Source organism: Pseudorca crassidens, chromosome 12, assembly GCF_039906515.1.
Source record: "Pseudorca crassidens isolate mPseCra1 chromosome 12, mPseCra1.hap1, whole genome shotgun sequence".
Classification (NCBI taxonomy): Eukaryota; Metazoa; Chordata; class Mammalia; order Artiodactyla; family Delphinidae; genus Pseudorca; species Pseudorca crassidens.
This window is the reverse complement of record NC_090307.1, coordinates 83,739,401-83,858,997: the sequence shown is the minus strand read 5'-3', so window position 1 is coordinate 83,858,997 and position 119,597 is coordinate 83,739,401. Positions and strand designations below refer to the sequence as shown.

The window sequence follows — 119,597 nt, the reverse complement described above, 5'->3', positions numbered from 1 at the left end:
TCAGACTCCTCCTTGGTGTCAAGACTAGGATGGAGGGACTTCCCTCGTGGCGCAGTGGTTAAGAATCCGCCTGCCAATGCAGGGGACACGGGTTTGAGCCCTGGGCCAGGAAGATCCCACATGCCATGGAGCAACTAAGCCCATGCGCCACAACTACTGAGTCGCTCTAGAGCCCGTGAGCCACGACTACTGAAGCCCACGCACCTAGAGCCCGTGCTCTGCAACAAGAGAAGCATGAGAAGCCCGCAATGAGAAGCCTGAGCACCGCAATGAAGAGTAGCCCACTTGCTGCAACTAGAGAAAAGCCCACGTGCAGCAACGAAGACCCAACGCAGCCAAAAATAAATTAAAAAAAAAAAAAAAGACTAGGATGGATTTGCAGTGATGAAAAGATGATGATGAGAGCCTCTTACTCTCCTTCAGGAATATGTTTCAGCCAGGATTCACTGTGGTTTCTTTCTTGGTAACTGGAGCTACTAAAAAAAGCATGTCAAAATGATGTTAATTTCACCTATATTTCTCCATGGCAATTTCTTGTGAACCTGCCGCTCTAACCCTCTCTTCCTTCCTTCTCATCACCTAATTCATAATTCTTATAATAAGTTGGTCAAGAGTCTGTTGCTTAGGGATGTCACAGAGTTAGGAGAAATACCCAGTGCCCTGGTGTTCAAAAGTGTTTTTCCTTGAGTTACACTAAATTGGTGCTGTCTAAGGGAGTGGCCACTAGCCATACGTGGCTATTTAAATTTAAATTAATTAAAATCAAATGAAATTTAAAATTCAGTCCCTCAGTCCCACTTGCCATTATTCCAGTGCTCAACAGCTACATGTGGCCAATGGCTACCCCAGTGAAGATGTAGAACATTTCTACCACAGGAGAAAGATCTATCGGGCAGCACTACTGACTAAATCTGTGGGATAGAGGAAAAGGTGATATACAGTTGCAAGTAAATGAGGAAGGTGAGGGCGGTCCCAGTCAGATGGCATCTATTTTTTTGTGTGAAATAGGAGGCAAAGTTGCCTGATGAGAGAGAAAGGGAAGGCAGAGGAGTAGGAGGGTCCATGAGAGTGAAGAAGATTCAAAACAGTTGCTATGGTAACCAGGAGAAGAGAGCCAACAAAGAAAACAGGAATTCCAGGGTGGTGCTGAGAATTAAAGACTATGAATTTGTTATTGCAACAGTCTGCATGACTGAGATTATGATAAGGGCCTTCCCACCTACAGGATCCACCTCCCACCTCCCCACCCAGAGACCAACCAGCTCTTGCCAAGTGGTTCAGATAGTTTTAGAGTTTGTAATCACTGATATCTACTACCTTTATTCTGGTCTTCTACATTTGTTCCAGAAACATTGTGAGCAAAGCTACGTCTCTGCCTCGCCTTCCACCTAAGTCACCCTTTTCCTGGGGCTTGTATCCCTTGCCAGCCCCACAATGCAAGGCAAGAAGCTCCTCTTTTCCCCCTAACTCAACCCAAGCACTAGGAATGTCTTGTTTCACTCAATTTATTCTGGGTGTAATTCTTGTATCCTTCTCATGGGTGCTGGATTCTTTCAATCCCAAGATCATCTCTCCACTCCACTCCATCCAAGCCAAATACATATGCTCTTCTTGGAAACTTTTAAAATCCATTTCCTAGTCAAGAGCTGGCCACTTCAGGTGATAACTGAGGTGTTCTGCAATCTTAAACACAGAGGATGGGGAAGGATGGGGTAAACTGTCATTCTTCTTCTAATGGTGGATGGGAGAGAGGTGTTTGGGGTTTCTAGAGGACCAGGGACCTATTGTTTTCTCCATCAGTCTTAGCAGGACAGGTATGAAGACAGTATAGAAAGATATGTGGGCTTTCCTGGTGGCGCAGTGGTTAAGAATCTGCCTGCCAATGCAGGGGACATGGGTTCGAGCCCTGGTCCGGGAAGATCCCACATGCCGTGGAGCAACTAAGCCCGTGCGCCACAACTACTGAGCCTGCATGCCACAACTACTGAAGCCCATGTGCCTAGAGCCCGTGCTCCACGACAAGAGAAGCCACTGCAATGAGAAGCCCGCACACCACAGCGAAGAGTAGCCTTCGCTCGCTGCAACTAAAGAAAGCCCGCGTGCAGCAATGAAGATCCAATGCAGCCATAAATAAATTTTTAAAAGAAAAAGAAAAAAAAAAGAAGGATATGTATATTGATCCAGGGCTGAGCTTTTGCTGGGAGTTAAAAACTATGTCATTTAGGGTGTTTCATGTGAAAGTAATAGAATGCTTGATTCAAACTGGCTTAATATGAAATAAATTATTATCTTATATAATAAGATATCGAGAGGGAGGACAAACTTCAGATTGGGTTGATCTTGTGGCTTGACAACATCATCAAGGACCCAGGTTCTTTCTATCTCTCTGCACCACCCCCTTTGTTGTTGCGTTCATCCTCAGAAAGAAAGATCATCAATTCTTTTGTCTCTTTCATGGGAAAATCTTTCTCAGAGCCCCTCTCTCCCCACCTTACTCTACCCTCTAGTACTAGAATTGAGTCACATGCCTGTTCCTTTACTGACAAGGGAGAGGAAATGACCATGACCAACTCGGACCAATCACCTGAGTTCAAGTAGATACTGGGGACTCATCTATAATGTCCACTACTTGGGGACTGGCAATAAAGTAGCTAAAGTGAGGACCACAGGATCTATGCTGGATAGGGAATGAAGTGGAGGAAGGAGGGTCCTGAGAGGGAGAGAGTCGAAGGGTCTGGGATTCTGGAGTTCAAAGAACTGCTAAGCCTGCAATAACTGAAAGAACAGAGGATACAAGAGTGTGGTCAGAGAAATGTAAGCCTTTGGAGGAAGATTAGTTCCAGGAAAAACTGAGGTCTAGGACATGGTCAAGGGAGGGGGTGGCTCAAGAGGAGTGGAGGTGAAGATCACTGGAATGAGGAGAGACAGGAGCCAAGGGGCCAGGAGGTTGGCCAAGTCTTGGGTCATCCTTGTCATCAAAATCATTAGTATGGTGGTAGGAACTGGGATGGGGAGGAGGGATGAGCCAGATGCTATAGTCCTCTTAAGAACAAGGACTGACTGATTAGTAGACATCAGCAATGAGAAGGTATTGAAGGTGGTACACGTAGATGACTTGAGCCTCAGAGTTTAATCAAGATGAAGGACCACTGATAGAGTTGAGGACCATGGGGGACACCATGAGAGTCGGAGAAGGATTTGCATCCTCTGGGGAGGGCTTCAGGACTGTCAGGGGAGAACCAAGTTTACGGGAGGCAGGAAGTAGAAGGAACTCTGTATATTGAGGTCATGACCTGAAAAAGAAAAGAGCATGCCTTCCACTGTTCTCTATTCCATTCCCACAATTTGGAATGAAACCCAGAGGTGAGCCATATTTGATCCAGCGTATGAGAACTCATACTCCTCACCCACTGGTTAATAATAGAAACAAGTCCAAAACAACCCTTCCTAAATGTCCATTAATCTCCCAAGCTTATCAGTATCTAGGGGTGTAGCAGACACTCAGCTACTCATTTGAAATCTGCTCTCTTTTTCTTTGTTAAGAGAATCCCCAATTTTGTCCAGGTTTCAAACCTTCAGGAAAGATAACTCTGTACCCACCTCAAGGGCATCACGTTAATCCCATTCTACCTGTGGGTGACTGGTTTAGGTAGGAATGAATATGAAAGCTAATTATGGCCACCAAAACATGAAAGTTTATTAGAGGTCTTCTAAAGAAAGATGTCATTCCTAAGAGAGAGGCATGAGAAGAAATGGTCTTTCTAATGTGACATGCTCAGGGTGGCAGCGCAGAACAATGGAAAGAACTTGTTGGCACCACTGAGTTAAGTAACTCTGGAGCCATCCTACCTTAGGACTTCTTTTCTTAAATATAGTGTCTAGGGTTTCCCTGGTGGCGCAGTGGTTGAGAATCCGCCTGCCAGTGCAGGGGACACGGGTTCGATCCCTGGTCCAGGAAGATCCCACATGCCGTGGAGCAACTAAGCCCATGTGTCACAACTACTGAGCCTGCGCTCTAGAGCCTGCGAGCCACAAATACTGAGGCCGCGTACCGCAACTACTGACGCCCGCGCGCCTAGAGCCCGTGCTCCGCGATGAGAATCCCGCGCAATGAGAAGCCCGTGCACTGCAACAAAGAGTAGGCCCCGCTCTCTGCACCTAGAGAAAGCCCGCGCGCAGCAGCGAAGACCCAACACAGCCAAAAATAAATAAATTAAATTAAATTAATTTATTTAAAAAAGAAAATATATATATATATTGTTTAAACCATTTTAACTGGGCTTTCTTTTACTCATCATAGCTAAAGCATTCTGATTTAAGAAGCATTGCTAGGCAACTGCTATAAAGTTCATCAGGAGGCTGGCAGACAATACCTCTGAAGCACAGAACAGGCAGATATACAATTTATGGGGTAATTAAGGACAGTGGGCTGCCTCCTTGAGGTACAGAGACAGCAGGGACTCAACTGCCAAGAGGCAGCCTGCCCAATATCCGGGATGCATCTTAAGTCCAGCACCCTGACAAACCCCCCGCCCCTGTCATCTTTTCCTTGATGTCCTTACCCTGGAATCTCCTGGTCATATTTGAACTCTGGAATATGTTATCAGAATATGGCTCAGGTATCTGCTACCTTGTATACTCAAAGCCTCAGTTCTCTTCCCTTTTTTAATTCTCTGTGAGAGTTCTGCCAGCTTCTCCTTTAGACCAATTAACACAAGAGATGCTCTCACTCAAATGACAGATGGGTTGACTACCTCTAACTTTCCAAAAACCAAAAACTTTTCTAAAAATTGTTGTAAAATATACATAACAAATTTTACCATTTTAACCAGTTTTTTAAAAGCATTTTATTGAAGTATAGTTGATTTACAATGTTGTGTTACTTTCTGCTGTACAGCAAAGTGATTCAGTTATACATATATATATTCTTTTTCATATTCTTTCCCATTATGGCTTATCACAGGATATTGAATATAGTTCCCTGGGCTATAGAGTAGGACCTTGTTGTTTATCCATCCTATATATACCAGTTCGCATCTGCTAATCCCAAATGCCCAATCCTTCCCTCCCCAACATTTTAACCAATTTTAAGTATACAGTTCAGTGACATTAAGTACATTCATCTTGTTGTACAACATTAAGTTGTGACATTAAGTACATTCATCTTGTTGTACAACCATCACAACCATTTATCTCCAGAACTTTTTTATTATCTCAAACTGAAACTCTGTACCCATTAAACAATAACCCTTCATTCCTTCCCTGCCACCCAGCCCCTGGCAACCACCATTCTACTTTCTGTCTCTATGAGTTTGACTACTCTGGGTACCTCATAAAAGTGGAATCATACCATACTAGTCCTTTTGTGTCTGGCTTATTTCACTTAGCATAACGTCTTCTAGGTTCGTCCATGTTGTAACATGTCAGAATTTCATCTCTTCTTGGATTGGAAGAATTAATGTGGTTAAAATGGCCATTACTGCCCGAAGCAATCTACAGATTTAATGTGATCCCCATCAAATTACCCATGACATTATTCACAGAACTAGAACAAATAATCCTAAAATTTATATGGAACCATAAAAGACCCAGAATTGCCAAAGCGCTCCTAAGGAAGAAGAACAAAGGTGGAGACATAACCCTCCCAGACTTCAGGCAATACTACAAAGCCATTCAAAGTAATATTCAACAAAATATTCAAAGGAATGAAAACTGTGTGATACTGGCACAAAAACAGACATATGGATCAATGGAACAGAATAGAGAGCCCAGAAATAAACCCACAGTCCATTAATCTTTGACAAAGAAGGCAAGAATATACAATGGAGAAAAGTCAGTCTCTTCAGCAAACAGTATTGGGACAGCCACATGTAAATCAATGAATTTAGAACACTCCCTCACACCATACATAAAAATAAACTCAAAATGGCTTAAAGACTTAAATATAAGATATGACACCCTAAAATTCCTAGAAGAGAACATAGGCAAAAATTCTCAGACATATAATGTAGCAATGTTTCTTAGGTCAATCTCCCAAGGCCATAGAAATAAAAGCAAAAATAAACAAATGGGACCTAATCAGACTTACACGTTTTTGCACAGTGAAGGAAATCATAAACAAAATGAAAAAACAACCTACAGAATGGGAGAAAATATTTGCAAATGATGGAGTTTCCTTAAGAAAACTGAAAATAGCGTTACCATATGATCCAGCAATCCCACTCCTGGCATATATCCAGAGAAAATTCTAATTCAAAAAGATACATGCACCCCAATGTTCATAGCAGCACTATTTACAATAGCCAAGACATGGAAGCAACCTAAATGTCCATTGACAGATGAATGGATAAAGAAGATGTCGTGTATATATACAATGGAATACTACTTGGCCATTAAAAAGAATGAAATAATGCCATTTGCAGCAACATGGATGGACCTAGAGATTATCATATTAAGTGAAGCAAGTCAGACAGAGAAAGACAAATATCATACAATATCACTTATATGTGGAATCTAAAATATGATACAAATGAACTTATTTACAAAATAGAAACATACTTGCAGACATAGAAAACAAATTTATGCTTACCAAAGTGGGAAGGGGGTGGGTATAAATTAGGAGTTTGGGATTAGCAGATATAACTTACTATATATAAAATAGATAAACAACAAGGTCCTACTGTATAGCACAGGGAGCTATATTCAATATCTTTAACAAACTATAATGGTAAAGAGTATACACATACACACACACACACACACACACACACACATATATATATAATCTGAATCACTTTGCTGTACACCAGAAACTAACACATATTGTAAAATCAACCATACTTCAATTTAAAAAAAGAATTTCGGGGCTTCCCTGGTGGCACAGTGGTTGAGAGTCCGCCTGCCGATGCAGGGGACACAGGTTCGTGCCCCGGTCTGGGAAGATCCCACATGCTGTGGAGTGGCTAGGCCTGTGAGCCATGGCCGCTGAGCCTGTGCGTCCAGAGCCTGTGCTCCGCAACGGGAGAGGCCACAACAGTGAGAGGCCCGTGTACCACAAAAAATAAATGAAAGAAAGAAAGAAAGAAAAGAAAGAAAGAAAGAAAGAAAGAAAGAAAGAAAGAAAGAAAGAAAGAAAGAAAGAAAGAAAGAAAGGAAGGAAGGAAGGAAGGAAGGAAGGAAGGAAGGAAGGAAGGAAGGAAGGAAGGAAGGAAGGAAGAAAGAAAGAAAGAAAGAAAGAAAGAAAGAATTTCGTTCCTTTTAAAATCTGAATAATTCTCTCTCTCTCTCTCTCCATTTAGTTTGTTTCCACCTTTTTGGCTATTGTGAATAGTCCTTCTCTGAACATCGTTGTACAGATTTCTGTTCATGTCCCTGTTTTCAATTCTTTGGGGTATATAGCCAGAAGTGGAATTGCTAGATCATGGCAATTGTATGTTTAATTTTTTTTAGAAACCAAGTTTTCTGTTCTTTGGTTTTTTTTAACTTACCAGGATATCCACATGTGCTTGAAAGCTTCCCCTTTTTAACCCCAAAGCTGAATACATCACCCTCAGGAGGCGAAATACTTTCCTTGTATCAGTGAGTCACCATCTCTCTCATTAAAGCAGAGATAAAAACCATTAGTTTAATTCCAACAGGGCATTCTGTTACAGAGCATAGAGGGGAAAGCAGAATAAAGTTATGCTGAATAGATGGAAATTTAGGACATGAAATGAAAAGCAGAAGCAGGGAGACAGAGAGAAAGCACAGAGGAGCTGAGGGTGGGGCTGCGGCATGAAGACCCACCAGCTCCGAAGGTCCCTAGAGTGACCCCGAACAGAGAATTCCTCATTAATTCTGGAGTCCAAGAACCCTGACCCATTTACAACTTATTTTGGTTTTTTTTTTCATGAAATCCCATGTTATATATTTCTCTCTGATCATATGTATAATAATTGTGACTAAAAGGAAAAGCCACTGTCAGTCTCTACACTCACAACACTCCTGACACCAAATATGTGGGTTTTCCACACCAACCAATTTCCCAGCTCTCTGGACACCAAAAGGGGGTCCTACAATTCAATCATGACACTAACTACTTAGAGTTAGCACAGACCCCGCAGGTTAAGAGCTCAGTCCCACAAGACTGCCCCCACTTCAGATGCGAGTCACAAGTAGTGCGTCCCAGGTGTTTGATTGGCTACAAATTGGGGGTTCTCGTGACCCCTTCCTCGGGTTTAGTAATTTACTGTAATGGCTCAGAGAACTCAGGGAAACATGTTTATTGGTTTACTGTAAAGGACATAAAAAAGGAGACAAAAGAACAGCCAGGTGAAGAGGTACATAGATAGGGTGGCGAGGTCTGGAAGGGGCCCAAGTACAGGAACTTCTGTCCCCATGGAGTTGGGCTTTGCCACCCTCCCAGCACATGGACATGTTCACCAACCCAGAAGCTCTCCAAGCTCCATAGTACAGGGATTTTTATGGAGGCTCCATCACTTAGCCATGATTGGTTATTAACTCAATATCCAGCCCCTCTTCCCTCCCTGGGGGATGGAGATGGGACTGAAAGTTCCAAGCCTCTAATCATGGCTTGGTCTTCTTGGTGACCAGCCCTATCCTGAGCCTGTCCAGGAGCCCACCAAGAGTGGCCTCTTTAGGACAAAAGATGCTCCTATAACCCAGGAAATTCCAAGAAATTCAGGAGCTCTGTGTCAGGAACCAGGGGCTGAGACCTAATATATATTCTTATTATATCACAGTGACATAGTGTGACTGAGTATTTATGCCTCACCATCAAACAAGTTTAACTAAAATAGTCTCATTCTCTTGGCCCCTGTCAAAATGACAGCATCTTCATGTCAAAGATGTTGACTTACTTCCACCCTTTTTGTGGAGCCAGTCATGTGGCATTCATCAGCATAGTCTCAGTCTAGCTCAAGAGTTCCAAGCCAAATGGAGAAGCCAATGGAATGGATAGGAACAGGGATCAGGCCACCAGGCTGGATCTGGACACATGGAGATGGTCACATGGAATAGAGCAGTTACAGCAAACAGGAAGTGAGGCCCCTAGCTGAGGGGCAGGCCAGCAGGCTGAGCTCAGGGTCTCTGGAGGCCCCAGGAAGAAGAGGTGGGGAGAGCACCCTAGTTCTCTTCTGGTGGAAGAGGGAGGGCGTGGTGAGAGAGTCCATGATTTGAAGACCTCTGTACTTCTCCCTGCCCATTTCATTGCTCTTATCAAAACTCTCACTGTCCATTTTATCCAGTCAAACTTAATTTCCCTTGTCTGTCTCTTTTTCATTCCCACCCCCATTTCCCTTATGCCTGAACAGCCTCCTACTTACCATCTGCCTGCCCAGGAGCTTGCCTTCCTTTACAACTGCACCTACCACTTAGTTTCTCCAATTAAGTGAAAATGGAATAATTATACTTCTTTTCCCAAAGCACACCTCTTAAATCCCAAATGTCCCTGTGTTGCCATACATGATGAAAGGTCTCTGATTGACTGATTTTCTTTAAAGGAATTACATGAGATTACTCATTAAAAGCACCATGGCTGGTACATAATAGTGTTCAGCGAATTGCAGCTTTTCATTAATAGTGATACGTTATTAATTATAGTAACAATAATAATAAGAGGATATAAGCTCCTAGAAGACAAGGAGAGTGGTTGCTCTATGCCCAGGTTCAATAACCCAATATTCAAAGATTGAATTTTAGCAGAGATTATCAATTTTTCTGCCATGCCTAACTTCTAGCTCAACCTGAAATCAGCAGGCCTTCATGTCCCTAACCAGGGCTGATTGGACCAGGATGGGCAACTGCCAAGCAGAGTCAGCACAGTGGCTGGCCAGTGACCAATTGGGATCTCTCTATCAAGAATACAAATTAAGGGGCTTCCCTGGTGGTGCAGTGGTTAAGAATCCACCTGCCAATGCAGGGGGACATGGGCTGGAGCCCTGGTCCGGGAAGATCCCACATGCCATGGAGCAACTAAGCCCGTGAGCCACAACTACTGAGCCCGCGTGCCACAACTACTGGAGCCCACACACCTAGAGCCTGTGCTCCGCAACAAGAGAAGCCACTGCAATGAGAAGCCCGCGCACCACAACAAAGAGTAGCCCCCACTCGCCACAACTAGAGAAAGCCTGATTGCAGCAACAAAGACCCAACGCAGCCACAATAAATAACTAAATTAATTTTTTAAAAAAGAATATAAATTAAGGGACTTCCCTGGTGGTCCAGTGGCTAAGACTCCACGCTCCCAATGCAGGGGACCCCGGTTCAATCCCTGGTCAGGGAACTAGATCCCACAGGCCACAACTAAGTGTTCACACACTGCAACTAAAGATCCCGTGTGCCACAATTAAAGATCCTGCATGCCACAACTAAAAGATCCCCCATGCTGCAGCTAAGACCTGGCACAGCCAAATAAATAAATAAATATTTTTTTAAAAAAGAATTTAAATTAAGAGACAAAGGCATTAAGGGAATCAAGTAAAAGGAGGAGCTCTAGGGTGAAAGTCCTCCAGCTCTAACTGATGTGGTCCCTGGAATCACCCTGATTCTTGCCCTTCCTAAGGCTATAGATTTTGTAGGAGATTCCATGAGAACTATGTCTTTAATATGAAAATCATTTTCTGGAGCTAATTTGAATAGGTGGTTCTGAGCATATACCACAACTCTGCCACTTCTATGTGATCTGAAGAAAGTTATTTAACCTCCCTGAGCCTCATTTTCCCCATCTGTAAAAGGGGATGGTAATACCTACCTTATGGTGTCCTGGTGATTAAATGAGGTAGTGCAGTCTCATACTAGCATTTATCAAGGATGTACATCCTTATTTTTTTCCCTTCTCTGCCCAAAGGTCATTGGAAATGTCCAGATACAGGCACTATATCAGTTAGGATACAGAGCTCAACTGCATGCAATAGAGACCCCAAATAACAGTAGCCTAAATAAGGTAGAAATTGATTTCTTTCTCACATGCAGTCTGGATGAAAATGGTCCAGGGCTGGTATGGCGGTTCTGAGCAATGAATTCATCAGGGACCCATCTCTAGGGTGTTGCCCTCATCAGCATGGTCAAAAATGGCTCCCCATCAGGATCAAATTCCAAATAGAAGGATGGAAGAAGGAGGAAAGGAGAAAGAAAGGGCATGTTCCTCCCTTCAAGGGCGTGGCCTGTCACTGCCACTTGCAGCTCATTGGTCAGAACTTAGTCACGTGACCACACCTACCTGCAACAAGAGGTGGGAAATGTAGTCCTTATTCTGTCTGACCATGTTGCTTGCTTAAAATTGGATCAGGAGTTTTCTTACTTTTCTTGAGAAAGGAGAATGGATATTGAAAGACAAGCAAGAGTTCCTGCCACTGGTACCAATGGAATGGTCCTTTGACCTGGAGCTGAATGAGTAGCCTCTCCCACATGCGGAAGGAAATCTTTGTGTTCATAGGGGACCTGGACAGCTATAAGGCATGTAATATGGACCAGCCTGGGAAGAGCTCTATAGAGAATTTATTTGCCCAGGTAAATAATGACCTATTTGTGTTTTTCCCAAGGGAATGGGCCCTATCTTGGCACTGACGGGGGTGTCTGAAAGTCAAAGTCTTGGGTGTGGAGTATTGGAGTCTCCAATCAGTTCCTAGGCTGTGTCCTGTTCTGGGTTCCTTAGGTGATATCAAAGCTCACAGACTCCACAAGATCCAAAAAGTCTTCCCTGATCTGCCAGCTAAAAGAGGCTGCTCTCTCCTTTGAACCCCCATCATACCTGGAGTAGACATCTGTTGGTTTTGTTGTCTGGCCTTATTTTCTCTTCTGGTTTTCCTTCGACAGAACCGTGCCTTCTACATTCTCAGTTGATTTTGTCCCCACCCACAGGCCCCAGGAGTGGATCCAGGACCAGTCTGAGACACTTCGTCATTGCTACTGTGCTCTGTTCAAGACTGGACATGTGAGCCAGGTCAGTCTGATATGTCTTGTTAAAATTACTGAAACAGTGGTGCTCTCTTTATGCTGGAGTTGCTAAGCTGGTAGGATATGGGCCTAAAATTATTGGTGGCCATTTGGCAGCAGGGAATGAAGTCAACTCAGAGAAATCCAGAGGGAAATGATGGAGGGATTCCTGATGACATTATTTGAACATCTGGATCAAGCCATGCCAGAAGGCCTGACTAGTTTCAGGAGCGAGTAACTTCCCTTTTCTGCTTACGCCAGTTGAAGCAGACCCTCCTATCACTTGGAACCAAAAGAGTCTTGACTAGTAGAACCTTTATGTGTACCTTCATAATATGGCTTATCACTTTGAACCTGAGGTTGCAATTATTTCTGAACACATGTCATGTCTCCTCAAGTATCTTGAAACCAGAATCCCACCTAGGTAGCAGGCACAACCCACGTTTTCAGGGAATGCTTGGTGAATGAATGAATGGATTGATGGATAGACCAATGGACTGGTGGATGGATGAATAATAGAAAGAAGTAAAATAGTACATGTCCCTCCTGAGCATCAGGCCCCAAAGTAGGAGCCTATGCTTCTCCAGACCTTTCTTACAATCCTTTCCCCGTCCCTTTGTTTATTAATTCAGACAACAAATGTTTACTGAACACCTACTATGTGCAAGGCTCTGTGCCAGGAGCTGGGAATATGTAATGTGGTGGTGAAAAGCTCGTGTTTTGGAATCATACAGAACTGGATTTGAACACTAGCTGTGCCCATTACTCTCAGTGTGGCCTTAGACAAGTTGATTAACACCTCTGAACCTCAATTTCTTCATCTGTAAAATGGGCATTGATGGCATCTTCTTCGTAGGGTGGTTGTGAGAGTAATCGAGATAAGGGACTTAAAGTGTTGAATGGTGCAGGTTCATAATAATTATTATTATAATAAAGTTAACACTATATGCCCTTTACAGATGTTAGCTGTTATGCTCTCCCTTTCCAATTTAACTAGCAAAAGAAAGAATATATACATATATGTATATACATAGAGAGAAACAGAGAGACAGAGACAAAGAGACAGAGACAGAGAATGACAGAGACAGAGAGATAGAGAAAGAGACAGAGACACAGAAAGAAATAGACAGAGAGAGACAGAAAGAGACAGAGAGGAAAGATTGAACAGCAAAAATAATTTTAAATGTGTTTTTCTTCTCTCTGATAATTGTGGTTTATCTGGGTTTGGGGAAAAAATACTCATCTAAACCATTGGTTCATTACAGGGGTGATTGTTCACCCCCAGGGGACATTTGGCAATGTCTGGAGACATTTTTCGTTGTCATGATTGAGGGAGTGCTACTGGCATCTAATGGCCAGAGATGCTGCTAAACATCCAACAATACACAGATCAACGCCCACAGCAAAGAACTGTCTGGTCTAAAATGTCAATAGTGCCAAGGCTGAGAAACTCTGGTCTATACTGTGTTGGTGCCTTGGCTGTAAATTCAATTGTAAACTGAAATCAAGGGCCATAATGTAAGACCCATGGTAGGTGCTCAATGAATGTTTGATAACCACATAAGTGAATGAATGATCAAATGAATGATTATATCTTACATTTGTAACTCGGCCAAGTGCCTGGTATACAGCTGTGTCAGAATGGCTGTTCATAAATGGTTATTGACTCGTTCCTGTAAATATCCCTCCTGAAGAGCCACCTGTGCAGCAGCTGGGAATGATGTCCTCCTGGCTGAGGGACAAGATGGCCTCACAGCATCAGTTTGGGGTTACAATCAACTGCTGCGGGCAGCCACAGAGTGGCAGAGTGGACAGTGTTTCTCCACATAGTGATGGATTCGTTGTCTCCTCTCCTGCCCCTCTTCTCTCAGACTCTCTGCAGAGAAGGGTTTAAAGAGCTGAGCTGAGAGCCTATGGATTTAGCTCTTTAGGAAAAGGAGGAAAAAATGAGCCCATACTGAAGATTACTGTTAATTTGCTTGAGGATCAAGAGCCCGTTAGAATTAGAGAGCGGGGTGGGTTGGTGGGGCGGGACTCTGGTTCATCACCACACTTTTTCTAATTCATTTATGCAACGAATACCTACAGAGTGCCAGGGACTCTTTGGGGTGAGATAACTAAAGAGATCAAAATCCCTACCCTCTTGGTGTTTATATTCTAAAGAAACAGGATGAACAATAGATACTAATATATAGTATGTGAGAGGGCCATGTGCTCTATCGAGAAAAATCAAACAGGGAAGGAAGATAAGATGTGCTTAGGGTTGAACTTTTTGGTAAAATTGAGGTGAGCTTCACACAGCATAAAATTAACCATTTTAAAGTATAGAATTCAGTGGCATTTAGTACATTCTCAGTGTTGTGCAACCACCATCTCTATCTAGTTCCAAAACATTTTCATCACCCCAAAAGGAAAACCCTTACCCACTAAGCAGTCACTCTCCATTCCCTCCTCCCCCGCTGCCCCGGCAACTGTCAATCTACCTTCTGTCTCTATGGATTTACCAGCCCCTTGTAACCACCAGTTTTCTTTCTGTCTTCATGGATTTACCTATTACGGACATTTCGCATAAATGGAATCATACACTACGTGGTCTTTAGTGACTGGCTTCTTTCATTTAATGTAATGTTTTCAAGGTTCATCCATGTTTTACAGTGTATCAGTAGCTCATTCCGTTTTGTGGCCGAGTAATATTCCAATGAGTGGCTATATCACATTCTTTTTAAATTAATTAATTTATTTGTTTTTATTTTTGGCTGTGTTGGGTCTTCGTTGCTGCGTGTGGGCTTTCTCTAGTTGCGGTGAGCAGGGGCTACTCTTCGTTGTGGTGCGCGGGCTTCTCACTGTGGTGGCTTCTCTTGTTGTGGAGCACGGGTACTAGGGCACGTGGGCTTCAGTAGTTGTGGCTCGTGGGCTCTAGAGCGCAGGCTCTGTAGTTGTGGTGCACGGGTTTAGTTGCTCCGCGGCATGTGGGATCTTCCCGGACCAGGGCTCGAACCTGTGTCCCCTGCATTGGCAGGCAGATTCTTAACCACTGCGCCACCAGGGAAGTCCCAGAAGATGATTGTTAAGTGAAGACCTTAGGAGGATGAGGGAGCAAGCCACCAGGATGTCTGGGAAGAGCACTGCACGCAGAGGGAACAGTAAGTGCAAAGGCCCTGAGGCAAGTCATTTTCACTTGTCTTTAACTCTATTTTCCTGTATGCTAATGGGGAAGAATAAGACCATGAAGAAAATATCACATAGAATATTGGCAAATTATCAACACCTGGGCTCGCCCACATACTTGAGCAAGATACAGTTGACCCTTCAACAACACAGGGGTTAGGGGCATCGACTGTCCTCGTAGTTGAAAATCCGAGTATATACAGAGTCAACCCTCCGTATCTGTGGTTTGTCCACATCTGCAGATTCAATCAACTATGCATCATGAAGTACTGTAGTATTTACTATTGAAAAAAATCTTTGTGGAAGTGCATCAAGGCAGTTCAAACCCATGTTTTTCAACAGTCAACTGTACTTCTCAGAGCTTCAATCTGCTCACCTGTAAAATAGGGATAGTAATTGCTATCTACCTCGCAGTGTTCTCTCAAGAATTAAATTAAATATATACCCAGCCAGGGCCTGGCACATAGTAGGGCTCAGAAATGGGTTTGACCATAATCCAAAAAGACACATGCACCCCAATGTTCATTGCAGCACTATTTACAATAGCCAGGTCATGGAAGCAGCCTAAATGCCCATCGACAGATGAATGGATAAAGGAGTTGTGGTACCTATATACAATGGACTATTACTCAGCCATAAAAAGGAACAAAATTGGGTCATTTGTAGAGACGTGGATGGATCTAGAGACTGTCATACAGAGTAAAGTAAGTCAGAAAGAGAGAAACAAATATCGTATGTTAATGCATATATGTGGAACCTAGAAAAATGGTACAGATGAACCGGTTTGCAGGGCAGAAATAGAGACACAGATGTAGAGAACAAATGTATGGACACCAAGTGGGGAAAGTGGCGGGGGGTGGTGGGGGGGGATGAATTGGGAGATTGGGATTGACATGTATACACTGATGTGTATAAAATGGATGACAAGTAAGAACCTGCTGTATAAAAAAATAAATAAAATAAAATTCAAAAAAAAAAAAAAAGGAAAGGGGTTTGAACTCAGATCAGGAGGACTTCAAATCCTGAGGCCTCCAGGAAGAAAATGGTTTATAGGAGAGCCTGAGGGGTTTTGTGGCGGGGAGGCCTGCAGTCTAGCCTGACACAGGCTACCATATACTCTCCTCTATTTATGCTTCTAAGAGCATAATTTGTTTATATACTAACACCAAGCAGGAGGATTAAAGTCTGAATGCCAGCTTTCACCAAGTGACTTTAGGCAAATTTCTTAATCTCTTTTAACTCAATTTCCTCATTTGTGACTCAATATTGTTGACAGAATTCAAGATCATATATGTGTCATCGGAGAATTGACAGATAATATATATGAGTGTCACTGGTATGTGGTAGTGCTCAAAAATTTTCCCTCTTTTGTTGCTTCATCATATGTCTGCCCAGCAAATGCCATTTGGGGCATTAAAAAACCCACAAGATTACCTTTAATCATGTATTCAACACAAGTTGCCATGATGTTTTGCTTTGTTTTGTGTTTTGGTGGCAGGTAGAATGTGGGCTTTGGGGTCTCAGGTGAGAGTTGAGATCCTGGTTCCTGTGCTTACTTGCTGTTGGACCTTGGGCAAGAGTCTTAATCTCTCTGAGCTTTAGTTTCCCAGCCTACCTTATAAAGCAGTTGTAAGGATCTGAGATCATTTTTGTGAAGCACCCAGCACCCAACAGGACTCTTAGCCTCAGGGCCGATGGTGGCCACCTTGGTATGAAGAAAAGGATGGGAAGTCCAAGCAGTTTGGGTGGTGAGGGAAGAACAGGAGAGAAAAGTCCCAATCAGACTATCTAGAAAAGCTCGTGAGAACTTAGCAAGAGTGAAGCCATAATGAGTTTCCAGCTCTCATTTTTCTCCCTTTGGAAAAAACTAAGAATCAGGAGTCCCAAATGTTCTGTCCAAGACTATCTCCATGCCCTCGAGCAAGTCCTTTTCCCTCTCTGAGCCTCAGTTTCCTGGGGTCCCTCTCCAAGGACCCTCTCTTCTCTGTATCTACCTGTGCACCGCTAATGACCAGTAGAGGGTAGCGGTGAGCCGACATTCACTGTAGAGTCCGTGCCTGCAAGTCTTGTTTGCCCTGTTGCTATCATCTGACGCGGGGCAAGAAAACTGTGGTGAAATAATGATAGTAGTATGTTTCTCTTTTTCAAAGAGCCTTATTTTATCCTCAGCGCACAGTCAGAATGAGGTCTTGCCCCAGTACACAAATGAGAAAGCAGAACCTCAGAAGCATAAGAAATTTAACAAGACTACATACAAACAATCAACAGATAATTTTGTTCATACCACATCCTAAATTTAGAACATTCCAATTTTAGGAACAGCATTGCTGTATGTCTTGTCTGCTTAGTATTGATAACACATTACCTTCTTTATGGTTCATGAAGTATTTTCTGATCCTCAATACCAGGGGATTCTCCTCTTGTTCTTCCCAGCTTACAGATGAGAAAACTGAGGCTTCTAGAGGTTATGCCATTTGGCTTAGCATTTTCTTAATCAGCTCCATCTTAGAGGCTGTTTGGTAGACTCCCAGAAATATTAGCTTAACAACTACAGAACTTGGTGTTTTGCAGCAGTTTTCATATGATGGGACATAGTGGGTTCGAGTCCAGATATTGCTCCTTGTTTTGCAAAAGAAATTAAACTCCTCTCTCTCTGTCTCAGCATCTGCACAGGTTATCAGAAATTTCACGTAGAACTGGAATAGCTTTAGATCAGCAATGGTACTCAAAAGGGACTATTAGGGGCTTCCCTGGTGGCGCGGTGGTTGGGGGTCCGCCTGCCGATGCAGGGGGCTCGGGTTCGTGCCCCGGTCCAGGACGATCCCGCGTGCCGCGGAGCGACTGGGCCCGTGGGCCGTGGCCGCTGGGCCTGCGCATCCGGAGCCTGTGCTCCGCAACGGGAGAGGCCACAGCAGTGGGAGGCCCGCGTACCGCAAAAAAAAAAAAAAAAAAAAAGGGACTATTAATTGACACACCTATCCCCAACTCCAGATGCTGATATCTGCCCTCAACCACCCAGATCATCACTGTTTTTGATGGTCGTTTTATTTGTATGTGAGTGCAATGTCTTTAAGACATCCCTGGGTTGGTTAAGATGCTGCAACAGAAAGGCACAACTCAAATTAGCTTAAACACTTCAACATTAAGGAAAATTTTACTTCATATAACAAGTAAACTCCAAGGTGGCACGTACAACAACTCAACAAGATTAGCAGAATTATCCTGCCCAAAATGTCAATAGTACTGAGGTTGAGAAACCCTGGGCTAGACTGATCAGTGCAGGGGTTGGGACTGGCCTCTTCTTCCATGAAGCACACGGCAGTGAAGAAGAGGCAGAGGACACCACACAAAATTGGGGTTTGGAGAGTCTGAAAGAGGAAAGGGGGACATCTTCACTAAGAAGCTTTCGAGAAGCGAATCGACAGTCTCTGTTATAAGCCCTGGTGCTGTTAATTTAGCTCCCAGGGAGCTCTCCCTAGCTCACTGTGTGTGCCCTGCTGCTGGGAGTTAGGAGGATATATCAGAATTAACACTTGGTCCTTGCCCTCACCTTGCTTATAGTCTAAATGTTTAAACCAGACTCACATTACTTCCTTTTCACTATTATCTTTTTTTCTCAATTGTAGGAAAAACTAAAAGGAATAAAGAAAAGCCAGAATCACCCATAACCTATCCAAATAGCTCCCACTAACATTTTTGTTTATCTTGTCCTAATCTTGACCCTGCTTTCTAATTATTGCAACTCATGTAGATTATCCCCTCATTCATTCATTCAACAGCTATGGAGCTGAGTGCTGGTGTGTGTGGTTCAGATTCTCACTGTACTAGGAGTTCCCAGAACAATTTCATTGTAGCCCGGCATGGTTGAATCGGGGCAGGGGTTGACCTGGGTCTTGAAGTCAATTTGAATGAGGAAAGAGGGTATGAGGGTGGCCTTCCCATGAGAGGAAGGCAATGTCCCAGGAACAAGGCAGGGGAGGTGGGTGTGGAGAAGAAGACTGGTGCATAGTGGGAAGGCTAGAGGAAGGAGTCAGTGGTGGGGGAAGATTCTAGGTGTAATGTAGAGATTTCTTATGAAATTGCAGGGATAATTTTAGGAAGAAGATTCCAGAAGGGCTTAAAAGGATGGCAAGCTTAAAGGTAAACTTGGATGCTACAGGCACCAGGAGATGGTCTAAGTGAGTGAAGTAGGAGCAGATACAAGAAAGAACATAGGCTTCCTGGTCTACACGTTCCCCTTCAATAGGTACACGAGACAAAGGAATGTTATTCTAGGAAGAACGGCAGCACAAACGTGACGATAATCAGCAACTGACAGTGGCTTCCGGATCACACATGGTAGGGAGCAGGGGGAACTGTGGCAAACAGGTCAGTGCATGTCCCATCTGAAGCAGGAAGCCTCTTCTCAGCTTAAGCCAAGCTTCCACATAGTATATCCAGATTTCCAGAAATCCAGACAGTCCCAACAAATGCAATTGAGTCTCACTGGTTTTGATTGGCCTCATCCTGAAATATCTCGATTTTCAGATGTTGGTTCATTCTGCTTGTTTGTTTGTTTAGTGCTCTGTGAGCCAAACACAACTTGCCTATCTGTCATACTTAGCCCTGGGGATGCTAGTTTGTTGTCCCTTGGGTATATGCCAAGATGAATCTTAGTTGGAAGGATGAGAGGGTGGCTAGCAGGGAGATGTCCTTACAAAACCAAAGGATGGGCAGAAAGTTTGTGCAGGAGGACCTCCATCTTCTTCTGAAAAGCAATTCCATGAACATTCATTCAATCCTCACATCAACCCTATGAGATAAAGCAGGTTAACTCCATTACATGCATGGGGAAACTGAGGCTCAGAGAGTGCCCACTTTCACAAACTACAAACTAGACCCTCAAGACTGCACTCTTTACCTCCTTGCTGATGGTACCCAAGTTAGAGCTGACTTCAAAGTTCACTAAGAAGTTTAAGACATTGCAAGGAAAATGAACCCTTTTGCTTAAAGGATGCCAACCTGGCTTTTTTGCCCACTGCATCTCCAGTGCCTTTATCTCCTTGTCTTAAGGTGACTGTAACTACTGGGCAGCACTTCTCTGATGATGTGGCAGCCATGGTTGGAGTGCACCACTCAGAACTCCTTCCTGAGTGTCTGCTTCGAAGAGCATGGTTGACTGACAGCACTAGTTCCCACCCCTCTGGATCCACCAAGCTCATGCCAAGGCCATACCTCCCCGGGCTGCTCCCAGCCAATAACAGAGCACACTGCGAGTGCTAGTGAAGCCCCATTGCTGCCCGACTTGGAATCCCTCTCACAGCTGACTGTGGCTGGGGAACTCCCTTTCAGCATGGCCAAAACTTTCTTAGAACTGTGCTGCTGTCCAAGGCTCTTCCTACCCAATCCTTCTGTCCCCCTCTCCTTCCAAGGTATCAGACCAGCATCACAGTCTGAACAGTCTCTTGCCTATTCTCACTCCCTTGCCCTTTATCCCTCATAGGCATAAATAAATAAATCCTCAGTAAATCTGCAAATTTGTGCTCAACGTGGTATCTGCTTCTCAGAGGATCTGAACTAACACAGATGACTTCCATTTTGTGAAATGAGCTAGTGAGGTCTACAATCATCCAAACCCAGAGTCATCTGTTGTCAAGGATACAGGTTTTCACACTGTAATGGTTAGGCCCGTGGGCTTTGGAATCAAAATGACGGAGGTGTGAGCCCTACATGCCAGTGGTATGACCTTAAGGAAGTTTTATAACCCCTCCTACTTCCTCATCTGTTGAAAAAAGTGATTCTCAACCAGAAGCAATTTTGTCCCCCAGGGACATTTGGCAATGTCTAGAGGCATTTTTTGGTTGTTACAACTGGAGGAACTGAGGGTGTTGGTTATTGCTACTGATGCCTAGTGGGTGGAGGCCAGGGATATTGCAAAATATCCTACAGTGCACAGAGCTGCTCCCAAACACACACACACACACACACACACACACACACACACACACACACACACAGAGAGCACAGAATGATCCAACCCAAAATGTCCGTAACGCTGAAGCTGAAAAACCCCGTATAAAATGGAGATGGTAATGGTAACTAACTCAAAAAACTGTTGTGAGGATCCAGGGGGATCACTTGTTCAATATCTGTCACTTCTACTCCCCCACTCCCTTGTAAACTCCACAAGGGCAGGGACCAGATGATTCTAGGTCAACATTCAGTATCACCAATGACTAGAACATGGAAGGTACTAAGTAAATTATTATGAACTGAAACATTACCAGATGAGTGCAAATCAACACATGGTAACTATTATTATTATTATTACGACTATTATCATCATCATCATCATCATCAACAACAACACTGTCTTTCCAGACCCTGGCTCAGTGCATGGGGTATAATTGGTCCTCAATATTTGTTGAATGAATGAATGAATGCGAAATGAAGGGGTATTTACTCACTAACAGCAAATTTATGTGCTTTGGAGAGGTATTGGAAACTCTTGGGAAACAGGCCCCGTCTTTTTTTTTTTTTTTTGCAAAGAGGAATTTTGTTCGTCAGAGAAATGACTTGAGAGGATTGAGACCTCGGCCAGCCAGAGTCAGGGGCCTGATTCAAAGTCATGTAGCGTTTAGGACGCAAATCTTGCTTGGCCTAGGCTAAAAAGGAAAACGGGCCAGGTTTTGTGCGAACTCGCTGTGAAACAAGAGCTGTTTTCAGGGCCCAGGAACACTCTCTGTCCCATGTTTAATTTCTTCCATCTGTCTGGTATCTGACCTCTGCTGCCCTCTAAGCCATTGCCACATATTGTCTGCGCACGTTCCCATATAAGGTGATCTCTCTCTCTCTTTCTCTTCCTCTCTTCCCCTCTCCCTCTCTTTCTCAGGGTTGGACTGCAGCAGTACTTCCTCCACCCTGTTCTCCCTCTCTCGGCCTTCGTTGGCAGGCTCTGCTGTGAGGATGGATGGCTGGAGAGCGGGAAGGGGCAGGGGGCTGCCAAAGAATGTGGCAGGTTTATTTTTGTTCGGGCTGCATTCTTTGCCAGGCCTGCAGGCCCCAGCCACTTGGGGATGTCACATGCCGATAAGACAGTCGGGGGTGACTGAGACCTGTGGCTCAAATCTGCAACACCCCAGGTGTGAGACGTCATCACGGAGTGGGGGGGGGCAGGGAGTGGGGAAGGCAGGGACCCTGAGGTCATGGGGCTCTCCTCTTCCCACTACCTTGTGCCTGATTCCCAGAAAGATGTCTGATCCTTCAGAGAAGCAGTTGCAGGAATTGAGATCAGTAACCACTTAGGCCCATCTCTGGGCAAAGCCCAGCCTCTGCGGCAGGGTAGAGAAGAGCCAGGTATCAGGGTGAAATTATTAGCTATGTGACCTTGGGTAAATTGACTGAGTCCTCTGACTCTCAGTTTCCTTATCTGTCAAAATAACATCAACAAATCTACTCAATACTATTCTAGTATCTTAGTCTAATGTAAACTCTGTGGCAGCAATTATTGTCTGTTTTGTTCACTGTTGTCTCACCAGCACACAGTAGGAGCTCAAATGTGTTAAACGAATTAAATGAGATAATTCTTTTAACTGCTCAGCACCTAATAATAACTCTTACTACCTATTCAACAACAACAGATGTTTATTAAGCACCAATTAGGTGCCAGGCCCTGACAGGTGCTGGGGATATAGCAGTGAACAAGACAGACAAGTCCTCAGAGAGCTTATATTCTCATGGGGGTGACATAATAAAGTAAATTAAGTTCTGAGAGTACTAAGTGCTATGGAAGATATTAAAAAAGGGATGTGGAAGAAGTGTGTTTTTTAAACCTTTTGACTGTGATTCACAGCAAGAAATATGCTTATTGTGTGACCCAGTGAACACCCATGCATGTTCATTAAGCAGAAATGAAACTTTCACAGAACAGCTGTGGTAGATTGTCTGTGAAGATATCTGCCAGCAGTTTGGCAAGCATCATTCCTGGTATGCACATGCCACTCCGCAGTCAATAGGTAGAGTCTAGGGAATTCCCTGGCAGTCCAGTGGTTAGGACTCTGCACCCGAGAGGGTCTTATGACTTGCTTTGACCAATGGAAATGATCACTGTACTTGTTCTGGGCCTCAGCTTTAAGAGGCCTGGTGGCTTTCACTTTTATGCCATTAGTACCCAGCTGCCATGTAAAGAAGCTCAGGTTAGACCACTGAGTGATGAAACACCACAAGGAGAAAGAGAGAGTCCACACGAGGGAGAAATGGCAGCCAGCACTGAGACCCCAGAAAGGAGGGAAGCCATCTTGGATGTTCCAGCCCCAGACAAGCTCCCAGCCTAACTTAGTCACATGATGACCCAGGAGATACCACATGGAGCAGAAGAGCTGCCCAGCTGAGCTCATCCACAGACTTGTGGGGGGAAAGGGTTTTTTTAAAAAATATTTATTTATTTAGGCTGCATTGGGTTTTCGTTGCTGCGCGTGGGCTTTCTCTAGTTGTGGCCAGCGGGGTCTACTCTTCGTTGTGGTGTGCGGGCTTCTCATTGAGGTGGGAGGTGGCTTCACTTGTTGCAGAGAATGGGCTTCAGTAGCTGTGGCACGCAGGCTTGGTAGTTGTGGCTTGCGGGTTCTAGAGCACAGGCTCAGTAGTTGTGGTGCACGGGCTTAGCTGCTCCGCAGCATGTGGGATCTTCCCGTTCCAGAACTCGAACCTGTGTCCCCTGCTTTGGCAGCAGATTCTTAACCACTGTACCACAAGGGAAGTCCCAAAAGGTATTGTTTTTAAGCCAATAAATTTGGAGTGGGTTGAATGCAGCAAAAATATTTCTGTCAAAGAAATATTTACCCTTATTCTGTGTGATATTTTCTATTCCACTTAATTTCAGTTTTTAAAAATGTTAATCATGATTTACATTAAACTGATTTAATGATTAAACTGATTTCAGTACCCACTAATGGGCCATAACAGACAGTCTGCAGAGCACAATGATGGAGAATGACTGGTGGGTGTATTACTTTAAGTAACAGCGTCAGGAAAGACTTCCTGACCTCCTCAGATGTTAGATGAGAAACTAACATTTGAGCTGTGACCTGGCTGAGGAGACAGATCCAGGCTGGTGAAGATCTGGGGAAAGAACGGCCAGGCAGAAGGAACAGCAGTGCAAAGATCTTGAGGCTGGGATGGGTTTGTTTTGTCTGAGCAACTGAATGGAAACGAGTGGTCGGAGGAGTAGAGAGAGAAGGGAAACCTAGAATGAAATCAGACCGTATACCATGCAGCTCCTGGAACTTCAACCATAGGGAGCAAACACAGCTTGGAAGACTTGGGGTGACCTCCTAAGGGCCTGACTGCCCATCATTTTTTAAAAAAATTGAGGTGAGATTCACATAACATAAAATTAACCTTTTTAAAGGGAAAATTCAGTGGCATTTGGTACATTCACAGTATTGTGCAACCACTACCTCTGTCTATTTCCAGGTTTCCATCGTCCTCAAAGAAAATCCCATACCCTTGAAGCCTTTGCTCCACATTCTCCCACCCCCACCACCGCCCCAGCCCCTGGCAATCACCAGCTTGCATTCTGTCCTATGGATTTGGCTTTTCTAGATATTTCATATAAATGGAATCATACAATATGTGGCCTTTTGTGTCTGGCTTCTTTCACTTAAGGTGTTTTCAAGGTTCATCCCTGTTGCAACATGTATTCATACTTCATTTCTTTTTATGGCTGAATAATATTCTGCCGTATGTTTATACCACAAATTGTTCAGCCTTCCATCCGTTTGCCCGTCATTTTGATTCTATATTCCATCTATAGCACTCTTATAGACCTTGATTTGACGTCATCATCCCAGAAGGGAGAAAAGGTCTTGACAACATGAAGAAGAAGATTTGTGCCCTGCTGCTCCTGGCCTTTTCTTGTCCCACCCCATCAACATTTTCCTGCATGATTCTGAGCTTCCTGATGTCCCAAAATGCAGCTCCACTGTTGGTTACCCTTAAATACTCCCCCTGAATTCTATAAATACACCAACACTCAGCTGGAAAAAAAAGAACTTGAAAGGCATCTGAAATGAAAATACACTTTTTTCCCATCATCAGCCAAGTGTTTTCTCTCCATCTTCTCCCTCTTTGATTCCAGGGTAAGCGCTTGGATTTCAAACCACTAGCCCTACCTGGGAAAGAAAAGAGTTTCCTTGGCAAAGCCCTTGTAGGCAGAGAAAGCCAGATAGCATGTTAACCCTGGCCCTCACACATAGAAAATCCCTCTGCCTCACACAGAAAATCACTTTGCCTCAGCGGCCTGATTTATGATCCTTCTTCCAGACTCCGCTGAGCCAGTTTTGAGACAGTTTAGTGGGTTGGTGTAAATAGCTTTGGGATCAGGGAGACCTGTGTGTGAATCTTGGCTCAGCCAGCTGCTGGCTATGTGACCTTGGGCCCTCTATTAACTCTCCAGGACTCAGTTTCCTTAATTACAAAATGGAAAAAGCAATACTGTCCTTGCAGACCTATTGTGAAGATTAAATGGGATGACGTGGGTGTGGGCAGTGTGCAGAAATAGAATTAGACCTAACTCCACCGATGCCTAGATCTTCAGCTGGAGAACCAGGGAAGCTTAGAGATGCGGCGGTGGCTTGGGTGGCCTCACAGGGCCTTCCTGCCCATCATTTTGACTGTATAATTCAATTTATAATTCAGTCCATCTGCCCCTCCAGATCCCCACTCTGCCATTTTCTCCCTTGGGAGGCCAGTCTGCATGGATGGTCTTCAAGGGGTTGCCTGCTCCTTTGGTTCCCTGTTGGGTTTAGCGAAGGGAAGGCCAGGCAGGAGATCAGAGAGTGGAAGGAGAGTGAGTTCAAGACTGGCTGTATCTAAAGGCTCCTGTTGGGTAACCTTTTCCATACAGCTGCTGTGTTGGGCTTCTGGTGCCTGTTCCATTCTCTGGCTGCTTCAGGTTTAGGGATGCAATAGCTGCCTTTGTTGCTGGACCCTTGCTGGTTTCCCTAAACCCCGCCCACACCTTTATACATAGTCCTTTATTAAGCTCTCATCAGTTGTCCAGAATGTGCCATCTTTATCCTGCCAGGAAGCTGACTGATGCAGAGGTCACTCATTTTAGTTCACAACTCAGATTTGCTAGAGGAAGTATATTATTTTATAATCAACTGAAATCCAACTCTGAGCCCCCATCCTGTCATTACTGAGCATCTCTCCCTCACACACTTCCTGGGGGCTGCAAGTCTCTGGGTTCTTTTGCAGTGACAAGGCCTCAGAGAATCACTTGCAGTCTTCTGCTGATGGCCCATCGTGGTGCTTGCTTGGTCACCCACCCATCATCCCAGGCTGCCTGGTCCTTTTAGGTCCAATGGCATTGATGCTTCCATGTCAGACCTGGGACAAGGAAAGCTTGGGCCACACTGGAAGCCACCGGACTGATGGTGTGGCCTCCTCAAGAGCTGCCCCAAACTTACCACCTGTGATCCTTTCCCAATCTTCTTAGCATCTCTCTACTCTCTTCTTACTCTAATAGGAACTTTCCTCTCCACTCCCCCCTTGAGGACAACCAGTATAAGCTCCTCTAAAGACTTCAGACCTTTACAAAAGGCATAAGTACTGTTTCTAATTTCAGCCTGTAAAACTCAAGGCAATGCAAATTGCTTCAAGAGGAGGGGAAACAGAAGGAGTACACACATAAATTAACATTTTAATAAATTCTGACACATACGTGAAGTATTTAACAAAGTCCCTGACATACAGTAAGCGCTCAATAAGTGATGCTATAATTATTATTTGAGCACAGTAAGAATGTTAGGTGCATTCTATTTTTCAGCCCATAATTATAACCAAAGAACTAATATGAATTGCATATTATTTTGGCTCCTCTACATTACCCATTAATCTCACAAAATCCATTTTAAAAAACCATTTGACAAAAATGTAGTACCAGGCACACATTTAATAAGACCTCTGGAATCCCATCCATGCAGTTTAACTTTTCACATATTATTTACCTTTTAACATTTTAGGAAAGCAGATTCTGCTGCTAAACATACCCACAAGATTAAATTGCCAGAGCAGAGACAATTTAGGGTCTCTGCAAAGCTCAATTCAGGTTTCGGTTTAAATTTAATTTCTTTCATCTCCAAATAACCTAGATGGCAAAGGCATTAAATGACAATTAATGGATAACGGAATAACCTACTTCTGAATTTGTTCCTATGTCTGGGTCATTTTTCCCAGTTTTAAAAGAATGAGATAAAGTGGGCAGTGTGCAGAGTAGCCCCAGATGGGATAGCATCTTGAACACTGGCATTCGCTGAATACTCATGCAGAATCCAGAAATATCTCATGGTCAGGATGAAAGGTCTAAATTTAATACCAAAAACAGAAAATTGGCTTGGCTTCCCTGTACTCTGCACAGGAAAGTTCTTGTTTGAAAGTTCTGAAATAAGAAGGGGCTGGAGACATTAAGTTCATGGCATCCTCAGATTTTTACAGGGATTTGGAAGGTCTGCTGTTATCCCAAGACCTCATTTGGCCCATGATGGGAGTCTGCATTGAAGAAAGATAATTTGTTGGAAGGAAATCAGGGAGAAGGTTCGCACTAACACACAAACTCTCCACAATAAGCAGACTCATTTCTGGTTTTGCTTACCCAACTTTTGAGATTTAACCACCTTCCCTGACCACCTGAACGGGACATCTGTTGTTCTTGTTTGCACAGTGTCTCTACCTCTGGTAAGAAAATCCAGCCCTTTCTTTTGGGAAACCACCCTTACCCAATCAATTACTGTGTCCAGCAGAGTCATAACAATTGATTCAAGAATGATCTGACACATTTCAGACCAATGAGAATTTGCACTGGGAAATTGCTGGAACTATTGAAGCAAAGATTCTACTTTTATTGAGGATGCTATGCTTGAAGAATGTAAGCCTCTTGCTCCTAACAGCCCATTCAGAGAAAAGTGGGGACGAGAGACAGGAAGATGGAGGGAGAAAGAAAGTTAAGATGACATCACTGAGCTCCTGGATCAAACCATACCTGAAGGTAGTGATTTCCTTGGACTTTACAATTACATGAAATAATGACCATTCTCCTTATTTTTTTTATCTAGTACTAAACTCAGTCTTGAAAAAACACTTGACCAGGAGTGATTTTTTTTTCCCCTCTGAATAACCAGAGCAGAGGTTCACAACTGTGGATGGTCTTTGCAGTATCTATAAGGTTAAATAAGGGAGCTAGAAGGGGCAGCTTCCAGTTTCTCTCTCATCTCCTCCGCACTCCTCCCCACCTTCTCCTCCACTGGTGGCTGGTGAACATTTAAAGGATAATACCAAATAACAGCATTTTCTTTTAGTGCTTTGGTAGCAAGGGTAGAGTATGTTTCAACAACAGTCTGATTTTACAACCAAAAACTGCTAAATAATCCATATCTTAGGTCCCATAGTCTGCAACCATGAGCACACAAGAAGCCAAAATTAACAAGAATTGAAAGGAAAAGACAAATCCAAGAAAGGCCACCCCTCCATTTACCCATGTCCCTGATGTGCATACCTTGCTTACCTGACTTAGCTAATGGAAGTGCTTTATCCATGAGACAGTGGAGTTATGTACATGAATGTTCATAGCAGCACTGTTTTTTATAGCCCAAAGGTGGAAACAATCCAAATGTCTATTAATAGATAAATGGATGAACAAAAATCCACACAATGAAATATTATTTACCATAAAGTGGAATGAAGTACTGATATGTGCTACAACTTGGATGAACCTTGAAAATATTACAACTAAGTGAAAGAAGCCAGACACAAAGAGCCACATATTTTATGATTCCATTTATATGAAATGTCCAGAAAAGGCAAGTCCATAAAGAAGGAAAGCAGATTAATGGTTGCCAGGGGCTGAGAAGTGGTGGTGGGTTTGCTTAATCACATTAAGCAAACTGGGAGATGATGGCTAAAGGGAATGGGGTTTCTTTTTGGGGTAATGAAATGTTCTTGGATTAGATAGTGGTAATGGTTGCACAACTCTGTAAAGATGCTAAAAGCAACTGAATTGTATATTTTAAATGGGTGGATTGTATGTATGTGGATTATATCTTAATAAGCTATTAAAAAAAAGAGTCAGGGTAGGAGTGGGAATCTTTCAGAGAGGCTGTCTCACATGACTGAGGCTTCCCTTCACCTGTTAAAAGTGTCAACTATAGTTCAGCCAAGAGGCAGCTTTGGGGGTTTACAAGGAAGACTCAGTAAAGCATCTAAGGAAAAAAAAGCCTTCGTGTGTGTGGCTAAGCTTGGGATGTACTCAGCAATGCCTCCACTGTTGTGAAATTGTTGCTTGGTAAGCTCTTCTTGGATACCTCAATGAATCTTTTTATCTTAAATGAATCAAGGGGTGGTTACAAGTGGTTACAAGTCTTCCTTTGGTCTGTGTGTGGGTCTGATAGATAGGCAGGGACCCAACATGTGCAAGGCTGCTCAGTGTCTCTCTTCTTTGCTCCAGATTGGAATATAAGCTTCTCAGTATATGGATCCCAGGAAGCATGCAGACTGGCTTCCAATTCTTTCCTGTGTTCCAGAGCAATCACATTAAGCACAAAATCAAGTTTGAGTGCAAAGAGTAGATTCCATTGCTTACTTGAATTGACACGTTCTTATAACTGTAATAGCAGCAACAGGCAGAGGAGGAACTAAAAACTACTAGAAAAGCCACTCTTACCTTTGTATAGCTGACATCTTTAGACTATAGAAGGAGCAAATCTAACCATCTCATTTTTTTAAAAAAAAGGGGACAAAAAAGGTAAAATGTCCTTAGCTCTTCCAGTATCGGGCACTGTTCTAATCGCTTAACCCATATCGACTCATGTAATCCTCGTATTATTATAGCCACATTTTAGAGATGAGGAAAAGAAATCTCACGTGAGGCCATACAATGGCAATCCAATACCCAAATCCAGGGAGCCAGGAGAATCTCCTAACACACCCAATAGGATCAAGTAATTATATAATCCCTTGTTTGCACCTTTTATTGTTTCTCTCAGAGTTATTTAATTTTTCAAGGTTTTAAGTGTTGCCTCCTCCAGCTAGTCTTGAGCATCTGTGAGCTGGGACCTGTCTTAGTTTCTCTCCAAGCGCCCTGCAGCCAGCAATGTACCCTTCTTGGAATGTTTTGTTCCCTCTGCCCAAAAAACTCTCCCCTTTCTTGTTTGGCTAATTTTTACTGACCCTTAAACGTCACATTGTCCGATGGAACCTCTCCTAACAGTACAATCCCTTCAGCTCCAAATAAACTTGTGACCCTTCATCTGGACTCTCTCATCATTGGGTCCTTCTTTATAGCATTTGTCATAGTTATATTGGTGTTGCCTGTTCAATTGTCTCTCTTCTTGCATAGACTGTCAGCTCCGTGAGGACAGGGGCCAGGTAATTCCCTGCCTTCCACTGCATCCCCAGCAGCCAGCAAAGAGCAGGGCCTACAGGAGATGCCTAATATGGAATTTTTTTTGTTTTGTCTTGCTTTATTTTGTAAGTCTGATGCTAAATCTGTAGTTGGTTTCTTCCAAGATGTTTGAGCAGGCAACTAAGTTTTCAGGGTGTGAGGAATTTCATTTTTTTTTCTTCTCATTTCTCCATTGCCAGCTGACATCACTGGGTACAGTGGTTTCCACCCTAATAGGGGCAGTTCAAAATACCATTCATCAATTAAACTCTCCCCTGAAGCCAGTTAGTGCAGTCCCGGGATTCTCTCGGCTCCAGTCTTCCTGGCCTCCTCTGTGATCTAGACATGAAGATCTCCGCCCCCCACGCCTACCTCGTAGAATGTGAACCGCATGAAAATGTACGAACTATATTCATTTCTGCAGGCGCCTAAAAATAGACTCTCAGAAGCCAAAGAGAGCCTTAGGCCATTTCCTTTTTTTTTTTAGGCTCTCAGAATATTAAAGAAACTCTGGATGAAAAAAATTAATTCCCAGTACGGGCTATGTGGCCCAATAATGTGACAAAGAAGCTGACATCTCTATGATGAATGTGCCTTCTGTTAATCTACAATTCACAGAAGAGACTACAATTGTTCCTACGTGTAACCTAATTTGGAGATACTTCTGTCAAAAATCTAAATTTGAAGCCCAGGCTAAATGCTTTCTCAACCCAAATCCCACTGGCCCTGCCTCAAAGATGTCATCACCGATGTTTGGTGAAGGAAGGAGGGAAGGAAAGCAGGAAGGAGGGAAGGAGGAAAGAGCACACGAATTTAACATGGGTGAAAAACGAAGAGAGTGTTTCGTAAACTGCAAACTGCAGGACGCTTGGGAAAGTTTATTGCCACGGTAACAACCCCCAACTCTCTAAGCTGTCCGCAGTGGCTCAGAACCTGTGAACCTAGTTTGCAGGTGGGCCCCCCTCCCTCCGCCTTTCGCCTCCAGGGCCTTGGCCACAGAGCGCGCGCCCGGGGCCTCGCGGAAACGCGCCGACCCTCCCGCCCCCGGAAGTGATGTGTCCACGGCCTAGCAACCGTTGCCAAGGAGCTCGTCTCTAGGAACTCACTAGAGCCCGGATGCCTCCGGGGGGGGAAGTGGTTTCGTGAGGAGAATTTGAGGTAACTTCGCCAAGCCGCGGTCGGAAGCTCCCCCAAACCCCTAAGTAGGAGAGAACTCCTTCCTTTCCCAGTGCAGCACCTCGAGAACGGAGGGGTAGCAGCAGTTCAACCCCAACATCGGGGGTCGGCCCCTGTGGTGCCTCGCAGTGATCCGGGCGGCTCCCCCGCGGGATGAACCGCAGGGGAGCCCAGAGCTGCCCTCGCGAGGTGCCTGGATCTGACGTGGGGTCCTCTGTCCGCTCTCGCGAGCCCTGGGGCGTGAGGGGGTGGGGGAGATACTATTTTGGGGAATCTTGGGAGGCTGCTGGTCCAGCGTGCGTGCCAGCCTGGGACCAGGGCAGCGTCGTTTCTGTGCCGAGTTGTGCCAGATAAACGCATGTCCTGGTTTCAGTTCTTCTCCCCCACCCTCTCGGGTTCTTATGTGGGTGAGTGCTTGTGAATTAGTGTGGCGACTTTCCTTTGGAAGAGGGAGAGTGATTGCTTTTGCTAATTTTAGAGCGCAGAGCCCACTGGGCACAGACAACCTACCTGTTCAGTACATCTTTGTCTCCTGGGAACGTTTTACTTGTTTGTCCAAGTATTCTGGTTTTGGGAAGGGAAAAAAGAATATATATCTGTGTGTATATGTTACGTTTTGTGTATGTGTAATTTCTACATGTATATAATTTCTAAAGAGTTAAAAATTAATATATCTGTGTGTGAAGGTTGTGACGTGGACTTATACTTAAAATACTTTCAACAGTGGAAAATTTGCATCTCCAGTGTGGATTTTTATTTCATTTATGTAAAGTTTTCCTTTTATAGCTTAAAGGAAACAGTATGGAGGAAACTTCAAAATTTTAAACCACATTGGTTATCTTTTGTACCATCTTTTGGCTTATTTTTCAAAAATAATCATTTACTCATAATTTTATCATACTTATGAGGAAATGATAATATTTTTACATTTCAATGTTAGGTATCTAGCTCCACCCACCCACTTTAAAAACTATTTCAGAGCAAGGTGCATGCAGCTCCAATGAATGTCTTAAATAAAATAGCATCTCTTCATTTCATGGTTAGGAGCTATTAGGGAGCACTGAAGTATGTATGTATGTATGTATGTGTGTATTTATTTATTTATTTATTTTTGCGGTACGTGGGCCTCCCACTGCCGTGGCCTCCCCCATTGCGGAGCACAGGCTCCGGACGCGCAGCCCCAGCGGCCACGGTTCACGGGCCCAGCCGCTCCGCGGCATGTGGGATCCTCCTGGACCGTGTTCGTGGACACGAACCCGTGTCCCCTGCATCGGCAGGCGGACTCTCAACCACTGCGCCACCAGGGAAGCCCTCTTTATTTCTTTTTTTAGTAGTTCATTTTTTAATTCAGTTTTAAAAATAGCTACTCTAAAAAATTGCCTGTCTGCAAATTTCTACCACTTTTTCTCATACTAAACAAGTGATATCTGTGTGCAAGAAACACTAATAGCCTTGGTTAAACTGTTTCAGCAGTTAAATAATCAGGTAATCAATTTTTTTAAAAGTTATGATCTTCCTCACTGCCACTCTATTTAGGCTTATGCTTATTTTCTGGCCTTGGGCCTGTGAACAAATTCAGTCTAGTGGAAGAAGTCACTGTTTTAGATGCAGTGGATATTCAGAGATAGAATTAGGCACAGATATGTCCTCATGGAATTTACAGTTTAGTAGAGAAGAGAAACTGTCGGTAAGTAACTAGTACAAAACAGAAAAGTAACTCCAGGAGAGCAGTGCAGATAAAGTGGTCAGCTTGGAGGGCAAATGCTGCTATTCTGATGCAGAACTGGGGGATAGCTTGAGAAAGATCTCCTAGAGGAACTTGGATTTGGAGGGCAGGGCTTGAAACATGGTTAGGATTTGCACCTCTGGAGACCGGGGGGGAAGGGAGAACAGTCCTAGGCAGAAAACACAGCATTAACGGAAGGCAGAGATGGAAAAGCTATTTAGGGAGCAGTGCTTATTTCAGTCAGCTGAAGTTTGGAAGGGTGTAAGGTAACAATTGGAAATAATATTGAGAAACTGTAAATTGAGCTAGATCTTAAAGGGTCTCAAAATCCAAGAAGTTTGGACTTTATTTTGTAGGCAATGAGACGCCTACAAAATGATTTGGAATGGGAGAGGCAGAGACTGGAACTATTGAAGGCAAAGGAAATGAAGGCCTTAATTACTCAAGGGTGGCAGAGTTGATGCATCAATGTGTGAAGAGTACCTGGTGGAGGAAACCCAAAACAAAACCAAAGAGTGCACCCCCAAGGCTGAAGCTTGCAGCCTCTACCCAGCTTCAGGTGGTTGTGGCCATGTACCTAGTGGGTCCAGAGTTGCCAGATCTGATTTTCCAGAGAAATTGGTAATTTGGATTAATGTGGGCTGCTAATTAAAAAAAAATATATATTAGAAGTATGTTTACAGGCTAACAAGTTTTTACCTCTAGGTAGAAATTGTGAAGCTGAGTGGGAGAAATGTTAATGTCGGTGGATTTTGTATTCATTTGTCCACATTAATTCAATGTTAATTCAGATGATTGCTATCAGATGCATATACAAAAACAGGTCATTAAATATTAACAGTATGTACTGTAGCATTCCTAAGAAAGTCTGCATACTCTTTTTCTTTCAACAAAATAACCCCTTCACAGCATTTTATATGCCATGTAGAATACTTCCCATGCCTACTTCCTATGAACTTAATACTGACTTTCTGTTGACTGTATTTTGTTAATACAGAACTTTTGTTACCAATATTGAGGAATTTTTTTCTGTATTTTTACTCTTTAGTATAAATTATAAGACCTAATTATGAGTGATCAAATCAAATTCATCGTGGACAATCTCAATAAGGAGCCTTTTAGGAAGAACTATAACTTAATCACATTTGATTCCCTGGAGCCAATGCAACTATTACAAGTTCTCAGTGATGTTCTGGCTGAGATTGACCCAAAGGTAAGAGTTTTCTTTTTCTCTGTGATGAAAAGGGTGGCAAGAAGGCCAGTTTCTGCCATTAAATATCTGTGCATCTAGGGCAAATTATTTAACCTCTCTGGGCCTAATTTTCCATGCCTGTAAAGCTGTAGATAGTAGATGATCTTTAAGGTTTCTTAATAGCTCAAAAACTAAATTATCTACTTGTACCTTATTTAGAAATTATTTGTCTACTTCCAAACATAAATAGATTTGGTCCTGGAATGAAGATGCTTTTACGAAAGGTTTTATTGTGTTGCAAGTTGGCTCATGTCTCTCATACACTGGTCTTTTCCACTGAGACTTTTTTAAGCTTGACCTTCTTAATATGAATCCTGATTGTACTTGTATGTACCCTCACTTGGAATCTGGGGGCCTCCATACTTAATCTGTTTTTGAAGAGACCATTGTGACTGTTATGCTCTAGCAGAACAATTTTGTCAGTGAGTTTAAATATTGTACTTTGTTAGATATACAATAATAACATTTTTTCAATTTCTTTGTTAGCAAGTTGTTGATATCAGAGAGGAGATGCCAGAGCAGACAGCCAAAAGGATGTTGAGCCTTCTTGGTATCCTTAAATACAAACCTCCAGGAAATGCCACGGACATGTAAGAATCTGATCAAGTGTTGCTTTCTTAGAGCTGTGCTTTAATATCCAAACCTTCACAGTCAGTCTTTCTGGCAATACCTGTTTTCTCTAAGTCAGTGGCCTCAGAAAATCACTGAATTTCAAAATAATCTTGAATTCTTAATGTTATTTTGTCATGCAGGAGTCTTAAGTGAGTCAGTTCTTTCTCTTAATCAGAAAAGTCAGGCAAATCCATGATTCCATTTTATCATTTATCTGCCATCCTAGACAAAAACAATGACTTAAACCTGTCCAGTCAATGAAGTGAAGTATTTAGGCTGACTGTACCGGTTAATGGTTCCAAAACAACCTCCCTGTATATTCCAGTGATATATTAAAGGCCTAATTTTATGATTATTGTTAATGTGCAGACTGACTTTAGATTAGCCTTGGTTTTATCTTTTTAAAATAATCATGGAAAGCAATCAGGAAATTGTAAATTGGATTTTGAGCAAATGTTACCTCTTTTCAAGGTTTACTTATAAGCCTCTGTGTGTGTGTGTGTGTGTGTGTGTGTTTATTTTCTTTTTATAGGAGTAACTTTCGTCAGGGTCTGGTGATTGGAAGTAAACCTGTGATTTACCCAGTGCTCCACTGGCTTCTTCAGAGGACTAATGAACTGAAGAAAAGAGCATATTTAGCTCGTTTTTTAATAAAACTTGAGGTACCAAGTGAGTTTCTTCAGGATGAAACCGTGGCTGATACCAATAAACAGGTATACAATATATAAATGGTATTTTTAAGCTATCCGTAGTGGATTTCAAGGTGCACACATTCAAATATATATTGATCTCACTTTAGTTTATTTGCTGTCTCCGTATTTCCAGTGGCATCAAAAGGTAAAACAGTTATCAGCTAATGTTCAGCTGTAATCACTTATGAAAATATTGACTTTTGCACACAAATACCTTTTTGGTGATAGAGTATGTGGATAGAAAAAAAAACCCTGAAATTTGGATCTTAGAATAATTGATTACTTAAGAATTGTGGTGCTCGCTCCGGCAGCACATATACTAAAAATTGGAACGACTCAGAGAAGGTTAGCATGGCCCCTGTGCAAGGATGACACGCAAATTCATGAAGTGTTCCATATTTTATACTCAGCCATAAAAAGAAACGAAATTGAGTGATTTGTAGTGAGGTGGGTGGACCTAGAGTCTGTCATACAGAGTGAAGTAAGTCAGAAAGAGAAAAACAAATACCGTATGCTAACATATATATATGGAATCTAAAAAAAAAAAAAAGTTATGAAGAACCTAGGGGCAGGACAGGAATAAAGATGCAGACGTAGAGAGTGGACTTGAGGACACGGGGAGGGGGAAGGGTAAGCTGGGACGAAGTGAGAGAGTGGCATGGACATATATACACTACCAAATGTAAAATAGATAGCTAGTGGGAAGCAGCTGCATAGCACAGGGAGATCAGCTCGGTGCTTTGTGACCACCTAGAGGGGTGGGATAGGAAAGGTGGGAGGGAGACGCAAGAGGGAGGGGATATGGGGATATATGTATACGTATAGCTGATTCACTTGGTTATACAGCAGAAACTAACACAACATTTAAAGCAATTATACTCCAATAAAAATGTTTAAAAAATAAATAAATAAATGTGGGTTGAATAAAAAAAAAAAAAAGAATTGTGGGTAGTTAGGATCCTGGGCTTGGGACTGCAGAATACTTCATTGATCAGTTCTGTGACTGTATAATTTGTCATCCAAATCAGAGAGGAAAGGGGTTATCATAATTACACTGGAGCAAAAGGTATAAATTGACAGTATGCCAGGCGAATTGGTACATGTGAGCACCTTCAAAGATTGTGTGTAGACACAGAAGCCAAGCTTATGATCTCAAAGGATGTTCCAGTCAGGCAGAAGGTAGAGAAAGGACCAGAAATTTGTAATTTCAGTGTACTTTCCTCTCCAGAGTTTTGGGGTGATACTGGGTTCTGGCCTTAAGGTCTTAAAACTCTTGACTACTCAGGATTCTGGCTGGTCTGGCTCCTGGTCCTGGGATTTCAAAGCACATTGCTGATCAAAGACTATGGAAAGAAAGAATTTAGGCTTAAGATTTCAAAGAACTTTGATTTAAAAGAAAAAAATTTGCCTCTGTTTAGTGTTTGTGCTTTTGTTCTATAGTAGGTATGTAGGCCGTTTTGTGCCAGTTTGTTGTGAGTAGTCTGTCAATCTGTCTCTCCCAATAGATTATGAGATCTATGAAAACAGATATCATGTCTTATCCATCTTTGTTTTCCTCCAGAGTTTGGTAGGGTTGCTTCTATATGGTATGTGCTCAAAATTTGTATTAATCGAAACAATCAACTAAATGTTTTTTCATCCATGTATTTTGGATGAAATATATTTCATCCATAGCAGTCACTCAAAATAGAGTCAGTATTGATCTCTTAAGACATTTCTAGGGTTGAAAGATTTATGCAAATAATTATGTCAAATGTTACAGTAGATGCCTTGAGAAAAGTATAGCAGAATGAGACCACGGCAGCCCCTACCTTTGAATGCTTTACATAATGTAAGAAATAGAGAGGTGTAAATATGAAATATTTTATTTTATTATTTTATATTTTATTTTATTTATTGTAAATATGAAATATTTTATCCTCCCTACCCTCCCACATCAATAAATTTTTTTATGTGTGTGTGTGGTACGTGGGCCTCTCACTGCTGTGGCCTCTCCCGTTGCGGAGCACAGGCTCCGAACGCGCAGGCTCAGCGGCCATGGCTCACGGGCCCAGCCACTCCGTGGCATGTGGGATCTTCCCGGACCGGGGCACGAACCCGCGTCCCCTGCATCGGCAGGCGGACTCGCAACCACTGCGCCACCAGGGAAGACCGCACATCAATAAATTTGATAGAAACCAATTCCTCTGGAGTAAGGTTATTTTATTTTATTTTTTAAATAAATTTATTTATTTATTTGCCTGTGTTGGGTCTTCGTTGCTGTGCGCAGGCTTTCTCTAGTTGGGGCGAGTGGGGGCAACTCTTCGTTGCGGGGCTCAGGCTTCTCGTTGCGGTGGCTTCTCTTGTTGCGGAGCGCGGGCTCTAGGCACGTGGGCTTCAGTAGTTGTGGCACGCGGGCTCTAGAGCGCCGGCTCGGTAGTTGTGGCGCACAGGCTTAGTTGCTCCGCGGCACGTGGGATCTTCCCGGACCAGGGCTCAAACCCGTGTCCCCTGCACTGGCAGGCGGATTCTTAAACACTGCACCACCAGGGACGTCCCTGGAGGAAGGTTATTAATAGGCTTTTACTAAACACGCCCAGCTAATTATTAATGGAAGGATTAATAAGACATGTTTGTCCTCGAAGCATGTTTGAAGTATATGTATAAAATGACTTACACATTTAGCCATTTAGCAGAGAGCCTAATAAAAAATGAACATTGTGGGCTTCCCTGGTGGCGCAGTGGTTGAGAGTCCGCCTGGCAATGCAGGGGACACGGGTTCGTGCCCCGGTCCGGGAAGATCCTACATGCCATGGAGCGGCTGGGCCCGTGAGCCATGGCCGCTGAGCCTGCGCGTCCGGAGCCTGTGCTCTGCAACGGGAGAGGCCACAACAGTGAGAGGCCTGCGTATCGCAAAAAAAAAAAAAAAAAAATGAACATTGTCTTTCTGAATGAAGAGTTTTAGAATGATTTACAGACTTGCAGAATATGATCAGTCAAGAAAAAATATTATTAATTTTCTGTCATTATCCACAAAAAGACCTATTTTTAAAAAATTTTGGATGAGTTGTGATTTTTTTCATTCATTTAACTACTTTTTATTGCACACCTGTATTGGTTATGCACTATGCTAGGCCCTAGGAATGTAGAAGTCTCCACAAGTAATATGATTCTTATCCTCCTGGCTCTCACTGTCTAAAGTAACTAGCAATTATAATTTTATATGATATTTACTCTGATATCATGGTACTCTGATATGGAATAGGTACAGGGCTAGAGAAGGCTTCTTTGAGGATAGTGGTGTCTGTGCTGAGACCTGAAGGATTAATAGGAGCTATCCTGGCAAATGGTGAGGGAGTCACAGAGTATTCTCAGAGGGAATAGGGTGTGTAAAGTGAAGGTGGAATAATCCAGGGATTGAAAGAAGATCAACAAAGCTAGTGAATAGAGTGTTAGTTAGGGAAGTAACCAGAGAAATCTTTAGAGGCCAGATTATATACACCAACTTTTTTTGTGTCCTGTATAAATGTTTAAGGATATATTTAAATGCTGTTCTATACCGATTAAGTAATCACTTTAATAGATAACCTGATTAAGAAAAGCCTACTGGATCTAGTCACTAGTTTATAATTTTTTAACTTGTTCTTTTAGTATGAAGATTTGATGGAAGCCTTTAAAACTTTGCATAAAGAATGTGAGCAGCTCAAGACATCTGGATTTTCTACAGCAGAAATAAGAAGGGTAAAGGAAAAAAAACATAATAACCATTTTTTGGGGAACTTGAATTAAATTCAGTATGAGTCTTAAGATTATGTGGAAACTAGTGATAGCAAATGGCAAATTTTCTTTTGTAGGACCTTTGCTGATTCTTTACTGAAGAAATTAATGAGGCCAGGGTAACTTCATAATTAGTTCTTATGTACTATATAGACCATTACCATGGATTAAAAGCAATTAAAATTTGGGTCTTGGGCTTCCCTGGTGGCGCAGTGGTTGAGAGTCTGCCTGCTGATGCAGGGGACATGGGTTCGTGCCCCGGTCCGGGAAGATCCCACATGCTGCGGAGCGGCTGGACCCGTGAGCCATGGCCGCTGAGCCTGCACGTCCAGAGCCTGTGCTCCACAACTGGAGAGGCCACAACAGTGAGAGGCCCGCGTACCGCAAAAAAAAAAAAAAAAATTGGGTCTTTATCTAATATATATATATGATATAGAAAAAAATATATATGTGTGTGTGTATTTGGGATCATGCTATACATAATTATTTGTTTTTTAATCATTACATGGGAATATATTCCCATTGTTATCTTTCTACAGTATGATTTTTCATGACTAAATTTATATTAATTAATTATTAATATTAATTTAATATTCTGTGGTATAGATAGTCTTAACAATTTTTGGTGTTTTGTTTTCATTTTTTGCTGTCATAGATAATGCTGTGATTATCTTCTACATAAATTTATTTGGGGGTACCTGCGATTGTTTCCTTAGAGTAAATTCCTAGAAGTAGAATTGCTTATTAAAGCATATGAGAATTTTTAGGACTTTTGATGTATGTTACTTAGTGTTCTCCAAAAAATGTCTTTATATTCTTGCTAGGTGTGTAAGTTCTTTCTCTAAACAATTGCTAATTCTCACTTTCATGGATTTTGTATTTTTAGAAATCACATCTTTATCTTCTCATTCAAACAGGAAACATTAGAAGTTGCTTCCTCAGGGAGGCCTTCCCTGATTCCCTAGATAGATTAGTTCCCCCCAGTTCTTTCTGTTTCATAACACTCATTACACTTATGATTATTTTAATGCCTGTCTTACCAACTGTATTTAAACCCAGTGAGGGCAGGGACCACGTCTACATATCTTGTTCACCACAGTATCCCCAGTGCCTATCACAGTGCCCTGCATGTGGGAGGTTCTCAATAAGAGTTTGAGAATGTATGTATGAATGTATAAGAAATGAAAGATGAACTCACATCTAATGGAAAAGAAAGACCCATAAGTAGATAGTTATCACAAAGTATGGAATAAGAGTGATGTCTATCTATGGTTCCTCCATTATGTCATGTGAGTAAACTAAAATGATAAAATAACTTAGCGTCTGTGATTTTAATTTTATTAATTATTACCAAAGTATTTTTCAACATATTCTTTGTAAAGAAGTATGATTAAGCAAAAAATAGAAAATAATTCACTCAAAATGCCATGCTCTAGTGATAACTGCTACTGATATTTTAGTGAATATATTTAATATATTTTTCTTGGTATTGTATTATATATAAATGTTATAATCTGCTTCTTTCAAGTAATGTCATATCATGACTTTTTCTCATGTCATTCAACATTCTTCATGATTTTTAGTGATTTTCATTGTGTTGTGCCATGATTTACTTAATAATCCTCAGACATTTGGGTCATTTCCAAATTTTAGATATAATTGACATCTATGAGGATCTTTATAGATTCCCAGAGGTGAAATTACTGAGCCAGAATGCATACACATTTATTTTAAGACTTTTGATATTGTTCTTCAATATAATGCCACCAGTAGTAACAGTGCCTATTTTCCCAAATCCTGTCAGTACTGACTACCGTATATATTTTTCCTTTTATTATTACTGTGAGAGTTAGCCTATTAGTTTTTTGGGTTAGGAAGGATTTTTTGTTTGTTTTCACTAGAAACTATTGTGGAGCTGGTTAAATGACATTTTTGAAATCTTTATTTTTAGAGATGGAATTGGTTAATTGACAAAACCAGATACAAATTTATGTCTTGAAAACACCATAGCCTTAAAAATAATTTTGGTGGAAAATTGACAGAATATATAGTTTGGTATTTAACAGAGCAGACGGGATGTCAGCAGCTGTTGTTCATGTTTTTAGACCTGTACACTTTCCATTATAGAAGATTTTTTAAAAATCATGTGCCCATATTTGGAATCAGAACACAAATGTCTAGTTGGCAGCTTTACCTTACTGCTTTGTAACCTGTTTCAGTTGCTTTTCTAGATGAACACCAAGCTACCAAATAAATTACCCTGCATAAAGAACCCTGGGGTGAGGGGTGGGAATAGAAATGCCCTTCATCCAAAAGAGGATCTTTGTTCCTTAATGCTCTGGTTATAAGTGATGGAAATGGTAGATGCATAATCATGTAAAGACCTTATCTGAATTCTACAGACAAAGAATACTTTTTCTTATAACGTCTTCTTGACTACTTTTTAGGATATCAGTGCAATGGAGGAAGAAAAGGATCAGCTCATTAAGAGAGTTGAACGTTTGAAGAAAAGGGTAAGGCAAGAATTAGCACTGTAAAACTTTGGCCCCAATTCCCAAGGACTTGCAAGGATTTAGGAATGCAAATAAAGATTAAGCAAGGCATGAGTGTACATCGGAGGCTGGAGTCAAATACATTGATGGAAAGGGAATCTCCCTAGGCAGCAGCCCAAAACTTGTTAAGGACCTGGAGTCTGAAACTTTAGTGTCATCTCTAGGGAATACTGTTTACCAAAAGGAAATGATAAGTGGATGTCTGAGTCACATGACATGCTAACGTCTTTCTTAAACCTGATAGTAATATATACTATTTATTCCCTCACTGTAGGTGGAGACAGTTCAGAATCATCAACGGATGCTTAAAATAGCAAGGCAACTTCGAGTTGAGAAAGAGAGAGAAGAATTTCTTGCACAACAGAAACAGGAACAAAAGAATCAGGTACCCACATAAAAGTTTATATTCTCATTGTGAAAGAAATAGTTCCTGCTGATCATTCAAATGTAAAGAAGATTTTTTAGAATTGTAGTTCACGATTCCCTTTGTTAACATGATGAAATACTCTTTTTAAGAGTATTGTGTGGTGAGCTTCCCTGGTGGCGCAGTGGTTAAGAATCTGCCTGCCAATGCAGGGGACATGGGTTCGAACCCTGGTCTGGGAAGATCCCACATGCCGTGGAGCAACTAAGCCCGTGAGCCACAACTACTGAGCCTGCACATCTGGAGCCTATACTCCGCAACGGGAGAGGCCGCAAGAGTGAGAGGCCCGCGCGCCGCGATGAAGAGTGGCCCCTGCTCGCCGCAACTGGAGAAAGCTGTTGCACAGAAACGAAGACCCAACACAGCCAAAAATAAAATATAAAGTAAATAAATAAATTTATAAAAACAAACAAACAAACAACAACAACAAAAGAGTATTGTGTGGCACCAACAGCAAAAACAATACCATCTTTTGGGTTCTATTCTCTGTAGGTATCTATACACTATCTTTTGGCCCATGCTTAACTCATGTTGTTCCAGCATTACAGAATATCCATTGTAATGTTAAGCAGTAAGATTAACTGCTAATAAAACTTCTAGAATCTCTTAAAGGGTGTCCTGAGATTGTGGGGCTATGAAAAAACATCCATTTTATTCCACTGATCACTGTATTCTTTACACTTTACTCCATGGGCAAATAAGCAGATCTTGAAAAGGGTCAAAATTACCCACACTCCACGTTTTTAGACTTTGCCTTAAAGAAAAAATAATTTGGCCAGAATTTCTTTTTTAAAAAAAATTTATTTATTTTATTTATTTATTTTTGGCTGCATTTGGTCTTCATTGCTGCGCGCAGGTTTTCTTTAGTTGCAGCGAGCAGGGGCTACTCTTTGCTGTGGTGCGCGGGCTTCCCATTGCCGAGGCTTCTCTTGTTGTGGAGCATGGGCTCTAGGCACACGGGCTTCAGTAGTTGCGGCGCATGGGCTCAGTGGTTGTGGCTCATAGGCTCTAGAGCACAGGCTCAGTAGTTGTGGCGCATGGGCTTCGTTGCTCCACGGCATGTGGGATCTTCCCGGACCAGGGCTTGAACCTGTGTCCCCTGCACTGGCAGGTGGATTCTTAACCACTGCGCCACCAGGGAATTCCCAGCCAGAAAGTATTTCTTCTATTTTATTAAAAATCTATCTTAGGGCTTCCCTGGTGGTGCAGTGGTTGAGAGTCCGCCTGCCGATGCAGGGGACACGGGTTCGTGCCCCGGTCTGGGAAGATTCCACATGCTGTGGAGCGGCTGGGCCCGTGAGCCATGGCCGCTGAGCCTGCGCGTCAGGAGCCTGTGCTCCGCGACAGGAGAGGCCACAACAGTGAGAGGCCTGTGTACCGCAAAAAAAAAAAAATCTATCTTAACACTGAGTAGACTTGTACATTAAAAATATATTTCAAATCAGCTTCATTTCCTACTAAGTGAGCAGTTTAGATGTTTGGCTCTTTTGGAACTTGGCTTGGCATCATAATAGTTACCCTGCAGCAGTAAGCTGCATTGCCCAAGCCCTGAATGGTTACTTAGCATCAGTTTCTGATTCCTGAGCCATCATTTCTGAGAATGCTAGCATTCCTTAGAATAAAGAAAACCATGTTTTAACAGAAAAGCCTGGTGCATATACTTTTCTAACCAGCATTTTTCCTTGATCACCTAATTCAACAAATAACTAAAGAAAAAGTTTCTGAAAGCTTTTCTTTTAAGATTTACATGAGAGGGTATTGAGCGAACCAATTACATTTTGGGTTTAGCTTAGTAATTTTTTAGTTCTTATCATTTGTTCCCTTTACAGCATAATAATTATGTGGAACTTGTATTTTTCATTGCATGTCTATGAATGGTAGGTTTCATTAGACTAAGGAAGTAATAGATCTAATTGTATTTTAAAGCTATTTCATGCAGTGCAGAGACTGCAAAGAATACAAAACCAGTTGAAAAGTATGCGCCATGCAGCAGCAGATGCGAAGCCTGAAAGTAAGTGGAAATTATATGATGATCATATAATATAAGTCATCATATTAGCGAGAATATTAATTTAAATCAGTAGTCTTCCTTACTAATGGGAACTAATTATCATCAAGTGATAGCTCAGCATTTTAGGGCATCATTTCCTAGCTAGCAAGTGACAGCCCTGATGAAGACATCCTTAAGTGTTCACCTGTGGTTTTTAAATTCCCTTTCAGTGTTTTGTCAGAGGGTGAACTAATGAAAACCACGATGGAGAGAGGCTCTCTGGTGTGTGAATGTATAAAATACTTAGAATGTATTTTATGAGAATGATGGATGGAAAAAATGTGAATATTGTTTTAGTGCCAGGGCTATAAAGAAAAAGAGTAAAATGCTGGACCCTTAAAACTGAGTGTTGTTTCATATTTTGGGTTGTGCTAATGACATGGGTATCCCTGGCTCTGCTGGCACATTAGCTTTACATAGAGGATACATTGTTCTGATATCCCAGATTATACCACCAAACCTATCCTAGGCATTTTTTAAGTGTGCTCATCAGAAGGGAGACCATGTAAATTGGAAGAGCAGTAAAAAGTTCTCATTGGTATTGGAGAAATATTTCAGTATAAATATCCAGCTATGGGAAGGTTAATTTATCTTTTTCTAGTATTCTGTGAAATATTATACTCTAAGATATAATATACAGAATGACTGTAATAAAAAAGACAGTCAATAACAGGTGTTGACAAGGATGTAGAGAAATTGGAACCTGCATACTTTGCTAGTGGGAATGTAAAATGATGCATCCACTTTGGAAAACAGTTTGGCAGTTCCTCAAAGTGTTAAACCTAGAATTACCATATGATCCGGCAATTTTATTCTACCAAGAGAGTTTAAAACATATGTCCACCCAAAAAGTTGTACATAAATGTTCATAGCAGCATTGTTCATAATAGCCAAAAAGTAAAAACAACCCCAGTATCCCTAAACTGATGAATGAATAAACAAACTGTAGCATATCCATACAGTGGAATGTTATTCAACAATAAAAGGAATGAAGTGTTGATACATGCTACAATATGCATGAACCCCAAAAACATCTTAAGTGAAAGAAACTAGTCACAAAAACATATTATATGACCCCATTTGTATGAAATTTCCAGAATAAGCAAATCCATAGAGATGGAAGTCAAACTAGTGATTGCCTAGGGTTGGGGAACTGTAGGGGAGGACAGCTGTGTTGGTAGGTGGATGATGGGGGGAGGAGGTGACTGCTAGTGGGTATAGAGGCTTCTTTTTAAGCTGATTAAAATGGTCTAAAATTGATTGTGGTAATCGTTACACAATTCTGTGAATTTACTAAAAGCCATTGAATTGTACACTTTAAACAGATGAATTTTATGGCTGTGTGGTAAATTATATCTCAATAAAGCTGTTGAAAGAGGTAATACAGTATTTCCTTGATTCTAGACACATGTTCTTTACCATTTTAATTGGTTTTGCAATTGAGATACATCTTATACTTTATGTATGCATTTCACATGGTATTTGTAATTTAGTTGATGGCATCTTAAAATCAAGGAAATACGGCATATTTAATTGATATTTAAGAAACCAGTATAGTACTCCCTATAAAATGTATGGTTCATACGTATTAATTAGTGGCTTTCCATAGAATCTCTGACTCCTCTCAGTCATAAATTCAGATTCAAGCAGTACCTGGAAGTTGCCATGCATTTAGTTGTTGGTGTCATTTGATTCCTTATTCACTAAGTTTTCACCTTTTAGCAGAATGTTTAGGACAAAAGAAAGTAATTTTTTAGTGCTTTTTTTCCTCCTTAGTATTATATATAGTATATCTTTTTAGTATATGTTCTTTGGGTTTGATGTAGGGTCCTTCACATCTTTACTGTAAAAAATTAAGATAAATCTTCAAAAGAAATTCCTTAAATTATAGCCATTTAAAAATTAATATCAACAAGCAATTTGTTTTCATATGTCTATCCTTGCTAAGAAATTTCTAGAACTTAACATTAATAGTGAATTTTTGAAAAGGAAGGTAATGTATATAAGAATTGAAAGATTTGGTATGCAGAAAAATTGATTGATCAGTACAGTTTAATACAACTTAAAATGTTAGCCTGAACATGTGTTTCTGCTTATCCTCAGTTTTATTTGGTTAAATATTTCTTGCTATTATGTTTTAATTCTGGTAACTAAACAGAATATCCAAAGATATTTATAGTATTAGTAATATTTCATTTTTTGTTTGAATTGATAGACTTTGTTTTGCTTTGGCTTTCTAGCCTAAATAGAATTGTTTGGGCCAGGAAATACATAATTATTTAGTAATAAAATGGACAAATAAAGTTGTTCTGTTTTGGGCATCTCTCGAAATGTTAGTAGATGATGCTAAACAGTAAAGTCAATTGTGTTGTTACGCAGTAACAGAAGTAATTGGCTCAAAACCAATAGTCCATTAATTCAGTGTTTACTGGACATCTGCTACTTGTCAGATACTGTGCTAAGTGCTAGGAATAGAAAGAAAAGCTATTTCTATTAAAGTGCTCACAGTCTAATGGAGAAATGACAAGCAGTGGACAATTATAATGCAGTGTGACAAATACACCGATGGAGCTCAGCACAGGCTCCCATGAGAACAAAGAGGCAAAGAGCACTAAACGCTAACACAGAGTCAAATGGTTTCCTGGAGGTGTGGCAATTGAGTTAAATTAAAGCTGGAGAGGTAGAAGAGTGGAAGACATTCCATGCCAAGGCAGAGTGACCTAAAAGAACATAAATGTAGTAAGCTAAGCAAATGATGGAGGAAGAAGTAGAGATAAAAGGGCAGGCTTCTTCTGACTGCTTGTCTTTGAAAAGAAAGCAAGGGAGAGAGTGTGCAAATGATTGAGAAATATAGTACTGTGCATAGATTGAGGCAGGGTAGTGGTCTAGTGGTGTTCACATTGCTGGAGAGTCAGTCAGACAAAGGAAGATTGGAAGATTCAGGAGGAAAAGGTGAGAATTGGTAACAACCTTTCCTGTGTGCTCCCATTGTGTCCCTGTATTGCGCTGAATGTTCTACAGCAATTACCATAATATGTTAATTGTTGGCATATCTGACTCTGACACAGCTAAACAGGCTAGTCACCAAGGCATAATTGTTCTTTCTATTTTCAGGCCTTAGCACACAGATTACACACAGCCAGCATTCAGTAAACAATCTGTTAAATAGTTGGGTGGTGGGAGTAGAGACCTTAACCCTGCATAGGAAGAAAATGATCTTTTCCACGGGTAGGAGGGAAATCAAGTAAGAAAAAAAAATGGCTGAAAATATAAAAATAAGGTATTATGTGTGCAATATATGTTTTTTGTGGATGGACAGGGAGTGGGGAGCAGGAAGTTAAGGAGTTCCTGATTTGTTGACATCTTTCTGGGAAGCAGAGTCTTAAGGATTATATTCAGCAGCCTAGGAAAAGAGTAAACAGATGTTCAGTTGCTTCAGGTATTTAGTTTAATAAGGTCCATCGAAATTTTTTAGTAACAACAAATGGCTTACAAAAAATTTCTGTTTGCTTAAATAACATAAAAGTATTTTTAGTATAACAGTATAATTTGTATTTTTTCAGAGTAACAGCTGTATTATAAAATACTCACTTGTTAATTCATCTTTATACTCTACATATTCCTGAGATTTATTATGTAAAAGAAGCTACTCATTCAGTTGTAATAGGATCAGTGAGACGTTTTCAAAGGGTTTTTAATCAAAATGTTTGCGGAGATCTTAAGTGACCTTATATTTAATTTCACCAGGATTTTCAAAGATAATTTTTAAAAAACTGCATAGAAACGTGTCCACTTTTCATAAGTTAAAATTTTTAAGAGAAGAATTTAAAATGTGATGGAAACTCTGTTTTTGTTTTTTAATAGCTTTACTGAGGTAAAATGGACATACAGTAAACAGCACATGTTTAGAGTATACACTTGATAAGTTTTGACATACATATACACTAGTGAAACTGTCAACCTTAATCAAAATAACAAATATATCCATCACCTCTAAACATTTCCTTGTGCCCCTTTGTAATATCTCACTCCTGTCCCTCTCTGCCTCTCTAACCCACCCCAGGCAACCACTGATCTGCTTTCTGTTACTATAGATTGGTTTGTATTTTCTAGAATTAGAAACTTTTTTTAAATAAGGAAAGTAATATTAAAGAATTTTAAATCTTTAAAAACATTTTAGATTTTGATTTCTTGCATCTCTGATTACATGCACTATGTTTAAGAACTTGAAGGTGGAAAAACTAGTCATCTAATAGCCAAAGAAGCCAGGTGGTAGAGTTAATCGGAAACCATATAGGAATGTCTGCATAATTATAGTGTGATTCAGTAAACACTTTCTTTTCCCTTCCTATCCCCAGTCCCTAAAAAAAGAGGTGGAAAATTGTAGGGATGAATGGAAAACTCGTGAATTTACCATTAATAAATTTTTACACATTAATATACGGTTAGCACAGCAGAACTAAAAATACTTTTAAGGCTTTGGCTGAGATTTATTATGCAATCTACGTACGTAGATTACTTAAACCGGAAATCCAGTGTTTTAAAAAGTCAAGCCAGAATTTGTAAATGTGTAATGGAAAGATCTGAAATAAACTTTTTAAAGCTCTCAAGGCTGGGAATTTATAACAAAACCATTATTCACTGAAAATCTGTATATGTGTATGTTTGTTCACTCTGCCAGAATAAGAAAATGTATTTTAAGTTGCCACTTAACTGTAAACTAATACTGCCAGAATAAGAAAATGTAATTTAAGTTGCCACTTAACTGTAAACTAATACTTTACAAAATCAAAACTACCAAACATGGAAAACTGAAAATGTTTATGAATGTAGATAATTTCTCTTTTTCAGATTTTAACTTGTACCTTTAGTAATATCTTCATTGGTTTAAAGCTAAAAATGATAATGTATTACCATTTATGAAGTATTAGAATAGAAATATAAATTGCATCATAAGTACTGCAAAAGAAGAAGAATAAATGACCACTTATAGAAGAAATAACCTGGATTAGATTTCATTTGTGTTGTCATTTGGTTCATGGATTCCTTAAATACTTAGACGACAAAATATGACCCAACAAAATATTTGGCACCGTAAAGGTTATTTTTGCATATTGTGGACTGTAAAAGAATTAGGTGGTAATTTGGAAAGATCATAATATTACTTTTTCTATAATTTAAATATTCTTCTATGTAAATTGTCCTTCATTATCACTCTAATTAACAGCAAAAAATTTCAGTGGCCAATCTTTTATTGTTCTATGCTAGGTATTATACAGAATGCTTTCAATGGATGTGCCATACTATCCAGGTCTTATGTTTTAAAATGTACAAAGCATCACTTTACCTACTCTCTTGGGCTGAATATTCATTTATTTTATTTTTATAGGTTTAATGAAGAGGCTAGAGGAGGAGATAAAGTTTAATTCATATATGGTAACTGAAAAATTTCCTAAAGAATTAGAGAACAAGAAAAAAGAATTGCATTTTTTACAGAAAGTGGTTTCAGAGCCTGCTATGGGTCATTCTGATCTTCTTGAACTTGAATCTAAAGTAAGTAACAATCATCTTCTTTTTATAAGCTTCCAATTTTATCTCATCCCCACTCCTGTGAAAATTATGTGAACTGCTTTCTATAGTGTCCTACTCTTGACTCTTAAGTTAACCTGTGCTAAGAGCTGACAGCTCTTATGAGGAGTTGTTCTTTACGAGAAATTGTAGCACATAATGCTGTCACTTAATCCACATGGTGTTATATAAACCTAGTCAACTGATTAGGAAAGTGGGTAACTTGGATATATAAATTAATGTATATGATTGACTCATAAGTTTATATATTCAGAATATAATAATTTAGTTGACAATTTTTAAAATATCGTAAATGTGATTACTTTTTATTTCCAAGAATAATGTTATAGCAATTTTGTATTTAAAGCTAATGATTTTTATTAGCTTTTTATGCCTGCTTTGGAATTACTAAACTTTCTTGTAATGCTCATTGAAACCTGGTATCATAACATTTTTCTTCCCTAAAAACACTAATCAAATGTATATTTTTTAAAATAATAATTAAATATCATGAAAATTGATTGAAAGATTTTGACTTTAATGTGCTTAATAGCCACTACAATTAAATACATAATTCTAATGACTTTATTCTTTTAATTTATGTATAGAAATTAGTTGTCCAAGTCAGATTTGGCTCAGTTTAATGTTATAAGATTAACAGGAAAATTCTAGTTTTTCAAAGGATAGTTATACTGAAAGCCATGTAATTTAAAAAAATTTATTATAGGACTATATGCTTCTGTTGGCTTTATTCAGTTTTACTACATTTGAGAAAAGTTTCGATTAATCAATAGGATAAGTGACAGCTATTATAGAATCATAGATCATTCATTAGAACAGGAAGGGTTTTTAGATGTCATTCATGTCAACTCTCAGCTGGGTTCGTGAATTCCTTGTACTAAATCCCTGGGGAATGTTAGTCCAGATTTGCTTTATCACTTACAGTTACTTGAAAGTCACAGCCTAGGTGAAGGGATAACTTCAGATTTTTAGAAATCATCTTTTTGATAGTAATATATAAATATTTCATGTAGAATACTTTAGGATAATTTAGATATAGATGGTTAAATCCATGTAAGTAATCAAATTGTGTAAATATATATCATGAACTGTGAAATGCAAGTTGTCTCTAAAAGTAATCGTAACAGCCCACTCATAATGTTAATGGAGCTGATCCTCCCATCAAATTACTGATAATAACAACTGTAAATTCAAAGTTTTGTTTGGCCAGATGTCCCTTAGTTTGGGTAATCATAGGCAGAGTTTTAACCTTTTTATTTTCATACTGTTTTAGATAAATGAAATAAACACACAGATCAGTCAGCTGATTGAAAAGAAAATGATGAGAAATGAGCCAATTGAAGGCAAACTGTCACTATATAGGCAACAGGTAAGACCACTCCTTTTGGCTCACATATTTAGGTCTGTAATCTTGTTGGTGAACATTTTCATTAATACCATGGTCTGTGTTATCGATAGTCTTAAAGTGAGAAGGAAGCAAAGAATAAATGTTCTCCTGTCATTGCTAATCTCCAGATTATAAGAAAGAATTTGTGGAAAAGACACAAAAGACACATGTTCAGGTTTGAAATTCAATATATCTGATAATGCTTAGTTTCCTTAGTGTCTGCCAACTGTGGTGATAGAGCTCTTTGTGGTTATATCTGTGAGTGTGAAATTTGATTTTTTATATGAATGCTTACTTTAAGTGATATAAATAAGACTATTTATAATCTTTAATGAACTAAAGGCAATATACTTTTTCAGGTTTAGAGTTAGTTTGAAAAAATACATAATAAATTGAATTTTAGTGCTAAGGCATTTATCATTTTATCCAGAAGTCATGAGGGTATATATGTTGTTATGTATTAATAGACAGAAGGCTCAAATGACAGCCATGGATTACCTGACAAGAACCTTGGCAAGAAGAGTTTAGTGTGAAGAGCATTCTGTAACCTCAGAAAATACTGAGCAACATAACAAAGCATTATTCAAGGATGCTAGAATTTTTTAAAGAACCTTTTTATAATGGAAAAATTTAACCATATAAAAAGGTAGAGAAAATAGTTCAGTAAACCCTCAGTGTGCCTCAGCTATAGCAATCATGGCCATTCTTATTTCATCTATACCCCCCGCCCCAACTGGATTATTTGAAGCAAATCTTAGACTTCATATAATTTCATCTACAAATATCTCAGAACGTATCTTTAAAAAATACTTTTAAAAAACTTAACATACCACATTTGAAAACTTTTATTACTTCCTTAATATTGGCCAATATCCAATCAGTGTTCAGATTTCCTTGATTGTCTCTTTCTTTCTTTTTTTCCTTTCCTGTTTTTTTTTTCCCCCAGTGGCTTTGTTTTAATTAGGATCCATACAGGATTTATACACTGCATTTGGTTGATATATTTGTCTCTTTTAATCTATAGGCTCTCTTCCCTACTTATTTATCCACTCATTTAATAATTTTCTTGCAGTTTTTTAAATTGAAACTTGTTTATTTATCCTATAGCATTTCCCATAGTTGGTGTTTTACTGATTGCAGCCTGATGGTGTCCTTTTAAAATGTTCCTCTGTTTCCTGTATTTCCTATATATTAGATCTAGAAGCTTGAACAGGTTCTGTTTTGATTTTTTTTTTTTTTTTGGTCAAGAATATTCTCTAAGTGGTATTTTATACTTTCATTTGGAGGGACTAATGTCTGGTTGTCTCTTTTTTTGTGATTTTTTTTTGTGCCATTGATTATCAGTGCCTGCCCATTTATTTCATTAGGGATAATAAAATGTTGATACTATGATTCCTTCTTCATTTATTAGCAGACTACTTTTTTAATTGAAATATAGTTGATTTACAGTGTTGTGTTAATTTCTGTTGTACAGCAAAGTGAATCAGTTATACATATATACATTCTTTTTTTATATTCTTTTCCATTATGGCTTATCACAGAATATTGAATATAGTTCCCTGTGCTGTACAGTAGGACCTTGTTTTTGTCTTTCTCTTTCTGACTTACTTTACTTAGTATGATAATCTCTAGGTCCATCCATGTAGCTGCAAATGGCATTATTTCATTCTTTTTTTATGGCTGAGTAGTATTCCATTGTATATATGTACCACATCTTTATCCACTCATCTGTCAACGGACATTTAGGTTGTTTCCATGTCTTGGCTATTGTGAATAGTGCTGCTATGAACATAGGGGTGCATGTGTCTTTTGAATTATGTTTTTGTCCATATATATGCCCAGGAGTAGTATTGCTGGATCATATGGCAACTCTATTTTCAGTTTTTTGAGGAACCTCCATACTGTTTTCCACAGTGGCTGCACTAATTTAGATTCCGACCAACCGTGTAGGAGGGTTCCCTTTTCTCCACACCCTCTCCAGCATTTGTTATTTGTAGACGTCTTAATCATGGCCATGCTGACTGGTGTGAGGTGGTACCTCATTGTAGTTTTGACTTGCATTTCTCTAATAATTAGCGATGTTGGAGCTGGACTACTTCTGAAAAGAGAAACCTCCTCTCATCAGCTATTTGGTTATCCTGGAGTATAGTTCATATAGGAAAGTCAGGGTACATGCTTGATTCTTATTTTTATTTTTCAGTTTTCAAAATGGATTGGTTGCGTCTAACATTAAAAATGATTAATTAGGGTTAGTTTTTAATTTTTTTGGTTTCTTATCTATTTAATGTTATTATGAACCATAGATGTAATGAAATTTAGGTTGCAGACATTTCCCTTAATGATGCTTAAATTGTCCCATTTTTGGCTGGTAGGACTGAGTCCTTTTAAAATACTATTTGTCTTTGATAACATCCTTGCTTTCTGGTATGATTAAGATAGTTTCTAGGCTCATCTTTTACATTTCCTACCCCAGTCTTGGAATTAGACTTTCTTCTATGAGCCTGATATGTTTTAGTAGGAAATGATATTTACAGACCACAATCTGGTATTAGTACTTCTCATTGCTACTGGGGTGGCCATTGTTTTTAGGTCTTTTTAGTGGACAGAGCTAGGAAGTATTTTTTCTCTTTCTCTCTCATAAAGTACACCATGAGTTCATACTGATCCTTTCAGTTCAGATTCAAGACTACTGGTTTTGTTTGTTTGTTTGTTTTTAGTTGATATAAAAATTTATTTGACCAAAATGTAGAAAAAGTGATAATATTACATATGGTACAGTTGCAAGAATCTAAATGAAAAGTGTGGGGTTTTTTCAGTTGCACAACTTGCTAGTGTATCTCCTGGATAGTGTAATGCTTAGTGAGGGGCAGAAAATTCGGATAAGCTAGAAGCACAGGGTGATTTTTAGTCAGAATTGTAAGCCTGAGTTGGCCCCCACACTGCTGGGGAATGTGGAATGTTTCAGCTCTGAAATGTTAACTGAGAAAGCAGAAATATAACAAAGCCAAAATCTGCAGCCCTGTCTACAAAATACTCCATATCCAGTTTAATCAGGAGTTTCTTGGTCTTTTATTAACTTGGTCCTGAAGAATGAATTAAAATTCTAGGTAAGTAAATCTCCAATTTGCCATTCCCTGGAATACAGAGGAGATGAAGTTAGGTGAATTACTTTTTTATCTCTACTTTGCTGTCAGAGAGGGCCATTCTGCCCAATATTTGTTTATAGAAAAACAGTTCTTGCTCAGTTATTGATGGCTAGCAGTCCTTTTGATATGGCTTCTCTGAATAGGAGGGAATTCTACAGTATTGGTTCCTGCTCAGTAGATGGCCTCATATCAGAGCAGATAAGCATGGGTCATTATTGGAATAAGACATCAGCTCCTCAGAGAACAACTTTAGAATGAAAGAAACATATAGAAGGTGTATCAAGGATCTATCCAGAAAATACTGGGTAATTATTATGACTCTTTTCCAAGCACTGTCATGCTGACTGCTCAGAGGATGTTTGCTTGGCATGGTGGAGTGTGGAAAAGAGCCAGGATGATTAGGTTAATCTCTCTGTGGTTTATGACTTCCCACAGTAAGCCCCACCTCCCCCTTTTTTGCTCTGGAAGGAAAAGACCCAACACCCATTTTAATATGATGGTCCCTGGCCTCCTGTAGTGTGACCAATGGTAGATATTCTTCAACCTTTTAAATTGACCCATGACTAGACATTGGAATCTGTGTTTTGAAAGTGTAGGGTTGTCTGTTCCACAAACGAAATGCCCTCCAGGACTACTGGGTTTTTACTTCACCTCATCAATCTCCCATTTTCCTCCTTATCCCAAATTGAAAATTCTGGTTCTCAGAAGCATCAACATAATTGCATTCATTATTTGCTTCATTCCATTGGCACCAACATAGTTCATCATTTGCTTAAATCCATGCATTACATGCAACAGTTTCAAAATAAAAGTACCAATACTACCATCAAAAATACGATTACTGCTGAAAATTGTTTTTTAGTTTGTGTTGTCTTTAGGATATATCCCCCTAGGGTTATATAGCCAAATTACTGTTCTAAAGTTACTGGGAATAATTCTTCTGTATGGTTAGGCCACAAAGGAAACTGGATAAATATATATGGTCATTTTGATTTTTATGGATTACATTTTCGAGATTAATTTTATAATTATTTAAAATATTTACATGATTCCAAGTCAAACCTATAAAACAAGAAGTATTTGAAGTTTCTAGCATCTACCTCTGTGCTATCCATGCTATTCTTTCCTTCTCCCATAGGTATTTTTTAATTTTATAGTTTATTATTCCATTAAAAATAATATTACATATACATATATTCATATATTTCCATCCTCAGAGAAAGAAGAGCATATTATACACTTTTATTCTCCATGCTTTTTTCTTAATATATGCTTGTGAATAGTAAAATAATTTTTATTCCTTTATAACTTTATTGAGATACAGTTTACATACTGTACAATTCACCCATTTAAAATTTACAATTCAATGGTTTTTAGCATCACAGAGTTGTGCAATCATTACACAATCAATTTTAGAACATTTTTATCACCCCAAAAATAACCCCCAAAGCCATCATTAGCAGTCACTTCTCATTTCCCCCAAATCCTACCAAAGACCAAACTATCTCTATAAATTTGCCTGTCATGGACATTTCATATAAATGGAATCATACAATATGTGGTCCTTCGTGACTGGCTTCTTTTACTTAAAGTTTTTAAAATTCATCCATGATGTAGCATGTATCTGTACATACTTTATTCCTTTTTGTTACTGAATAATATCCCATTGTATGGATATATCACGTTTTGTTTTTCTATTCACCAGTTGATGAGCATTTGGGTTGTCTCTACTTTTTTGGCTATTATGAATAATGCTGGTAGGAGCATTCTTGTACAAGTTTTTGTTTCAAAATAAGTTTTCATTTCTCTTGAGTATACTCCTAGGAGTGCAGTTGTTGGTTCCTATGATAATTCTGTGTTTTACATTTTAAGGAAATGCCAGACTGCTTTCCAAAACAGCTGTACCATTTTACATTCCCACCAACAGTGTATGAAGGTTCTGATTTCTCCACATTCTTAGCAACACTTGTTATTATCTGTCTTTTTTATTATAGCCGTCCTAGTGGATATGCTTATTCCTGTTCACAGACATACTGCACTGAGTGGTTATACCACAGTTTATTCAACCAATCCCCATTAATGGACATTTGGGTTGTTGCCATTTTTGTGCTATTACAAATCGTACTTAAATAAATAGCTTTTTGTTTATGTCTTTGCAATTTTTTGCCAGCGTATCTTTGGGATATAGTCTCAGAAGTGAGATTGCTACATCAAACGATAAATGTAGATGTAAGTTTGCTAAGTATTGCCTAATTCCTCCTCATGGGGGTTTTAGCATTTTACATTCCTATCTGCAGTGTATGAAAGCACCTGTTTCCTTACAGCCTCACCGATAGAGTATGTTGTCAAACTTTAAGATTTTTGCCATCCTTGTAGATGAGAAATGGTATCTTATGATAGTTTTAATTTTTTTTATCTTACCATAAACAAGGTTGAGCATCTTTTCACATGAGTAACAGTCATTTTAATTCTTTTTCTGTGAATTATCCCTTCCTATCTATACCTATTTTTCTATAGGGCTGTAGGCCTTTTTTTTCTAGTTTTAGAAACTCTTTACATATCAGGAATATTTACTCTTTATCTAGCTTATAAGTGTAACATTTTCCCCAGTTTGGTACTTGCCTTTTTACTTTGTTTATGGTATTATTTTGCCATGGGAAAGTTCTTCATTTTTAGGAAATCAAATTTATTAATTTTTTCACTTATCATTTCAGGTTTCAAGTCATATTTAGGAATGTTTTTCCCTCTTGAAAGTTATAGAGAAATTTACTCAAGTTTCCTTTTTGGAATTCTGTGATTTAATTTTTGTAATTAAATCTTTGATCTGTTTAGAATTTTTCTTTGGTGTATGGTATTTATTGTATATGCTGTCCAATTATCCAGTTGTTCCAATACCAGTTGGTAAAAAGTCCATTTTTCCCCTATGGATTTGAGAGTCCTCCTTTGTTTTATTTAAATTTTTTAAATGCTATTGGATCTATTTCTAGATTTTCTGTTGTTCTGTTGACCTGTCTGCTTATGTACCCATATTAACTGTTTTAATTATAGAAACTTTATCATCAAGTTCTAATATCTAATAAAAGTAGCCATTTTCATCCCCAGTTGTTTTACTTTTTTAGGGTTTCCTTACAATTCTTTTTTTTTAAATAAATTTATTTATTTTTGGCTGCATTGGGTCTTCGTTGCTGCACACAGGCTTTCTCTGGTTGCAGTGAGCGGGGGCTACTCTTCGTTGCGGTGCGTGGGCTTCTCATTGTGGTGGCTTCTCTTGTTGCGGAGCACGGGCTCTAGGCGTGTGGGCTTCAGTAGTTGTGGCATATGGGCTCAGTAGTTGTGGCTTGCAGGCTCTAGAACGCAGGCTCAGTAGTTGTGGTGCACAGGCTTAGTTGCTCCGCAGAATGTGGGATCTTCCCGGACCAGGGCTTGAACCTGTGTCCCCTGCATTGGCAGGCGGATTCTTAACCACGGCGCCACCAGGGAAATCCCTTACAATTCTTATTTGTATGTTCTTCCAAATAATTTTTTATTATCAATTTGTCTATCTCTAGAAAAAAATCATACTTTTAAAATTATTAGGGTTGCCTTGTATTTATCAATTACCTTAGAACTTACATCTTTACAATATTGAGTCTTCCTATCTAAGAACATGGTATGTCTCTCCATTTGTTCAAGTTTATTTTTGTATCTTTCAGGAGTGTTGAATAGTTTTCCTCATAAAATTTTGGAACTTCTCTTGTTAAACTTATGCTTACATATTTAATTTTGGTTTTTGCTTTTATAAATGAGGGCTTTTCTTTCCAAATGTTTTCTGACTGATTTGTCTATGAAAGCTATTGATTTATTTCCTGTAGATTCTTTTGATTTTTTAGGTACATAATCATATACTGTGAAAATTCCAATTTTTCCTTTCAGATTCTTGTGCTTCTAATTGCTTTCTCTTGTCTAATGGTGTGTGCAAATACCTTCAGCACAGTATTAAATTGTAGTGGAGATGCTGGGCATTTTTACCTTGTTTCAGACTTTGGCGGGATATATGCTCATATGTCTCTATTAAATAAGATCCTGGTTTGGGCTGAGGTTTATATTTATTTATTTTATCATGTTGAGGAAGCATACCATCAATTCCTATACAATTCTGGTACTCTAATCATTACTTCTCTTTTTTTTGGCTGAAACAGTTCTATAGAGGGAAACATTCCTTCATCATCTGTCTTTTTTCATTTTTTAAACAGGGAGGACAATAGAGTTTTTTAAAGGGTTTAGACTAAAGATTTCCCCCTTCTTGTCAAATTTGTTTGAAGAAAATATTTGTACTATTTCACTTGAGAAGACAGTTTAGCTAATGTTTTTCTTAAACCGGTACAGCCATGGTTCATTTAAGGAAATCCCCCGTGAGTTGCTAACTAATATAAAATGCTGCCATTATGGCTAAGAGCAGCCATCTGGATTGTGTAAACGTTTGCATAATTCTGGTGAGTCAGATGTTTGATTTTGAACCTGCATTTTATTTATTAGATTGCCCCAAACATAATAAATGTTTTAACATTTTATTTTAAAAGTATGGATATGAATTTAGATAAGAAGACCTGTGTTGTAGTTTTGAGAATAAAGCATTCTTGTTTTCTTCCAATGAAAGGAAACCGACCATGCAGAAAAACAGTAGACCTAGTGTTAGCTTCTGTACTTACCTAGAAGGTATTTTCATTAGCATTTGAGTGTTACTTAACAAGATTTTAATATTTTTATTACTATCGCATTTCTGTTTCTCTGCTGATACGTCCTATATTTTCAGGGCTTTTGTCTTCCATAATGTTTTTAGGTTGCTATTTAATATACGTTGCAGGGAATTCCCCGGTGGTCCAGTCGTTAGACTCGGCGCTTTCACCATGGGTGCCCAGGTTCGATCCCTGTTGGGGACACTAAGATCCTGTAAGCCGCACAGTGCAGCCAAAAAAGAATATAAATGTATTTTATATATATATATATATATATATGTACACACACAATGCATACTCATACTAAATATATAACTGGTGATAGTAGGTAGTAGGGCAAGGGGTATTATTGTCAGGAGAAGTCAACCTGATATTGAAAATTTAGCTCAGTAAAATCTAAAAAATACTTAATTTCACAAGATAATAGAAAGTTGATTGTATATCTTATTTTACACTCATATTTAATGCTCAATTAGGCATCCATCATTTCTCGTAAAAAAGAAGCCAAAGCTGAGGAACTTCAGGAGGCAAAGGAGAAGTTAGCCAACCTTGAGAGAGAAGTGTCAGCGAAGACAAATCAGACCCGTGAATTTGATGGCACCGAAGTTTTGAAGGGAGATGAAGTAAGTTGAGGTGTCTAATGGGACAAGGATATGAGTGTTGTTTTTGTTTGAAACCATTAATTTTTTTTACTTTTTATTTTGACTGTCAATAATGAGAAGTTAATTTATTTTATGAAGCCTATTTATTTAAAACTGAAAGCTCTTTGCAGTAATATTGAGATATTCTTGATATATAATGATGGAGATTTTAGTGATTTTTATGAGATAATGTTCCAAATTTTCACTTTTTAATTAGGTGGATTTATATTGGGTTTATTTATTATAAGTATTAAGTTATAAAGGTGAAACCAAATGAGTAGAAACTGACAGATAAGACAAATATTCATATTTTTTGATAAATATAATTCCATAAAGGGCTGAGAAAGTATCACTAAGTTACTTTGTCAGTAATGTGTAGTTGGCCAGTGGGACTGGCACCATAAAATGACTTTGTTGTAAATGCTTACAAATTTTAAAAATATAATTATGTCTTACATTGCTATCTACTTTACATTTTGAACAATGCTTTAACAGCTCTTATTTCACTTATCCTTCTGTCAGACTCATGAGATTAGTAGGACAAGTAATATTGTCATTTATAGACAAAATATAATCCCCATCTCCTTTTCATAAAGGGGCTCTTTCGCTCTTTCTTAGCTCAAGAAAGAGTGAATGACTGAAGCAAAATATCTTGCCTTTAACTCAGTGCTTTTTTTTTTTTTAGCAAATCAAGTGCTAGGTCATATTCTATTTTATTTTATTTTATTTTATTTATTTATTTATTTTGCGGTACACGGGCTTCTCACTGCTGCGGCCTCTCCCGTTGCAGAGCACAGACTCTGGACGCACAGCCCCAGCGGCCATGGCCCACGGGCCCAGCCGCTCCGTGGCACGTGGGATCCTCCCGGACCGGGGCACGAACCCGCGTCCCCTGCATCGGCAGGTGGACTCTCAACCATTGCGCCACCAGGGAAGCCCAATAGGTCATATTTTAATTCTTAAACATTGCCTCACTTTACCACCTCTAACAGCTTTTTTATTTTATATTAAGTACTAGCCCTCAGCAAAAGCTACTTTGAAAAGCTGCTCAGGTCCAAACTTCATTTTTGGCTTTGGAAAGTTATTGAATTCATACCGTTACAAATTGGCAATGAACCTTAACTATGCCAAACACAAATGAATTGTTTCCACAGCACCACTTTTCTCTGGTGCTTCTGATTGTAGCCTCCCAGTATGCCTTCTAGCTTATTGGGAAGGTAGTAGAATTCAGAAGTCAACACTTGATTGAAAAATTCCTTTGGCTTTCATAGAAAGGAACGAAATTGGGTCATTTGTAGAGACCTGGATGGATCTAGAGACTGTCATACAGAGTGAAGTAAGTCAGAAGGAGAAAAACAAATATTGTATATTAACGCATATATGTGGAACTTAGAAAAATGGTACAGATGAACCGGTTTGCAGGGCAGAAATTGAGACACAGATGTAGAGAACAAACGTATGGACACCAAGGGGGGAAAGTGGCGGGGGAGGGCGTGGTGGGTGGTGGTGGTGGGATGAATTGGGAGATTGGGATTGACATATATACACGAATATGTATAAAATAGATAACTAATAAGAACCTGCAGTACAAAAAAAAATTCCTTTGGCTTTTAACATCCACTTCCAGATTGCTTTAAGACATGGGAGTATTTTAAATGATACTTGGAAGCCAACAGAGTGTGCTTTGTGATATCCTTGCTATCCAGGAAAAAAATATTAATTATGCAGCAGTTTCGCTTTGTAAGAGAACATGCTATCTCCTAGCATTTTAATTTTTTCTTAGGAAAATGCTGCCCATTTGACCAGAAATACCAATTGCTATGGCCATATTTGGCATGAATATTGCTTATAATTCAGTATTAGATATCCTCTCTCTGCAAATGTGACAGAAAAGAACCTAGTGCCAAGCTATTAGCTTTTATCTTTGACAAATTATGGTGAATAGGAAAAGTATCTGATGACAGAAAAAGACACATTTTTTTAAAGGGGAAAAAGATAACTTTGGATATGATGAGGTCAACTTAATTTTTAAACAATGTTTGGTCAGAAACTAGAACAAATCAAGTAAATCATTTGGCGGTCACCTAAAAGAACAGAAGGTATTGGGGAACATTAAGCCCAATTTTATAAAGAACAAATCTTGGTAGACCAATTTTGTTTTCTACTCTGATAAAGTGGTAGACCATATGGACAAAAGGGAGAAAATTTGTTATACTTAAAATTATATAATATAGCTGGACTTCACTGAGGTTTCATTTGGTATCACATGGTAATTACCAAAAAATCATGTTCTTTACCACCAATCTGTTAATGCAGTTGGTGAGAGGGTATCAAGAAATGGTAGCACGGTGTTTGAAAAGAATATTATGCCCGGAGTCACAAATAGGAGAATGAGGAAAGGGAGGGGTAACCTTTATTGAGCAATTTTTATATAAGGCTCTCTGCTAGATGATTGGCAAACATATATTCTCTTCTTCTTATAAGAGATATTATTGTTATTTCCATTTTACAATTAGTTGAAACTCAGGAAAAGTAAAGATTTACACAACTAATAAGTGGCCAAGCAGGATCCAGGTCTCTCTCACATGTTCCTATTGACCTTAAGGAAAATGACTTCTCCATCTGTAAAATGGGAGAAGTTGCTCTTCATTGTCGTTAGGAAGAACACATGAAATAATGGATGTCCAAGCTTCTGAGAAATTCAGAGGTTAAGTCAACATATAACATCTGGCATCTGAAAGTAATCATTCCTGTGGGCCCCATGTTACTGCATGTGGGAGAAGCAGGATAGTGGAATAACTAAGAGCATGGTCTCTAGAACTTGGTTTGAGTGCAGATCCTGGCTTTGTCAGCCAGTTAGCTGGGTGACTTTGGCCAGGTTCCTTAACCTCTTTGTATTCACATGTAAAATGTGACAGTTATTAGTATATACCGCCTAGAATTATTATTGTGTGGATTAAATGAGTTAATACCTGTTAAGTGCTTAGAATAGCACCAGGCACATACTAAGTGCTCAATAAGTATTAGCTCTTAATATTTTTATGTATTTATTTACCTGGATGAAGAATTTGAAAGTAAGTAATACAGTTTACAGCTTAAAAATTGATATTAGTATTTTCCAGATTGGGAGCAATTCAGTAGAAATAAATATGAAATAGAGATAAAATAAATTGCACAGATTCAAGATGTGATGAGATAGCACTGAGTCATTTTAGCTGCCTTTCACCAAGCAATACCTGTGTGCTCAATCTTGAGCACTTTAAAAACATATCCTTGGGGCTTCCCTGGTGGCGCAGTGGTTAAGAATCTGCCTGCCAATGCAGGGGACACGGGTTCGAGCCCTGGTCCAGGAAGATCCCACATGCCGTGGAGCACCTAAGCCCGTGCGCTGCAACTACTGAGGCTGCGCTCTAGAGCCTGTTAGCCACAACTACTGAGCCCACACGCCTAGTGCCCATGCTCTGCAACAAGAGAAGCCACCGCAATGAGAAGCCCGCACACCGCAACAAAGAGTAGCCCCCGCTCACCACAACTAGAGAAAGCCCGCACACAGCAACAAAGACCCAACGCAGCCAAAAATAAATAAATACGATAAATAAATTTATTTTTTTAAAAACCCATATCCTTGGCCTTTCTCACCTTCTGAGATGACCCACACTCTGGAGTGTGTTTCTAAGTAAATCTGCTTCTTACCTAAAAAATAAAAATAAAAACAGGGCTTCCTTGGTGGCGCAGTGGTTGAGAGTCCACCTGCTGATGCAGGGGACGCGGGTTCGTGCCCCGGGCCGGGAAGATCCCACATGCCGCGGAGCGTCTAGGCCCGTGAGCCATGGCGGCTGAGCCTGCGTGTCCGGGGCCTGTGCGTCTGGAGCCTGTGCTCCGCAGCGGGAGAGGCCACAACAGTGAGAGGCCCGCGTACTGCAAAAAAAATAGAAATAAAATAAATAAAATAAAATAAAAACAAAAACATATCCTTGGTGCTGGTTGCACAAGTTGCTGGTGCTGTGAATGCATTTAATGCCACAGAACTGTACACTTAAAAATAGTTAAAATGGTAAGTTTTACATTAACTATATTTAACTACAATAAAACACACATACAACATATGCTAATTCATCCTCTCAAAAAGCCTATGAGGTAAATATTATCTCCATTTTATTATTGAGGAAATAGGCTTAGAGAAATTTAAGTAACTTGCCTGAAGTCACACAGTGAGTTGCAGAGCAAGGATTTGAATCCAAATCTGAATGCCTCAGCAGCTGTGCTCCTAAGTGAATGCTGAGCTATTCTTCAAGACACTATTAGAATGAGTTAATTTTAAGATTCATATTTGACTCTAAATAGGACCACATTGTAGACAGTCATTAACTGGAAACAAAAGCCTGCTAGAAACTTGCTAGAAACTTCATTCCTTGATTATCCATATGTAGATGTTTGATTAATCTTTTCTTGGAAAAATTTAGGAATGTGACTGTGTAAGGATAAATGTAACAAATACTATACATATAATAATTTATATTCCTTTGTCGTTTTCTCTTTAGAGGTGTGCATTTTGAAGTACATTTTGATGCTTCCTACTGCCATTAAAGTCAATATTCCAGATGTTATATTTCGTCTAAGAATTTTAGCTCTTCTGATTGCAAATGACAAGTGCTACGGGCATTTGTTCTTACTAGATGTTTTCATTTGTGTTCCCTTGATTTTTCTTATTAAAAAAGATGAAGAGTCTAAAAATACTTCTTGCTTTTCTTATACTTTGGTTATCACTTTAACACTGTATTTTCATTGTATTGCCTTGTAGTCAATATACAGGAATAAGCACAGCAAAATCTTATTCTGCCAGACTTCTGACATAGGTAGGAATTTCTCAAACAGTTGAAATTATCTTCTTAGTGATGGAGATTTTCTTGCCAGTCTAGTCTATCTTGATTTCTTTCTCTTCAAACAAGTGTTTGCTAGGTGGTAAAAAGGTTAAGTTTAGAGACTACAGTTTCTGACATAACTGAAAATTTATAATAATATCTAACTCTCCTTTATATCATGAAGTTTTCTATATTGGATTTAAATACATAATAAAGTATAAGTCTCATGGAATTGATATTCTCAAAGAATTTTGACTGCCTTCATCTCTGAGAGGAATCACCCCAAAATGCTATGGAACTTTGATCCTGACCTATTTATTATTCTTATCAATAACTTAGATTAATTATAATAAGTAATGTTTATTATGTAATTACAACGTGCCAGATAGCATAATAGGTTTATTATGTACATTATCTCATTTATTTCATTGAGGTATATGAGATAGATATGATTATTATTACTAGTTTTTACAAATAAGGAAACTACGGCACACAGAGGACTTATGCTAACTTATCCAAGGTCACATTGCTAGTAATTAGTGGTACCATGATGTGAATTGCAGTAGTCTGGCTCCAGAACCCTTAATAATTTTCACATGACATGACAGGAAGCTAGAAGGAATAGTCAATCTGAGATGATAGAATTGTGATTCAAAATCATCTTGGTAGTTAAAAACATTGTGCTTAAGCAAACAAAGTGTCACTAATGGGATTATAAATAATAATGTCATAGAATCTGAGTTTTATCTGCTGCTCAGAAATCATCCAATAATAATGCAGCTTTAAAAAACAAAATGTTGGGAATTCCATGGCACTCCAGTGGTTAGGACTTGACGCTCTCACTGCCGGGGCCCAGGGTTCAATCCCTGGTCGGGGAACTAAAATCCCATAAGCTGCGTGGCTTGGCCAAAAAAAAAAAAATTTTTTTTAAATTATACTCTATTAATAAAAATATAATATCCCATTTACGTGAAATTATGCCTGGAATATTATTTTACATTTTTGGCTTCATGTTTTAAGAAAGACATAGTCAAGCCAGAGTCTAGATGAAGGTGACTAAAACAAATGAAAAGTCTGGAAACATTCACAGAAAGAATTAATTATGAATTAGCTGAGAACAAAACACTAAAGAAAGACATAATAGAACTGCATTTTAATATCACAAGGATTATGGAAAGGATGGTGTGCAGAAAAGAGTTAACATAGCAAGCCTGAAACTGCTATTCTTAGAAAAACTTGCTTGCAGGATTGGCCCTTGGCTGGCATCTGGGAGCTTGGATTTTAGAATTCCCACCATTCCTTGATAAGAATGGCTCACATGCCTAAACTGTATGTACAGAGTGTGGTTTATGTTGAACACCTGCTTTCCTTCTTGGAGTCTGGAATTTTGGTATGGGCTAGGCAGAGTATGCCTACGTGACCAGCCCCTAGTAAAAACCCTGGGCGCTGAGTCTCTAATGAGCTTCCCTGGTTGGCAGCCTTTCACACGTATTGTTACAACTCGCTGTTGGAGGAATTAAGGGAGAAGACTCTTGGAAGCTTGCCCCTGGTTTCCTCCTGACTTCACCCCATGTGCCTTTTCCTTTTGCTGGTTTTGCTTTGTACCTTTTCACTGTAATAAAACATAGCCAAGAATATGACTTTATGCTGAGTCCTGTGAGTTCTCCTAGCAAATCATTCAACCTGGGGATGGTCTTGGGGACCCCTGATACAGATGGATTAGTATTATTATTGTTTTTGGATGGAATGTTCTTTCTGGATCTATTAAATTCATCTGGTCTAATGTGTCATTAAGGCCAGTGCTTCCTTATTGATTTTCTGTCTAGATGAACTGTCTATTGACGTAGGTGGGTATTAAAGTCCCCTACTGTTATTGTGTTACTGTCAGTTTCTCCCTTTATGTTTGTTAATATTAGCTTTGTGTATTTAGGTGCTCCTATCTTGAATGCATCTATGATTGTTATATCTCCTTGTTGGATTGATCCCTTTACTATTATGTAATGTCCTTCTTCATCTCTTGCTGTAGTCTTTGTTTTAAAATCTATTGCGTCTGATATTAATATTACTACCTCAGCTTACTTTTTGTTTCCATTTGCATGGAATACCTTTTTCCATCCCCAAATCAAACTGAATTCAACAATACATTAAAAGAATCACACACCATGATCAAGTAGGATTTATTCCAGGGTATAAAAAATAATAATAATAAAATAGAATAATATTTTAAAAATCAGATTATGCAAGTAATATCTGAATACATTTTCATGGTCTGAAAAGCAAACAATACACATAAAACAAAAGTCCCTATTGATTACCTCCTATCCCCATTCCCAGTCCCTTAGACCCTTTTCCAAAGAGAAACCGCTGCCACCAGTTTTGTAAACCCTTTCAGTCCTTTCTCTGGAGATAGATACAGATACAGATAATACCGTTTTGTGAGTTTTAAAAAATATGAATGGTATTATACCATGTGTATTGTGCAACTTGCTTTTAATAACACGTCTTAGAGATTTTTCCATGTCAGTAAATGAAGAGGCTATTCTCTAGAGGTTAAGAGGATCAGCTCTGAAGCCAGAACACCTATGTGCAGATCTCACCTCTGCCACCTATTAGATGTTCAACCTAACAGTTAATTACAGCAGTTACCTAACTGCTCTGTGCCTCAGTTTCCTTATCTATAAAGTGGAGATAATAACAGTACTCACCTCATATGGTGGTTGTGAGGGCTAAATGAGTTAATACAACTTAGCAGTATACAACAGTGGCTGGCTTATAGGAAGCACTTCATAAATGCTACCTACAGTTATAATAATAATTATTATCATGTACTTTAAAATTTTTAATTGCTACATTGTGTTCTATAGAATGTATGTACAATTTCTTTATTCCATCCAAGGGCGTACAAGAGCATCTGTTTCCTCTGTTATTTAAAACAGCACTTGATCCTCAGTCCTTTATTTTTTATCATTCTGACAGTATTTCATTTTAATTTTCATTTTTCTTGATTAAGATTGAACATCTGTCCACATACATGTTTGGTCACTTGTATTTCTTCTGTCGTTTGCCCTTTTATTGTCTTTCTTCATTTTTTTCTAATGGATTGAATGTATTTTCTTTTTTTTAATTTTTTTTGTGGTACAAGTCACATAATATAAAACATACTATTTTAACCATATTTAACTGTACAGTTCAGTGGCACAAAGTACGCTCACATTTTTGTACTAATTGAATGTTTTTCCTTATCTGTTTCTCATATTTTTACCTATATTCTGGATTAATCTGGGTAATTGTTTTCTTCTAGTCTGTCATTTGTCTCTTAGCTTTGTATATGCTGTGTTTTGTCACACAGAGGGTTTTCTTCCCTGTTTTTTCCAAACAGTCTTATTGAGATATAATTAACATACAATAAACTGCATATATTTAAGGTACAAGTTGTTTCTGTTGTTCCATGCTATGATAAGTGGGGGCTACTGTATTACATGGCAAATTTATGTTTCTGATTAGGTATTTAAAAATAACTTTATACAATAAAATAAACAATTATGGTTAGGAGGAAGACTTACATATAAATAATTTTTCCTTATCAACTGAAGTACCAAGACATTTTAAATGTTATCAATTTTCTAATGAAAAATTATGTATCTAGATTAGATTATACAGTTCTATTCAGGTTTTCTACACATTTACCAAGTGTCTTTTACATGCCAACTATTAAGTAAATGGTGGTGAGAAAGAGATATGGTCCTGCCATCACAGAGCTTAATGGTTTCTTAGGGGAGTCAGAAATTTAACAAGTGATCTTAAGTGAGCTGTATGTTAGAACACACATTAACAGAGTGGTATGGAAATACATTTCAGGGTTATGGGGTGTGAGCTGGGAAAATAGTAACATGGTGTGATTCGTGGGAGACATGCTACTTCAGCTCTTTCTGTTATCTTAAAATCATACTGATCACAGCAACCTTTTATTGACAACTCAGAGTCATAATTATGAACATTAACTATTATACTATGCTATAACACTGTTTTTCTATCTCCTCTCACACTGAATCCTGCATAAAGCAAGATATTTCTATGTAAACATTTTTATAACACTTCAAATTATGGAAAAATAAGGTCACTTAATATTAAAATTCTGTCCCAAAATATGAAGCTATCATAGCATGGAACAACAGCAACAATTTGTACTTTAAATACATGCAGTTTATTGTATGTTAATTCTATCTCAATAAATCTGGGGGAAAAAAGGGAAGAAAACCCTCTGTGTGACAAAACACAGCACATGGTAAATATGATTTTTACCCATTCATAGACAACAATCTGAGCCTAATGATTTTGTCTCACTTACGGAAGAGCAAAGAATAGAAGCTCTACTTCTTGTAGTAGTGCTGAATAGCTACTGGTCTTTACCGTTTTCATCACCTTGGTACCTCTGAATCTCTGCATTAATTATTTGAAAAGCAAAACAAAAAATTAGCCCCAATGATGTCATGCTAGTACCCTTCTCAGAACTGTGATTGAAATGAATGCGTGCCTTTTGAGTCTGAAATTTTTTATAGCAACAAATGAACCTTTGGTTAAGGTTCCATTGTCATTTCATGCATTGAAAGGTCACTCCTGGTTTATGGTGTACGGGTTTAAAGTTCGTTATGTTTTCTTCCCAAACCTTACAAGAAGCTCAGCTGTTTTGCAGTTAATGGCTACTTTTACAATGTGCTTGATCAAATAATATGAATAAGCAGCTTAAGAAAGAGCCAACCAATTCATTCTACAGCTACTGACAGAAATCCTAGAGCTAAATTGCAAAGATTATGAAATCTTCTTTAAATACTTCAAAGAGAAGCACAATGAAGATAAGGGATCCTGGCAAGATTAGCTGCAGCTGTCAGATTCTGAAAAATTAGGAATCAAATTTTGACACTTGTAATTGAATCATCCACCCTTCTAAGTGAGCCCAGGCAAACCTGTGATATTTTTAGAGCCTTTCAAATCACATTACACTCTTTAGAGTTCATAGCAGGACCTAAGGCCCCTAAAATTTCCCAGGAGATGGAACAAAACAGAATCAAATAAATTTGGCCCAACTCACTGTAATAGAAGTAGGGTGTTATATATGCAGTTTAGGTAATCCCACAATGTTAACTCAAAACGTGAAAACTTTTCATAGAAATTTTTTTTGAGAGTTAACTGCTTGGACAGCAGTTGAAATCCCCATTAGAGATATAGTAACAGCTGTGTGGTGGTGATTTGATTTATAACAGAAGCAGGGAGACCTTGGATGGTATGATTACCTGTGTTTCCCAGATGGATGTTCCTGTACCACAAGTTTCTATTAAGACAGATTTCTACTAGCATATATCATATTGCTTATTATAGACTCTCTCAAGAGAATCAGCAGTTAACTATCCACTACCATATGTGGGTAATTGCATTGTTTATGCTTGGCTTGGTGAGATTTTCTAATTTAAAGTTGAAAACGTAGTACTAACAGGTTGGAAAAAGGTTTGAGTAGTATTTGTATGTCTATATATATTGCACTTGTTATGATGGGTGATTTGAAAAGACTAACATTTTAGCAGAACACAAAAGTTGCTTTAAAACATTTTTTCATGCCTTAAAGCAAATAGCAACTCTGAGACGAGACTTCAGGGAGTCCAAATGATTTATGACATGAAGCATGACTTAAAAGATGGCCTTTTCAGGTTTTCTGCAAGTCTGAATTCAGACAAAATAGGAACACTGACAAATGGGCAAAAAAAATTATGGCCATTTGGGCATATTCGTTCTACTCTTGAACAGTTGGTGTTATCCATTTCATACCTAACTCTCTTGGGCCTATTTCTGTAGTTTTCTGTGCTTAAAAATCATTTGATGAAATACCTGACAAAGATGTGATTTAGTTAATAAGTGGAAAATAGCATGAATAGTGGACTAACAGGATTTGAGGACAGAAGTATTCATTCTATTCCAGTTTTTCTAACTTTCTGAACTTTGATGAGTTGTATTAATTTCTCTATAGGTTTCTTCCCTGTAAAAGGGGGAATAGTATTTTTAAAAAATGGTTCTTTGTGGTTCTGGACAGTATAAAGTACTTATTGTATAAAGTCTTCACAGCTAATTACTGTGAAAATAGTTTCACACCAGATATTGAGTTGGAAATTTGCAACAGGAGCAGAGATTCTTGTTTCCACATAAATATCCAGAATGATGTCTGGAATCCAGTAATACTTTTGAGTTCCAGATAAGCTTGAAAAGCATTTGTAAATGGTTACATACTTAGGGAAATAAGCTGCCTTGTCCTTTTAAAAAGCTTGCCTAGATCATTACTATTAAAGGTTCTAAAACATATTAAATGGGTAAAGGAGAAAGAAGATCTGTCAAATACCATTTTGATCACAGAGGAGCTGAGTCTGTAAAATCGGTTCTGAAGTCAGAAGTAATTAAAACAGTAATCTTACTGATCTCAGCATCTAAAATGATGGCTGCTCTTTCATAAATGACAAATTTAGATTACAAATGTGTATTGGACCAAATGATTAGTAATAACTGCTATAATGGGCCTTCCTGCACAATGGCAATCTTTGCTTGATTGGCCTGCTATAGTGCACTATTGAAAACTTTTTCCTTAATATTCCAAGGATTTATTGCTTATTTCCTATGCCAGAGTTCCTTTAAAATATTTTTTTAACTTAAATATTTAAGAAATAAATCTCAAAGAATTCACTCATAACCCTACCTGCCCAACACAACAGCTATTTTTATTTCTTCATTCTCTCCCAATCTTGGTTCATAGACATACATACAAACATTTTACATAGTTGTACTCAGAGTATGTAGATTTGTAGTTTCTTGCAGTAGTGATTGTTCTGTTTTAGTTCTAAAGAGCATTGTGTCACCCCTAGACCTTTACTCTTCTGTTTGTTCTAATTACTTGACATTTCCTTGTTTCTTAGTATTTAGAAGGATCAGTAAATTATCTCATTTTCTAGGTACTTTTTAACTGTGTTCAAACAAAATGACAGATATTATTAATCATTATCCATTATTCAATTTTTATAGAACTTTAGTACGTTTTATAGATCTTATTTAGAAACCTCCCCAAGGTCACTTTAAGTGGTGGGGTCAGGATTTGAAATCATGTTTCTCTGACAACACAGCCCGTTGGTCTCAACAACTCTCTGAACTGCTTCTGTGACCCTATTGTACTGCTCCTAGGACCTTTAATGATTAATTTATAAATTTGTGAATTTTTGCTCAGATAAGTTATTATTACACAGAATTATGAGTAAATTTAATTTTTAATACCCTAAGTCTATTCAAAATAAAATCTATCAGCTGTTAGGTTTTTGTTGGTGATGGGCTTTTTTTGGGGTGGATTGTTCTTTTAATCATAATTGTTTAGATTAATACAAATACGTAGTTTAAAAAGTAAAACGGGGGGCTTCCCTGGTGGCGCAGTGGTTAAGAATCTGCCTGCCAATGCAGGGGACACGGGTTCGAGCCCTGGTCCTGGAAGATCCCACATGCCGTGGAGCAGCTAAGCCCATGCACCACAACTACTGAGCCTGCACTCTAGAGCCCGCAAGCCCCAACTACTGAGCCCACGCACCACAACCACTGAAGCCCGCGTGCCTAGAGCCCGTGCTCTGCAACAAGAGAAGCCACAGCAATGAGAAGCCCATGCATTGCGAGGAAGAGTAGCCCCCGCTTGCTGCAACTAGAGAAACCCCGTGCGCAGCAACGAAGACCCAACGCAGCCAAAAATAAATAAATAAAATAAATAAATTTATGGGAAAAAAAAGTAAAACGGTATCAATATTCTTATGTATGTCTCCCAGTGACTATGAGCAAGGGTTTTTCCAGGGTAGTGTTCCGTTTCTTACCTTTTTTCACAATATGACACTTAAAGAAAATGGTTATTGTTTAGCATACTGAGGTAAAAGGATAAGGCTGCTTATAGCTGAGGATGACTGGCTTTGGAGTTCTTTATAATATCTTGCACATCTTGGCACACCCATAATATTTGTGCCACATGAGTATACTGGAGCATACCCCATTCAGGATGAACTGCCCTGGAACAGTGCTTCTCAAAGTGTGGTCTGAAGACCAGTTCTAGTCTACAAACTGTTAAGTTACTAAGCCACAACCATATAAATTAAGAGGAAGCATTTAGAAACGTTTATAGTAATTTGATATTGTATAGACATTTTTGTTATTTTATAAAAGTATCCAGTCCACAAATGGTTAGAAATTTTTAAAAACTGGTCCATCACCATAGCTAAGTGTGAGAAACCCTGCTGTTTGTGGGAGTGGAGTTGATGGGGCATGGGGTGAACACAGGTCAACTTTAGTAGGTATGCCAAGTTGTCTTCCAATCTATTGTCCTAAATTATGTATCCCTCACTCTCAGTGGTGTATAGGTGTGCTATTTCCTCCACATCTTCAACAACACTTAGTATTGAAGGACTTTTTAATTTTGCTAATTGGGTGGGTATTACAATGGTATCTTATTGTGGTTTTAATTGCATTACTAATTTGATTACAGATGAGGTCAAACGTCTTTTAATATGCTTATTGGCCATTTTGGATTTTCTTTTCTGTGAAGTGACTATTCAAGTATTTTATCCATTTTTCTGTTGGATTATTTGCCTTTCTCTCATTGATTTGTAGGTTTAATTTATGTATTTTTGGATACAAATTCTTTATTGGATTAATGTGTTGTAAATATATTCTCCCAACTTGTGACTTATATTCTTAATATCTTAATATATATTTTGATGAACAAAAGTTCTCAATTTTAGCAAAGTCAAGTTTATCAACATCTGTTTTCAGTTTGTGCTTTTTTTGTGTTTTATTTAATAAATCCTTTACTATCTCAATAATCATAGTAATATTTTCCTATATTCTAGAGTTTTCATTCTGTCTTTCACATATAAGTCTGTGTGAAACTGGAAAAAAAAAAAATCAATTCCAACTGGATAGTGTTGGAATTGATTTTTATGCATTATGAAGTAAGGGGTCCAATGATTGAATATTCTATTCTTTTTTTAAATTGAAGTATAGTTGTTAGTCTCAGTGTTAGTTTCAGTTGTACAGCAAAGTGATTCAGTTATGTATATATTTTTCAGATTCTTTTCCATTATAGGTTATTACAAGATATTAAATACATTTCCCTGTGCTATACAGTAAATCCATGTTATCTATTTTCTATATATAGTGGTGTGTACCTGTTAATTCCATAGTCCTAATTTACCATGCCCCCTTCCCCTTCAGTAATCATAAGTTTGTTTTCTGTGTCTACGAGTCTGTTTCTGGTTTGTAAATGAGTTCATTTGTATCATATTTTAGATTCCACATGTAAGTGATATCATATGATATTTGTCTTTCTCTGTCTGACTTACTTCACTTAGTATGATAATCTCTAGGTCCATCCATGTTGCTGCAAATGGTAGTATTTCATTCTTTGGTATTCATAGTATTTCATTCTATGGCTGAGTAATATTCCATCATGTATATATACCACATCTTCTTTATCCATTAATCTGTTGATGGACGCTTAGGTTGCGTCCATGTCTTGGCTATTGTAAATACTGCTGCTATGAACAGTGGGGTGCATGTGTCTTTTTGTTAAATTTTATTTATTTATTTTTGGCTGCATTGGGTCTTCGTTGCTGTGTGTGGGCCCCCTCTAGCTGCAGTGAGCGAGGGAGCTACTCTTCGTTGCAGTGTGTGGGCCTCTCACTGCAGTGGCCTCTCCTGTTGCGGAGCACGGGCTCTAGGTGCGCGGGCTCAGCAGTTGTGGCTTGTGGGCTCTAGAGCACAGGCTCAGTAGTTGTGGCACACGGACCTAGCTGCCCCGTGGCATGCGGGATCCTCCCGTACCAGGGCTTGAACCTGTGTCCCCTGCACTGGCAGGTGGACCCTCAACTACTGAGCCACCAGGGAAGCCCCATGTGTCTTTTTGAATCAGAGTTTCCTCTGGATATACACCCAGGAGTGGATTGCTGGATCATATGGTAACTCTATTTTTAGTTTTTTATGGAACCTCCATACTGTTCTCCATAGTGGCTGCACCAATTTACATTCCCACCAACAGTGTAGGAGGGTTCCCTTTTCTCCACACCCTCTCCAGCATTTATTATTTGTAGACTTTTTGATGATGGCCATTCTAACTGGTGTGAGGTGATACCTCATTGTAGTTTTGATTTGCATTTCTCTAATAATTAGCGATATTGAGCATATTTTCATGTGCCTGTTGGCCATCTGTATGTCTTCCTTAGAGAAATGTCTATTTAGGTCTTCTGCCCATTTTGTGATTGGATTTTTGTGTTTTTTAATATTGAGCTGTATGAGCTGTTTTTATATTTTAGAAATTAAGCCCTTGTCAGCTGCATCATTTGCAGATATTTTCTCCCATTCCATAGGTTGTCTTTTCATTTTGTTTATGGTTTCTTTTGCTGTGCAAAAGCTTATAAGTTTGATTAGGTCCCATTTGTTTCTTTTACTTCTTTTGCCTTGGGAGACTGAACTAAGAAAACATTGCTACAGTTTACGTCAGTGAATGTTTTGCTTATGTTCTCTTCTAGAAGTTTTACGGTGTCATGTCTTATATTTAAGTCTTTAAGCCATTTTGAGTTTATTTTTGTGTATGGTGTGAGGGCTGGGGTAATACAGCTCTCCAGCTTTCCCAACACCACTTCCTGAAGAGATTGTCCCTTCTCCATTGTATATTCTTGACTCCTTTGTTAAAGATTAATTGACCATAGGTGTGTGAATTTATTTCTGGACTCTCTATTCTGTTCTACTGATCCATATGTCTTTTTTTGTGCCAATACCATGCTGTTTTGATTACTGTAGCTTTGTAGTATTGTCTGTAGTCTGGGAGGGTTATGCCTCCAGTTTAGTTCTTTTTCCTTAGGATTGCTTTGGCAATTCTGGATCCTTTGTAGTTCCACATAAATTTTAGGATTATTTGTTCTAGTTCTGTGAAAAATGTCATGGGTAATTTAATAGGGATCGCATTGAATCCGTAGATTGCTTTGGGTAGTATGGCCATTTTAACAATATTGATTCTTGCAATCCAAGAGCTTGGGATACCTTTCTGATTTTTGGAATCATTTTCAGTTTCCTTTTTCAATGTTTTATAGTTCTCAGCGTATAGGTCTTTCACCTCCTTGGTTAGGTTTATTCCTAGGTTTTTTTTTTTTTTTTTTGGATGTGATTTAATTTTATTTTCTTATTTATTTTATTTAATTTATTTGGCCGTACCACATGGCTTGTAGGATCTTAGTTCCCTGACCTGGGATTGAACCTGGCCCCTTGGCAGTGAAAGCGTGGAGTCCTAACCACTGGACTGCCAGGGAATTCCCTTGACATGATTTTAAACAGAATTTTTTTTTTTTACTTTCTCTTTCTGATATTTCATTGTTAGTGTAAAGAAATACAACAGATTTCTGTATATTAATCTTGTATTCTGCTACCTTGCTGAATTCACTGATGAGTTCTAATAATTTTTGTGTGAAGTCTTTAGGGTTTTCTATGTAGAGTACCATGTCACCTACATATAATGACAATTTTACCTCCTCCCTTCCAATTTGGATACCTTTTATTTCTTTTTCTTGTCTGATTGCTGTGGCTAAGACTTCCAATACTATGTTGAATAAAAGTGGTGAGAGTGAGCATACTTGTTCCAGAATTTAGTGGGAAGTCTTTCAGCTTCTGGATGTGGGTTTGTCATAAATGGGTTTATTAGATATGTCCCCTTCTATACCCACTTTGGTGAGAATTTTTTATCATGAATGGATATTGAATTTTATCAGATGCTTTTTCTACATCTATTTAGATGAGCATGTGGTTTTTGTCTTTTCTTTTGTTGATGTGGTGTTATCACATTGATTGATTTGCATATGTTGAACCATCCTTGCATCCCTGGAATGAATCCAACTTGATCATGGTGTATGATCCGTTTTACGTGTTGTAGGATTTGGTTTACTAATGAGTATTCTATTCTTTTCCCTCAGATTTATCATGCCAGCAATGTACATAAACAAAATCCCTTTGAGATCATTAATAAAAGGTTCCTAAGACCCAAAAGTTTGAAAATCACTATTACAGATCCACAAGAAAGGCTCCAATTAAAAAATGAGCCAAAGACAGGCATATCATTTTAAAAAATCCACACAAATGCACAATTAACATGGCAAAAAGTGAAGTTCCCTAATAAAGAAATGCAAACAAAATATAAGATACTATTCTGCTTATTAAATTGACAATTATAAACAGTACTATAAATAGCCTTTGAAGGGCAGTTTGGCAGAAGGTATCAAAACCCAATAAAAATAAAAAAAATAAAACTAAGTTAAAGGTAAAAAAAAAATTTCCTTCTGACCATTTTTGGGAGTATGGCCTATAGAAATTATTAAGAATGGGTCTCAAGATTTAGCTTCAATATTTTTATCATGGTTTTTTTTTTCAATAATCTGAAAGTTCAAAAATAACCTAAAATCCAAATGATAGTTAGAAAAAACTTCCAATGGAAGAAAATCATGGATAATGCATTTTTTCCCCTCTAATTCCTCTAATTCGGTCTAAGGTAATGGAACCCTTAGAGTGCTTTGATGGCCACCTATTGCTTAATTTTATGGAACTGTCATTAATCTGACCCTGACTCACTTTCCCCTAGGTAGTTTGTCCAGTGAATGCCAAATAATAACCAATCAGCATAGAGCACATTGAGTAATCGGTAGGTTTGTTCTTTCACCAAAAACATTTATAGCTTTTAGCTTTTAAAAATAGTTCCAGAGCACAGCAAGATAGAGAAGGGGAAGATTGGCCTAGATAATACAGAGGATAGCAGATGAACAGGATTGATTTCATTTTGGGCACTTTGCCCAGGACACTTTTAATAGAACATATAGTTAGTCTGGGGATTCTGAATCAGTGGTTATGTCAGGCTTACACATTTATTCTTTAAAAGGAAAAATTGCAAGTAATTAGATTCTAGGTACATTGGTATGACTAAATTTTTTAAACTGTTTCTGTAATACAGCCGTTGATAATTTGCTTTTTGTGGGCTGGATTCCTTAATATTAAAACTAACTCAGTCATGAATAGAAAAATATTTTGAACTTCCTTCCTCTAAAACACAATGTGTTCCTCATTTCTTTCAAAGTTTAAGTCACGTTTAAAAAAGATGTCTAGGGCTTCCCTGGTGGCGCAGTGGTTGAGAGTCCGCCTGCCGATGCAGGGCACGTGGGTTTGTGCCCCGGTCCGGGAAGATCCCACATGCCGTGGAGCAGCTGGGCCCGTGAGCCATGGCCGCTGAGCCTGCGCGTCCGGAGCCTGTGCTCCGCAACGGGAGAGGCCAAAAAGATGTCTAAACTAGGAATTAGAGGGTTATTTTTATGTGAAGAATTTTTAATCTTACTATTTTTAAGGACTTTGTATAGTCAGGAATCAATCAAATCTTTAAGAAAAAAAAAAAAACCTAAATTTTAGAAATGTTCTCCTTCCTATTTTGCTACCTTACAATTTATAATTACTGACCTTAGATTTAGCCTTTAAAATTAGGAGGTAAAATACCGTATGATAATAGAGCTTGCATTGGGATAGTGGCTTTGAGTGAATTTTTTCCGTTTTCTAAAATTTCAGTAATACATTCATTACTTTTATTATTTATAAAATTATTTATAACCCCCCCCCCAATTATCCTTGTAAAGAATTGGGCATTTAAAAGGCTAAGATTATCAAAGAATTTTCTCATATTAGGTAATATGGAGGCTTACTTTTGTTTTGAAGTGATGAGTTTAAGTATAATAAGCCAGATTCTTACTATGGACATTTTAAAAATAATGTAGTTAATAAAAGGTTGGAGCAGAAAAAAATATTTTATGTAGTAAAAATTCTTAGTACTAATGGTACATAAGAGAAAGTGATTTTTTTTATGTGTTATGTTTCTGTTTCAGAAATACCAGAAAATTTTCACATTTGCTTCTCATATTGAGCAACACTTTTAATGAGCCAGTGCCTTGGGACCTTTACACCTGCTGTTTCCTCTACTTGGAATGCTCTTCCTTGCTTCTTTGTCCTTCCTCTAATGTATTCCTGCTACTTCAGTCTTGGCTTAAATTATTTTTGAGAAACTTGTCGAAACCCACCTCCCTAAAATCTAACCCCACATTTCCTACCTTCATCACAACCCAGTTTAAACTCCTGTTATTTATTCTCAGGGCCCCTTCACTGCTTCATAATGTTCACCATGGTTGTGAACATCAGTTCAGTGTTTATTTCCCCCACTATTCCTTAAGCTTGATGAGGACAGGACATGTGAGCATCTTGTTTAGCATTGTATTCTCTGCGTCTGGCACAGTGCCTAGTACATAATAGTTAATAAATAGTACTTGTCAAATGAATTCCTTTAAATATCCACTTCACTTGTTTTTCCAAACTCTTGTTGGTATTATTTAATAACAGAGTCTTTCCATTAGAGTAGTTATAACTTTAATATCATTAGTAGGTAAATAGCTGAATTAAGCAACTATGAGTTCCCACTAATTTGGAATATTTTTAGCTTTTTAACATTTGGGATGAACTTCAGATGCTTCTTAGGGTATATGGTCACAGTACCTTTCTTAAATGATAAATAGTTACTACAAGTGTTGACTATTCTGGTTGGCTATTTTAACCCCAGTAGATCCAGTGCCACCAAAATAGTACAGTACATAAGAGGTATCATGATAAGACCACAACCAGAAATGGTCTTCTACTTCCTTCTTCTTCTTTTTTAATATTTATTTATTTAGTTATTTTGGCTGCGCCAGATCTTAGTTGCGGCATGCAGACTTCTTAGTTGCAGCATGCATGTGGGATCTAGTTCCCTGGCCAGAGATTGAACCCCGGCCCCCTGCACTGGGAGCATGGAGTGTTACCCACCGAACCACCAGGGAAGTCCCTTCTTCTTCTTTTTTTATAGTGTTGAAGTTTCTGTTTTCCTAATCCTTATTTGTAAAGCCCAAAATAAATAGCTTTTGTATAATGATTTACAGTGTTTAATGGGTCCAAAAAATAAAAATATACACAAAATATTTTAACTGAACAGTTAGTCTTTCCAACTTTTCTAATAAGACTAAGTTATTATTATGTACTTGTGACCCACATGTAGGATGGTAGAAAAGAAAATTTTTCTAATACACTGAGGTTATATATATTTAGCAACTACTTTTCTACTTATTAAACTACATGTTATGTTCTTTTACAGTTCAAACGATATGTCAGTAAACTTCGAAGCAAGAGTACAGTTTTCAAAAAGAAGCATCAGATAATAGCTGAATTTAAAGCTGAATTTGGTCTCTTGCAGAGGACAGAAGAACTTCTTAAGCAACGTCATGAAAATATTCAACATCAACTGGTAATACACTGTTATCTTGGGGTTCTAAAAGTACAAATGCCAGGAGGTTTATAGGTTATAGCCTTTTACTGAGGTCATTGTTTTTATTAGAAAAACCATAAAATTATTCATTTTCTCTGATTAATTACAGAGATGACATAAGAGCTGATTTTTTGTATTTTACTATAGCAGTAGGCACTAACTTTTTTATGTGTTCTGACTTTGGGGTAATTAATAGAAGTTGAATTCTATTAAGTAGGTTTTTCTTTTGGTTAGCTAGTTAATATGACCAAAATGATCATACCAAGAGATTGACTATAAAATAATTTATTTATCGTGGCCTGCTGGGCAGAAATCTAAGCAGCCACTTCCCTGGAGCTTTGGAAAGAAGTATCCAGGGAGGGTTCTGTGTGGAGGTTTGCCTGCAGGCTTGTTCCTTATATATTTGTGCCTTGGTTGTCAGAAAAAAGTTAAACCCAGAGAAATCCCTCTAGCAGCAAAGCTATTCTCATCGTAGGTACCAGTTCCTCTGAGTTTTCTTGATTTGGCTTTTTTTTTTTCTTTTACCCATGGGGAAATGATTTCATCAGGATGTTGGCTTACCAGCTAGCAATAATCTGGTAGAGGTGAATGAAATTTGAACCAGTTGTAATTAGCTGGCAATATGAACTTTTCTGTCTCATGCTGCTGAATATTGTTTGCTTCTAGGGAACTTAAGATTGAAAATTTACAGTGCATCAAACATAGATTCTAACAGCACTAAACATAGATTGTAACAGCACTTTTAAAATTGATATGTAGTAACTGCATTATTGCTCACTTTAAAATATTTTCTCATTTTCATTGTGATTTCTTTGACCTATGGTCATTGCTTAAAACCAAACACTTGGGGGTTTTCTAGTTACCTTTCTGTTATTCATTTCTAGCTTATTTCCGCTGTAACCAGGAAACATACTCTGTGATTTCAGTCCTTTGAAATTTTTGAATGTTGCATTATGGCCCAGCATGTGGTCTGTTTTGATCATTGTTCCATGTGCAGTTGAGAAGAATATATATTCTGCAGTTGTGGGGGATGGCGTTCCATAAAAGTCAATTCAGTCCAGTATGTTAACCATGATACTCAAATCTTCCATGTGTTTTTTTTTTTAACATTGCTATTGGAGTATAATTGCTTTACAGTGGTATGTAGTTTCTGCTTTATAACAGAGTGAATCAGCGATACATATACATATATCCCCATATCTCCTGCCTCTTGTGTCTCCCTCCCACCCTCCCTATCCCACCCCTCTAGGTGCTCATAAAGCACGGAGCTAATCTCCCTGTGCTATGCGGCTGCTTCCCACTAGCTATCGATTTCACATTTGGTAGTGTATATATGTCCATGCCACTCTCTCACTTCATCCCAGCTTACCCTTCCCCCTCCCCGTGTCCTCAAGCCCATTCTCTACATCTGCGTCTTTATTCCTGTCCTGCCACTAGGTTCTTCAGAACCTTTTTTTTTTTTTTATGATTCCATATATATGTGTTAGCATACAGTATTTGTTTTTCTCTTTCTGATTTACTTCACTCTGTATGACAGACTCTAGGTCCATCCACCTCACTACAAATAACTCAATTTCGTTTCTTTTTATGGCTGAGTAATATTCCATTGTATATATGTGCCACATCTTCTTTATCCATTCATCTGTCAATGGATACTTAGGTTGCTTCCATGTCCTGGCTATTGTAAATAAAGCTGCAATGAACATTCTGGTACATGACTCTTTTTGAATTATAGTTTTCTCAGGGTATATGCCCAGTAGTGGGATTGCTGGGTTGTATGGTAGTTCTACTTCTAGTTTTTTAAGGAACCTTCATACTGTTCTCCATAGTGGCTATATCAATTTACATTCCCACCAACAGTGCAAGAGGGCTCCTTTTCTCCACACCCTCTCCAGCATTTATTGTTTGTAGGTTTTCTGATGATGGCCATTCTGACTGGTGTGAGGTGATACCTCATTGTAGTTTTCATTTGCATTTCTCTAATGATTAGTGATGTTGAGCATTCTTTCACGTGTTTGTTGGCTATCTGTATATCTTCTTTGGAGAAATGTCTATTTAGGTCTTCTGTCTATTTTTGTATTGGGTTGTTTGTCTTTTTGATATTGAGCTGCATGAGCTGCTTGTAAATTTGGAGATTAATCCTTTGTCAGTTGCTTCATTTGCAAATATTTCCTCCCTTTCTGAGGGTTGTCTTTTTGTCTTGTTTATGGTTTCCTTTGCTGTGCAAAAGCTTTTAAGTTTCATTAGGTCCCATTTGTTTATTTTTGTTTTTATTTTCATTTCTCTAGGAGGTGGGTCAAAAAGGATCTTGCTGTGATTTATGTCATAGAGTGTTCTGCCTATGTTTTCCTCTAAGAGTTTTATAATGTCTGGCCTTACATTTTGGTCTTTAATCCATGTTGAGTTTATTTTTTGTGTATGGTGTTAGGGAGTGTTCTAATTTCATTCTTTTACGTGTAGCTATCCAGTTTTCCCAGCACCACTTATTGAAGAGGCTGTCTTTTCTCCATTGTATATTCTTGCCTCCTTTATCAAAAATAAGGTGACCATATATGTGTGGGTTTATCTCTGGGCTTTCTATCCTGTTCCATTGATCTATATTTCTGTTTTTGTGCCAGTACCATACTGTCTTGATTACTGTAGCTTTGTAGTATAGTCTGAGGTCAAGGGGCCTGATTCCTCCAGCTCCATTTTTCTTTCTCAAGATTGCTTTGGCTATTCGGGGTCTTTTTGTTTCCATACAAATTGTGAAATTTTTTTGTTCTAGTTCTGTAAAAAATGCCATTGGTAGTTTGATAGGGATTGCATTGAATCTGTAGATTGCTTTGGGTAGTATAGTCATTTTCACAATGTTGATTCTTCCAATCCAAGAACGTGGTATATCTCTCCATCTGTTTGTATCATCTTTAATTTCTTTCATCAGTGTCTTATAGTGTTCTGCATACAGGTCTTTTGTCTCCCTAGGTAGGTTTATTCTTAGGTATTTTATTTTTATTGCAATGGTAAATGGGAGTGTTTCCTTAATTTCTCTTTCAGATTTTTCATCATTAGTGTATAGGAATGCAAGAGATTCCTGTGCATTAATTTTGTATCCTACTACTTTACCAAATTCATTGATTAGCTCTAGTAGTTTTCTGATAGCGTCTTTAGGATTCTCTCTGTATAGTATCGTGTCATCTGCAAACAGTGACAGCTTTACTTCTTCTTTTCTGATTTGGATTCCTTTTATTTCTTTTTCTTCTCTGATTGCTGTGGCTAAAACTTCCAAAGCTATGTTGAATAATAGAATAATAGTGGTGAGAGTGGGCAACCTTGTCTTGTTCCTGATCTTAGTGGAAATGGTTTCAGTTTTTCACCATTGAGAACGATGTTGGCTGTGGGTTTGTCATATATGGCCTTTATTATGTTGAGGTGAGTTCCTTCTATGCCTACTTTCTGGAGGGTTTTTATCATAAATGGGTGTTGAATTTTCCAAAGCTTTTTCTGCATCTCTTGAGATTATCGTATGGTTTTTATCCTTCAATTTGTTAATACGATGTATCACATTGATTGATTTGTGTATATTGAAGAATCCTTGGATTCCTGGGATAAACCCCACTCGATCATGGTGTATGATCCTTTTAATGTGTTGTTGGATTCTGTTTGCTAGTGTTTTGTTGAGGATTTTTACATCTATGTTCATCAGTGATACTGGCCTGTAGTTTTCTTTCTTTGTGACATGTTTGTGTAGTTTTGGTATCAGGGTGATGGTGGCCTCGTAGAATAAGTTTGGGATTGTTCCTACCTCTGCTATATTTTGGAAGAGTTTGAGAAGGATAGGTGTTAGCGCTTCTCTAAATATTTAATAGAATTCACCTGTGAAGCCATCTGGTCCTGGGCTTTTGTTTGTTGGAAGATTTTTAATCACAGTCTAATTTTCAGTGCTTGTGATTTGTCTGTTTATATTTTCTATTTCTTCTTGGTTCAATCTTGGAAGGTTGTGCTTTTCTAAGAATTTGTCCATTTCCTCCAGGTTGTCCATTTTATTGGCATATAGTTGCTTGTAGTAATCTCTCATGTTCCTTTGTATTTCTGCAGTGTCAATTGTTACTTCTCCTTTTTCATATCTAATTCTATTGATCTAAGTGTTCTCCCTTTTTTTCTTGATGAGTCTGGCTAATGGTTTATCAATTTTGTTTATCTTCTCAAAGGACCAGTTTTTAGTTTTATTGACCTTTGCTATTGTTTCCTTCATTTCTTTTTCATTTATTTCTGATCTGATCTTTATGATTTCTTTCCTTCTGCTAACTTTGGGGGGTTTTTTGTTCTTCTTTCTCTATTTGCTTTAGGTGTAAGGTTAGGCTGTTTATTTGAGATGTTTCTTGTTTCTTGAGGTAGGATTGTATTGCTATAAACTTCCCTCTTCAAACTGCTTTTGCTGCATCCCATAGGTTTTGGGTTGTCGTGTTTTTATTGTCATGTATTTCTAGGTATTTTTTGATTTCCTCTTTGATTTCTTCAGTGATCTCTTGGTTATTAAGTAGTGTATTGTTTAGCCTCCATGTATTCATGTTTCTATTTATATTTTCATCTGCTTATTCCATCAGTTATTGAAAAAGATGTTTTAGAATATCTATGATCTTTTTCCTTTTAGTTCCATCAGTTTTTGCTTTACATCTTTTCTTAAGCTGGGTTCCTTAGAAGCAGAGCCTGAGAGGGGAATACTTGGTGCAAATGATTTACTGAGGGAGGGAGTACCTTCAGAAGAAAGGGAATGAGGGAAACAGATGGAGCAGCAGAAAAAAGCCAAGCAAGGATGTATTCCCGACTGAAAACAGCTTCATTTAGATCCCATGAGGAACTCTGGAGCACACATTGCACCATGAAGTTGGTTCCACCTTGAGGCAAGGGCGCTGGCCTTTTATACTCCCATATCAGTCAGTCATTGGCTATTACACGGTATAACCTTCTAGATGAGGCAGCCCCCATTGGGCTAAGGGCATGTTCTGGAGAAGGGGACATCTGTGAGCCATTAGCAGTCAACACTCATTGCAGCTTGCAGATGAGGTTTGAGTAGAGCACCAACAGCATTCACTATAAGCCACCCCTTGTACTCCTGAGATCTACTTGCTTCTCACATTAAAGTCACTCCATCCTGGTATAGTTTATACAGGATTACAGTTGGTCAAAATTTCTAGGAAAACAGGAGGGTGAGGAGGACAAATTAAAACTCTCTTTGCTTCATTTGGTCCCAAGGACATAATTGATACTCAATATCTCCTTCCTCTACCATCCATCCTAGATTCCCCACACCTTTGGCTAGCACCTCCAGTGGTCTATCAGGGGTCCCCAACTCCCGGGCCATGGACCGGTACTGGTCTGCAGCCTGTTAGGAACTGGGCTGCACAGCAGGAGGTCAGCAGTAGGCGAGCCAGCAATGCTTCATCTGCCGCTCCCCGTCGCTGGCATTACTGCCTGAACCATCCCCCCAACCCCCACCCTCCGCCGTCTGTGGAAAAATTGTTTTACACGAACCTGGTCCCTGGTGCCAAAAAGGTTGGGACTGCTAGATGACTCACTTGGTGGGATGACTCAGTCCCTCATCCTTAAGAGGTATGAGATTCTAGTACAATGCCCTTATCAGGCTGTGGTTGGTAAACTTACCCATTTACTGTTAAAACTGAGCATGAGAGTACCAAGATATGCCCTAATGGATCACCTGAATGCCAAACTTATTCCTATCTGTCCCTCATTATATAACAGCATCTGTATACCCTTAAAATATTCTGCCAATAAATCGCTCTTTTCTTTGCCTGCTGGTCTGTGGGCATGAGGAGCCCAAGTGACAAGATGGTAGGCAGAGCATTAAGTTTAAAGGGCTTCTCAATGTGCCTTCCGGTGGAAGCATGTGCCTTACGGAAACCAGAACATTTATACCCACAGAGCCTAAAGTTGTCAAGAAGGGAAGTATAATTCCCTGTGTATGAGTTGGAATTCTGGTGAGTGATAACACTCATACTTTCATCTCATGGTTCCAAGACCCATGTATTTTTGGGTCTTTGGATCTATTTGGAACCCAACACCATGTAATGGGCATTGGTTTAAGATATACACTCCATCATGAAGAATAGAACTTATCTTCACAGGCCATGAATTCCAAGCTGGCACCTTAGCTTTACGTTCATAGGGCCCTTCCACTATTCAGTCAGGCCATTAGCTTTCTGGATGGTGTATGGTACAGTGACTGAATCCTGTGGTCATATTCCCATCGCCATACCTACTTTGCCATAAAGTAGGTCCCTTGGTCTCAGGTGATATTATGTGGGATTCCACATCAGTAGACCAGACATTCTGAGCCTTTGGATAGTGGTGCTGCCTAAAGCGCTGTGGGCAAGAAAAGCAAACCCTTACCCACAATATAGGTCAGTCTCATTCAGGATGAAGTGTTGTTCTTTTCAAGGTAGAAAGAATCTGGTGTTATCAAATTGCCACTAAGTAGATGATCAGTTTCCTCAAGGGATGATTCCATACCCAGAATTCAGGATTGGTCTGTGTTGCCACCAGCTCAGACACTTAGCAGTAGCATTAGCTAGATGAGCATTAGTGAGAGAGCCCATGTTATTTGGTCCATACTTAGCCTCCATCTCTGCCAACATAGCCATTCTGTTCATGAGCCCATTGTGCACACACTGGGTGGCCAATGACAGAGGCTGGCTGACATCTACTGTCAGCCTTTTTGGCCTTTTTGGAAAGGCCAAATCATCCTTTCCACTCGGCTGCTGAGTGCCTCTTCTACTGTGGACATTGTCCAGTGGCCATATACATGTGATGAAGAGATCTTCACACTTAGTATTAACTCTTATAGCTCGATCCAGATGCCTCTTCCCGAGACCTCCTTGTCCCCAGTCATTTAGTCTTGCTATCTTGCTTCCTCCAGGCCCCTGACCCAACAAGCTAAGCCATTTGCCACTGCCCAGAAGATAAAAGATAATCTGGGGTTTTAAGGTTCTCAAGTGAGCCTATCCAGTTATCCCCATTTCAGACTCAGCACCCTTTCCCTTCCCTATCAGAGCCCTGACTTTGACATAGGACATATTCAGCCTTCTCTGAAGTTTTGCCAGTCTTACAATTTAAGTCCTGTCCGTGGTTTTCAGCTCTCTCTGCCTCATAGCCACAGGAAATGAGGGTTTCTTTAAAGCTCCTAAGGAGGTTCTCTGACTTATCACTTTGCTTTAAATTACTGATTAATGGATTTGAGCCCGTCATTTGAGCTTAGCAACAGCCACCCCAATTTCATAGTCCTTATAGTTACGATTTCTTCATGCTTCTTGAACACCAACAACACTGTACCAGCTAGTATGTTCCTGTGATAGTTCAGGTCCTCCAAGAAGCATACGCCCAGATTGGATTAGATGTATAAGAGATTTATTGGAGGAAGCCTTTGTGAAGGGTAAAGGGAATTGAGCAGCAGGCGGCAGGGAAAGCCTTTAGGCTCTAAATGCCTTTAGGCTGTTCTGTGAAGGAAGAAGAAGGAAGGAGGATTGGAGAGGAAGAGCCTTAGGGTGTAAGCACAGTTTTAAGGACGTTTTGGTTGGGATGATGGGGAGTTCCTGAGCCAGTCACCAATTAGAGGAGTTCCCTGTCAGGCAGGAATGGGTCAGCCTCTGGCTGGGAACAGCCTGGGGGAAGCATGGCCTTGGTGTGAACGTGATGGTGGATCCAGAGGGGCAGCAGTTATGGCTGTCAGTCAACTTTGTTCCTCTCAGCAAACTCTCTTGAAGGAGATTCAAGCCTTCCATTGTCATGCCCACCATAATCCCTTCCACCTATATTCTGCCCTAGTTCACCAGTCTTAGCAATTGTACTGCTATAACATGCCTAGGACTAACGATACTCTGCTTGCCCCCAGTGATAGGGCTCTCAGTTCCATTCACCTAGGGAGTGATCCTACCTTAGAAGCCCATCCTTGTAGTTTGGTCAGGTTCTCTAGAAGCAGAACCTGAAACAAGAATTCTTATTCCTCCTCATATGAATAATTCAGTGAGTGCTCTTAGGAAAAAAGATGAAGCAAGAGGAAAAAGTGGATTCAGTTGGAGTCCAATTTCATTCTGATTGCATAAGGAGCTCTGGAGCATAAATTGCATCACAGAGTTGGTCTCATCTTTAGGCAAGAGGGCTACCCCTTTGGACCCCTGTGTCAGTCAGTAATTTGCTATGGACCCTCTTACTACCACCCAAGAAGTGGTGTGATATAGTTCCTGTTAAACCAAGGGTACACTTTGAAGAAGGGACAGCTGTAGACTGTCATCAAAATACCAATTCTCACAACAGCTACGGGATGGGTATCCTGACATAATAAACAGATCAGGGCAGAGCACCCACTGTATCCACTGAAAATATCCTGAGATTAGTCCATACAGATTCATTTTAGTTATCTTCCTATTGGCAGTGTTTGACATAGTTCATAACTCCCTCTTCCTGTAAAATTTTTCTTTACTTGTCTTCTAGCACACTGCACTCTCCTTGTTTTTCCCTTACTAACACTCCTGTTCCTACTCCATGGTGGATTTCTTCTCATTTCTCCAAAGCCTAGGTGTTTGAGTTCCCCAGGCTTAGGCCTTGGATCTCTTCTCTACCCTCACTCCCTTGGTGATCTTATTCTCTTATGGCTTTAAAGATATTGTCTATGCAGACAACTCACAAATTTGTATCTCCAGTTGCTTCTCAAATTTCAGTCTTGTATATGCAACATCTTGAACTCTCTTGGATTTCTGCTAGAGATTTCAGATTTGTAACATGTCCAAAACTAAACTTCTGATCTTTACTACTCCCTCACCTGTTCCTCCCAAGTCCTCCTCATCTCAACAAATGGGCGCTCCATCCTCTCAGTTCTTCAGTATAAGTTTATAACGTATAAAGGAACGTAATTATTGTTGAAGTCAATAAAGATTGTTCTTTAGGATTTAAACTACTTTATTTACGACTTTATTGTTACCTATTAAATCTATATACTTATTATGGAATCATCAAGGTTTTGACACCCATTTTGTGGACCCCATTTTTTACACCTATTTTATTCTTTACTTTTAGCAAGCTATTGAGGAGAAAAAGGGTATATCTGGATATAGTTACACCCAAGAAGAGCTAGAAAGAGTATCCGCCCTGAAGAGTGAAGTTGATGAAGTGAAAGGACGAACACTGGATGACATGTCTGAAATGGTGATTACACAGGCTTTGTTTGTTTATTTGTTTTATGGTCTACCTCTGAGGCAGATATTTTGTGTTCTGTTTTCAGTGAAGCATTCAAATTTTCATTTCTGCACAATGTTTTCTTTACATTCTTTCACCTTTTTCCATTCTAATGAGGTTGTAAAGAGGTTGTTCAATTTTGTGGGTTTTGAAGTGTGTAAAAGTTACATAGCATTGGGAATTACCTGGCAGTCTAGTGGCTAGGACTCTGTGCTTCCATTGCAGGAGGCTCGGGTTCGGTCCCTGGTCAGGGAACTAAGATCCCGCATGCTGCACAGCTCAGCCAAAAAAAAAAAGTTACATGGTATTAAAGAAATATTTAAGATAAAAAACAAGTTTCCCCAAATCATGCTACTTAAATTAATACAATTATTTCATTTTTGTGTATGTCCTTAGTATCTTTCTGTATTCAGGACTGCTATTCAGCCAGAATGCACGGATACAGCTTCATCAGGCATTAAAATGTTGAAATCTTTCACTACTTATTGGTAAATAGCTGCTGCCCCAAACTCTCAGAGTACCCACCTCCACCTGTCTTGTCCACATTGGTCCCAGAACCCTCTGGATTTCACCACATTCTAACTCCTATAAAGATGAACATTTAGTACAGCAGAGGCCTCCAAGACCCTGTTCATCTCTATGGCTGGTGTCCATTCTGATTGGTCATTACTTAAGCCTTTTGGGTTATTAATTATCTTGAATATCACTTCGTCTATGTTTATGTGTATTTTATATAACCTACATAATTGTATACTTTTTACATAATACAAAGCTGTATAAAGGCAACTTTGTAATTTGTTTTAGTTATTCAGTGCTAGATTGTAAATATTTTCCCATAATGGTTTGCAGTTTTAATAATTGACATTTTGAAGAGTTAAATGATATTCCTTCTTATTGAGGAATCAGTACTTACTAAATGACTTCCCCATTGTTTGACATTGAAGTAATTTATAGTTTTTTTCACTCATATATAACACTTCAATAAATACCTTTATGATATTTTTGTTCTTTTGAGTTCTTTTCTTAGATGTCATATATTTTGTTTAAATGACAGGTGAAAAAACTAAATTCTCTGGTATCTGAAAAGAAATCAGCTCTAGCTCCAGTTATAAAAGAACTACGACAATTGCGTCAGAAATGTCAAGTAAGTGAATTTAATTTTGTGATACTTTTTTTTTTAACATCTTTATTGGAGTATAATTGCTTTACAATGGTGTGTTAGTTTCTACTTTATAACAAAGTGAATCAGCTATACATATATCCCCATATCTCCTCCCTCTTGCATCTCCCTCCCACCCTCCCTGTCCCACCCCCCTAGGTGGTAATTTTGTGATACTTTTAATACTCTCTCTTGTTCAGCTGTATTAGTTAGAATCCCAAATATTTTACTTGGGTAATTTCTGGAAATAAATTATTATTTTTTATATGATTCTGCAGAAGATAATAATAATGTGACCTACAACAGTTTTTGTTTAATTTATGCTGTTTGTTTTGTCATAAATTTTGGGCGGGGGCAGGGGAGAGAAGGAGAGGAAGGAGTTTAAGCTAAAATCACAAGTGCAGCCAAATGAGATTTTTGCTTTAAATCATACTCATGTCAGAGTTATGAAGTCACATTCTTCTGTGGCCAGGTAAAAGTTCAGAGTCTGCCAACGAGTGGTGACAAATTAATGTTAGATTAATGAACTTGCTTTGCTAGGGAGCAGGATGGGGGGCAAACCATGATGGCTTATGATTAAGTGATGAAATACAGTTACTTGGAAGCTAATTCCAGGCACTGCTTTAAAGATAAACTGTGAGAAGGTAAATGCCCTCCACAAATCCAGATAAGGTGGCCTTCGCCGTTTGTCCTTAACAATTGTTATTTTATCGTTCTCCACGTAGTAATTTTAGGTTTGAATGTGAGCTGTACTGCATGTGCCTAAGGATGGAACTATAAAACTCTTCATGAATGCCATCTATCAGAGTTAGAGAAGCAGAGTGAGAAATCACATGGACTTTGAAATCAGATGGATATTGTTTCCTTTTTTATAGAAAATGCCATGGAGTCTGAGACAGGTTGAGTGACTTATCCAAAGAGAGAAGTAGGAAGTGAGAGAGTTGGGGCTTGACTCTAGCAGCTCTAGCATCTTATTTTAAATCTCCTGCTTATTTCATTATACACTCCTGCTGCCACGAAAGAAATGGAAGAGACAAGTCCCTGTTCTCTGGGATTCATACTGTCATAGGTGAGAGGGAACAAACACATGAGGAAATTAGGAAAAATAAAAGATAACCCAACCTAAGAACAATATAGAAAAAATATAATCAGCATCATATACTTAACTGATAAGGAAAAGGGAAGGAAATGAAGGAAATAAGGAAATGAAATGATTGTCAGGAAAGGAAGATTTCAGAATGGAGATTTTTTTTTTTTTTTTGCGGTACGCTGGCCTCTCACTGTTGTGGCCTCTCCCATTGCGGAGCACAGGCTCCAGACGCGCAGGCTCAGCGGCCATGGCTCACGGGCCCAGCTGCTTCGCGGCATGAGGGATCTTCCCGGACCGGGGAATGAACACGCGTCCCCTGCGGACCGGGGCATGAACCCGCATCCCCTGCATCGGCAGGCGGACTCTCAACCACTGCGCCACCAGGGAAGCCCCCAGAAAGGAGATTTTTGAGCAGGGTTTTCAGATTGAGGACATCAAGGATTGTTTTCATGGGTTCGTTCTAAAGAATTGATTTTCTTAATGCTTTTCTTGAGTCAGCAACTTACAGACAAAAGGGAACACTTATATGTATTTCTGGTGATGGTAAAATTTCTCCCTAATGGTAAAAGTAAAATATATAATAAAATAAAGTATAGTAAAATAAATCTGTTTGTAAATACAGGCATACTTCATTTTATTACATTTTTTACAAATTAAAGGTTTGTAGCAACCCTGTGTCAAGTAAGTCTGTCAGTGCCATTTTTCCAACAACATTTGCTTACTTCGTGTCTCTGTGTCACATTTTGGTAACTCTTGCAATATTTCAAACTTTTTCTTTATTATATATTTGTTATGGTAATCTGTGCTCAGTGATCTTTGATGTTACTATTGCAAAAAGATTGACTTGCTGAAGACTCAGATGGTGGTTAGCATTTTTTAGCAATAAAGTATTTTAAAATATATACATTTTTAGACATAATGCTATTACACACTTAATAGACTACAGTATAGTGTAAACATAAGTTTTATATGTACTGGGAAACCAAAAAATTCATGTGATTCGCTTTATTGCAATATTCACTTTTTTGCAGTGGTCTGGGGCAGAACCCACAATATCTCTAAGGTATGCCTGTAGTTCTTTTATTAAGTCCATTTACATTTTAAATGAGGAGTTTTATTGAAAGGATATTTAGAACATTAAAGGAAATATGCTGTTTTGGAAATCCAAGGATCAGAACTATAGTCTCTCTGGAGCAGGTAGAGGTACTATACTTCTCTGCCGAGCATTTTGGCTCAGGGAAGCTTCAGGAACCTTAGCAGGAGCTTGTGGATAATGATGATGAATGTGATAGTAATAGCATTTATCAAGTGCTTTCTGTGTGCCAGGCACTGTTACATTACTCATTCAGGCCTCGTAACCACCCAGTTAGATAAACCACCCTTTACACAGATGAGCAAATAAAGGTACAGAGGGGTAAAGGACTTGCCCAAGGTTACACAGCTGGTAAATGGCAGAGCCAAGTTCTTCATACTCATACTACACCAATAACATGGCTCAGTGAATCACTCTGTATTGGCTTCTCACTGTGCCTGCCACCAGCTGTGTGTCTGCCTATGTTTCTTTTCTCCATCTTTTAGTTTCTCCCCATTCTTTGGATTGGCATACTTGTAACCTTAGCTCGCTTATGGCTCCTCATTGTTCATATCTCACACTGTAGCCTTTCTCTCTACATATATGTTGACGTTTTCACTATAACTGCCCTGTTTTCTCTGCCTTTTCTAATTTAAACTCCTGGTGCAGCTCCTCTCTTTTGGGGGCAGTTTTCCACACCAGACTACCTCAGAGATTACTGGCTATCCTTGGGTCAGACCGAGGATCCATCCTTAGTGTAACCGGCTATGCTTGTGGGTAAGGATCAGAAGAAAGGAGGGTGATATGGTACTAAATATGGCTGCCTAGAGAATTTTCCTTCTGGAGAGGCTATGGGTACTTTGGGTACTTTACTTCAGGGGTCCCCAACCCCTGGGCTCTGGACTGGTACTGGTCTGTGGCCTGTTAGGAACCGGGCCACAGAGAAGGAGGTGAGCAGCAGGCAGGCGAATGAAGCTTCATCTGCCGTGCCCTATTGCTCCCCATCGCTGGCATTACTGCCTGAACCATCCCCCACCCTGCCCTGATCCATGGTAAAATTGTCTTCCTCAAAACTGGTCCCTGGTGCCAAAAAGGTTGGGGACTGCTGTTTAACATCTTTACTACACCACCCATTATCCTATTATTAACAGCTGAACAGTGTTCATCTTTGCATTTTATCCTTGTCCTCTTATATATACTTTTTCTACATGGTTGGAATGGTAGTATACATTGCGTTTAATTACTTTAAGGTTCTATTCAGTTAATATATTTCCCTTGTTTGCCATAGTCTTTATAATTATTCTTTTCAACCAATAAAAGTGACATCAAGTGCCTTTCGATAGCCTAAGTTAGAGGGAATGAGGTCCCAAACTAGCGTTGGTGGAAGGAATGGACAAGAAGGAATAGATCTGAATGGTATATGGAAGAACACTAATTACAGACAAGGGAACAAGAGATAGCAAGATAATTTTGAGGTTTGAAACCACTAACAGTGCAGATTAGGGATGAGGAAGAGCTAGTTTTGGTGGTAGCAGTGGACGAAGAAGAGGAGAAATGATGAATTTCTTATAGACACTTCAAAGTTAATATCCAGCAAGAGTTCAGGAGAAGATATCGGGGCTCAAGTTGAAGTGTGTAATCATCTGCCTAGATGTGATGTTTGATCATAGCTCAGGAGAAGATGCAGTTACCGAAAAGAGCATGGAGTAAGACTAGCTGAAGTCTGAGAAGACTTCAGGGAAGACCCTCTTGGGTTTTGGTTTAATACTATATGATGCAAATGAAATTACTTCGTGTACTTAGAGTTTATTTTTGTTTTTTGTGTTTGGGGTTCTTTTTTGCCACAACACGCAGCTTGTGGGATCTTAGCTCCCTGACCCTGGGTGGACCCTCAGCAGTGAAAGCATGGAGTCCTAACCACTGGACCACCAGGGAATTCTCTATTTTGGGAGTTAAAAAAAATTTGCTATTAAGGTCCTTACAGTAATATCTACCAGAGTTGTGAGTGTCTGGTTTATAGAACCACGTTTAGGACAATGTAGTTGTTCAATAAACATTTGTTGACTTTATTAACAGAACATTTTTAAAAGTATTTTAAAAATCAAGTATAAATATAAGTGGCAAGAATCTTCTAGAGCTAGAAGCAGACCTCTACAGAATTATATAAATAATTATTATTGAGCCCTCACAGTGTTCTCTTAATGCTTTCTCATTCATGCATTTAATATTCACAACTATAAAATATTTTCAGATTGTCCTTAGATAAGGAAATTGAAGCTTAGAGAAGTCAAATAACTTATTTAAGATGACTTAAGTGTTGGCACAAGAACTCAAACTGCAGTCTCTGTGAGTTCAAAGCCCTCTTCCTCTATATTGTGCCATTCTGCTTCACACTTGTTAATTCTTTTGAAATATATTGATAATTTATTAGTTCAGTAAAAGAACCATTTAATGTATGAAACTAAAGTGTGCCATCTGTCAGTCTTGGGCCATTTAGTGCATATGTCACATAGATTTAGGATAAGCTTTATCCTAAATGTCAGCAGGTGAAAAGCAAAGGGTACCAATTGTGCTAATTACAGGGAGACAATATGGATAGAATGATTTAAGAACATGGGCTAGAGAATCAGGCAGACCCTAGATAACCTTGGGTAGATGACTTCATCTCTATAAACTTCAGTTTCCTCACCTGTAAACTACTCCCTTCTTAATAGGGTGGTTGTAAACTTAAATAACACATATAAGGTACTTTGCAACAGCAATGACTAATACATAAGGACTTTTAAAAAAGGTATTTATCATTATAACTATTAAAAAATGGTTTTAAAGGAAGGAATACTATTGCTTTTCAACTAAATTGTTTTCTAAGTAAAATCATATACCAGATCTTTAATTCTGCAAAGTCATTTATTATAGGGACTTCCCTCGTGGTGCAGTGGTTAGGAATCTGCCTGCCAATGCAGGGGACAGGGGTTCGAGCCCTGGTCTGGGGAGATTCCCACATGCCACAGAGCAACTAAGCCCGTGCACCACAACTACTGAGCCAGTGCTCTAGAGCCTGTGAGCCACAACTACTGAGCCCACGTGCCACAACTACTGAAGCCCACACACCTAGAGCCCGTGCTCCACAACAAAAGAAGCCACAGCAATGAGAAGCCTGCGCACCGCAACAGAGTAGCCCCTGCTCGCTGCAACTAGAGAAAGACCGCGTGCAGCAACGAAGACCCAACGCAGCCAAAAATAAATAAAAAAAAAATAAATAAATTAGAAAAAAGTCATTTATTATAATAATGTAACCAGAACCTGCAGTTCATTTTTATACAATTTAACTAGGTTTCTCTGTATGTCAAGTACTTCCTGCCTCTTCCATTACAAAGAAATATAGCTGTCTCACTACTATTCTCAAATAATACAACTCTCCAGTTCTTAACACATTCATCAAGTCAAGGGGCGCCTAGGTCCTCTAAGCATTTTCATCTCTGTCTTCTGCCATGTTGAAAAGTAATGGGTACCGAGTTTCAGTTTTAGAAGATGAAAAGAGTTCTGGAGATGGATGGTGGTGATGGTTGCACAGCAGTGTGAAGGTACTTAATGCCACTGAACTGCACACTTAAAAATGGTTTAAGTAATAATTTTTATTTTATGTATATTTTACCATAATTTAAAAAATCTAAGAGTATAGAACTTGCCCACATTTTCATTAACTTTTTAGTTTTTTTCAATGTTTGAATTCAGTGCAGTTGGTGAGTCCTTGATGCTCATTTTGCTTAGCTCCATGTGTTAATCTCCCACATCCATGTATAGTTCTTTTTTTTTTTCGCTGCATTGGGTCTTCGTTGCTGTGCACGGGCTTTCTCTAGTTGCGCCGAGCCGGGGCTACTCTTCATTGCGGTGCGTGGGCTTTTCATTGCAGTGGCTTCTCTTGTTGGGGAGCACAGGATCTAGGCGCGCAGGCTTCAGTAGTTGTGGAGCGTGGGCTCAGTAGTTGTGACTTGCGGGCTCTAGAGCGCAGGCTCGGTAGTTGTGGTGCACGGGCTTAGTTGCTCCGCGGCACGTGGCATCTTCCCGGACCACGGATCGAACCCATGTCCCCTGCATTGGCAGGCAGATTCCTAACCACTGCACCACCAGGGAAGTCCCTATAGTTCTATTTTTACCCAGAAAACTTTTGTAATAAAAAGTATACTGAAAAAACAAGCTGCTTCATTGACTTTAAGCTGTTGCCAAATATTAACTGAAATTCATAATTGTTCTCTGCTTTGAATAGTGTTTATTTTTAACTTGTGTAAGTATATTTAACACTCAAAACTACACAGATGTATTATCCTATTGTTAAAGTGCAGGAGTTCTTAAAAATACTTTATACTTCTTGCTTTCATGGACAACTCTCAAATATTTAGAAAATTTTATAGTGAAGTGTTAGTACATTGCCATTCTTTTTATTTGCATTGTGTTATAAATTTGAATATTCATAACTGTTTGAAAATTGTTTGAAAATCTCAAGACTTTGAAAATCACAACTTATATTTATCTAAATCTTTTATAATTATCTAGAGTTAGATAGCATCTTGAAAATCTTCATGTTTGTTTTTTTAGATGCCGTTCCATAAATTATAAATTTATATGTAATTAAATGACATAATACATATAATTGCTAATATATGGGAAAAAGCTAAAATACTTGTTTTAGAGTATATATACAATGTGGTAATTATTGATTTCACTGAAATATTTCTTGTTGTTTGCTTTTTCTTATAGAAGTAAAACCATGCTCTTGGCCAGAATTCAAACTGTAAGGAATTGGTTAAGGGAAAGAATAGAAATTATTTCTCTCTCTACACTCCACCCCTAGCATACTCCCCAGAAATAATAACTGATAACAGTTCCTTATATATTTTCCAGAAATTTTCTGAAAATTCATGAATGGATAATTATTTATTGGCTACCTGAAGTTTGATCTCCACACCTTTGTTCTTACTCTCTAAAAAAAACAAAAGCTTTTTTTTTGGTGGGGTGCCAGAAGTCAACTCTGAGTGATACTAATGTTTGCTTCCTCTTGTTTGCATTTGCCTGCTATACTTTTGCCCATCTTTTGCTTTCAGCTTTTAAAAATTTACCTTGTTTTAGGTGTGTCTCTGAATAGATCTTGAACTGTGTTTTGTGTTGTGACATAATCTGAAAGGTTTATTTTAATAAATAAGTTTAGCCAATTCATATTTATTGATATGTAGACATATTTGGTCTTTGTGCATTTTATGTTTTGCTTCTGACTTTAAATCCTATAAAAATAAATTCCTCTGTTCATTCTCTGTGTCTGTGTCTCTCTCTCATATTTTCTGGCTCTGGTTTTGCTCTACTGGTTATATCTGTAATGCCACCATTAATCATCCATTTCTGTTGATAGTATGTATTAATCCCCACTATGAGTAGTGATGAAATTGGTATTTTTCCTCTAACTTCTCCTTCCCTTTGCTTTAGCACCTAATTTTGGTCATTTGTATTGTCTTTCTTACTGTTTGCCTTTATACTTGTAATATGCTTATACTATGACTTGATTCATCAGGTTTAAATTATATCTTTTGACATTCCCCCATCCATCCCCAGCAATTAAAAATTGAGGAAGCTGGCTTATTCATTCTACCTTCCACCTTCTTTTCCCCTTCCCCTCCCTGCAGGTTTTATGGTATCGTGTCTACACTGTCAGGGCATATAACATTTATGTTCTGTTCTATTACCCTAGTTCCCACTTTTGTCTTTAGTATTATACCTGTACTTGTCAGATTCAGTGCTCATTAACAATCCTCTCACTGCCCATTTTCCTACTTTTTATTGTCTCTCATTTGTTTTCTAATAGAGTCCTCAAAGCTTAGTAGAGCAATATTACCTGATGAGTTCTTGCAAATCTAGAATTTGTTGCCTTAAATATTTCAACAACTGCTTGATTGAGCATAAAAGCCCTTACATCATGCTTTCTTTCCTTGAGGATTTTTAAAGTGTAGCTCCACAGTCTTTGAGAGTTAAGTGTGGCCATGGAGAGAGCTGAGGCCAACATAATTTTTTTAGTGACCTTATCCGGAAAAGAATGTATTTTCCAGTTGTTGAGTGCTGGGTTCTCCATGTGTTTGTCAGATCAAGCTTCTTAAATGTGTTGTTCAAAACTTCCTGGTGAATGGGGACTTGTGGTGTAATGAGTATAGAGTTTCAGTTTTGCAAGGTGAAAAGAGTTCTGGAGATTGGTTGCACAATAATGTGAATGTTTTTAATACAGCTGAACTGTAGCCTTAAAAATGGTTAAAATGGTAAATTTTATGTGTATTTTACCACAATTTAAAGATTCCTGGTTTTTAAAAAAAACACTTAAAATTATTCATTTTATCATTATTTTATGACTCTTTATTCCTTGCAGTGCTTTTTGTCTAGGAGCCTTATTTTGTCTGCTGTTAATGTAAGTGTGGCAGCTTTCTTAGGATTAGTGTTGCTTGGTATGTCTTTTTATTTGTTCACTTTCAGCTTTCTACATCCTTATTTTTGTCCTATGTAAGTCTCATAAATAGCATATAGTTGGATTTTGTGTGGATATAGTTTCTTACATCCAGTTTGAGAATCTTTTTTTAAGAAAATTTTTATTGGAGTATAGTTGCTTTACAGTGTGAGAATCTGTCTTTTAATTGGTGAGTTTAGTCCCATTTACTCTTATTATTGATACATTGGAATTTATTTCTATTTTGTACATCCTATGTACTGTGCTTTTCTATGTTTCTTTTCCTCTTTCTGCCCTCCGTTGCACCAATCCTGTTTTCTTTATATTCTTTTTTCCCTTTATTTCCCTTTCTATCTTCTTCTATTCTGATATTGTTTACTCTTAAATTTTTAACATATTTTTCCTGCCTAAAGTTAATCAGCTGAACAATTGTTAATCTCCTGAACAATACAGGAACCTCAGAATAATTTAACACCCTCTCCTGCCTTACACATGTGTTGTTATCCTGTGGTATTTTATTTCCATTTTATTTCTTCATCTCTAAAAGTGGTTGTCATGGTGGTCATTACTGTTATAATTACTACTTCGTACAGTCATTTCCTGTTTAGATTTACCCACATATTTAGCAGTTCTCACCATTGCTTCATGTACTTTATTCCTTACTTCTGGATTCAGTTTCCTTCTTCCTAAAATGAAATTTCCTTGCTTTATTTTCTTTTCTTTTAGTAGTTCTCTTAGTAAAGAATCATTGCCAAAAGTAAACCATCTTTGTTTTTCTTCTTAAATAGTGACTTGGTCAGAAAAAAAAATTATTTTCATTGCTTTCTGCTTTCTCTTGTTGTGTTGAGGGATCTGCTATCGGTTTAATTCTCATTTCTTTTTAGATAATGTCTTCCCTATATATAGTTTTAATTTTTGTTATAGTCACTAGTTTGTTTTATTATTTAGATTCCACAGAAAAGTAATATTGTACAGTATTTGTCTTTCTCTTTCTGACTTATTTCACTAAGCAGAGTACCCTCCAAGTTCATCCACGTTGTTGTAAATTGCAAAATTTCATTCTTTTTAATGGATGAGTAGTATTCTATTGTGTGTGTGTGTGTGTGTGTGTGTGTGTGTGTATATATATATATATACCACGTCTTCTTTTTCCATTCGTCTCTTGATTGACACTTAGGTTGCTTCCATGTCTTGGCTATTGTAAATAATGCTGCTATGAACATTGGGATGCATATATCTTTTCAAATTAATGTTTTCATTTTCCTTGGTTATATACTCAGGAGTGGAATTGCTGGATCATGTGGTAGTTCTATTTTTAGTTTTTTGAGGAACCTCCATACTGTTTTCCACAGTGGCTGCACCAATTTACATTCTCATCAAAAATGTACAAAGGTTCCCTTTTCTCCACATCCTTACCAATATTTGTTATTTGTGGTCTTTTTTGATAATAGCCATTCTGACAGGTGTGAGGTGATATCTCATTGTGGGTTTGATTTATATTTCGCTGATGATTAATGATATTGAGCATGTTTTCATGTTCCTGTTGGCCATCTGTATATTTTCTTTGGAAAAATGTCTTTTCAGGTCTTCTGCCCATTTTTTAACTGGTTTTTTTTTTTTTTTTGAGTTATATGAGCTGTTTATATATTTTGGATATTAACCTCTTATTAATGATATCATTTGTAAATGTTTTCTCCCATTCAGTAGGTTATCTTCCATTTTGTCCATGGTTTCCTCTGCTATGCAAAAGCTTTTAAGTTTAATTAGGTCCCATTGGTTTATTTTTGCTTTTGTTTCCTTTGTTTTAGGAGACAGACCCAAAAAATATGGCTGTGATTTAGGTCAAAGAGTGTTCTGCCTATGTTTTCTTCTGGGAGTTTTATGGTTTTTTACATTTAGGTTTTTAATCCATTTTGAGTTTATTTTTCTTATTAGTTTTTTTTTGTTTTAACATCTTTATTGGAGTAAAATTACTTTACAACGGTGTGTTAATTTCTGCTGTGTAACAAAGTAAATCAGCTATACATATATGTATATCCCCATTTCTCCTCCCTCCCACCCTCCCTATCCCACCCCTCTAGGTGGTCACAAAGCACCGAGCTGATCTCCCTGTGCTATGTGGCTGCTTCCCACTAGCTATCTATTTTACATTTGGTAGTGTATATATGTCCATGCCACTCTCTCACTTCGTCCCAGCTTACCCTTCCCCCTCCCCATGTCCTCAAGTCCATTCCCTACATCTGCATCTTTATTCCTGTCCTGCCCCTAGGTTCTTCACAACGTTTTTGTTTTTTTTTTCAGATTCTATATATATGTGTTAGCATATGATATTTGTTTTTCTCTTTCTGACTTACTTCACTCTGTATGACAGACTCTAGGTCCATCCACCTCATTAGAAATAACTAAATTTCATTTCTTTTATGACTGAGTAGTATTCCATTATATATATGTGCCACATCTTCTTTATCCATTCATCTGTTGATGGACACTTAAGTTGCTTCCATGTCCTGGCTATTGTAAATAGTGCTGCAATGAACATTGTGGTACATGACTGCTTTTGAATTATGGTTTTCTCAGGGTATATGCCCAGTAGTGGGATTGCTGGGTCATATGGTAGTTCTATTTTTAGTTTTTTAAGGAACCTCCATACTGTTCTCCATAGTGGCTGTATCAATTTACATTCCCGCCAACAGTGCAAGAGGGTTCCCTTTTCCATTTTGAGTTTATTTTTGTACATGGTGTGAGGAAATGTTCCAATTTCATTCCTTTACACTTAGCTGTCCAGTTTTCCCATCACCACTTATTGCAGAGACTGTCTTTTCTCAATTGTATATTCTTGTCTCCTTTGTCATAGATTAGTTGGTCATAAGTGTGTGGGTTTATTTCTGGGCTCTCTATTCTGTTCCATTGATCTATGTGTCTGTTTTTGTTGCCAGTACCATACTATTTTGATTACCATAGTTTTGTAGTATAGTCTGAAGTCAGGGAGTATGATACCTCCAGCTCTATTCTACTTTCTGAAGATTGTTTTGGCTATTCAGGGTCTTTTGTGTTTCCATACAAGTTTTTAAATTATTTGTTCTAGTTGTGTGAAAAGTAACATTGGTATTTTGATAGGGATTGCCTTAAATCTGTAGACGGTTTTAATATTTTTGTCTTTGGTGTTGTCCAGTTTCACTGCCATGATCTAAGTATAGATTTAGTTTTATCTGCTCTGCTGGAATATGTGCTTTTTTGTCTCCCATTAATTCTGGAAAAATTCTACATGATATCTTCAAATATTCTCTCCCCTGGTCTTTCTAGTCTGTTCTTCAGCAACTCCTGTTAGATATATGTTAGACGTATTTATTCTGTTCCCTGTTGTTTAACCTCATTTTCATATTTTCATCTCTTTGTCTCTCTCTGTGATGAATTTTGGATAATTTCTTCAGCTCTGTTTTTTAGTTCATTCTTTCATCTCCTGAGCCAATCTTATGTTTATGTCACCTACTTAGTTTTTAATTTCAGTGACTTTTTTTTTCGTTTTTGTCTATTTTTACTCACTGTGCCTTTTTTTAGTCTTTTATTTTCAGTTCCTCCTTTATAACTTTAATTATTTTAAGCATACTTATTCAATAGACTTTCTTCTAGTATTCGAAGTTCCTGGAGGTATAGTCCTGCTGTGTGTTTTATATCTTCTGATTCTCACTCATAATGGATTGATTGTTCCTTATATATTTATACTTTTGGATTGTGAGTTTATCTTTAGTAGGGTTTTGTCTCTTGAGTCCTGGCAGCTAAGATGGAGGGTGTGTCCCTCCAGAGTGGTTTTGCTGTTGTTCTGCCAGGTGTTTTAGGACTATCACAAGCTTGGAGCTAATTTGAGTTAATGTCTCAGCTTGAGAGTTCTTAGACCACGTAGGTAGGGTAAATCCAAATCCCAAACCTGCCTGAGGACAGACTCCTTTTTTCCATCCTCCTCTGAAGTAGCATAACTGCATTTACTGATCAGTTTGGCCATAAAACTCACAAACAAAAAAAGGCTTTCATATACTATAGTATCTTCATCTCACTGACAGGCCCAGCAGCTACCCAAGTACACAGCCTCTGTTGCCCCTTCTCATGTCAACCATGAGAGCCTTAGATGTCTGTAGGTCACTTTGATTCACAAAAGCCATGGCTCCTTTTTCCCACCAGTCTTTTATACTGTGCTAGTCACCCCAAACCAGATGCAGTCCCACACAGCAGAAGCACCACACAATATTACCCATTTATGTTAACTCTCCAGTTCCCAAGGAAACTGTGCTGTGTGAAACCATTCCCAGTCTGGCCTGAATCAATCCAGGCCTGGTGTTAACCCTTTATTCACAGGTTTCTAGGTCTTTTGCCCTGCCTGGAGATAATAATCATTCTGTTATCAAGATTGGCTCCCAACTCCTTCACCAAGTGTAGCCATAGGCTGTCATCCTTTGTTTCTAGTCCTGGTAATTCCTTTTACTTCCTTGAGAGTTCAGTTAGCTCTGGATCTGAAAGGATGTTTGCCCTGCCTTATCAAGCATTTGTTGATACTTTTAGCATTTCCAGGTGTCGGTAGAAGAAGATTTTCAAATTATCAGTTTCAAAATATTATGTTAGAAGAAAGTGTGAAACTATTCAAATAGCCTGAATTCAAATTCTAACACGTCTTTCCAGCAGTACAATCTTTTACAAGATACTTGTCCTTGCACGATGTGGGGATATTAATACCTACCTCAAGAGGTTGTTTTGAGACTTAGTTATTGTTAAAGGTAAAGCTCAAACACCCTTAACATGGTTTACAAAGTTCTGATCAGGCCTCTGCCAAAGTCTTCAGCCTCTTCTCACATTTCCCAGACATGCTCCAGTATAATAAACTACTTATATGTCCTAAATTGTCCTTCTTCTCTCTAGTTCCAAGTCCAAGACTTCATACATAGTGTTCCTTTTTTTATGAACATTCTCCTCCTCTTGTCCCTTCTAACTATGCTTACTAATCCTTCGTACCTCAGCTTAGATATCAATTTCTCCAGCAGGTTGTCCGCACTGATCCCCAAGCCTGGGTTAGGTCCAGTGAGCGTCCCATGTGCTCCTATAACACCTTGCATTCATCCATCATAGCACTCAGCCTGTTTACTTATCTGAGCATTACTTGAGGGGAAGGATTTTTGGCTGTTTTGCTCACTGTTTTATTCCCAGCTTCTAACAGAGAGCCTGGCACACAGCTTAATACATGGCAGCTATTGTTTTTATCAGCACCTTCATCTGTCATAATTCTCAAATGTCTGATTGTTGTATAAATAACTCGTAAGTATGCCAAGAAGCTTAGAGTTAAGTTACAAGACTGACAAGGGCATGTATTGTTTCAGAGCCACATTTTAGGCCTTTGTTTTTTACTTATTCAATTAATTACCCTTTTCATACTAGGAATTAACCCAGGAGTGTGATGAAAAGAAATCCCAGTATGATAGCTGTGCAGCAGGCCTTGAAAGTAATCGGTCCAAATTAGAACAGGTAAGAAGACAGTTTTTATTTTAACAACTTAGCAGAAACTGCCTGTATATGCGTATTTTCACTACCAATGTCAAAAGATTCCCAAATCTTTACTGAGTCTGTCTCCTAAGCTGCAGAGATTTTTATTTCTTCAAACTTGATGTGTACATACTAAATTCTCCATCTACACCCCTACTGCCAGAGTCCAGGCCCCCTAGACTCGCACTGTAACCTCCCACCTACTCTCCCCTTCCACGCTTGCCTTCCTAAGGTTTATTCTCCATAGAGCAGCCAAAGAAACCTATACAGCAGTTAGGCTACCCTCCACTGGCTTCCTGTTGCACTTAAAATCTAACTTCAGAACTGTGGTCTATAAGGCCCTACCTGCTTCCATGAACTTCATATCCACGTGCTCTACTCCTCACCCACAGGGCCCCAGCCACACTGGCCGCCTTCTTGTACTTCAAACAGGCCAAGCTTGTTTTCACCTTGGGGGTTTTGCATGTATTCTTCTCTCTCTGGGATACTCTACCACCAACTATTTGCCTTGATCTCTCCTTTTCACCTTTTAGGTCTCACCCTAAATGTCACATCCTCCTAGAGGTCTTCTCTGATCACCTAATATTGCCCACTCAGTCACCCTATCACATTCCACTGCAGAATTTTCTTCATGGCACTTTTTCCCATCTGAAACTACTTTCATTACATGTTTCCTTGTTTATGTCTGTTTCCTCTACTTGAATGAGAGCAGGGACCTGTCTTGTTCACTCCTCTGTCCCCAGCACCTAGCACAGAGCTGGGCACACAGTAGGTACTTAATAAATAACTAAACTTATAGGTTGTAGAGCGATATGAGTGGTCTCTAGAAAAGATTGCAACCTAGTCTATTATAATAAAGTTTCGGTTGCAGAAGAGGAAATACTCTGATGGTATTTCTTTTGTTGTAAATATAGTCATCCTTTCTGTATCTGATTATTCTTCCGATAATGTTGCCCATTTAAAATTATATACATTAGGAAGTCAGAGGACTCCGTGAAGAATGTCTTCAAGATGAAAGTAGATACCATTATACAAATTGTATGATTAAGGTAAGACAAAGAAAGTGGATCAAAAACTTTTCTGAGATTTTTCTGTATCAAGGACTTAACCTAAAGCTTAGTCTTTCCACTTAGAACCTAGAAGTACAACTTTGTCGTGCTACTGATGAAATGAAGGCATATGTCTCTTCTGATCAACAAGAAAAAAGAAAGGCAATTAGGCAAGTAATTTTGTTGTTTTTATATTGAGTTACTTAATGTTTTAATCTATAGAAGTTTTATAAATAAGATGGAATTATACAAAGTCAGAGTACTTAAATAAGCATATAGTAAGATATTATTTAGGATTGAATCTTGTTAAACATCTTCTGGATAGTCCAGCCCTGCTAAGTAAGAATACATATAATTTTTCTTGCTTGCTTGCTTACTTTTTTATTGTGGCAAAAGGTAAATAACATAAAATTTGCCATTTTTAAGTGTATAATTAAAAGTGTTGCATTGATTACATTAAAAATATTATGCAACCATAACCACTATATATTACCAAAACTTTTTCATCACCCGAAACAGAAACTCTTACAACCATTAAGCAGTTAATCCCCACTACCCCCTCCTCAGGAATACGTATAATTTCATAATTGCTTTTTTAAAAGCACTAAGGTTGGTCTATTTTTCAAGTCCTACATGGCCTGGACTCTGGTTGTTGGCCTGCTCATTGTGCAGTGTGAGTGACTGCATTTCAGCTAGAAACTGTGTGACTGCGGTGTGTCAGCCTTTAAAGCAAAGAAGGGTGTATAAATACTACTAGTCCTTATATGGTGATTTTTTCTTTTTGTAATCCTAGCTTGCAGCATATTGTAATAAATCAAATGCTGTCTTAAAAAATACGTTTATAGTTGAATTGCTAGCTTTGATAAAATGCAGTAATGAACAAGATAAGCTTTCTTTGCCCCTAATCGTAATTCAAATATTTTGCTTTTACCATTCGGTAAGAACTCAAATGAAGTGTAGGATTCACACTTATTCTAGACTGCAGTTGAGATTTCTAGTGGCATATACATTAATATTACAAAAAGGAATTTAAGAAATAGAATGTTTTGCAAAGTCTAAATTTTTTTATATAATGCAGGCCAGACCAAAAATATCCTATAAATAGGATATTATTTTTTAATAGTCTAACATATTAAACATACAGGCACTTCCCTGGTGGTCCAGTGGTTAAGAATCCCCCTGCAATGCAGGGGGACACAGGTTCGATCCCTAGTCAGGGAACTAAGATTCCACATGCCGCAGAGCAACTAAGCCCACATGCTGCAACGACTGAGCCTGCGTACTCCAGAGCCCACGTGCCACAACTAGAGAGCCCGTGTGCTGCATGTACTGAAGCCCGCACGCTCTGGAGCCTGCGCGCCACAACTAGAGAGTCCGCGCACTGCAACGAAAGATCCCAAATGCCGCAACTAAGACCCGACACAGCCAAATAAATAAATAAATATTTTTTAAAAATAATAAGTCTACATTAAAAAAACATACTGAATGTACTTATACAAATTCTTTCATTGAATGTAAACTTTGCTCATTAAATCTGTATAGTCAATGCTAATATTTCACAAATGTGAGAAGTTAATTTTGTTCTTGAAAAATAAGTTTTAGAAATTGTTTCTTTTCTTCCAAAGTGATCAATATAAATAGTAAAAAAGGAAATATAGCTCCTGAACTATTGGTTTTCTTATCAGTTTTCTAGCTAGATATTCCTCTTCATCATTTTAAAAATCATTGTAAACCTTTACCATTCCTCAGTTTTCCAATAGAAAAATACTGTGCCCTGACTAGAGTAGTACATGATAAGAATGTTAAGAATAAAATGGAGTTAATTATACTCTAAACTCACTGATACATGTTTAAAATATTATAACTATGGTAGACACAATATTTTTAATGTTATTTCATTTTCTACTTTTATGGTACTTCCTGGTAAGGCCAAAGGTGTAAGAAATTAGCTTGGTTTTGAAAGATCATCTGCAAATTTTAATTTTACTTAAAGAGGCAGCATATTATATATCAAAGTACTAGAGAGAGACCATAAAATTGTTTCTAACCTGATTTTTCCAGTTCCTAGTTTTGTGGCCTTGGACAAATCATTCCTCATCTATAAAATAAGGAGAATAATGTATACCACAGAGGTTCAAGTTAAATATAATGTATGCAGCAGTATTTTAGAAATGATATAGTATGAATTCCTAGAGGGCAAGGACCCTGTCTGTCCTGTTTTCTTTTTGAAATCCCAGGGCATGCTTGGTACATAACAGGTGCTCTGTAATTATTTCTTGAATAAATTCATTGAATAAATTAAAATTACATATTACTGTTATGGGGAAAGAGCATGTGCCTGTTGATTTCTTGATAAAATATAAATGAAAATTCTAAAACAGTTTGGACATTCCTCGGGCCTAGGGTAATAAATGAATTATTTAAAGCTCTCTTAATAATAACCATACATTCTTCTTGAGGGATATGTCATTTAGTTCCTCCCAGCTTTTTTTCATTGAAGAGCTAGAAAGGTAAACAATTTTGACTTAGTGTCTCATAAATTTTAAGGGCAAAATGAAGGTTCATCAAGATTGTGTCTATTCCCTTCCATTCTTATTCCTGTGCACAAATTCTACCTTCACTTCAGCTCTGTAAGGGCTTCAGGTACTTTTGATTGCCATTCTCTCTGTTCTAATCATGTTTACCTCCCTTTTGACATAAATGCAAATCTTTCTTCACTTAAACTGCTAGAGTTTGTGGTTTATGATTTCTTAGATTCCCAATTTTGTGTTGTTTAATTTCTTCTTAAGTACTACTGTGTAGCTTTACACAGAAATATAGTCTTTTTCCATACAAATTTGAGGTCTAAAGTCTCTTATCTTCTTGTCACTGGTTCCTTTGTCCTTGGTTCCTGTGTCCTCATCCTTCAATCTTTGTCCTTAACACTTCAAATCTCATTTTTTGTCTTATATAATATTAAAATATAATTATACCTTTGTTTAAAAATACAATACGTTATTTGTATTTCTATTTTTACATTAAAAATTTGTAACTTTTTTAGCTTACAAAAGAAATACTTATAAAAACAAAAAGTAACCATTATCAAGTATAGCACACAAAAATTGAATGTTGTCCACACTGCCATACCTCATAAATGTCTACTGTTAATATTTTGTTGTATATTATCCCATATTCTTTTCCCATGCTTTTGCTAATATGTCTGTATATGTGTGTATACATAAATAAAATTAAGCTACATATACAGTTTTTTTCTTAATAATTTATCTAGAATTTTTTGCACTTTAGTATTTATAGATCTACCTCATTCTTTTTTTACAACTCTGTATTATTCCTTTGAACGGATGTACCATAATTTATTTAAACATTTCCCCGTCTATCAACATGTAGTTGGTTGCAGATTTTCACTACTATAAGCAATGGTGAAGTAATAGTCTTTGCTTTCATCTTTATTAACTTATGAGAGTTTTTCTGTAGGATGACTTCCTAGAAGTTGGATTGCTGGGTTAGATGCTATTTAATGTTTTTTAAAAATGTGTATCCTTTCTCTCTTCTGCAAACCTCTTTAAAAAAAAAGTGTAATTTAAGCAAATGGATTACCATTGATTTAAGTGTAGATTAACTGGAAATGGTACTTAACTTCTTACATGATATTTTGCCTTGGTTTTTTCCTTATATTACTGTTTATTAGATGAACTGACTAAAGATTGGAAAAGGGAGTGTTTGATAATGGGTTTCATTCTGACTCTAGTACTCTATAAACTGTATTGTCTAATATATTTAGATAGATATGTTAATTTATAATTTAGTTGTATGATCAAATCGATTGAAGTAAATGTAAACTAAATCATTATGTTTACTCCCCAGGGAACAGTATACCAAAAATATTGCTGAACAGGAAAATCTTGGAAAGGTAAGAATGCATTTTTTTTTTGGCTGCGTTGGGTCTTCGTTGCTGCACGCAGGCTTTCTCTAGTTGCAGCGAGCAGGGACACGGGCTTCTCATTGCTATGGCTTCTCTTGTTGCGGAGCACGGGCTGTAGGCACACAGGCTTCAGTAGTTGCAGCACGTGGGCTCAGTAGTTGTGGTATGAGGGCTCTAGAGCACAGGCTCAGTAGTTGTGGTGCACGGGCTTAGTTGCTCCGTGGCATGTGGGATCTCCCTGGACCAGGGATCAAACTTGTGTCCCCTGCATTGGCAGGGGGGGTTCTTAACCACTGCACCACCAGGGAAGTCCCAAGAATGTTGTTTTTTTTAATGTGTCTATTCAGGCTTTCAGTACATGTTTATGCCATTGTCATTTTTTTTAAGGTTATAGAGGATATTGGAACTTTCTTACTCCCTTTCAAAGATGAAGACTCTTCTTTAGGAATTTAGTTTTATAAAAGTGAAGGCACATGAATTTGGGAGGAGGGGGGAAATCCAGTTTTAAATAACAAAGAGTTCATGCGTAACAAACAAAATGCCACGTTTAATGAACTACAAGTTTCAGTTTATTCCCAGGTATCTGGGAATACTGGGATTATACTTATAAGTGTAAACTTATTCATTTATTTTATTTAATAAACGCAAATGAGCCAGGGGCTAGTTTAAGTCCTTTACAAACATTGATTCAATTAATACAAATAATCGAAAAACTTTACTTAAGATACTCACTCCCTACCTGCCAGTCTTATATGAGGGCTACTAAAAATAGGAGCATGTGATTGAGTCTTGTTTTCTCAGTTCTCTGAGCCACTCCTAGTAGAAGAGGTGGTGGGGCCTTGAACATCAGGACTTAAATGACTAATTGATTTTTCTAATTGATTCTAATCTTCAATGATTTTAAATCCATGTTGCATAGTGAATGCTAACCATGCTTCACTATACGCCATTTTATCTGTTCTTTACTTAGTTTCACTATTGAAAATTGAAGTTCCTTATTAGTTTTTCTAATAGGAGTGTCAAGTTTGTAGCATCAGAGTTAGAAATTGTTGGCTGCGGTTTTTCATTTAAAATACTGATTATATATGGGTGTCTAATTTCAACGTTCAAATATTCTTGAGGCTGCAGCCTGGAAATGATTTTATATACATATATAGGCTTGTCCATCCTAATAGTACAAATGAAAAATATGGCTTTGTTTCAGTCTTAATGCATTGTACAGTTTAGCTATTGGTCTGACTCAATAAATTGGTGATAGTAAAATTATTCATTCTTACTTTCATTTGAGTCATTATTAAAAACATATTTACATATATCTGCTTTTACATAAAAGCTGAATTAGCTCCCATAAACCTGTAAGTAATATTCTAACGATGAACTTCAGAAAAACAAATAGTGTAGAAAGCAATGAAGTAATTGCTAAGTAGACTTTTTAAAAGTCTTTTTGAGAAAAACTTTAAAAAGAACTAAAAAAATAAAAGTTTTTATTATGGAAAATTTCAAGCCTAAATAAAAAATTGAGGAAATAATGTAAAGAACTCACATGTAACCATCACTCAACTTCAGTAATTAAATTTGTGACCAGTCTTGTTTTATCTATAGTCCCACTCCCAGATTTGCCCATTTTTAGGCAAATCTCAGAGATTTAATTGTTTTATCTGGTCATATTTCAGTATGTATCATAAAGACTCTTTTTTTTAACATAACTGCAATACTATTATCATGCCAAAAATAATTTAACAATAATTGCATAATACCCAATACCCAGTCAGTGTTCAAACTTCACCAATTGTCTCATAATTTCTTAATGGTTTATTTGTTCAGATCAGGATCCTAATAAGAGTTCATACATTGCTATTATTTGATATATTTCTTAAGTCCCTTTTTCTCTAGGTTACTAGTCCATCTTTTTTCTTTACAATTTATTTGTTGGAAGAAAAAAAACCTGATCATTTGTCATTTTCCAGCATTCTGAGCTTTGTTGATGGCCTCCCTGTAGTGTCAGTTAGCATGTTCTTCTGTCCCCAGTATGTCCTGTGAATTGGCAGTTGGGTTTAGAGACTTGATTAAATACGATTCAATATTTGGGAAGCTCTCTTTTTGTAATGTAGGCAGCCAATGAAAATCACTTCCTCAGTCCATTAATTCATTAGAGGTTGCAGAACAGTCATATTCTAATTATGTTGTTCCTTCTTCATTTATTGGCTGGAATAATTCTGTTAAGAGCATCTTACCAACTCTGGTTACTCTAAAGTACAGGTCATATAGGAAAGGCAGAATAACTGCTTGATTTGTTTATTACTGGTTTTCAAAATGATGAGTTCATTTTTTATCATTCTTTAAAAGTATGTTTATAACTCCCAGATTTAACATGTTTTATATGTTTCAATCCATTGCAATTATTATTATCATATTTATTTTTATTTATTTTTATTTATTTAATATTTATTATTATTCCTATCCAAATTGCCCCATGTTTGGCCGGTGGAAGCCTCTTGAAGTCAGCTCCTGAATCCTTTTGAAACAATCCTACTAGGTTTTGATGGATTTTTTATTTTCTGGAATGACAAAATGTTCCAGACAAAAGGCTCATTCTGTACATTTCCTGTCCCCAATCTGGAATCAGCCATATCTATAAAAAGTGTTCATCTGTTCTTTTTGTATGAACTGTGAATAGATGTCCATCATATTAGTCTAAGTAAAAAGAAACATTAAAGCTGATTCTTCCATTTCATCAGAGAAATTGAGTTCTGTACACCTTATTCCATTTATGAAATGACATGCCATACTCAAAAGGAAAAAATAATTTTCATATTTGAACTTATGTGTTTGAATCAAGTTGTACATTCATTTGTACAGTATTTTAACTAGAGATTTTGGGGGCTTTAGGATTCAGTATGATTGTCAATAATTGACTTTCATCCAGGTATTTCATAAATAATATAATTTTTTATATGAAAATATTCCTCTATTTCATTTGTTTTGAAAAGTATCTGGATGGATGCTATGTGTAGAGAAATATTTGTCAAACTTTGAATCCTTTCAAAGACCCAAACTTAATTGCTAAATATGATTAAAGATTATTCTTTCCCCTTCCAGTGTAGTGTTTTACTGCAGGATTTGGGGGGAAAGCAGTAGCAGCAGTCTGACGTCAAGCATGTTCCAGCAAAATGAGCCACTGATTAGTTCATGCCCCGATTGTCAGGCTGTATCATTTAAGAAACAAAGCTTCTTGATCCTCTCACTCCTAGAGTGGATCTAAATTTTCAAGGCAAACACAGAACATACCTAGGCTTTGAAACTGACAATAGCATATGCCTTCCAAACCAGCAAAGACTGGACATCCACAGACCTCCTCATGCCAACTGAGTTTCTGAAATTAGACCAAGCTATAGTGCTACAATTCACACTATCATATACTATAATTTGCCTTACCAAGATGGAATATTGTACTGAAAGTTGTAACTTTCCTCCTCCTGTACCACCTCTTCCTTTTAAGAACAATGAAATCTGTGACAAGTATTTTTTGTACATTGCAACTATCCACAAAATAAATCTGTAATAAGTGACAGTAATATAATATTTCTGATACAGACAGTCCCCACCTCCTGTCTTTGGTTCTTTAAATAACTTTTTATAGGTTGTTAGGATTTTGACAAGGAAATTATTCCAATAATATAAGAAAAGTTACAGTTAAGTAGTACCTTAATCTTAAAATCATGCTCAGTACTCTTGATCTGACTTACTACTTTTGTTTTAGTTTATGAGGATAAAAATATTTGTTGTAAGATACTTTATTTGTAACATAGACTTAAATAGATGTATTTGCATGCCAGGCATTGTGTCAAAAAATTGCTGGTTATGTTTAAATTATATTTTCTTAATTCTGTTTTGTTTCCTGTTGCTATTTGCTGTTAACTTTGCTTTTCATTAACCATAGATGGAGAGGGCAGTCTTTAGTAAGCGTTTTGAACCTGGCCTCAGTTTAGTTTAGCCTCTTATTTGGGCAAGTACCAATGACCAGCCTTTTCACTTATGTGCTTAGGTCACCTGTTAAATCAACCGTGTATACTAAAAGAGGAAAAGATGGAGATGTTCCTGTGTAATCTGTTTCTGTGTCTTTGCTTGTTTTTCTGCCCTTCTTGGTGATTTCTCACACTGTGTCAGTGTATGTATTTCTGTCACACTGTTTCCTTATGTGTGTACTATCATCTCTGTTTTTCGCTTCTTTCCTTCCTTCTTTTCTTTCCTCTCATTGTCTCTGACTTTGTGCCTCCCTTTCTTTGTCACTCTCCTCAATTTGCCATAATACAGAACCAAAGTATAGTTTTGCAATGTATTGAAAAATGTTCTTATTCCTATTTATAATTTTAGAGTCAGTAAGTAGAACAATTTTGGCAGGTGGAACTATATAGGCTAGTAGTAACAAAAACAATTCTGATAAGGATTTGGGCCTTTTTAGAATATCACTAGACCTTCTCCCTGAGGAATATTAACATACAATTTGATTTATTTGGGTATAGAGCATACCCTTAGAGCATACTGATTCAGGAAAGAATACAGTATTTAATAATAATAACATGTATAACACATGGTAGTTTATAATTTTTTCCATATCTATTGTCATGTGGAAAAAATAATCTTATAAAGCAGATACTTTTATAATTACCCCTATTATTAGCCTTAATTAACAATTGAGAAAACTACAGTCCAGAGAAATTGTCTTCCCTACAGCTAGTGACAGAGCCAGAGTTGGAACTCAAGTCTTCTGACTTCCAAAATCTGCATATTTTTATATACCATGTTACTGCTCCACTTTCCAGATTCCCTTTATTTTTTTCCCCCCTTCCTTTCTTTTACATTTTTCTGTTCTTTTTAAATTCAGGTTGTCCTAGATCTATCATAAATTTAGTTAACTTTTATCATCTTCATTTTCATCTATCATAGGAGAACCTGGCTTAGCTATTATTCATCAGATGTACAAAGCATACCATATTCTTCTGATTAGAACAATAGAAGTAAATCCGTATATGAGATTTAATTATTCTTGATTTTTTTTTTAACAATAGAAACTCCGGGAAAAACAAAAAGCTGTACGAGAAAGTCATGGTCCCAATATGAAACAAGTGAAAATGTGGCGTGATTTTGAACAATTGATGGAATGTAAGAAACAGTGCTTTCTGAAACAACAAAGCCAAACTTCCATTGGTCAGGTAATTCAGGAGGGAGGAGAGGACCGGCTGATACTCTGAGTTCATGTGTCATTGTTTGGGGTTTTAGCTGATACTGCTAGCTATAAGCATAATCCCATGGTGTATTCCCTTTCTTGAAAGTGATTTGTACAACATTTTGCTTTCAGATTAGCCATTCCCTATTAAGTTTTCTTGGAAAATAATGTTAAGGTAGATTTAGGTTTTAAAAGTTTTTTAATATGGAAAAGAGTCCTTTATTTTTTTGCTTAGTTTAGACATAGTGATGTCTTCTGTGTTTTATGAGACAGGAGACTGAGTTTACTATCTGTAAATGTAAACATATGTCCATTAAGAAACATGTAGGTTTTTTTAAACATACTAACCCAGTGGCTTAATGTTTCTCTTAATCTTTTTTTAACTTTAGAGGAATCTTTTAGGAATTAATATCTCTTGTTTTGAAGAAACATTTATCTGAAGTTCAGCAATTCCTACAGTTTCACTTCAGTTTCTTTTTCTTATGTAAAATTCAAGAAGATTTATTATTTTGAATAACATATTTGTTCTATTTGTATCGTTTAAACACAAATAAAACTTGGTGCACATATCATGGCTATTTATTTAAAATTTATATAGTGTAAATTTTTATTCTTTTTTAAGTAAGTATTTATGTTATAGCACTGTGTTAAATTTAAGGATTATTACTTATTTTCACCAAAAGTCTAATATAGTATTTAGGTTTGGGGGACTATTATTTTAAATATAAGAAATTGTCGAAGTGCCTCAAGTTCTCTGCTTCATCTGGACAAGGTATTTGAAGATTTCTTTGGTTTTTCCTTAAAGAAATGTACTAAATTCATATGCCACCCTTTACTTCATTTCAGTTTCAATTTACTTTTCAAAATTTCTTTTAGATTTGAAAACTCAAATTTCAAATTGTTAGCATGTCCACCTTGGGTTCTTTCTTTTTAGCTATCCTGGAGAAAACAAAACAAAAACATTTTAATGAAGAAAGTTGTTTCTATCCTGTGCAAAATATACAAACTGGGTTAATGGCTTTGGGTGTATTTGTTCCCACATGTGTTCTACTCTTGATTTTTGTTAGAAAGTGTCTTTCTTGGTAATCAGAGAATCTTATTAGCATGGAAATTATTCGTAATTCTAGGAGCTATTACTGGAAGAGATGGGATCCATCAGAGTATGGAAGAACTTACCAGGAAAGTATAGAAACAAAGTTCTTTTTTTTTTTTTTTTTTTTTTTTTGCGGTACACGAGCCTCTCACTGTTGTGTCCTCTCCCGTTGCGGAGCACAGGCTCCGAAAGCACAGGCTCAGCGGCCATGGCTCACGGCCCCAGCCGCTCCACGGCATGTGGGATCTTCCTGGACCGGGGCACGAACCCGTGTCCCCTACATTGGCAGGCGGACCCTCAACCACTGCGCCACCAGGGAAGCCCCAAAGTTCTTTTAACATATCTTAAGAAAAAAAGAAGCATTTCAATGTTATTAAATGGTTTGAATCTGGTCCTCAGCTTACTTTAGCTACTTATTTGATCAAATATCCGTTACCAGCATTCTCATTTGTGCCCGTAGATCAACTATTAGATCAACCATGTACTAAAAGAGGAAAGGCTATGTTCACTGTGTGGAAGCAAACCCTTATTAACTCAATAATCAGTTTTTGAACACTGAGGTAAATGTATTTGTTCAGTGTTGGCTACTGCCTTGTTATTTTTAAGCCAGTAGTAAGTGATATTCCTTTAACCAGAGTATGAATTCCTTTGCAAATATTTGAAAAAGACTAGATGCGCTTCCCAGAAACAGCATTTTATTCCCCAAAGTTATGTCAATTTGTAAGATTATTAAGCCTAATGATTAGTTTTTTCAGCCTTCACTGTCTTTGATGCTCTTCTCTTAATTTTTAAAATTGTTAGCGACAGATACTCCAAGGAATGCTTACAATTCTGATTTGATTATTGCTTGCTTTCTTTATTCCACACAGAAAGAGTATGTGGATTAAACTCTAAGGCAGCTCCAAAATTACTTTATTAACTGAAACCGAACATCATTATTATTTTAAGAAAAGCAAATTGAAAAAAAAAAAAGCCCTAAAAGTACAAAGTTATTTATAGTTTTTATGTAACATTGGACATTTAGTAACACAGCTTAATGGGTTTTATACAGTGACTTTCCACTCATTTTACGATTTGATTGGAACATTAAAAAGCTTTGACTAACTCTGACAGTTTTTGACAGCTGGCACTTACAGAAGAAGAATTTATTACGTTTTTCCTTCAGGATTGATACTCTAGCTGGCTAATTGATGAGAGTACTTAATCGTTTTGGAAAATAATCCAGCTTCCACATGATGGCCCAAATAAAGGAAAAAAATGTAGCCTGTGAAATCTGCTTCTGCGTTCACAGATCTTCTCCTCCTAGGACCCAGTATTGCCAGCTGTTGCATGGGACTGACTATTTAAACTGTAAATTTCAAAAGGCCAGTGCTTATCTTGCTTCCTGTATTAGTTAAGGAAATAATCCAACTTTAAAGGTTGTCCTTTAAGAAGAATCTTATAATAGGATAATGTCTTTTCTGTTATAAATCTATTAATAACTGAATCCAAGATCATGTATTTTCCCGGTCCAGAAGGTGTAGCAGAATTGTCTTAGAACATTGTTCGAAGGCATATGGAAATTAAACCAGATCTCAGGAAATTGTAGAACATTTAACTTTCTTCTTTAGATTAATATTTTCTATCATTTTGCTTTAATGCAGCAGACAGCAGTAATAAAAGAAGCCATTTCATTAAACTATCAAATAATTAGTTTATATAACATATATAATTCGGGGGGAAAATTTTAAGCTCTGTGAATTTTCCAAGTGTGTTTCTTAAGTTTTTAGGCTAACGTAATACAAAGAACTTTTTGGTAATTTGAGTAAAGGAAGAGACTGAATCTGTTGCTCAAACTAAAAATATATAAATTTGCAGCATTCTTCTGAATTGATTTTGAAAATATGCACAAATGGGTAACTTGCTAAAGCTGCCTTTACAAAGGCAAAAATCAAATTTGTATTGAAAAATGACTTCTCATGGAGATGTGTGTCTTAGTCTTATAGAAACCTCCTTGTCTCACACAGGCATTCACCCAACATTAGTTTTATTAGTATTATTAATACTAATAACATTAGTATTATTATATTAATTATTATATTAATACTAATAACATTAGTATTATTAGACTAATAATAAGTGTGAATCAAAGACTTGTTTCTACAAAGGGTTCTAGGCGCTTATATCATTCCTCTTACTTGGCAAGAAGGAGTGTTTAGCCCTAGGGAGTGAGTAAGTTAGCACCACCCTGATGATTAACTTTCCTTAAACTTGGTTATATCAATAACTTCTCCATTGTTGTGGTAAAGGTGAGATCTAGCTTATATATACAATGAATCCTTCTTTTTTAAACAATCCATGGCAGCCAGGAGAGAAATAAAGTTGTACTTTTATTAAATATGTAATTGTTTCCCTACTCAGGAGAAGCTGCTAGCCTGAGCTCCTCCTCCGTTTCCTTTTAATGAGAGCAGTTTAATTAGAGCTCTTTGATGTGTGGCATCCAGGCACGAGGTGACTTTTGTCTGGGGAGGATGGAGAGGGATCGTTTAAAGTTATGTGTATCAGTCTTTGACCCTTCTGTCTGAAGACAATCTTAAAAAGAGAATATTGTCTGTAACTGTCATTTAGTCTCATCCCATCCTTGCAAAAGAAGTCAAAAACTAAAGCACAGAATCCAAACAAGTATTTTTTTAAAGACTTAGACAAACATGCTTTCTGCTCCCATGCTCCCTCTTTTGGCAAACTGTAAGTACTTTCTCAGCAAATACCGATAATTTCACAATTTCCTTTCTAGAATTGCTAAGAGACTTGAGTCAACAAATTTGGTTTCAGAACACAAAATTCACTGTTCAGAACACAGAAGGAAATTAAAGATTTCTGCTTTTCAGTGAAAGTATTTGTTTCCACCTCAGTTCAGAGTGTTAATGGCAAGTTCCTGGCAAGTCTGCTGCTTAACACTGCATGTGAGAAGCTGGTAAATAGGCATAGAGTTTTGGAGCTTGAAAGGAACCTCAGAATGAGTCATGTAGTCATTTATTAGATTGGGACCTTTGAGGGACCTCTTTCAGCCTCTCTACAGTGCAGAAATCAGGACGTTAACGCTTGTAGCAAATCACTTTCCAGCCTGGGTAGAGTAACCGCAATGCAGCTCACTCCTCACGAGGGAGCCTGTTCCATTGTTAAAGAGCACAGCCTGATTGGTTTATTGGTTCTAGAAGCGAAGCAGACTTACAGAGGAGGAGAAATT

General features: G+C 38.3%; 1 protein-coding gene and 1 non-coding gene across 11 annotated transcripts; both read left to right on the top strand.

The window, feature by feature from the left end:
* The first annotated feature begins 11,860 nt into the window (after positions 1 to 11,860).
* Positions 11,861 to 115,847, top strand: IFT81 (intraflagellar transport 81). 10 transcript variants are annotated; one of them, XM_067700893.1, is made up of 19 exons: positions 11,861 to 11,941; positions 34,468 to 34,632; positions 35,158 to 35,261; positions 35,816 to 35,996; positions 39,606 to 39,695; positions 42,179 to 42,244; positions 42,558 to 42,668; positions 44,634 to 44,718; positions 50,147 to 50,310; positions 51,620 to 51,715; positions 60,071 to 60,217; positions 80,354 to 80,503; positions 89,594 to 89,722; positions 90,807 to 90,896; positions 104,976 to 105,062; positions 106,058 to 106,129; positions 106,214 to 106,299; positions 109,994 to 110,039; positions 115,121 to 115,847. In XM_067700893.1, the coding sequence occupies exons 2-19, from the start codon at positions 34,489 to 34,491 to the stop codon at positions 115,301 to 115,303; spliced, it is 2,031 nt and encodes a 676-aa protein (XP_067556994.1). In that variant the 5' UTR covers positions 11,861 to 11,941; positions 34,468 to 34,488; the 3' UTR covers positions 115,304 to 115,847. The 10 variants fall into 10 exon arrangements, with proteins under 10 accessions (XP_067556994.1, XP_067556996.1, XP_067556991.1 ...); XM_067700895.1 differs by lacking the exon at positions 11,861 to 11,941 and adding an exon at positions 31,518 to 31,675 and having other exon boundaries at positions 80,453 to 80,503; XM_067700890.1 differs by lacking the exon at positions 11,861 to 11,941 and adding an exon at positions 31,518 to 31,675.
* Positions 36,271 to 36,378, top strand: LOC137204248 (U6 spliceosomal RNA). Its single transcript, XR_010933486.1, has one exon. It is a non-coding gene; the product is annotated as a U6 spliceosomal RNA (small nuclear RNA).
* Positions 115,848 to 119,597: the final 3,750 nt, after the last annotated feature.

Excerpts from the sequence above, each read along its gene's own strand:
- IFT81 (XM_067700893.1), top strand. The coding sequence starts at position 34,489 with ATGAGTGATCAAATCAAATTCATCGTGGACAATCTCAATAAGGAGCCT. Across the intron at positions 39,696-42,178 it reads CTACAGCAGAAATAAGAAGG|GATATCAGTGCAATGGAGGA; the intron begins GTAAAGGAAAAA and ends ACTACTTTTTAG. Across the intron at positions 42,245-42,557 it reads TTGAACGTTTGAAGAAAAGG|GTGGAGACAGTTCAGAATCA; the intron begins GTAAGGCAAGAA and ends CCCTCACTGTAG.